At 43.8% G+C, this 144,179-nt stretch overlaps 2 protein-coding genes across 11 annotated transcripts; both read left to right on the top strand.

Annotated features, from left to right (window-relative positions):
• The first annotated feature begins 33,412 nt into the window (after window positions 1-33,412).
• sema3aa (sema domain, immunoglobulin domain (Ig), short basic domain, secreted, (semaphorin) 3Aa) lies at window positions 33,413-64,679 on the top strand. Its single transcript, XM_047575490.1, has 17 exons — window positions 33,413-34,248; window positions 46,473-46,633; window positions 47,857-47,919; window positions 51,877-51,996; window positions 52,450-52,540; window positions 52,631-52,750; window positions 54,413-54,555; window positions 54,708-54,822; window positions 54,923-54,992; window positions 57,262-57,406; window positions 57,492-57,711; window positions 57,867-57,958; window positions 58,049-58,090; window positions 58,312-58,469; window positions 60,009-60,076; window positions 60,179-60,327; window positions 61,836-64,679. The coding sequence occupies exons 1-17, from the start codon at window positions 34,143-34,145 to the stop codon at window positions 62,565-62,567; spliced, it is 2,595 nt and encodes an 864-aa protein (XP_047431446.1). The 5' UTR covers window positions 33,413-34,142; the 3' UTR covers window positions 62,568-64,679.
• Window positions 64,680-73,297: 8,618 nt separating this feature from the next.
• pcloa (piccolo presynaptic cytomatrix protein a) lies at window positions 73,298-133,208 on the top strand. 10 transcript variants are annotated; one of them, XM_047574862.1, is made up of 27 exons: window positions 73,298-73,537; window positions 80,129-81,140; window positions 82,271-83,329; window positions 97,712-101,422; window positions 101,797-105,865; window positions 106,198-107,732; window positions 108,202-110,269; window positions 111,771-111,818; window positions 112,331-112,413; window positions 112,536-112,611; window positions 114,102-114,227; window positions 116,899-117,007; window positions 117,510-117,574; window positions 117,995-118,179; window positions 118,554-118,604; window positions 118,742-118,872; window positions 120,903-120,929; window positions 121,964-122,057; window positions 122,486-122,557; window positions 122,637-122,880; window positions 123,470-123,727; window positions 124,850-125,038; window positions 126,105-126,246; window positions 126,351-126,412; window positions 127,782-127,916; window positions 129,465-129,610; window positions 130,201-133,208. In XM_047574862.1, the coding sequence occupies exons 2-27, from the start codon at window positions 80,334-80,336 to the stop codon at window positions 130,342-130,344; spliced, it is 15,636 nt and encodes a 5,211-aa protein (XP_047430818.1). In that variant the 5' UTR covers window positions 73,298-73,537; window positions 80,129-80,333; the 3' UTR covers window positions 130,345-133,208. The 10 variants fall into 10 exon arrangements, with proteins under 10 accessions (XP_047430818.1, XP_047430820.1, XP_047430811.1 ...); XM_047574864.1 differs by lacking the exon at window positions 73,298-73,537 and adding an exon at window positions 77,526-77,987 and having other exon boundaries at window positions 97,712-97,915; XM_047574855.1 differs by lacking the exon at window positions 73,298-73,537 and adding an exon at window positions 77,526-77,987.
• Window positions 133,209-144,179: the final 10,971 nt, after the last annotated feature.

The following is a 144,179-nucleotide window of genomic DNA, read 5'->3' as shown; positions in this document are numbered from 1 at the left end:
GCTAAAACAAAGCCTGGCTGAAATCACGCCTCTCCGTTTAACAGCCCTTGGCCCCGCTTTCAGGGAAGCAGGCCCGTCCTTTTCATTGGTGCACCTGGAGCAATTTTATTTGGCTCGGCTGGAAATATCCAAGGTGCAAGGAAAAGGGACATTTGTGGAGTAGCGGTGGAATGAGTCTCTTGGCTTATTCCGTCTTGAGATATGCCAGAGCACTTTTCTTTCATTACTTCCTCAAACATTTTTCTGTCGCTGGGTTTGGTTGTTACACGGAGCCGCTCTGAACACACAGTTTAGCTGCTGGGAGAGAGATTTTTGGGACAGTCATTTATATAAGACTGTTTCGTGCAGGTCATCCATGAGTGAATTCTTGCGCCCGTCCTTTGCTTCAGAGATGTGAATGCGGGATGACAGGCTTTGACATATTTTCTTCCTTCGACGAGGCTTGTTGTGCTGAGTCAAGGTGCAGTTTTGGACATTTTCTGTTAACCTCTCATTCCCATTTCCCAATGGTCTTACTCATTTCATTCTTTCTCTTAATTGTACTTCTTCGCAAGCCGCAAACTCTTAAAAACGGCCAAGCAATGGCACGGTCGGCAGTCATGAAACAAGCATTCGCACAAACACACACACAAGGACACACTCACGCACACATCTGGTTTCAGTTTCAAATGCCTTTCCTTATATATTTTCCCCCGTTCATCCTCACACACACACACACACACACACAATAGCCTTTTTATCCCTTCTAAATCTGGCCCGACTTGACCGCAGCCGCCGCGTCCAAATATGCCAGCGAGTTCGCAACATGTCATCAGTGTAATTAAGCCATTTAGAGACTGGTGTCATGCATTTCGAACAATGGCCACTACTTCCTCATACGGAGCAGGTAAAGTATTTTAGCTTGGGAAAGCCAGGGAGGAAAAGGAAAGAGAGTCTTCACCGGCTACGGCATTTCACAAAAGGCAATTACCATCAATCATGTTGAATTCTGTGTCAAGGTGGCCTGGAGTTGATTCCTGTGCCGTGGGGAGAGCATTCTGACAATGACATAGGATCCTCTGTTGGCTACGAGCAAGAACGCAGAAGATGAAAGATTCTATTGGACCTAATGGGGGCCACGGACTGAAATGTAATGCATGGCCATTGACTATCATTATGCCCTTGAAAAGCCAATAAACTGCTGTAGGACACAGGCCATTATATGTCATTAGAACGCAGCTCATACCCTCCATCCAAACACATTCAATTACTCTGTACCCCTCTTAGCGATCAGCGCTGGCTCTATGGGAATAAAAGGGAGCTTTTTAGTAAAATAAGATGTTAGCGAACGGCGTCTCATGCAGGATCCTGCTTTGGCCAAAAATTTCCTGTCAACACCATCCCAACTATTTCCCCCTTTCCTCATCATCTCATTGTTTTCCACTTGACGCTGCACTGTACACATGACGGATTGTACACTCGTGACAGTCCGTTTTGGAGTATCTTCCTGTGAGTGTTTATAGTCTCAGTGAAGGGAATTGACAGATCCCACTTCTATTTTTCTCGCCCTCGGCACGGGGCATTCCAGCGCTCCGCAGAGGTGTCGGCTAATTAGTCAGCTGACCTCTGAGGTCAAAGGTCACTGGTGCACCTAGCCTCGGGGGAACCCGGTGATATTTTAAGGAGTTTGGGCTTTGGATACTTAAAAGAGAGAAATACTCTCAAGGCTTCATAGGTCGTCTTAAGTGCATTACCTGGGTCATATAATGACAGGTGATGGGTATCAAGATGGAGCTGTTGTGATTTCTTGACCCCCAATGCTCTGATTCCCTCAAACCTCTCAGGTAAGGGAAAGAGCTCATAGTGGATGATGCAAGGGGAAAGGGGCAGTCCTTCAAAGGGTGACCTGAAACAGTTGCTCTGGGCCGGTTTTGCCGGAGTTGCAGCATGTTCCCTGCCCGGACTGCAGAGACCCAGGGGAGTCATGTGATAATGGCTCACCACAGCACCTGCAGCCTAATCACAGCATCTTCTTTTAACAGAGCTGGCGACGGTCAACAGTTGTTTGGCTGTATAAAAATGCGACTCAGCAAACAAACGCGTTGAAATTAGAAGCGAAAATCCCTTTTTATTAGACGCCTTAATGCGAGTCTGGAATTGGCCTACTGCGTGAAAGTTGGCCCATCTACAAACCATACCTCCACACACTTATTTTCCACCTCGGTGCTACTACTACTTCCTGGCTGCTCACTACTTCCCACTACTTCCCACACTGGAGGCGAACACCGGTCGTAAATCGCGAGGTGTACATTTGTCTAATATAGACGTCATTCCTAGGGATACTGGGCTGTAAAACTGATCCCACACAAAATCTGAGTCAAAGCCAAAAGCCTGTAGTGCTTTGTTATTGTTGTCACGCCTGTCAAGCTTCCTGTTCTCAAATGGCACACATGCAGTTTGCAGTGGTTATGGGGGTAGATTTGTCACTCAGAAGTCGCAGTAATAGGTATTTGTATAAAACCGAGAACAAATACGCAGTTTTGGTCTGCGTCCTAGAAAATATTTGTGGGGAAACTCCTCATATGGTAATATTGCTCTTAATACAGATTTTTCCATATGGCTTTAGCATGTGCAGAAATCATAGCCTGACTAGCCTATTGTGTCTAGTTATCATCAGTCACTGTACATAAAGATGACCCAACTCTTCATGACCTATAGAGCGTTTTTTGAAGCTCAATGTGGGTGGCACGGGCAGCGATCAGCGCCATCTTGGCTGTGCTTGACTGCACCTAAGACCCAGCCAATTCAAAAATGAGCAAAGAGATGGAGCATGAATGGGAATGTGGCTGGCGGTGGACACCTAGAGAGACAACAGACCACGCCATAAATTATGTATAACTTTAAGCCTCACTATAATTTAAATGGTCCCGTAGGATTTGCATGAATGGAGACATTAGCTATAGAGACTAAACCCATATTTATTTCTGCTGTATAGTTTTAACATGGAGATCTATGAAGGTTGACTAATTTTTTTGGAACCAGCCTCAAGTGGCCATTAGAGGAACTGCAGTTTTTGGCACAGATAGCCTGCTGTGTTTGGCAACTAACTGTTTGGAGATGAGTCTGAATATTGTAAGAGAACATAAATAGAAAAATGTTATGTTAATTTAAAGCATAAGTGAGAGTATTTTGCTGGGAAACTCAGTCATGGAGTTCATAGAACCACCTCCCCACTAAAGACCTGAGCACAGATAGTGATGGAGTACGACAAAAGACAGGTGTGGCAACGTGGGGGAAAAGAGCCTTCACCCGCAAATATGGAAATCTCATTTACAAGCCCCGGCCCCTTTATGGCGGATCTCAGCCTGTATATCTTCCCACTTTCTGACAGGTGATACTTGACATGCATAAATCCATAACATTCTTTCCCACTGATCTCCCACTGTATCTTTACCACTCGCCACCCAGGTGGAAAATGTAGTTATACCGGAGCTTTTTGAAGGAGTCCTCGCACTCTCCTTCTCCTCGAGGGTGTTTGAACAGATGACCCGCCACACCTTTAAACTCAACAGGCTTTCAAACGGCAATTTTAGGCGTGCTGTGTGCAAGCTGCGGTTAACTCACGCTGCTTGGTGCATATGGTTTTTGTTCTGTTGCTGTTTATTTAAAAATGGGTCATTTATTTATAAGACTTTTGGTTCCATTCTGAAATGATTTGATTTGATAAATTGTCTCACTTTACAATAGATCATACACCAATCAGGCATAACATTATGACCACCTTCCTAATAGAGTTTAGTTCTCCCTTCTGCCTCCAAAACAGTTTTTTTTTTTTTTTCCAAAACAGTTCTGACTCAGCGTCTTTTGGGTATTATTGAGTTGAGGGGAGAGGATGTCTGCGGATCATCCCACAGATACTTGATCGGTTTGGGATCTAGTGAATTAGGAGTTCAGGTCAACACCCTGTGCTGTTTTTCATGTTTTGTTTTTCAGTTCCTAAACTGTTATTGCAACACAGCTATGGGGTGGGGGCGCATGGTGTGGTCTAAGTTGGGGATACATGTCTGAATGACATCCAAATGAATGCCAGGTCCAAACGTTTCCCAGCAAAACACTGAATTGTCACAAGATTGTCAATGGTATTTATCATGAATGGATCAAACGTTGGTAGAAGGCACATTAAGCCGACCCTTGTTTAAACTCTGCCGTCTGAAAATAGTCCTCACCACGCGCTGAGGCCACAGTTTTAGTTGCTGGTTGTTTATGATTTGTGGAAGTTTGCCTTTGCGGTGCTGCTGCTGCATCCTTGATAAGTGTCCTTGTATTGTTCCTGCAGCCACAGTCCTTCTGCGATGACCGCAGTGCAGCGCATTGTTTGATTCGCCTTCGGTTGCAGAATGTTTTTCGTCCATTGTCCTTTTGGTTTATTAATCCTCTGGCGGTAGAAACAAAACGAGAACAAAGTGAACAATCGCAGCCGAAAGCGGCCAGTTAAAGGGCTCTCATAATTCAGTGTTGTTTTCATTACTAACGTATTAAAAACTGTTTTCTTTATGGATGTTGTTCAGTGTATTTCTGACTATGTCACCACTGACCATTGTAATTTGTGAACCATAAATGTGTAATATATGCTCCTGCTCCGTACTGTAAGCCTGGGGTTTGCCGCCCACTGTTCCTAAATCCGTGTGTTGTTATTGCGGAGCAGCAGGAGGTTTACAGCGGGTGTAAAACATTAGGAGGCCACACAGACAGTAATAAGTCAGCTCCGTCGTGACTGATGGGTCCACTTTACAAACGGGGAGTGCTGGAGTCCCCCTCGAGGGACACATACCTATCTGCATGATGGATGGAGATTTTAGTCGCAACCGAACCCCGGGTTGACTTTGGGGGCGAAAGTTTTTCACTTTTATTGAGGGGGTACTTCTTTTTTTTTTTTTTTTTTTTTTTTGTTTGGCCAGCATGTGAACAATTAAAGTTGTGGAGGGAGAAGTCAGGAGTTCAAGCTGATAAGATGCTGTGGATTTTTGGGGGGGTAGACAGGTTTCGCGGGGTGATTTGTTTCCCCTCCGTCCGCCGAGGATTCGAGTGAATAAGCTCCACTGTGCGCGGAGGCCGAGCAGTTAGGAAGTTTGGAAAGTGAGAAAGTAAGTTGAAGGTGCTAAGTTGTCAACCAGGCATCAGGCAGCAGGGTGGACGTAATGAGCTCAGTGTGTGTGCTTGTGTGTGAGGGTGTGAGACAAAGGAGGCATTTTTGATGGCGTCTGCGTGATTGAGCGTGTGTGCATTCGTGTGCGCTTTCGGCGGTCGTTTCTTTTTCCCTCTTTTCTCCCCGTCCCACTCCAGCGCGAGCGTTTTTGAGAGAAAATCGCTCACCAAACACTGCAGATTCATCAAGGCCGACTACTTGGCCGAGCCTTTGTTTGCTCGCTAATCCCTGCGAGTACAGGATCAATGAACACATTACAAGCCACGCTAAACTTCATTTCCTGCTTGTTTACAGTGGCCCGCCGCGAAGCGCGTCAATACCAGGAAAGGCCGCCTTTCTATAGGCTGCCTGTCTTTTGTTGGGATTGTTTTGAGGTCCTTGAAATGGAGGTCACCGGGCTTTGCATATCGACCCCCGGAGAATGTTTGAATACGTGACTTATTGATTCATATTAGGTCGTTAGGTTTGTAAAGGTCCTGCGCTGATGGATGGCGATGCGTGGCTCAAAAACACGTCAGTCCGCCTGATGGATGATCGGCTTGGGCAACACGTCGGTATTGACGGGAGGCAGCGGAGGAATTCCGCGCTAAAACGTTCGCGCGCATTGATTCGTCGATGCAAACGAACCCGGCATGAGGGTCAACGAGGGCCCTCGGGGTGGGCGGGGGGCGTGAATGTCAACCAAGGTTGGATCCTCCGGTCGTTCCGCAACATGTGTTCAGGAAGCGCCGCGGCTGGTTCTTTTTAAACCCGAGATACACGCTCATGCTCGGCGTAAACATCTTTTTGCCACTGCGTATTTGAGCGTTTCTGCGGCGAGCACGAAACCAATTTCCTAAAACATTTCCCCCTGGACGGTATTTCAGCTTTTTGCCTCACAGTAAACAAACACAAACTGTCTGCAACTGCATCGCTATCAGTCCCGTGGCACGCAGCCACACCAAGGCAGATTTATTGAGAGCTCTTTCAAATGATTGTATCCACTGTATTTCACATGTCATCTAGATTGAACCGCTGACATCCATCAACAGTTGCGTTGCGCTCATAGTTTGTAAATTGTCAGTAAAGCGGTGAGCAATTTTCAAACCGGCGATTCTGACTTTGCTTATGTTGGCAAAAAAAAAAAAAAAGATTGAGCTGGGAGTGATAGATGCTGTTGTAAATAAAATAGGAGAAGACCAGGGAGGAATTTTCCATTAAGTGCTGTTAGAGTGTGAGCAGTTCTCTTTGACTTCTGCAGGCACCTTGAACTACTCCCTGATTCATGAGTCCTTGCAGTTAAAACGGACGAAACCACCGTCGGTAGGAAGGTTGACGCTTTCATTTAGTGAAATCAATAGTTACATGTTTTAAGTCAGGAACATGCCATTACAGTGTTGCATGCAGAAAAACACATGTTCAAAAATATGATGAACACAATTCAACAATGGCCAAGACGTTCCAGGTTTAAAAATGTGTGGGACTAATTGTGAGTAATTTGTGGCGTTTTCCAGTCCTCAAACAAATACCAACCAGCTGTGGAAATTAAAGCCATAGAGCATGAAGCTGAGTTGTATGTATTCTGTATGAAAATGACTTTCTTTAACATTGTAAAATGAAAACCTGAATAGCAGAATTCTATGTTTTGGAAACAACACCGTTCCCACTTAAAAGAATGATCTAGGGCACAGGTGTCAAACATATGGCCCGCGGGCCAAAAGCGGCCCACCAGAGGATCTAATGTGGCCCACAACATGAATCTGCAACAAAATTACTTCGAAGACAAGGCTTTTTTTTCCAATGAAAATAACGTCTACTACTAATTTTAGTCTGAGGAGTGGACAGAACACAACACTGAGGCGTAAATGTACCCAAATTGCCCTTATTTTTCTTAAGAAATTTCTTCTTTTTTTTGTTTTTTGTTTTTTTTGAAGGAGAGTTTATTAACTAACAATGACTCACCCTCATTGGTTGATATTTAAGATTTCAAATCTGACTTTATTTTGTCAGAAGACAGTGTTGCCAAACTGTCTTTTGTTAAAAAAAAAAAAAAAAAATGAAAGCGAGTTTCTTCTTTCACTAGTTTGTTATGTTTATTTTATTTGATGTGGGCATCACAAATACATTGACAGACCAGATAGGTGTACATGCTAATTTTCAACACCACTTTTCTACAAACACATAATGATGAGTAATGACAAATGAGACAAACAATGTTCAGTACAATATTAATAACAACAATAAAAGAAAGTCTGTATTTATACGTGCGAACATTGTTTTTTTGCTTGTAGCCATGTTTTAAGATGTTGTAAGAGGCTTGTGTGTTTACTTTGCTTGAGCTCCAACATCTTTTTATCAGTGCAGAAAACAGGGGTGAGAAATAACTGTGACATGACATTTAAAAACCAGTCTGACATTCTGGTAAATTATAAAGATTTCAAATGCAAGAGGTTGCCGCAGTGGTGCCGTCTCATCCACATAATATATTCTACTACGGGTTAGGTTTGTAAGAATTCTTCGGGTTTGAGACCATGACTTGATCCAATGTGATAAACGGGAGAGAATCATAGTGTGCATGTAGAGCTGTGCAGCTTTGCGTGTCCGGTCTCTTCTGATGAGTCCAAAACAGTTTAAGTTTGGTTTAACCTTCTTGCAGATGTACTGCATTTGTTTATCAAATTAAGTTCTCATCTAGTGTAATTCCCAAGCGTTTGACGGCTGGAAAACCGGCTCGCAGGTGCGTTACCCCCAGCCTTGATCAGCAAGTTTACATCCCATTCCACCATGATCGCATCTGTCACGATAATATAAACAATATTCTCAAATCTCGTCATGTGTTTGTGTCTCATTTCAAAATTGAGATTAAATAACATTAAAACTAAATTGTGCTAAATCTGACCTTAAGTGACAGGTAACCCAGTAACACATATTACAATTTGTGAATACATGCAAAAGACATTAATATGCACTGGCAGCAAATAGATATAATTTGTGCATGAAATGTGTCATTACACCATGCCTTTTTCGAAACATGTGTTTAAATTATATTTTTAAATCCCCAAACTGTTTTGATTGTAATCCCATAACAGAGGGAACGGTTGTCCCACCCGTCTATTGCTATCAAAATCTTAAGTGTGGTGTAGATTTTCACTGATATTCCTTTCGGTAATTGCTCGCAGAGTGTCGCTAATGTCCCGCTCGTTGTGTTAGTTTTGTCATTATAAGGCAATTAATCTTATCCAGACAATCCTCCAGACAACGCAGCTCCGTCAGATATCGTCATTCGATCTCGGTGAGCTCACACTCTGGGCCATGATCGCCTGATAACTGTTTCCAATAAACACGGTTCCTGTTTGGACAATATGTGCAGCATCTAGATGTCTTGCTCTGCGTGCCTTCTCGGTGCCGCGGTGGGCTAACAGTTCAGCCCCGGTCTCTGCCTTGGCGTACTGTTTCATTTTCCAGACCTAGAAAGGGCGTGAAGGTGCCACGCCATATGCCTCTCACATCTTCACACCTGCACTCACTGTAGAGAAGAAAGGGAAGGAGGGAGAGGGAAAAGCAGCGCTGGATCACATGTCTTCATGGCTGTCCGACAGTAAATTAAAACGAGGAGCAATTTCCTGAGGCCCAATTAGCAGAAAATTGGTCCTGTCTGTTGGAGTGACTCCCTTGGGAGGAGGAGGAGGAGGAGGAGGAGGAGGAGGAGGAGGAGGGCGGTGGGGGCTGTAGACGAGAGAAAAGAGAGAAGGCACACCGCTTAGACTGTCGCATTATAGTGTGTGAACTAGAAATAGTGTGAGACAGTAGTCGACGTTGGTTTGGCAGGTAAAAATAGACTAGGACGGAGAGGGTGAGGGTAAACTGGTGTAAACAGGAAACGTGGTAGGAAATCTAACGAGGCTGTTTATGTGGGGAAATTACTTTCCTCCACATTTCGTTAGGACATTTTCATGAAAGTATCTAAAGTGTTCGAGATCTCCTCCTTACTCCAGCTTCAGGCCCGTTTCTAACCTTTAAAGCTGTCCCGATCCATGCATGCGCCCATCAATTATCTATTAACACACGTTCTCTGAGGGTCATGGAGGGGTTTCTGGAGTCTATCAATGCTGATACTGGGCAAGAGATGGGGAACATCCTGGACAGGTTGCCAGTCTATTGAGATAACACATAAAGAACAAATAACCATGCACAATCACCTATGGCCTATTTGGAATCACTAATATTCTGTAAAACTGTCTCATATTGTGTTTTTGGATGTATTTATACATGCAAAGTATCAAAACTCTTTTCATATGTGTAGCCCCCTGACAAAAATTCCAATAACAGATATATATCGGCCAATTCGTTTTTTACATTTTTCAATTAAAAAAAGTAGTTCCAAACACTTGCTACAAGGGTACAAATTGAAGAGAGAATATTTTACTATTTTTAAATACTTTTATTATCAGAACTTGTGAAAAACAAGCAGCATTTGAACATTTTGAACATGAAGTAAATCAAAAAACATGATACATATTGACTTTGACCAGAAATTCTTCTTCCTTAGTTTCATAAGTTAAAAAACACAGTTCGTGCGCTGCTACAGTTTTGCATGGCAGTGATGCGTTATGCTAGTTTGCTCCGGTCTTCTTATCTAGTCTGGTAGCATGCAGCAGACTGAGTGAGCGTAATATTACTTTACTGTACTGTAACGTTACTGTTACATTCATTTTGGCATTCAGTTAAAGTCTTTAGCAAGGTAATATTTAAGTTACTCATCCTAGCGTTATCCTAACTTTAGCCATTACTGAAAGTGATTATCATGCTAGGTTATCCTAACTTGAGCTTGCTAACATATCAGCGTGACACAACGAGGCATTGTTATGGGAAATGGGAAACTTGTTGAGCTGTTGTTTATTTCACCATCTAGTGATAAACTTGCTGTTGAGGCAAATAATGTAATGCGCTAGTGAAGTAGATGCGCTGTTGGCTCTTCAGTAGTACTTCACGCTAACATTTTAGCATGCTAATGGCTGGGTAAAGGTAATAGGGGAGATGCAAAGGTGTTAATTTAATATTTTCACATTATGACATGAATACTGCCAGAGAAGCCCTGACTTCTTTTTCTTCAACATGGCAAACGCGCCCACATTTGAAGGTTTCTGCTTTACTAAACCTTCAAAGGAATAACCGCAAAGTTTTCTTCATATGGTAGCCACGTAGCAACACTTTATACACAACACATTTGTTATAATGCATTTTTAGAGTTAAGAAAACAGTTGCCTTTCCACAACAAACGATGTTTCGTGTTGTATTTATTTAATTAACTTAAAACACTACTTCTTCAACAAAGACCATAATGGTTCTCGAACAATAAACAAGTGTGCGGTTCCCGAAACCGTAATAGGGAAACATAATTTCTATGAGACACAGTTTGGTAAGCAATTGTGAGAAAAGAATGCTGGAAATTAGCTCTCTAGGAATAATCAAAGTCTCTGAGAAGCTGGGTTTACTCTTACTCACAAAGAAATAAACACCTTCAATCTACGTTCATTGTATTTCCAGTTTTAAGTGAGACAAAAGTCAAGAATGTTTTTCGCTCAAATCACCGAACAACCACATAACTAATGAGGCGAGATGGGTGGGATTCTTCTAAGCTTTAGTTCAACCATAATGGAGAATTGATAGGGGCACATAGTGATGGATGTGGGTTTTTGGATGAGGTCCAGTGCCTCCACAACTAATACTCTGCATGTGCTCTCCACAATCAATTCACACACGTTTTGCCTCTGGGGGCCTAGGCTACTGGCGGCGGCAGTGATGGACTCGGGTTGACGCAGGATTCGTGCAGCGAGTGAACTGGGTCAATGTCAGTCCTGTTTCGGGATCGACCCGTCTCAAACGCCCATCACTCGCTGTTAATGAAAATTCGATCGATCCTCGGCGCACGATAATGTCACCACAGCAGAACTCATCAACCCAGCCAAAGTCATTGACCGCCAACAGCTTCTGAACTTCCTCTGCTAATTAAGTAAACATTTATCTGAGCTTGTCTTTAAGGGTTTTGATTGCGAGATGGAAATTAAGGTCTTAATTAGAATTGTAAATCTTTTCCAAAGAGGGTTTATTTGCACCTGAAGTTCAAAAACCTTTGTACAATTTAATCAAATTATGGACTGGATGACCTAAGTGAGAGAAAGAGAAAAATAACTAAAGCTGCTCATGACTAACAATGGACTGAAAATTCAGTTTCTTGCTAGAGTAAGAACTTTTGCTAAACAGTCAGTGCGTTTACATGCACAGCTTAATGGAGCTCAAAATCCGACTGAATGCAGTCATTTTCCTAGTTTACATGCAACAGAGAAAATAACTGACAGGAACCTCCTCCACACTAGGTGGCGAAATGTGTTTTTTCAGCGGGTTAATATGACCAGCATTTTAAACAACAACAAGATGGATAATAGTATAGTTTTTTTAATCTCGTACGTAATGCACGCGCTACTTATGGTCCAGATAACATGGCGCTATTCCTCAGGTGGTTCTTCTAGCAGCTCTGTATACCTTCTTCGTCTGCGACCAGAGCAGCAGTTGTTGGAGCATCCGCACACGCGTTGTCCAGTTAAAATCCGATTAAGGTGTATACATGCCGGAGAAAATTGATTTCCAATCGCATTATCTGGGTGTCTTAATCGGATAAGGAGAACTCCGATTTTAGTAATGTGTTTACATGCATATAAGTTGTCCAGTTAAAGTTGGATTAAGGCAATAATTTTTATTTTTTTTTTCACATATTCACGCATGTAAATGTACTTTGTAAAATAGACGAGTAAATAAATAAGTAATAAACATAACTCGATAACATCATTGATTGTATGTTAATTAACACTTAAATAATTTATTTCATCTAATAAAACAATGTTTATGCCTACAATTAGAACTGTTAAAGTGTGGTGTGGTTAGAATTTTTTATTGAGTAGCCTACTTCTGCAGAGTTTCAAGAATAGATTCTGCTCAGACGATCATCTTAGTTCATTCATCCCCGTCCTTTAATTTAAATAAATGATGGTCTGTACCCTCTTAATGAATTTAATCCTATCAAAAAATCATCACATTCCTCTCTGGACCGAATTATCTCGTTTTCCTAGAACCAGAGCCGGTCTCGGTGGCCCAAAACGAGCCCCTCAGCCACAAGAAACCAAAAATAACTCGCAAAATAACTGCTGCTAATATATGAGAAATGTCTAAAACGTAAAGAGACATCTGTTACAATTTGCTGCTAAGCAAACTTTTGACGTATTGTTTCTGGAAGCTTTGTCGAGGATTTAGAATAGTTTATCCACGCAGTGAATGTAGGACAAAACCTAATGTGAGCCTGTTGCCTCTGTGGATCCAACAAAGAGACACGGTAATCAAATATTGCCAACTTCCTTGTTGTTACTTGCTGATAAGATTCAGCTCTGTATCTACTCATCCATCTAATTATCTGTCTACCTGCCGGCCCCTGTCCATCGCCACCCTGCTCTATTGTTATTCACTCCAGGCAAGACAAACATGACATGCTGACCTCTGGCCATTAGAGACCTTCCAAGCAAAACTCCTTTTACCTATAGTGTTCAGGGTCATCGAACGCCACTGTTTCAGTGAAACATGCCATTATATCGTTTGAAAAGGGGATAATGGTGGTTTGCTGTTGCCAAGTTTCGTAGCCTAAACTCCGAGATGACAAAAGCAAGATAACCCCGACTGAAACCGATTGAAAACCGACCCTCCTTTAAACATCGCCAAACATAAGGACAGGGCTTCTCCTGCACTTGAGGGTTAATAATCACAGGAGTTCCTTCCAAGATCTCAAAGACACAGAAGGGGGGCTTGACCTGGATTTCTGCAAAGCTCTAACTCCGGGCGACAGTCGTACTATTCACAGATATCAAGTCTTATCATCTTCTCTCTTTTTTTTTTCTAAGTAGGATCGCTTACTTTCTTAAAAGCTCTACCGTGTAACAATAGGTCTTATTCTCCTGGTGATTGAGGCGCGGCTTTATGCTATAGCCCTTGATGCATAGGAAGGTAATTTCATGGCTCCTTCCTGCAGACACAAATCAGACACAGCGGTCTATTATCAAGCTCCGGGTATTATGCTTCTAGGTAGGGGATGGAGGTGGAGGGGATATTAAGCCCCAAAGTGTGTGTGTGTGTACGTGAGAGCGTTGGAGGCCAAGCCGGAGAGAATGTATGTGGTCCTCATGAAGCAATAGAAAGGGGACGGTGAAGGTAGGGACGGAGGGAGGTGTGTGTGTGTGTGTGTGTGGGGGGGGGGCTATTGTGAATGATGTATCACGTTGCCGACTGTGTGGCTGCTGCCATAGCATCAAAGAACAAAGGGGTGTTTATGTCAAGCCTGACTGATTTGGTTTTTATTAATGTCTTACCTCCCTTTCTCCCCATTACCATCAGCTTCCACACATCACTCCCCTTCCCCCATTATATTAACTCCAAACGGGGCTTCGGAGACCACGCTGGTTTCTTTTGCATTTGTCTCCCACCCTTCAACACACACACACACACATACACCCACACTGCACAGGGCTCTTTCCCCGACTCCTGTCTCAGCTGGGGCCTCCCTGAAATGTGCCATGTATTCTCCCAGAGTGGATGAAGCACACATTCGTTCCCACTTGACTTCCTCTTTCTCCCCCCCGAGCCATTTACACAGTGGAAAAGGTTAATTGGTTGAAACACCAGCGGTGTTATTTCAGCTGAATCCAGAAGCTTTGCATTTGATATTAAACAGACAAGAGATTAGCGTGATGATAACAAACTGTGCACCGACGGATTATTTAAACATGTGAATGGGATATGATTTAATTCTTTGAATATGTATGTAGAAATAGCGGTCGGATAAAAGGCACAAGTAATACACTAAGCCTCTCGTTTTCTTTTTTTCTATACATGCCAGTCAATCTGCAATAAAACAGCATACGACAAAAGAAAAGAGAGTTCAGAGCAGATCCAAAGCCGTTAAATCATTTTCTGTTAAACTGCCTTTACTCTCAGCTGTCCTCACCCATGAGTGATGGGTCCATGTGTGGAGGGAGAGTTCCTCTAATCCCTTACGACAGCACTGAGCGCCGCATCGTCACCCTGTGAAGACTATTAGCATCGTAGCTGTGGGTGACTGGTTCCTGCAGCTCTGGGTCAGCGCTAGGTTTACTTGGAAGTAGAAAGAGACCAGAAGAAAGAAAGATTTGGATTTTCATAGGAGGAGGAAGAAGAGGAGGAAGAGGACACGCGCAGAAGGATTAGCTGAAACAAGCCTTTAAGTTGACAAAGCAGAAACCCAGCATACAACATGCTGATGACTGAATTCACCAAATAGTTTCTCTTGTCTGATTTAAGATCTTCTTATTACTGAAACCTCCCGAGCTTCATTCCATCTCACTTTCTCACTATGAATTAGTCATTAAATATTACATTATATTACTGTTATGCCAAGGCCTACGTTACTTACATTGACTAGCTGTATTGTTCTGTTGTTCAGTACATTAATTAGTGTCCAACATCAAACTGAAATGTTACGTAACTTAATTTTAAGCTCACCTGAAAAAGTAATACAGTCTAAAACCAGCAATGGAACTACTGTAAAATTTATCATGCAAGCGCCAAAAGCTAAAAGCTAACGCACATGTTCGAGGTAATGCTAAGATGCCATGGTTAACATCTCAGTTTTGTGTTATCATTTAGAGAAAACACAATAGCAAGCAGTTCTGTGCAGCATTCTTAAGCTAAATGCTAATGCTAAAATGGTAGTGTTTGGCAGGTGAAATGTTTTTGTGTAAAAATAAAACAATAGTTCTTTTAGACTTAGCCATGCTTTAAGCTTTATACTAACACTCACAGTGGTAATACCACTATGGTGGTATTTAGCAAGTAAAATGTTTATTTTTTTTGTGCTAGCATTTAGCTCAAACAGAAACAAAACAATAGGTCTGTTAGACTTAGCACTCCTCTAAGCATACTACAGTATTTAGTATGTAGTAAGTAAAATGTTCACTATGATCAATATTTTTGGGTGTTAGCATTTAGCTTAAGGAAAAAAACAAAAACAATAGGAGTTCTGTTAGACACAGCAGGACCTTAAGCTTAATGCTGATGTTCTCAGTGGTAATGCTAATATGGGAGTAATTAGAAAATGTTTATTCTTTTCTAACTACTTGCTCACTAGTTAGCACAAAACACCAGTTACGCTGAAATCTGAACAATCACAACTACGCTAGCAGCTCTGACAGAAACAGAATAATTTTGAGCTAAATGCTAACAGAAATCTTTGGAGTGGTAACGTTACCATGTGATATTTAGCAGGGAAAGTGCTTTGCTTGCGAATAAGCCCAAAATACCAACATGAATGAAGCTAAATGTGAACAAACACAGCTATCTCAGTTTCAAGCTAAATTCTAACAGAAATGGTCACGGTGGTTGTGCTAACATTATGATATTCGGTGGGAAAAATGTTTACCATTTTTAGTTTCTTAGTTGAGAAAAGAAAAAAGGAATAAAGGAAAAGTCAGAGGACCACTGCAGTTGGTAAGATTCATCATTCGGTAACGATGCATGTCTAAACTAAATTTCATAGCAATCTGGTCTGTAGTTATAGAAGATATCCCTGTGGACTAAAGTGGCAGAATGACTGACACTGCCATACGCGGAGCCATGCCACTAGAATAATAGACATCCAACATTACAACCAGCCTCAGAGAAGCATTAAAAACACCTTGTTAATTATTTATTTCCAATATATTTTTTTTTTGTCTTTTCAGTCCTTCATCTTATCATAATGTTTAATTAAACCCAAGATTATAAGTGCTGGCACAATTGTCTGCTGCCTCGCCTCATGAATTAGTCATTTCCTCTGCATTCAGTTTAATCATTTTCATGCTCGAAGCAAAAAAAAAATATATATATACACCATGCATGTGCGCGTCGACGTGTGCACGTGGGTGTATGTGATTCTGCGAACGCTCAAACGCATTAGGTGTAAGTGGCGTCGGAGAGGCTAGCGTCGTCAAACAAATTACACAAAGAGAGAGGTAGCCTGCGCACTCCAGCACACCGCAGTGATTGAGCTTGAGAGGTAGAGTGTGGCATTCTTTAAACACGCCGTGTTTGGGGAGAGGTGGCGTATTCAAACACATTATGGATAAGAGAGATGGGGGTCGTGTAGCAAAATGCATTACAGAGTCGGAGAGGTTGAGGGAGTGCAACATTTCTAAACACATTATGCTGGAGCGGCCGATGGCATGCTTTAACAGAGTGTTGATGGAGAGTGGAGAGAGGGAAGGGGTCAAGAGAGTTTCTGTTTTATTTCGGCGAGGTGTGTGCGCTTTGTCTGCCTATTGAGTGCTGACTGAGTTTTGACATCGGCTCAATCTGGATACACAAACTTACCAGACTGATTCATTTCTCCTCCGAGCGTGCACTTTGGCACACGCACACACAGTCAAGAACTCCATGGCATGCACGTTTACATGAAGGCAAATGGGAGAAGAGTCAGAAATTGACACGCACACTCACTTTTTCTTTTTTTTTTCTTCTTTTTTTTTGTTAAACATCAGGCTTCCACTAAAACCAGCTTGAAAAGTCACTCCCAGGACTACTTCTAAACCCCGCCGATAGAGTCCGTCATGAAAGATTAAACTCAGATCCAGGAAAACACTTCAAGACATGTCCCTCCATACTTTATCTTGGCACCGTGTCCAGCCCAATTAACCTTACAAGCAGGCCCTTTCCCATGTTGCCAACTCTGAAGCAGTGGGGGCACCTCATCCCTGGCATTTTTCTGCGCCTGGCAACAGAACACCTTGAACGGTGCGGGAAGAAAAAACAAAAAAAAACTGCCCTTTTCCACTATTCTGTTCCTGTGGTGGCACTCAGGTCGAATCTTTTCAATTAGCCAGGTTGACTTTGCATGGCTAATTAAGTCCTCATCCTTGACGAGCTGTCTGACTTCTCCTCCAAGCCTCTTACTGGGGGCTTACAGCCCAGCGGGGGCCACCGGCCAGACGGATTGTTGTCCAGCTGGAATGGGATTAGCGGCGCGCCAGGGGCCTGAGGCCCACAGTCCCTGAGCCTTTGTTTGAGTCTGAAGTGTCGAGTTGGAAGGGGTGAAGGAGGCAGAGAGGATTGAGGTAATCCCCTCCTCTTCAGGGCTTCTCCCCAGAGGAGCGAATCCCCAGCAAACCGCCGAGCAACTACAGACCACCAACCACCATCAGAGCCACTGTTTACTCATCACAGCCCAGCAGGTAGTAGGACAAAGAAGAATCTCCCCCGCCAAACATGAATTAATGTATGTTCTTACGGGCAGTGTTCACTGGCTGTTATCAAAACATGTTGTTTCTTGGCCAAGCGTGAAATATAGGAGTTGTCTGTAAGGATTAGAGGCTTCGCGCTGTGTTGGAGCAGGTTGTGAAACCCACCTGGTCTGCTGGGATTTTGCTGAACCTTCTTGTTTTTGTAACCAACCACTGCCATCTCAGTTTTTTAACGACAATCATTTAAAAGAGTAATTAGCTTTCCCCAAAACCAGGATAGGTAATCCCTGGGCATTATTTAAAATCACTGTTCGAACCTTTTTCCATTTCACACATAAAATCGAGCAAATAAATGTAAGAAGGTTGAAGGCTTTCCAAAGCATTCGGACACACCTGTGGAGTGCAGGTGTATGTCGACATGCCCCTGCCTTAGAGCGTGTACAGTAGGATAATACAGCGTCGGTAAAGATAATACCAGATGATTCAAACTGCAGGCATTTTGTCAAAGGCCCTGTCTTGTTTTGTGAGGTGGGCTTTGCCGACATATTTCTCCTGACACTTGTTGTTTTAATCTAATCCCGCATATAGAAAGTGAGGTCATGCTAATCACAAATAGCTTAACTGCGGAGGCTAAACTTGTCAAGTTTGCAAAATCTGACAACAAAGAACATAGTGTTGAGTTTGCTTTAAATTCTCCGCCCTTTTGGAGAATTAGGGGGGTAAAAAGAAACCAAACTCAGTAAGCTGCTGCAAAATCCGATGGTCAAATATGTCGGTTTCACCACTGCCGGGTGAATTAATATAAATCCGCATTACTCAGCTAATTAGTTTGATTTCTGTTAATTAATCAGTGGAACAAGGTGTCGTTTTACCTAGCTTGTGGACGGAAATGCACTGTAAGGCTCGAGGCCCTGCAAGCGCAAATTCTCCTCTCTCATCGTGCACCTGTGCCTGTGAGTCAGCCTCAGCGCTGAGCCAATACCAACAGGCCGTCTTTCATCGCAGTGTGACAGAAGCACACGAGATTAGAGCCGAATCCACCCAAAACAACCAGACTGAGCTCGCGGATAATCCGGAGCCCAAACATCAGAGGGAAACAGGAGGACACTGCTTCATCCATCATCCGACAAGAATCCACCCCAAGAAAAACACGGGGACGAGATGAGCTGCTATTGTCCGACCTGGCTGGCACGGGGGGAAAAACAGGATGGGATGAGTTTCTCCGCCTGGGGTGACTGGTGAACCACCGTGGCACCAGCCTGGAAACTTGCGATGTTATTGGAGGAAACGGCTCCAGTCATTCACGCAGCTCATAAAAACTTTTGTCCTTTTGGAAGCAGACAAGCGTGTTAAAGATGTTGGAGCGAACGCAGCTTTATCTGTGCATTACATGAGGCTTTGAATTGATTCCAGGCTTCAAGGCATTTGCAAAAGTTGACTGTAGCCGAAGAAAAGACAGTGCTAATTTGAACAGTAAGCCATTATGTTCCTTTCACAGCTCAGGTGACTGATGTGGTTTCTCGTGCTGCCAATGCTCTACATCTAATTTTACAGTCAGGACAAAGGCTTTAGTTCAAAGGCATGATTCAGTGCCAGAGCATATGCAACACAGCTGTTTGTGACACTTAATACACTCATATCATCTTAATCTTTTCTTTTTATCACCTATCAACGCTCTGCCACACACACACGCACAACACACAACTCCCCACTTATGTACAGTATCAAGTTGGCTCTCCCGGCTGAAAGTGCAAAATGGCTCCGGCACAGTGAGCATGAATCCATGGCCTTGCGTGATGTGATTGTGCCCTGAGAATGTGCGCAGCGAGCGCTGCCCAGTTCTCACCAGCGGGAACAGAGGCTGTTTTTAAAGCTGCGCTCTTGCGTCAGTTCTCCGAGACGTCGCGACTGACGGCTCTGAGAAAAGGAGCCTCCGACCGAAGAGGAATGAGACTGATCCCTTGCCAGACAGCCTCAGCTGGGGGCCACCATCCACTCGATTCCCCGCCTACACAAACCATCCACCGCCCGCCCACTGTCCACCCTCCCCGCGTTCATTTCTGGACATGCAGCGATAACAGAATTTCCGGAGAACTGTCCAAACAGGCTGCCCTGTGCTGCAGTGTGCGCTGTTCGGGGCATGGCACAACTCGAGGGTGGATGACTATCGCTCGCGTCTGCTTTGTCAGCACTTTTGCCGGGGCAAAGAACGTTCCTGTTTGTGACACTGAATAATGGAACAAGCCGTGACTCGCTGTTTGTCCCGTACATTTATTGTCCTTCTGTCTCATTTCCTCTTTGGCCAAATACAGTGAGAGTTGGGCCTTAATTCGTGAGCTTAAAATATTTTCCTACCCGATCCCAGATGGAGTCGTTGAGTCGTTGAGCAGGGCACACAAACGAGAAATTAATTTTAACATTGACAGACACAAACTGATTACTGAAGTTACATATTCGTTTTCTCCCACGTCTCTTTCATCGTCTCTGTCTTTGCCTGGTCAGCAGAGACGACTCCTCGAAATTCAGCGTTCGACCTCCGGATCTTTGGACAAGTCACGGAGACATTCCTTAAAGACATTTATTGTAAGACAGTAAAGAGTAATGGGGTGTTTCATTTGCCATAATGAAACCTAATCACTCAGTGGGACAGTGCTTTGAGTCCGTTTGCGCATCAGTTTAATAGTCCGAGTTGAGCCCTGCAGTCTGTCAGGGAAAACGGTTGAAGGCAAGATTTCCTTTACATCTTTAAAGTGTGAATGATGAGATGGGTCGTAACCCCTTTTTTTCCCCCAGACAAACGCTGGTGAAGAAAAATCTGTTTTATTTATTTATTTTTTTGGTGGGAAAAGCTTATTTCCAGTGTAGTTTCAAGACCTGATCGCGCAAATAGCAGAATTATGCATCCAAACAACTCTAAACTCTGAAGCCTCACAAGAGAAGTCGTGAGTTGTACTGGGTGGGAACTCCACCACAAAAGAAGTTTTTTTTCAGAAAGGAGACCATGGTCCTGTACAAATAAGCCTTTTCAATAAATAGTTTGCTAATGGAGAATTAGCAGAATTAGCACTCTTTCTTTTTTCTCTTCAGCGCTATTTTTGTTTAAATACACTTAAATACACTCCGAACAAAACCTTTTTTCCCCCCGGGGCTACCCTTATTCATATTTAAGAAAAGCTGAGCCTCCAAACCTCAAACACAAAAACACTCACTAATCCGTACTCTAGAGCGTCTTTTGTACCTTATGATGTTTGATTCAGTGTTTGATTCAAAAACTGTTATTAGCTAGCTTTCATCTCGTGTTTTGAAAGAGCTAGCGGTAAGTTTACTCTTAAGATATTGCCCTGCTTTCTTTTGTCGCACTGAGTCATCTGCACTTTTAAATCACTCAGCCGTGTGTTTCATACACGAACCGGCGATGCTCTGACTATACACAAAACGACGGTGAGCTGGGATGAGCCATTAGCCAACCTTGAGAGTGATTAAGCACCTCGACACAAAGGTGTGGCTCGATAGCTAGCCTACACGTTGTTGTTTTTTCTAAAACATTTGAAGATAAATGCTTTTGATTATCCAGTATGTGTGTCATTTTGATTTTATTCAACTTACAATCTCAAGCGTTCCCCAAATGCTACATTCACACTGAGACCAACAGACCAAAACTTTGCTCTGTTTTTGAGCTGCTCAGAGCAGGTACATCAACGTCATGGTGTAAATTAGCAGGTCGACGCGGGATGCCTGTTCACACTGCAGCCGAAAACCCGGGTCGACCCAGGTTTTTTTGTGCAGTGTGAAAGGGGCTTTTGACATGTAGCACGTCACCCGGGCTTCCATTTATTGCTTCATGTTGCCAGCTTCCATTGGAAATCAATTCTAGCTTTTGGAGGCTGGTGTTAATGCAGCATATGGGACGCTCAAAGTTAGGGCAGGCTTTTAAAACTTATCCGATTCGAGTCAATCTCAATTTGAAAGACCTGACTAATCTAGATCGACGACTAATCTAATCGCGGGGTCACATTTGAGGGAGATCCAAATGACAGATGACAGAAGCACTGGTCTGAAAGCTGATTGGATTAAAAAAAAAAAAAAAAGTATGACGCCAGAGAACAGCTGGACAAAAACAAAGCCGCATACGAGGTGGCCAGCTACAGAGTAAAATATTGTGTAAAAACCAAAAAGCTCCAGAACCAATTACAAGTTTAGTCTTAGGGAATCGTAATCAAAGACCTCAGTAGCGATACCGAGCTCTTCTCGAACTCCAGATTGTGACTTTGGCATCGGATTTTAAAGGCTTATCAAATCATCGCCAAAGTTCAGTGGTTTTCTCGTTGGGCTTTCTGTTGTGAAGAAGTCTTTTAGGCTTCACTTTTCACGACGTGGATAAAAGCGTTGGATGTACACAGCCCCTTCACCAAGGGACTGTTAATGTGGTGGGAGCGATATTGGCTCGATCCCCGAAACTCCCATTAAATTATCAATTATCTCCTCTTTCCAGCAGCACTTTTATCTCCACTTGTAAATCTTGCTCAGCGCTATAGTGTACAGCCAAGAGTTTTCTGTTTAGAGTCCGCCTGTGTTATTTGCCAAGCAAGTGTGAAAGATAATTGGTCACCTAGTAGGGTTTTAATGGAGCCGCTCTGATGGAGTCATTTAGTTGCACCGCTTTGCATTTCATCACTCCTGTCTGTCAATTATACTTGATTTACGGGGTATCTAAGGGACAGCGAATGTGAAACATCAATTTGTGAGTGGGTGATTGCGCTAGAGAGAGAGGAGATGGCGGGATATATCATTCATTAACATGGCAGGTTGTCCTTCAATTATCCCTTGTCGAATTGGAGTGAGTCATTTCCGTCTTCATTCTTACCAGGGACGACCTCTCCCAGGTACGAAGCGAGAAAAGTGCGCGTGTGACTTTTAGAAGGAGGTTCATAGCTGCTTCAGAAGCTCTCAGGAATCTTTTCAAGAGGCCTCGTGCTCACGTACAGGTGGGACTCATCCCTCACCATGCGGGCCGGTCAGAAGTCGGTGTTTACACAGATGGTTCGTATTCGCCCGGAGCGCTGTATGAACGCCGCAAAGTTAGCGCCATACGAGGACTTTGTCTGCGTCGTAATGAATGGAGAGTACATGACACTTTCGCTCTCAGCATTACATGACACGGGCTCTCATAAAGGAGTTAAAGGTGACAGACATGAACCAGTTCTCTCGCGCAGAAGAGGCCACGAAGGTTGGGAGCCGCGATAAAATTCAACTGATAATATTGTGCTAATGGCTTTAGAGAGCTGTGACAATAAATAAAAAAAAGGTAATTAGGGCTTAAAAGAAACAAAAGGGGCCATAACTCTGGTCTAGGTGTGTGGTTTTTATCTCGGGGAAAAACAAAAGTGACCAGAGGTGCTGAACGTTCGGTGCTTGGGCGCGACCGGTGTGTGTCCGCGATGATAAAACACAGAAGTCTTCTCTCTTGGCGTGGCGGCGTCGGCCTGTTCACACAGCTGGAGCGAATCAAATATATGTGGTGGCCGAGCCTCCCACACGCCACAATGCATCTATTATGTTAAAAAGGGAGACTTTCAGCAAGCGGGCTCAGAATGCCTAATCTAACGTTCGGATAGCTTTCACTGAAATCACGTCATGTAAGCAGTCAACGTCGGGCTTCCTCTTCGTCAGGAAGACAATTGTTCTCATTCATCGGCTTAAAAGGAATATTATCATTTTAATTATTAGTGCCGGGAGGCAGAGATTTATTGTACTTTTCACTCCAACTTATTAGTTAAACTCCCCCAAACTGACTTTGCATTCAATGTGAGTGATCAGACATAAAAAATTAAATTTAATACTGTAAAAATGTAAAAATCTAATATATAATGGAAGGACTCATCTAATGATCCTTTCCCAGATGCGGTGGCAGGTTCTTGCATAATTCACGTCCACATATACATCCATATGTCTTCAGGGGAGACGCTTAAAATTACTAATTTAACTGAATTAAACGTCATTCTCGTCTTCTGCCACTGCTTATTCTCAGTAGGGACGTGGGGGTAGCTGGAGCCTATCTCAGGGCTGACACAGAGACAAACAATATTTCACGGTGCGTCATCAGCACGTCATCATTACAGAAGTCGCCATGTTGGAGGCACTCTGCGAGGTAAACAAACCGCACAAACTTAATTAGATGTGGAAAATGGTGAATTATTGTACCAACTGGGCAGACTGCGAAAAACATTTTGAATCTTGAAGACTGCCAAAAGTTATTACAAATCAGGGAGAACAATGGCAAAAGTCATCAGAGGAAAAGAGGCGATTGTGGTTAGCAAAACTAAACCAGGAGCCAGGAACCAGGAGGCAAAAGTCTGGACGACATCTGATTTGTTGGACCCATTTCTTGTCAGGTAATTGAAATGTTGATGGCAGCAATAATAATATATAATTTAGAAAAAAAGAAAAAAAGTTTGGAAAGACACCTGCATCCAAAAAGAGTTTGGTGCTGGATCATGGAAGTTATAACAGCAGGACCTTTTTCAGGTGAATGAAAAACGTACAGAAAACGCCATCTTAAATGCCCATCATGTAAATCATCAGAGAAAAAAACATAAAGATAAAATACACATACATCAAATCTTTACACACACATATATATACATATGGATAAAGTATCCCTCCCCACACACGTGGAAAAAATCATTTCGTATAAACATAGGGATAAGCATAACATACTACATGGTGTTATAACAGACTCATATTTCCAACAAGAAGATTTTTGGTAAAACACAGTCAAGAAAAAAATAAATAAATTATCTAAGAAGGCGGTACCCCTTACTGAGACTAATTAACAGGTCAAGAAACACCAGCAAATATAGTTGTCATACAAGGAAAATATTTTGATAGGAAAGGTCTAATATCAAAGTCTTTATTGAGTTCTTTATATCCAAAAGACAGTTTTGAGTAGCATAGAGTTCACGTCTCCCCCTCTGCGTGGTTGTTTTATAACCTCCAAACCTGCATATACAAGTGTAGAGATGTGATGTTTAGTTATAGAAAAATGTGCAGCCACTGGGCTGGAGGCAACATTGTTTCTGATGATGCTACGATGTTGTGCAATACGAGTTTTTAAAGGTCTTGTAGTTTTACCGACATATGCGAGACCACATGGGCACTTCAACATGTATATGACATTAGAAGAAGAGTAATATAATTCAGATCAAGCACCGGCGATCTTTGTTGACCTGTCATTCCAACAGATGGAATCCAGGTCATCCTTTTGATAAACGTCAGACTTCTTTACCTGGAATACAATGAGAACAACAGCAGATGTTGTCTCTACAGTTTAAGAACAGTGTTGCTACTGTAGCACACTATTAAATGTTATGAGAATCAGACATAAGTCAGTAATGCCACATATGTTAGCTTGATCTGAATTATATTATTATCAGTACGCTGGAAATTTGGTTAAGAGTTGCTGCTATCAACATTTCAATTACCTGACAAGAAATGGGCCCAACAAATTCAGATGTTGCCCAGACTTTTGCCTCGTAAATCCTGGTTTAGTTTCGCTAACCGCAAGCGCCTGTTTTAGTCAGATTTTGGCATTGTTCACCCTGATTTGTAATAACGTTTGGCAGGCCATAAAATTCCAAATGTTTTTCACAGTTTGCCTGATTGGTACGGCCAAAAACACGGCAATAACTCACCGTTTTCCACCGTCGACGTCAATTTGTGCGCTTTGTTTAGCTTGCCTCCAACACGGCGACTTCCAGGCTGATGACGCCCCGTGAAAACCCTCTCTAAACCTGACCGCCATGTTTTTGACGGTGGGAGGAAGGCGAAAACGTGCAAACTCTGCACAGAAAAAGCCCCAAGTCAGTTTACTTTGTAATGTTGGGTTGGAAAAAATAAAATTCATGTGTCGTATTGCTTAACAAGTAATTAGATTATTGGCTAATGTGTTATCTGCCAGCCTGAGGGACGCAGCTCTGAGTCACGGTCACCGCATTTTGAATTATGGATCTGTTTAAAAATAAATAGAAGCAGAAATCCAGAATCCCTCAGCTGCCTTCCCTTCCCGCAATCTATTAAATAAGTCAAACACGCGTTAAATAAAATAGACAGAAAGATATTAACCGAAGCTTCCTCATGTGTGCTTACGTTTTAGGTCCCCAGTCAGCGGCGCGAATGCAGTTGGTGCATCTGTCCGTCCATCTCCAACTCTCCTTATTTAACGCACGTATTCTTGGAAGCGAATGTGAGCCGTATTAAATCTGACTCCTCTTCTCTGCGCGGTAATGCAAGCGCCGGCGGTTAGTTTTATATGTTTCACAAGCGTGTAAATATTTAATAGAAGAGTGGGATGGAGTGCTGTGTCACTGTTCCTGCCCCGTCGGCGAGCACCGAGCGCTGAGAAAATTTCTCCCTGACAGGGGAAATTTATGGAGCGCTCATACATACACAGGTCTCCGTCGCATTCTCGGATCGCGTGACACAGACACGGACATACAAGCTTGTTTATGGTCGGAGAGGATGTTAGTTGGTGCAGACGCTGATGCCCGGCTTGAGAGGTACAAAACGCGGCGGGGGCCCCGGCGGCATTCCAGACTTGGGATGTGTGTTTTTTTTTTTTTTTTTTTTTTTTTTTTTTTTTGAAGCAGCTGGAGATTCGGATGCATTTTTTTGGTCACATTTTCCAGTCGTATTTCCACAACCCACACGCATTTCAATCTATTTAGATACTTGAAACCCCAATCTGTCAGTGGCTTGAATAAATCATCAGAGTTGCACTGGCAAACACAGCTTCCCTCATGGTAAAGTGGTGTTCACGGCCATTGTTCAGACTTTACAGGTAAAGTTTCTCACTTTACTTTAGTGTTTTTTGTCTTTTAGTCTTGTGTCTGCTAATAGTTTCCAACATTATAAAGTTATCCAGATTCCTCTCTCTTAGATTTCTCTATCTCACCCCATAACTAATTGTCTGTCTCAGTGAGCAAAACAACTGTTTGCAAGAAAAAACTACAAAAAGAAAACAGAAATTTGACATTGAAATCGATGGTTTTAATCATCAACCCTGCACAATGTCTTTTCCAGACTTCTGTTAACAGGCCAAACTTGAACATCCATCTTGAAACCTCACCTTCTCCATCTCCGAACACACCACGACCAGTATAAATCTCTCCTTTATTAATGTAATTCAATTAATATTTAAAAAGTCGCCCTAAAAAAGCTGAAATATTTTTGATTACTGATTGCATCCCTCACAGATTTTTTGGGGGGACATATGCAAAAGTCCGTGGGAATCAATGGGTTTATAAATTATAAATCTCATCCCTACTGATTTGTACGTCCTCTGGTTCCACACAGAGGCTCCAATAGACGTAGAAATCATCTTCTCTGCACAGTGTCTTTTCCAGACTTCTGTTGACAGGCCAAACTCCAAACATCAATCTTGAAACCTTACCGACTCTCATGGTTCCTGCATGAAATCGTGGGTTTGTTGTTCCTTCTCTGTATATAGCAATGGAGCATTTCATAAGTGTTCTTAGTTCATCAGCTAAAACAAAAACACCAGCAAAGAACCACGCATGTGTTTATTATACAGATTCCTCCGGTGTTTACTGAAGCAAAGTCTTTGTAGCTCAGAAAGTTGCTCTCTTGCAGAATTTTTGGGAGCATGTGTCAGAGTTTGTGGGAAGTTGTTATCAATCTTATCCCTGCTGATCTGAACATTTTGTCTGGTTCCACATTTTAAATGTGAAATAATTCCTAATAGCTAATTAGTGTATCATATCATACATTTAATCAGTTAATCAGATTAGTGGCTGATGAAAATAATAGTTTATGAGAATAGCGTGAGTGAATTAGAGGCTTTGCCTTAGCTTGTCTGCAGAAACATTCATTGGTTTATGCTTGTGATGTCAGTCAAAATTTACTGCATTTCATCTGCTGAAAGTGAAACGACTTTGGTTTCAGAAAGCTTTGAACAATAATTGTGTTCAGGAGTGAGGAGTAGGAGGCGGAGGAACAGTGATTTAGTCTGAAAACCAAATAGATTACATTGGTTCCTCTCTCACGCTTACGTGTGCTTGTGAAACCGGTGATAAACTGAGCACTTTTTCCACGACGAAAAAGACCAGAGTTGCATAGTTATTTCTTTAACTTACACTCCCTTTGTCCTCTCTTCTGCAATGAATGTTATCAGTGATATTTCATCTGTTACGCCGCTGTACAGGTGACAAAATATTGCAGGCGTGAAAACGTACACGACACCGCCCCTAGTCTCAAGGGATGCAGTGGCGCGCTCATGCAATTGCTGACTTTGGTTGATGTGAATCAGTGAATATGTGTGGCATTAGGCGAAGCATGCCAGTGTTGTGGCTGCCCGGCATGCTGGAAAATGAATTAAAAAAAAAAAAAAAAAAGCCGCAACCGCTATGATTTATTTATCTGTGACTCCTAGAAAATGTGACAAAGGACACGGAGAACAAATGGACTTTTCAGTCTTAATCTGAGTCGGAGTGGATGTGACATTAAACAAGGTCCCGCCGTGATGCTTTTAGTCTTACCGCTGCTCCCGCACCTTAATAAGCCCCTACCACTCGACTAGGTTACTCTTTAATTTCAGTGATCGAGCAGAGAAGCTAATGCTCTTTGAGAGATCTATTCACTCGGAATGTGGGTGTAGATGGGGAGCAGATTTCTTAAGAGGCCTATAAGCTCGGTGATTTAACTACATAGAGGGAATAATGAGCTGCTTCTCTGTTGTCTCTGCCCGACTGCGGGTTTAAATCCTCCCCCAACAAACCCTCATTCACAAATGGTGTGTTTTTCATTTACATATACATACAACTTAAAAGAATCCTTCGGATCATGGATTAGTCCACTCCCCCTCCGCTTTAAGACTTCTATTGGTCCTTTCCGCATCACTGATGCTTCATGATGAGTTCCCTTTTGACTCAGACAAGTCACAAGTCTTTCATCCCAGAGTTGAAAGTTCCTCGGTGATTCATTTGTTGTTTTGGTCTTGTTGTTCAGCCGTTTTTTTCTCGTTCTTACACGTCGTACGTATATCACTTCAATTTGCTTCCAAAGCAGAGATTACACCACTGCGCCCATATTTTTATCATTGCTCAACAAGCTCAACCGTCGTCCTCCCCCACATCAACGTCAGCGTCAGCAGAGCCCCCGGGGCAGGAAATGATCAGTTTTATGAATCAGTGTAACATTTCAGTCAAATTTCCTGTAAGCGGTTCCTGGTCTGCCTCGTGCCGGCGTCATAGAGTGAACCGAGTGGACACATCTGTGCGAAGCAGAACTCCACAGGAGACTTCCGTCACCAGAAGATGGATGGAAATGTATCAGCGACGGATAAATACACCCAATGACTTCCCTTCGTCCATCCATCCCTCCCTCACTGCAACAGATGTTACAGCTCGCCGGTGTTTTCTTTCCCATGGTGCAATGTGGTTCCACTTTTGTTTATTTATGCAGTAATTCCTGTACTCGTCGTGAGTGGTTGCGGAAACCGGAGCGTGGACCTGCGCATATGTACGCGTAGGTGGAAGGTCCCGCCAGAAGAGATTACCCCGAGCTCCGCCACGCACACGGTGGGGTTGCGTGACCCCATTGTAAATCTGGAGGCCGACCTCCGACCTTTTGAGAAGCGATGAAATGAATGGAAACCTCCCATTTCCCTACACCAGCGTCGCGGGCTCTCCTGGCGTGTAAGGGGGAAGCATTGTTAATGAGCCCTGGAGTGGATTTTTAATGAAACCGCCACTTCGTTTGAAGAGTAAGAGCAAAAAGAGCAGGAACAGGTGTCAGCACTTGACTGGATGGGAGATAATACATGTGGATGGCTTAGAATGTGTCACATAAATGCCAGATCTGATTTCTCTCACAATCCAGATGTCCTCCTGTTAAATTATATTCTGGATTTTTTAGAAACTTTAGAAACCCTGCGGTGGCACATTCACATGGTTATGGAGACATACTTTCAGGGTTCGTATACTGTGATATACAGTCCATTGTATAGATCTGACAGAGACGCAGGTTTACAGAGTTAAAATGATGATGGCCTCTACAGATGTTTTTGGTTCCTTTCCCATGCCTACGCGTTTGGTGACATTTCACCGCTTGTGAAACTGGGTCTTCCTTTTTTTACGGCCAAACGTGTGCGATGAAGAAGCCCAGAGTTACATAGAGACAGCGAGTTATCTCTGTGGTTTGTACTCCCTTTGTCCTCCCTTTTGCGATAGCTATCTTTATAACCTGGACTCAATGTTCCTCACCAGTCATCAGTTACACCATCTTTTAAGGTGTCAAAATTATAGTGGATTCGTAATCGTTCGCGTAACTGCTGTTGTAATTGAGGATTTTTTAATAGACGTAGTAGTATAAATAGTAGTACAATTTGTGAGAATTAGGCAACGCTTTCCATTACCCACGTTTCATGTAAGAAAAGTACAGAAAAAACCCAAACTCTGTGATGAAAAGCACGTGAAATCTTTGAACGAACACCAAAAAATGCTATTTGTCATCTCAACAAAGAGCATCCCATCTCAAATCAAGACCAATATTTGGACAATTGTAGTGAGTTTTGTCTTGGTCGTAGTACGATGCGTGACAGTCATCCTATCTGTGTCCTTTGTTTTTAAGACCCGAGCTCAACAAAAACTAAAGCAGATTGCTAATGGCTTGGGTGGCAATCCTGCCCTCAGCTGCAGTTAGTAAGTAACATCTTTATGTGCGTATAGACACATAAAACTACACAAAGTAGCTGTTAAATCTTTTGTAGGTAAATAAAACAGGTGCATAGAGGGTTTACAAGTAGCCCGAGATATTGTTACGAGCAGTATCATTAGGTAAAAGTTAAAATGGTCCCTTAATGTGTTCATTTGTTATCGTGACAAACAGTTAAAGTTCAAAAAGTAGTATTATAGCTTTGTTTAGCAGTCCACCGCCACACAACAGGAAATGCAGCTCTGTCACTACCTGCTACTGTTCTTCCTCTGGCCCTCCTACAAATCTTTCCCAACCTTATCATCTTCTTTTCCTGGCTGTGTCACTTGCTGAGTAAGGTGCTGCCCCGTGACCTCCGTTAACATGGAAAGGGTGGAGGTTGTGTTTGGGAACGGGAAGCGAGTAGGAAGAGGAACTCCTGCAGTATCAAGGAAATGACGGCTACCTTGAACTTCATGTGTCATTTATCTAGAGAGGAACCAGTTTTTTCTGCGCGGTCCTCAGCGGCATTGGCCTCAGGAAGATGAGGTCGGTTAGGATGTGAGCGCCGTGGCCCGTAGGCTGAAGAACCGAAAGGGCAGTGTGTGCGAAGTACAGGGCGGGACATTTCCGACGGTTTCTGTCGAACAGACAAGTGGTCTCACGTTGCCGTAATCATTTTTTCTAACGGACACGCGGAAGATTAACAGCCCTTCCCATAGCACAGGATGAAGATACACCGTCGTATCAGTAACAGCACATTGACACTCGCCACACACACACACGGACCTGCCTGACGCCTGTCCCCCATTCGCCGTGTCCTCATAAGCGGGGTGTCTCGTGTCCCCTTCTATTTTTACCGCCAGGCGCTGAAAGCCTCTGGAAGCTCCTTGTCAATGGGCATCTCATTCCACCGCCAACGGCGTGTCACCATTTATTAAGCCGTCATTACTCAGGCTGCCCGGTGCGCCAGGGGGTGTCGCAAATAGATCGGCAACGATAGGTCGGGGCTGTTGCTGCACTCCCTAAAGGGCAACCCATAAAGGCGTGCTCCAGCACATCTCACTCTGCCCGGCGAGGATCGATGCAGGTAGCCGGGGCCGCTATTAGTTTGGCTAATGCAGACAAATGGAAGGAAGGGTGGCGGATCGGGGCAGAGGAGAGAGGCGGAGGTCGATGGAGATGGACTGAGGGAAGAGGGTACTTCTCATGCGTCTGTCCACACATGTTTTTGTTTTGGGTAAACAGCTAAAAAGGCTGTTTAGGCTAAAGGGGCGATGAGAGACGAGGCTCGGGGACGACACGGTTGTTGACGCGAATGCTAATGGACGCCATGGCCGCATACACATCAAGATTCAGTCAGACCAACTCAAACTGACTGGTAAACACAGGAACAATAAATCAATTTTCATTTAAATACACTGATCCAGTCCAAAGGGGCAGGAGAAGTCAAGCAAAACTGCTGCTAATTACAAGTATCTGTTATGTTCCCAAGCTAATTGCTGTTATGATGTGATTTCTTAAAAGACGAATAATGAGGCAGGAAACTTGAGCTAAAAGAAGGTTGTAAACAACTTAACCATTGGGAAAGATTGTCTAAAGAAGTTCACAATGGAGATTTTGTGGAATAATTTTATTCTAAACTAGGATTTAGCGTTGGGTACCTTGACTTCTCAACGGCCAACTTAGAAAACACTACTCTATATTTTAGCAATAGGAAGTACGCTACAAAAATATGACCCAGGCCATAAATGAATTTGGTTTATGTTCTTCAAAAGAAATAAATGTCCTGCATGCTGACTTCTCTCCGCAGGATGCCAAGATCTCTGCGTACAAAAAGACCTATGCTTCACGGCATGCATTTAAAACATATAAAAACATCAAAACTTTATGTCACAGCAACAATAATTTACTGTCGGAGTACATAAGGGTGCCCTTATATCACAAGCGCTCACCGTGCGTGCAGCCCCAGGACCAGTTCTCAGGTTGTTTTTCCTCCAGTGTCTCGAGGTGTGTAAGTTGACACATCAGCACCCCTGTTTATCAAAGCTTTTATCACCTCACCACGGCCTTAGAGGAAGCCGGAGGTGCCCACTCACACACACACACCAGCACCTGCAGGGGCTGTAGGGGGTTAAGAAGAAATGAATGGGGGGGAATGGGGGGTGTTACTGACCTGACTTGATGTGAATGACTTTACCAGAGACAGGATCCGTCTGAGACTATGCAGGTTAACTACCAGCATGTGTTTCCCCCGTAACTGCTCTGGATAAGACACACTCAACGGCTACATACGCTGCGTGGGAAAAAACTCTGGTAATTTATGCCCTATATTGCTTTTATCTCACTGAAAATAAAGGTGCGGCGACCGTAGAATTTTGTTTCGTCTTGTCTGGCTCTGTTTGATTTTGTTAGGATTCTCTTTCTAAGCGTGACTGCTTATCTTCCACAGATGCTAACCTCTCGCTTCAATCCCACGTCGCAAAACAAAACTCCAAAAGGCAGAGCATTTACATTTTAAAAGGAATGGCGCAGCGTTACTGCGTTTATACTCTTAAACTGTATAATGAGGACCTGTTGCTGAAACAGCTGCCGCATATAAAGCAAGTTTGTTTTTGTTTATTTTTTTTTTTTAAATTAACACGTAAATTCCTGAGCTCGTGGTGTGATTTTTAAACAGATATATGGTCAAGAAAAAGGGTCCCCTATGTGTAACAGGAGGACACTTTTCACGATTTCATGAAAATATGTAACCAAGCAAGTTTTTAAAACAATTAAAACCCTCAAAAGTGGTTTGAATTTTAATATTTTGAGTCTAAATTCAGGAAAACGCGTAGAGTTTTTGAGGTGCTGAAAAATCAACACTTAAATAAAACAGTGGAACCTGAAAAAAAAATCTAAATTTTCAACTTAAAGTAAAACATTGAAAAAAAAAGTGGAAGACTCCTCGGGAGAAACTAAAATGTCTGTTTAAATGTGATCGACCAGAACGCTGTTAAACTAAATGTGTCGTGAGCTTTTATACTTCACGGTGATTGGCTTTACTAGCTTTGCTGAGTGGTGACTAGGGTGGGGTTTAAGGGGTGAAAGGGCAACTGAGAGATGAAACAGTGAATTAAATGTCCACAGAAAAGAGAGAAGATCTTATATAGAGGGGGACAAAAAAGGAAGTTAAGAACTGATGACTAACAAAAGAGGAAACGTGAGCGGAAGAGTCCACACTATAAAAACCGAACCATTCACAATATCCACCACACTGACTCTCTCTCTACATCGCCGCTCTCAAGTCCTACCGCCCTCTGTCTCTCCGTCTCTGTCTTTCCAGCCCTCCCTCCCTCCCTCCCTCTCCCTCTCTCAGCTGCTCTCGCTCCCCTCCCCTCCCTTCCTGTGGATGGTGTAGCTCTCTCTCTCGCAGTCTGCTGGAGCCGCACACAAGGATTAGAGGGTTGCTGTGAGTGTCTGCTCACAGAGAAGAAGCCAGGAGACAACAATAATAAGAAGAAGAATATCATTAATCTCCAGAAAAAAAAGGATAGCCTCACTACTGTGGATAAGTGTTCTGATTTCTACACAGCCTCTTCCTCTCATCCGAGCCGCGCCGAGCTGAAGCACTGCTGAGCCCTTCACCTGAGGGACAACAGATTAAGCCAAGGGACTCTATATATCCCGGACCTCCACACGGGGAGCCATGTGAGCGGCACCCCTCCACCGACTTCACAGGTCCCCTTCCTAACTCTGAGCATTGGGAGCACCACCGGGATTTTTTTTATTTTTATTTTTCCTCCACCACCACCACCACCACCACCACCCCCCCTGCCCCCTTCTCCCCTTCCCCAGGAACCTCTACTTGTAGGGCTCAACGCGGAGGGACTCTCCAGGCTCTGAGTAGCCCCTCAGGCGGAAGACGCTCATCTCGGGGCGCCGGTCCGGGCTGCGAGTGCCCCCCTGGTCTGGAGGCCGGCCAGCAGCACTCCAGCACCATGGATTACCTGCTTGGGATTGTAGTGCTGCTGTGCGGGGCGGTGCAGCCGGGAAGAGGAGTTGAGCCCAAGCACAATGTACCCAGACTAAAGCTGTCATACAAGGGTAAGCCCATTCTCCAGGTTACACTGAACCTCTCTAGCGGCCGGCGCTTTTAGTGTTTCTCTCGCCCGTGGCTGCTCTTTCTTTTATGCTTTTCTTTTCATCTGTCCTCTCCTTCCCTCCTCTGTTTCTATGAATCTATTTCTGCCTCTGTGTTGGACTCGTGCACTCTTTCTCCCGTTTGGTCAGCAACTCTCTCCTTAACCTTCTCTACTCCCCACTCCTCCTCCTCCTCCTCCCCCCCCCTGTATTGCCTGTCTCTCCGAATTCTCCGTAGGAATAGTCAGATTGGTTCCATATGCAGTGGAAGGGCTCTTGCCTGAAGTTAAATGTATATATTGGCCCCTGTACCAATTTTCCCCTCGTGCTGTCCCTTTCTGCTCGCACTGTACAGCCCCCGTTAAGTGCTCAGAGCAGGCAGCGGAGCCTCTGTTTTAATGGCTTCTGTCCCAATAAGTCTTTAAAAAAAAATAAAAATAAATGAGGGGGTATCTGCTTTAGTCATGACACAGAGCCCATTAAGGGGCCAAGCAGGATTCTCTGCTTCTTGTTAATGCAAATGCATCCAACAGTTGGATATATTTTTTCTTTTTAATTCATTTTGATTTAAGGATTAAATCGCTAGAGAGCGAAAGGGAGTTTCGTTTCGTTTTTATATCGTGCACGTGTAAGTTTTTGACGTATACAGCAAACATGTTATTCTCTCTCCTTCTGTGTTATTTTGAGGGGAGACTGCGGAGCGCCGGTTCTTCCTCCTCCTCCTTCTCCTCCTCCTCCTCCTCCCTCTTTCTCTCTCTGTCTCATCTCCTCTCTCACACCCTACACTAAATCAGGCTCTTTGTAATAGCAGACTTTTCATCTCGTCTAGAAATAACTGGCAACATTTTTGGCATATTTTGGGAAGGGTTTTTTTTTCTTCTTCTTCTTCCTTTAATGTCAGTGAGGGAGGCCATTGTGGTTCTTTGTCCTAAAACATGACCGAAAGTATATGGCTGGGAGTGTGGTCTCTGGATCCCTTATTTTAGTCCCGTTTCGTTCGCAAAACATGCCCTGTGAAAATTTATGAACGGGGCTGATGTGCCGTCGCCGTCGTCGCAGATGAGAACGTGTGGCCGAAAGTCCCCTTGTGTGTTTGACTGTCACCCAAAGCTTTCAGACAATTTTAAGTCCGTGCTTAGGGAAAATCCAATTTCGCTCTCGGAGAGGGTGAATATGATGTTTGTCACTAATTCATTCTCTATCTTTAGACCAGACGTTTAGTGTAACTCATGGTTAGAGGCCTGCTATATGACATGCTCTATTCTTTTAGATGGAGTGCAAGTTGTAATTTTGAGGCAGTATATTTTCCTTTATCACCCTTTCAACTTCCAAATGTGTACGTTTGCAAGCCCAAAATAAAAAATTAGGGCAGTAGTCAACCAAACCAAGTGTCTGTCATTTGAATTTGTACCTACTCCTCAAGTAACTGCCGTGACTTTTGGTTAGTTAATCGAACAGTGTCGCATCATTAGCCTAAATTAATTATAAAAATACACAGAAATCTCATATTTCAAATATGTTAAATAATTTAAATCAAATTATTTAACGCTAAAATGTTAGCTCTTATCCAAACAAAATCTCACAAAAGTTGACCGAGCTAACGCTAACAATGTAGCCTAGCGTTTCCAGCTCATGCTGATGTTTGCAAGCCCAAAATAAAAATTAGGGCAGTAGCCTTCAAGTAACTGACATGACTTTTGGTTAGTTAATCAAATAGTGTAGCATTGTTGGCCTAAATTAATTGCAAATATACTTAGAAATCTCACATGTCCAATATGTTAATTTAAATGTAATTATTTAATGCTAAAATGTTAGCTCTTATCTAAACAAAATCAAACAAAAGTTGACTGAGCTAACGCTAACAATGTAGCCTAGCGTTTCTAGCTGATGCGCCATGTTTGTTGTTGAATCGTGAAAGTGGAAATGTGTATGTTTGCAAGACCAAAATAAAAATTAGGGCAGTAGTCAACCAAACTAAGTGTCTGTCATTTGAAACTGTACCTACTCTTCGAGTAACTGACGTGACTTTTGGTTGGTTAATCGAATAGTGTAGCATTGTTAGCCTAAATTAATTGCAAACATACTTAGAAATCTCACATGTCCAATGTGTTAAGTAATTTAAATGTAATTATTTAATGCTAAAATGTTAGCTCTTATCCAAACAAAACCACACAAAAGTTGAAAAGCTAACGCTAACAGTTTAGCCTAGCATTTCCGCCATGTTTGTTGTTGAACCATTAAAGTAAACACTTAACTTTCTGGTTATCCGTTTCAACAGAACGCATCCACTCTGAGACCTTTTTTGGCGTGGTGTCATTAACTTTAAAGCGGAGTTAACGTTTAGCAACAAGCTAGCTAAATATCTAGCAATAGCTTCAAAATCCAGAAGACTGGATTAGATCGGAAGAGTCCAAAATTGTGAAATAGGTGGGGGGGTTTTCTGAAAAACACCCCTACTGTCTTGAAAGTGTAGATCGGTCTTAGAAACCACTGACACAGCATTTTTCTCCCAAACCAGCGAGTTTGGTCAACAAACACTAAAGTGCGTACGTATTTTAGTTCTTTAGTGTAGAAGCTACAGGCGATGACACACATTTACCACATGGACAAAATGAATCTGGAAAGAATCACAGCTGAACTTACCTGCTACACATCATATGTCCCGCGGGCCCCATCATATCAGTTCACGCGAAGCCAAGCCTGAAGGCATGATGGGGAAAATGTCATCCCTTCTTTACACAACCATCTGTTCAAAGAATGCGAAATATAGCTCCCCTCCTGCCCCATTTTGTGATCCTCTCCACTGTTCAGCCTGACAAGCGAACACGCCGCCGACAACGGCAACAGACAAGAGACATGTCATCGAGCGTCAAAGTCGGCGTTGACTGACTGCGCGAGTGATGGATGCGCGTCGACAAGCCGAGAGAGCAGGTCCGCCGGGGAAAGGAGTACACAATAGGCGTGCTTTTTGGTGGATGCACAATTATTTGTCGCTCGCTGTTTATGTACGTGTCTGCGAATGTTCTTGCCACGTCTTGGTGTGAGGACTCAACACCCTCTCTTGTGATTTCCTCCCCTTAGACTGTAAAGTGGTGTCTCGGTGTGTGTGTGTGTGTGTGTGTGTGTGTGTGTTTCAGCGCGACAGCAAAAATGTGTCAGGTCTTGCGTGTCCTCATATAATTAGACACCTGGTTTTGTGCGCGTTCCTAAGAATCCAGTGTCTTTTTTTTATTTATTTTTTTTTATTGTGCTGTTGAATCAGTGTTTCTATAATTACGTGTGATTGCTGTTAGCTCGTGTGTGTCAGTGTGCAGGGGTGTAAAGGCATAAGTGTATGCCACTTTTCTTTGTGTGCCGCCGCTTGGCAGCATGTGCGCTTGCATCTTGGGGCCTTACAGGTGTTTGATGGCTCTCTCCCCCGTCCGTTAGGAGACGGTTCTCGGTTAACATCCGCCCATCGTGGCGGACATAAGGACGGAAAGGCAGGAGGATGATGGAGGGGACGGGGGGGTTGCTTTTAATGAAGGAAAGGCCGTACAGTAGATGACGCAAAAGGAGGAAGGGAGGCTGGTGAAGTGTCACTCATGCGCTCTCCCTTAGAGAAGCCAGCATAGTAATTAAGGGAAATAAACAACGAGGAGGAATCCTCCTGGGAAGGACAGTCAAATAAGTCGAGAGGAGCTCTTAAATGGGAGGATCGCATTAGCGGAGACTAAAAGAGAGGCCGACTACCAGGAGCAGGCCCTTGCAGTGTCTGTGATTTGGATCATCGAGCAGAGTCCCGTGAAATCAGTCTCAAATGAGCGCTGATGACACCCCTCCCGGGACTCGTAGTCGCACAAAAGTGAGCGATTTCCTTCTCGCGTAAAGGACAGGCCAACGACTGCCGAGTGAGCAGTTTGCAGGGTAGAAAGGACTGAGAAATGGAGACAGGTAGATAAAATGACCCCTCGTGGGACGGCCCGGCGCGAGCGAGTGCAGAGTGAATGATTTCCCAGCGGAGTCAGTTAGACATTCAGCAGAAAGGATCTGGCTTCGCGGGGTGGGGTGGGGAGGGGGAGGTGGGGGGGACAGAACGATGATCACAAGAGTTAATGATTTTCTCTTCTCCTTCAGACTAAAATAGCGCTTACTTTCCCTCGCCTCGCCGACCGGTAACATAAGGAGTGGGAGGCATAAGGTGAAACTCAAGTCCAAGTTAGAAATAATCTCGCTTGGCAAATATGTTACACATGTTGATTTCATTCCATCACAGGTTGACATTGTGGTAACGGATTCGTAGGAAGCTGTACTTTTCCTGCTAAAAAGCGCAGGACTTCCAACAAAAGCAAGTCGATGTTGTTTTAATATTTCACAGCTTTTTCAGCACCTGCGCGAATTACAAGGATAAAACAACCCCTGTGAACGAGCACATGCCTGCACACGGTCACATTCCTGGACGCAAATCAGCTGCTGTTAAGTGGCCACCAGGAGGAACACTGACCCCTAAAGGTCAAACGAGGCACGTGCAGCACAGGGCGAACCCAAACACTTCTGCTGGGAGACGCACAGAACCTTTTTTGTTTGCTTAAAAAGCAGCCACCGAGCGGGACTTTCGAGCCTTCAAACGTCTCGTTAAACAACCTGATAATTACCCCTCCGCTCGGGTAATTGCGGAGCCTACCGTATGACCTCTCGATGCCATCGCGGCCTCACCCCCAACCCCCCCCACGCCCGGCTCAACGGGTGGAGCTGAGGAGGAGAGACAGACTGAACTGAGAAGGAGACGGGGAATCTGGAATTGGCTCGCAAGCCTTCAAAATAGACGCTTGGCGTGGAACCGCACTCAACGCAGTCTGGACTCGGCCCCATAATAAGCCCGTCTGCGTGTCCGCGTGTGTGTGCGTGCGCGCGGGCGTGTCTATGAAAATGTGTAGTTTGTATGTTTGTGGGTGTTTGCATGTGTGTCGACGTATCAGCCTGTTTTCTTCTTCTTCTTCTTCTCCTTCTTCTTCTTCTGCTCATTCTTTGATATGTGAACGAGCATCGGAGCGCCTCTTTCTCCGCTGTCCGTCCTGCGGGCTGAGGCTGACAGAGCGGATGTAGATAATTATAAGGTGTTCTCGCGACGCGCCAACTTCGGAGATGCCTTCCTCCGCGTCCCCTCTCTTTTCTCTTCCTTTCTCATCGCTCTGCTCTCCCCACCCCTCCTCCCTCATCCCGCGGCTCCGTCGCTTCTCGGGGAAACCACAACACCGCAGACCCTAAGTACAATCTTCAAGCAGCCAGTGTGTGTGTGTGTGTGTTTTTCGCTTGTCTCCTTTTCCTGCCTCTTTGATTGCAGCCCAGTTGATACATATCTTTTGGCTATCCTTCTTTTCAACTCTATTTGGACACACTACCACCCACGCGCTCTGAACTACCCTCATCTTTGCTCGCACACAGCCACATTCCAATAGTATAAACCAATGTTTTGCAGCGGCTTGCTTTTCCGACTGTGCCCCTATGTTACATCCGAATATATTACATTTCCTCGCGCTGACTCACAAGCCTGACCGCAGTGTTTAGCGAGCTCCCACCACCCGAGTCCGCAAGTTGAAAGATGGCATAATGAATGATCGCCGGCGTGTACTCGCGCTGACACTCATTACCCAAACAGATAATTGTGCAATGACACAGCTTCCCTCGCAAAACAAAAACCCATTCATCAAAACCCCCGAAAGATCCGTCGCTTGTTTTCATTGCTGTTAGCGATCCGAGCTAACGGCAGCAATTAAAAGTGCAGCGGCGGTTCTTTGACCTTTTCGCGCGCTTCCGCAAGTTGGTTTTGGAATTAAAACGTCCCGTTCCCGTTCAAACGCGCTGGAAGGCCACAATAGGAGGCAGTTGTGTGTCTGCGCGTGTGTGTGTGTACATAAGCGCTGTATGGGCACGCACGCGGGAGAAATATCCCGTGTCGCTGCATCTGTGTTTGGGATGCGGGCTTGGGTTACAGCGCGGTGCGGATTGCTGAACCGCGGGTATGAATGGGTCTCGCCACCTGCTAAGGCTTGTCAGTCAGACCGAGAGAGGGTGCACCGTTCAATCTGGCCGGGGTCGCGTTACAAATGAGGGGGACATCTCTGCGGAAAGACGGAGGCAAGGAGTGACGGGCGACGGGCGAAGACAGGGGAGCGGCGGGCGGACGAGGAACCTCAACTAAATTGAGCGTCTAATCGTTTTTTTTGCGCAAGACTTGCAGTGATTTATAACACGATTTAAGTCAAACTCTGCCAATGTATTGGTAGTTTTGTGGTCAGCTTGAAATATAAGCGCCTTAAAATGTCAGTAAATTGAGCCACCGTTTGTTTTATTCTCCCCAAGCTCGTTATTGTTTCCCTCCCTTTATGAGCGACGGAAAGAGAAAACAGAGCTTTCCTCAAATGTCACGTTTCAGCTCCTGACAGATTTTATGAAGTATAAATCGTCAGGAAATGCGCGCAGCTGCACAAAAGCTCCTTTTTGTAGCACCAGACAATGCTTAAATGGAGCCGCACCGAGCTGAATTGTGCATGTTTTTTTTGTTTTGTTTTTTTTTTTTTGCCCGTGGATTCGTGTTCTAGTGTCTCGCCGCTGTCACAGTTCGCCCGGGACGCGTCGGGGATCTGTAGCCCTGCCTCATTAATTTGTAATAAAACGGCAGGGCTGACATTCAGCCGCACCGTGCGGGCTGACAGGCTGCACTAACAGGCAGTGGCTCCAGACATGACCACGGCAACCACAGCCCGGTCCCCTCTCGGAGTACATCCGTCAAACTGCCTGGCGATCGCGCTCCCTCTTCCCCTCGCTCTCCCTTTTCTGCACGGCGCAGCGGCGGAGGAGTGGGATTTGCGACTGTTTGTTCGCGTTTAAACAGTCTGACACAGGGATTGCATTTACATGCAAAATGCAGCGCATCTGCGTGCGCTTCCTCCTCGAAAGTAATGAGAAGCTGGTTGTAGCACGAGCGCTTAGTGGTGTGTGTGAGTGGGCTATCTGCGGCAGGCACGGCCAGGCCTCGAGCCGTCTGTGGTCGCAGCGCTGGTTTGTGGTCCAGCCGTCCAATGACAGGAGGAGACACACACTAATGAAATGGTTCCATATTCCACCGCTTTCCTTGTATTGGAAGCATTTTTTATTTTTTTCACTTTTTATTTTTTGGGTTTTTGCATCCGCGCTTGTGTTCCTGCCTCAGTTTGCCGTCATTATCCCTAATTTCAAGTTTTCCCTCTCCTGTCAAACCTCCCAGTGGACTGCGTTCGCTCTCCCCCTCTTGAGAGGAAACAGGAACGCCGTGCGGTGGCGCGGAAGTCGAGCGCTTTGGGCCGAGAGAGATAAATGGCGGCGCATGGTGAAATTCAACACATACTTAGGCTACTCACAGATTCCCCCGTGGTTTGGGGTGCGGTCACGTTTTCCTTATTAGCCGCTCTGATGCATATCCTACATTTTAACGTACGCTGAGTCACGGTCACGGGGCGTGATGCGTTACTTAAAAAAAAAAAATGACCCATGAGATGCGGTGCATGACTGTGGCTGCAAAATTCTTTGTGTGAATCATGACAGAAAATCTGTGTCACACACACACATTTCATCATGCACAGTCTTTAGGATTCAAACGCACATGTGTGTGTAAGGTAGCGCATTTCCTGTCACTCGGCCGCACCTGAAGGAGAAATCCAACGGACCCAGGTTGGGTTATACAGGCTGTCGCCATGGAAACCAACCCACACCTGCTACTGTGCTTACGAGGAGACAGGAAAGCGAAGGAGGAACAGAAAGAAAGGAAGAAGGGAGGGAGGTGAACTTACTTTAGAGGCATGTGTGGATATCCTTGAGCTTAGGATAATATTTGAACACTTTGTTAAGCAAAGCTCTCTGCAAATTTCCATGGCGGCGGCCTTTTCTTTCTTTCTTTTTTTTTTTTTCACCCTGGCACCTGTGGTTTGCGGCCGAGGCCTTTCGCGAGCGCGGCTAAATGTGCACGGCACCACACACGGAGAATAAAAAAAGAAAGCGGAGCGCCGCAGATATTACTGTACAGTACCCTCTGCTTTTAGCCGGCCCTGCATTTGAAGAGTAAACACATGCGATTCTGTGCGCCGGTTCCCTTTGAGCTGCTATTTTCCTTCTTCTTTTCCTCCTTCACGTCAATTGTTCTTCAGCGGTGCACGGACGTACACTGTACGCTAAAAAAAAGAAAAAAAAAGAAGAAGAAATCAGTGTCAGCGAACAGGAAGTGCATCTCGTCAATCGTGCGCTGAGGACTCCTCCGCTGTATATAAGAGCAAGAAAAACACTTGAGAGAGCCGCATTATTTTAATGGAATATTATCCATCTGTTGAATCTCAGTCAAGTGTTTTCCTCTGTCAGGCTTTTATGTGTCCCCGTCGCTCAAGCACACACACTCTCGGCTCGGCCGCCCGTGAGCACACTCAGATAAACACAATTTAATGCCCTGTCGCCTTTTTTTCTTTCATGCTTTTTCATTATTCCGCTATTGCGTGGCACGTAGGCGTCTAAAATGCCTGCCTGTTTGGGGAATGGGGGAGTGAAGAGCACTCCATGGACAATTGCACTTGAATTCTGAATGTAGCTTCTTCTTTTTTTATTTAAATTTTTTATTTTTTTATTTCGTACCTCCCTTTTTAAGACAAGAGCCAGGTTATTTTCCACAGCGAAGTACGACAGTGGGACAAATTGTCGTTTATTTGAATGAATTGCTTGTGCCTGCCGGGTCGCGAGCCGCGGCCTTGAGCGTACGTTGTGAATAGAAAAAAAATGAGGACATATAACCGCGGTCTAATATGTGGATTCACGTAGATGAGAAAGTTCCATCTTTCAGTCTCACACTACAAACTGAACCTTGCATGCACACAGGTGTGTCCGCATATTTGCATGTGCGTGCGTCCGCGTGCGCGTCCTCCGCAGCTGTTTGCACAGACTATTGTGCCTGAATGTGCGTGCGGAAGGCAGAATGTGAAAGAGAGCAGACGGGGCTTGTGTGTGTGTGACGAGAGAAAAGAGCATGTGGACGCACAAGTCGATGTGACGGGGTTTTTTATTTTATGTCCCTACGTGTCTCTGGTGTAAGCAGGCTGCGTGTGTGGCGAGAGGGCACGTGGCATGTAACATACATGAGAGGAGGTGTTGCTGGCGTGTGTGTGTGTGTGTGTGTGTGTGTGCGTCGACGGGGTCCGAGGCCGGGGAGTGTGGTAGAGGTGAAAGCTGCTGAGTGCGCTCACTGTTCCACTGTTTCATGCTGCATAAGCAGAAACTATGATTGGATTACAAGACTAGGTAGACGTGCGTGCATGTGTGTGTGTGTGTGTGTGTGTTCAGGGAGAACTAATGTGGTGTATACATTTAGGTTAGTATTAATATATGCATGGAAGTTTGAGGGTGTGGTCGGCTTTAAAATTAATGCACGTTGAACCTGCTTTTTTTTTTTTTTTTTTTTTGCGTCTGTGTGCGTTCGTGTCCTGTGCCTGGTTACTATTGTATGAGCTGTGCCGTGCGCTCTCCGTCTTCTCGTGCTTCCATTTCCAAACGAGCGTGTCTGTGTTTAGGTTGGAGGTCCTTAGGTGCTCACGCCCCAGTTCCTCTGATTTTCCAAACCGCAGTAGATCCCAGGCCGGATAAAGCCTCTCTGTGTGCACAGGCCAACCTTGTCTTTGTCAGAGATCACCACGTGTTGAAATATGCGCGCCTGTGCTTCTCTTTTTTCTTTTTTTTTTTTTTTTTTTCCTTTTGCCTTGGCCCATCTGGGGGAAACCTTTCGTGACGGACCTCAGATGCCGGGTCGCCGTTGCCGTCCTCCTCCCGGGTCCGGCTCACTTTCCGACGATAAGGCTCGTCTAATATGGAGCCAAGACGGCAGGCGAACGGGAACTGGGGATTGTTGAAACAGATACCCTCTGGTATCGTCATCTCGTATTGACATATTTTTTTTACATTTACATTCTTTCATTGACCTATAGCTATTTATTTTTTTTCAATTCACTCCAATTTTTATCCCTTTTTCCGTTACTTTATAGCTGAAACGTAAGAGGACCTCCTCGGGAGTTATGTGGTCTGGAATTCACATTTTCCATTTTCTTGAACTCATTTCCTGACCTTGCTGCGTCTCATCTTGTCGGCGAACTGAGAACAAGGAGACATCAGATTGGCTACCGAACGACAACAAAAAGACTTAAACCATTCATTGCGTGATCATCGCGCATAAATGGGAACGCCAGGATGTTGGTGTGCATGGAAAGGCCGGGGCGTAGAAAAGATACCTACACACACTTAAACCCACACACACATACGCTTAACCCATCTGTGGTACAGTACAGACTCTCCACAGACCTCCATTCATGCCCGCCCCCACCCAATCCATTCCCTCAGCCTCAAACTTAGCCTTCGAGTCCAACCGACGCAGATGAGCTGCGACCGTCTTTATTAGGTGACGATTTCTGCTTCTCGTAGCCCCTCATCCACCCCGCTAGCACTCGACAAGCGGAGACGGTTGACACGCCGCTTCCTCCGTCTCCCCTTCCATCAATCCCTTCTTTTATGTGGACGCAGATGTCCAAGATCTTGCACACTGTGAGTGGGCGCAGATGGCTCCTATAGCAGCCCGTCAATCAGAGCTTTGTGGGGAAGAGCGGGGAGATCGCAATCCGTCGGACTGCAACGCTCGCGTTTTGGGCGCACACATATGTACAGTATAGTGTGCATGTTTGTGCATGCAGGCGTGTTTTCCATTTTGTGTGTCCCCGCTACAGCATGTGGCGACACCGATGATGATGGATGACGCCTGATCTGACGCTGAGAAGGCTTTTACCTGTGGTGCGCGTTACACGGAGCATGCTGTGTATTCCTTGTGAAGCAGATGGTTAATGGGTTCATTCAATGTTTGGCCGCAGTCCTTCCTCTGAATGTAGTTTCCCTTTCTAAGATAAGACAATCCTTTCATCCCACAGTGGATCTCTGGATAGCATTTTGGATAGATTATATTTCATTCTAACTGAAGATGGTGATTTCATAGAACCGTGGTTACATTTGTAACTTTGGTTTCTCCAGCACACTCCTAGCTTACAATCTGCTTACAATCTAAAGGACCATCCACGTGTAAGGGGGTTTCGCTCATTGCCCATCGACAGTTGGTCGCTACTGGACACTTCCAGGCTCTGGTTGCCTAGGTAACCCTGTCGCATATTTCACACCCCTGACGAGCGAAACTTGGAGAACACGAGAACGTTGGTGGGGTATGGATGGAGATGGTTAACCAAAAGCTCCAAACCCACTGTGAGCATTGAGAATTTGGAAATAAAGGAAAACTTTTTCCCATGTATCAGAGGCTTCCATTGGTCGTCAGCTCAAGTGGGTTCAACTTGAGCCCACTTTGCATCAGAAGAAGAATAATACATGGTCTTTGTAGCCACATCACTACTCATCTCTTCCTGTCTGGACTCCCCATTTATTATCATGTGCTAACTTTGAGGAAGGGAGGTTTGTCCTTTGTTAATGTAATACTGTTGCTCTTGTAATGGCTGAACCTTCAGAGTTGATGGAGCTCCTCTTTGGTGATTAAACTTTAACTGACTGTCTGACTATACTTTAACCCGCACTCCAAGTCCTCGGGTTTTCATTAAGCCCCGTGCCACATGTTATTAGTCGGTACTTCAGGACTTTTGCACACCTGAATGCCGCGCTCCTCAGAAGAACATGTGCAGTCACAAGCTCTTCGATGTTAATTTACATAATAACCCATTTACAGTTACATGCGCACACCCACACATACTTACTTTCACAAAGCGTCTACCACCGGCCCCGACTGCACATGAATTATTCAGCCAATCACACGGCTGAACAGCCTGAACCGTGTCCCTGATTGGGACATGCTGTGTTCGACTTAAAATGTCTCACGCCACGCTTGACTGACAGGCGTCCGTATGTAAGCGCGTGCAAATTATTGCACGGAGACACAATTTGGGAAACATGACATTTTCTTAATGGTAATTTCATACAACTAGGGCGCCATTAAAATTGGAAAAAAAATGATTAGGATTTAATCTGAGAGTTTATGTGTTGCCCATTGCTTTCTTTTATTTACCTTTTTGTTTAAATGAGGCACTTGCTTCTGTCTTTCGATCATTTTCATGCGTTCAAACTTGCATTTTCTTTTTCTTTTTCTTCTCTTTCAGAGATGTTAGAGTCCAGTAACCTCGTCACCTTCAATGGGCTGGCCAACAGCTCGAGCTACGACACTTTCCTATTGGATGAGGAGCGAGGGAGACTACTGGTCGGAGCTGAGGATCACATCTTCTCATTTGACCTGGTCAATATTAACAGAGACTACAAGCAGGTAAAAATCCAATGAATGCCCCCCTTTTTCTTTTTTTGAGTTATAGCTCGTGCATATATTGGTTCATGTAAGAGGTCTTTTCTCTTCCCTCTTTGCTGCTCCCTCTGGAGTCCATTACCCCCGTCTCTTTCTCCCCCTCCCTCCCTCCATCCCTCCATCCCTCCCTCCCGCCGTCTGCCTCAGCCCAGACAAGGCTGTCCATAATTCCATTACTCCACCTGGACTAGGTTAACAGTCTTTTTATCTGATTCGGGCTTCTATCACAGGCGCGGAAGACTGACACAAGCTCGCCTGCAGGCTGCGGAGAGCTGAAGTGCTGAAAAATACATAGTCAATGCCTCCGAATTCTCTTGCCCTTGGCTCGGATGTGTAATTTTTTTTTCGCTCTTTTGTTCTACTCTCTTTGCATCATTAGAAGATAAAGGCCAAAAAGCGGTGATTAAGCAAATCTAATGTAATTACCCCTGAAATGTGCAACGCGGATTCCCATGAGGAAAACTCAGCTGATCTAGAGAAGAGATAAAGTCTAAGAGTGTGTGTTACTGTGTAAAACAAGAATAATGCACGGACACGAGGCTGCATACATTACATTACACTGTCCATCAACATCTCCGTATGTGGCCAGCAGGGAAAACAAATCACGCCCATATTTTGAGCACATAATCATTCCCTTACTCATTACGGCTCACACATGCACCCTCATACGCTCCATGGGCGTTCTGTGATTCGTGTGACACCGGGGGCCACAGATGGATGACAATGAGACCTATCTCTTCCAAAAGCAACGCAGCGGAACCCTTGTTTCTCTTCATGTCTGAAGCGAAAAGTACAACCGCATGCTGAGTTTATCGACCGCAGAACTTTTTAAATGCTTCAATTTGAACCAGACCCCCTTTTGAAACTGCTCAATGTTTTGACACAACATAGAGGCGAATATTCATACATATTTTATTCAAATGCATGTAAAACACACAGAGATTTTGGAACCCCTCTACTTCTTCTGCGTCATGTGAAACAAACATGTGGTAATGATACTACTAACGAGGATATAAAGGGGAACTAAGAGGATATAAAACATGACAAATCAGATGTCGTTCTCCAGGAATTATTCAGATCTGTCGTTTTTTCGATTCACTGTATTGACTCACCGCCTTCCTGCTTCATGAAACAACTCCTCTCCGCCTGCGGCGTGACGCAACTTTGTCTTTTTCTCATTTGCACAGATTGCGTGGCCCGCCACCCCCTCTAAGAGGGATGAATGCAAGTGGGCAGGAAAAGACCTGGGGGTAAGTCTGCGTTCAAGACGCCACCGTGATCATGTTTGCTTTTTGTTAGCCGAATTGTACCTTTGAATTCCTGTGTTGTTGTTGTTTTTTTTTTAATCTTGGTCATCTGGTCACGTTGAGCATCCTCTGGTAAAACCTCCACGTCGAGTTTCACCTCTGGCGCTCTGCAGTCTCTAGAGGCCATCCCTCAGTGGCAGCTAAATACACAGAAACGCACTGAACAGCAGATGTTTGGTCGCAGTGTGGCTGTGCGCAATGTGTGTCATTGGCACAAGGACGGTGGCACGGAGGTTGTTCGTTTACGCGACACGCGGTTTAAATCTGGGAGTATGTTTACGCGCACATGTATTGTTTGAGTTCTCGTTATCTCGCCGCCGCCATGTTAGCTCACATGTCCGACCCCCTGTGAACGTGTGCTGCGGAATTTGTGCGTGTGCGTGCGTGTGCGTGCGCGTGCGTGCGCGCTGGTGTCGGTGTGTGTTATCTTTGTGTTTGGAAAAGGCCCTCTCTCCGCGCTGTATCTGATCTTAATTTCACGGGTGGATGAGTCTCGAGTGCAGGGCTGCGGGGTTTTAGGATTATCCCGAGTCGCAGAGTCCTTTTAAATCGCGGACGTTCCACCGGGGCCTAAGTCACGACCACACGAGCTACCCTACACCTTGAACGTGTGCAGCGGCAGCACAAAATCGCACAAAATCCAGCGATGAGGTATTCGCGTGCTGTGAAAATGTTTACCCTTGAAAATGAGGCGGTGAGAGCAGAGACGGAGAGGCCTTGATTAGGACATTACTAAAGCATTCGGAGCTCCCAAAGTAAAGCATTTCTCCAAAACCACAATTTTACAGCCGTAGAACAAATGTAACAGCTGCCCCCTTCGTCGAAATGCCTGATGGCTGTATCACTATCCCGGGCAGAGTGACTGTGTAACACGGCCCAGATTGTTGCATTTGATTCACTGAACAAAGGGCTCAGATGCTGGAGTGTGGATTTACGGTTTCGTTGAACGGCCTGATGTCATTTCCGATTAGCCGTCCAACATTAAAAGGAAAAATAATAACATTTCCAGTGCATTTTTCACGTTCAATTAGAAGCCTCAGCATTATCTCAAAATTTCACTCAACTCATCCAAATATATACAAATCTGTCCACTCTTTCCCCTCATGGAAAGGCATCATTAAACCCCCCCAGTTGAAAGAGAGTCATAAATATGATCCAATAATGACTCATTTATCCTCTGTGGGCAGTGTGGTTTTCACATAATGACATGGTTTGTGATCAGGGAAGCCATTTTTCACCTGATGGCAAGACGGAGCTGCTTGTTTTAGTGACCATAGCTAACGCCTGTCAGTGTTTAGGTGCGACCCACCTACCGCACGGCTAATCAGTCTAAGACAGGCGTTCGAAAATCCTAAACAGGGCCGACCCTGGAGGGGATAACAGGAGTTGATGAAATGCATATTATAAGGGGCGTGAGAATGGCGTCGGCAGGAGGGGGCCCGTGTGCTCCCGCTGTTCGGCAATACGGAAACACAGAGGGTAAAGTCATTAAGCTACAAAGCCGCACAGATACGCAGGCGGGGTTGCGGGGTCGAGGTCAACCACTAGACACCGAGCATGTTCCATCGCTCTCTGTGAAAACTCAACAGGGCTGTGGCTGCACATTTCTTTTTGTGTTTGGGGGGATTGTGGATTTGTGATAGCAGTTAAAAGGTGTTAAACACTTGATGAAAAAATTTTTGCCAATTAGCATGTTATAATATGTAGAGACTTCCAAGAGGGGAGGGTTTCTGGGTGTTAATGTGTCATTAGAGAACCTCTAATCTGAAAGAAGTTTATTATTAATTCCCCACTAGGCATTTAGATCTTAAGAAGCCACAAGCTAAGGACGAAGAACTTTAAAATTGTGGGGGAAAATTAAAAAAACAAAAAACAAAAAAAACATATATGTTTATGTATGCGTATATATATGTATAAAAAATGTCCAATCAACCAAAGATTTTGCAACCCCCTTTCAGTGCCCCCTGTTGAAGACCTATAGTTTAAGGCAAGATATTTTTTGCCTTCTTGCCAAGAGTGTGGTGAGAAGATTGATACCACACTCATGTCTGCATAGGTAATTTTAAGCTACCACCAGCAGCTAGTTAGCTTAGCATGGAACAAAGACGGGAAACGGGGAATTAGCTAACCTGGCTCTTGAAACATAAGACGTTTCCATTTCTAACATGTCAAATCTTGCTTATTTAATCAAACAAACCGTTGAATATTGTTGGCAAATCTTCGTTTCAGACTAGAAAATTCTAATAAATGAACCGTGACCCGAGCCGTAACAACAGTTTGGAAAGTCTGTGAATTGGTACACAAGTTTTTGACATCAAGATTTGTTAAGAAACATATGTGATCCTTGGCAAAATTTGCCAAATGCAGGCCGCATGTCCGTCTCTTACAATCGTCTAGCACCATGTAACACCATCTCCAGACATTTCTGTGATTAGCATTCATGTGTTTTAATAGAACCATATGTCACAGCCTCCCTCCCTGGGCCGTTTCCTTCTCCTTGTTGCCACACAAATACTGGAAACAGCTTTGAGTCCTTCATAAAATACAGTACATCTTGTTTGTCGCATCCGTCTTGATCCCACGTTGCAAATTAAATGCACGTGTACACACCAAAGTCTGAGAAAATGAAATTCCCAACTTGGGAACAATTAGGGGAGCTTCCCTGGCATGCTTACAGCGAAGACAGATTTCAGGAAGTCGCCGCATTCCGCCAAGAAGTTTTCCGTCATGTAACCTCCCGTGAAACCACAAATTGTCGCTTTGTTTTTGATTTTGATTTTGCACAGATAAAACAAATGTTCGGGCAGAGCCAGGCTAGCTAACAAGCATGCTAAGCTAACCAGCTGTTCTGGCCCCAGGTTTCACACTGAGCGCACAGATATGTGTGTTATCCATTTTCACATCTGACTCCGTGAAAGAAACCAAACCCGTGCATTTCCCCCAGAATGTCAAACTTTCCCTTTAATGCATTACCAAGGACGAGAAACAGTCAAAGCTGAAACAACAATTTTTTAATAATAATAACCCCCCCCTTTTTTTTTTTGGAGAATGTTTGCAGTGTACGATCCCACAGTTAATTCCGCTTGCACTGGAAAATGTTATCGCCCTGACGTGAAGCCCTGCGTCCATTTATTTCTCTTACGTGAGAGATGTCATCAAAGTAAGATGGAGCTATGAAAGGTGAACAGATACATGTGTTGACGGGTGGAAGAGAGCGGGATAATTTGGCCGCCTGCGCGTGGTGTGCACCGCGTTTCCAAATCCCAGAGCAAATGCGTTCGTATTTGTTAGGCGGATATTCAGCATGTATTTATAATTAGGCAAACCCCAGCCTAATCTCTTAAACACATGTGGCCAAATGAGCTCTGCAAGGCTGCTAATAAGCCTCCTACATTAACCAGTCCCCTTGATTAGCGCTCTAATAAACAGTCTCACACCGCTGGGACTATCAACATGTACCGGAGAGCCAACCCAAATACACTCAGTAAATTCAAACATATGGATCATTAAAGAGCTGCGGGGTCTGATTTAACTTACAGGTGGGGTTTCCTTGAAGGAGACTTAAAGTCTTTTCCAAACCAACTGGAAAGTCCCTGCTTCATATGGGATTCCAACAAAGCTCCTCTGACCTCTTCTCATTCTCTGCTTCCTATTAGCCTCTATTTTAAGTGAAATCGCATCTCAGATTTAAAACTTTATTTTCGCATAGGATTCATGTGAACTTTATGATACGGGGGAGGAAATGGTGTTATTTCGTGAAAACTCTTTTTAATAAAAGAAAAGTCCCCGCGGCTTCATATGTGGAAAGCTTACAACGCAAACAAAGACAGGCGTGCATCGCTTTTCGTCCATATCTTTCGATGTTGTCCTCTTCTTATATCCCTTTTTTTATTTTTTCAGAAAGAGTGTTCTAACTTCATTCGGGTGCTGCAGCCGTACAACCAGACCCATCTGTACATCTGTGGCACGGGAGCCTTCCACCCCATCTGCGCTTTTCTGGAAATGGGCAAGAGGGCAGAGGTAATGCATTTTACGTAACCGAATGTGACAGTTATATATTTAGATGCAAAAGTTAAAAATAAAAAGGGAAAAAAGATCTCAGTTGAGTGGTAAAATAATGCAAAGGGACTCATCGGTGTAACAACCTCCCTCCTACACGGAGGTTTAATGAGTCATCCCGATAAAGGTCCACGGGTTAATCAATGTACCAAAGTAGAGCTGGGCCTCACATTATCCTGCTTTACATCGTTTGTTGTTTTTTTGTTGCGCTCCTGCAAAAAAACTAGGCAAAAAAAAACTTGTTGATCTGTAACGCGGTGTAAAAAAGATCCAAAAGCGGCGCGCTATAATGAGAATACGCCGCAACTTGAACCGCCCGCTGTAAATGTACTTTTAACCAGGCTTAATGTGGCGTTCATTGGCCTCTCTTTTGATCTTTGACCCACCCTCTCTCCCTCTCTCTCTCCACCGCAGGACAACATCTTTCGGCTGGCCTCGCATTTCGAGAACGGCCGCGGGAAAAGCCCCTACGACCCCAAAATGCTGTCGGCCTCGCTCCTGATCGGTGGGTTTGATCTCTCTCTCTCTCTGTCCGTCTCTGTATCGATTCCCACGAAGGACTAGTTTGTGACTAACTATGCCTTCTCCCCGGCAGACGGAGAGCTGTACTCTGGCACGTCTGCCGATTTCATGGGAAGGGACTTCGCCATTTTCCGTACGCTGGGAGATCACCATCCAATCAGAACGGAGCAGCATGATTCAAGATGGCTGAATGGTAAAGAAATAAACTCAAATGTGCCGTCCTTCCCGGCTTCACTGCAAAAACTAGATAACATACATTCGCACAAACTTGAGGTAAAATATGGCAATTGTCGTCTATATACACCTCAGCTTTTCAGGAGTAAACCCCTGTTATTGACTATTATGTGGAGCTTTTGAACCCGGTTTTCGAAGCTTTAAATTCTCCCACAAGCCTCAAGTCTGCAGTCGTTCCCATTCATGTGCGGACATCAGATATCAGCCCATTCACAAAGTCTCTGGATTTGCCTGTGCTGAGTAAGATTAGCGCTGCAGCGAGGGGGTTATTGACTGCCGAGTCCGCCTGGCTATCTTTTGGCACCGCAGAGGACTTAGGGGAGCCACAAAAGGTCAGTTTGAACCTTTCCCTCAAGCTGTGCCATCCCTTTTCCCCCCTCTTTCCCACAGAGCTAATCCGCTCTCAGCTGTTTTCCTGTAGCGGAGTCAAATTCCCCCCCGAGCTCCCTTCAGCCCTCAACCCCACCTGCCCCGGCACCGTCAACAACAATCACGGGCCCCCGGCCTCTGCGGCGCTGATTGCCGTGACATATTAATAAAGGCCGTTGCAAAAAGGAGAAGTTATTGTTGCGGCGTTAATCCCCGTCGATCTTTCACCTTGTTCAAACAAATACGCCGGGGGATCGTATCCGCTCGGCTCGGCAAAATCCGACGCCTCCTCCACAAAGAAGGGATTGTAATTGCATGGATTACTGGGGTTGGGGATATTCTATTGAGCCTTTATCAACAAGGTTACATGGCACTCAGATGTAACAAGAGAGAAACTTGGGAATGAACCCTTAATGGTGAGTGATTCTAAAAGGATTTGGGGTTAAACGGTTTTGATTCGAAGGGATTTTATTTACGCATCTCTTCACCTTTTAGTGCCCTCTCAGTCAAATGAATGTTGGATTAAAGCCCCTCTGGATAAATTGGCCTTTTGTTGGGAGTTAATGAAAGGCAGGACCCTGTATGTGGTCGGCGAACGTGTAAATTTAAAGACACACATTCACACTGCTGAGTGGGGTACACGTGATTCATACCAGAGGTCTTTCGCCCTCGCAGGCTTATAAATCTGCTCCCCACTTTGGCCACTCTATCCTTTTTCACAGCTACTCTATATCCTAAACGGCCTCGGAGGTGTAACACGGCACTGCTTGTTTCTTTCCAGCTAACCCCTGAGCTTTAGGCTAAGGTTCGTTTTAGGCGTGACGACGCCTTGGCGACCACCGCCACTTTTCCGTAGGCCTTGTGCCCCCCTCTATACTTCAAGAGATACCCCAGCCCCCTTTACAGCCCCGGCTCCTGCGTTTTCGCTTTGATTTCCGCTCACGCTCAAAGTCGAGATACATTTATTGAAGCGTTACCCCGGGACAATCAGAGCCATGTGTGTTTGCCAGGATGTGGCCCAGAGACGGGGGTTATGTGGGATTTGGATTTGGAGCGCTCGCTTTAAGGTAAAGTCAGATACTGTAGCGCCGCGGGGGCTAAAGCGAATGGCCGTTATTACTGAGCCGTGACTGGAGAATATCACGGGGGATTGACTTCAGGGGTGTAAAATAGGGGCGAAAGGATTGTCGCTGGTACGGAGGGTTGCACCATTCATGTGCGGTTAAGTTTGATTGAATTTTCCTCCTCCTAGACCCCAGGTTCGTAGGCGTGCACTTGATCCCCGAGAGCGACAACCCCGAAGACGACAAGATCTTCCTGTTCTTCAAGGAGAACGCCATGGACGGAGAGCACACCGGGAAGGCCACCATTGCCAGGATAGGACAACTGTGTAAGGTAACAACACACACAACCAAACAAAATCCCTTATCACAGCGTTAAAAGGAATAAAACCGCCTCGGTTACATGTTTCGTACATGCCTGCGTCCCTGGTGCAGTTTGTATTGAGGTGATGTGATGACTAATAGCCACTAATGATGTTGTTGCAGAATGACATGGGAGGCCACAGGAGCCTGGTAAACAAGTGGACCACTTTTCTAAAGGCCCGGCTAATGTGTTCAGTCCCGGGAGTCAATGGCATTGACACACACTTTGACGAACTACGTAAGAGTTTATTCATTATACGCATGAAAGGGGGAAAATACAACCTTAGAATTCTTTCGTTTATCCGTCGTTGACTTCTTTCATTTTTTTTTTTTTTTAGAGGACGTGTTTCTCATGAGCTCCAAGGACCCGAAGAATCCAGTCATCTACGCCGTATTCACCACATCCAGGTACAATCCCGAGCAGATCTCTTTCCGATGACCTCCGAAGTGCGCGAGCGAGGGCTCCAATTCTCAAATAGCTCGACGGACGCCAGCGGTGTCATATTTGTTTTGTTGATTTGTTGCTAGGAGATCAGAAGGAGCTGATATGCATTCAGCGGCCGAGCGTCCCCCGGATAACTTATTTCCTCCGTATCCGAAAAACACGCGCTTCATATTTCCTTTTGGCCTCACATCATTTATTCCATGTGTTTATCTGCAGTTTCTCAACCGTTTTTTTTATTTTAAAAGGCACGACACAAAGCGAGCCACTAGCCGCGCCGCCATCGAATTCCCAGACGGCGCTCGCGTAATCCACTCAAAGTTGTCTTACGGTTGCTTTTTCTCTCCCTCCATCTCAGGACTGGAGATTTGCTTTTATCCGATTCGCCCCCCGCCCCCCCCCCATTCCTCACTACCTGTCCACCTTTTCATTGAAACCCTGGCAGGCTTGTGGGGAAATCAGATTATGGAGCAGGAGGGAGCGAGAGAAACACGATATTCACTTAGCAGGAACCCACGTTTCTCCCCTGGCCGCCGCCCCAGTCAGTGAATGGGGTTTTCAGGGGCCGGGTGTGGCTCTATTGAAGCACGCGGAGAGGTGAAGGCGCGGGGCGAGGAAGATAAGTGAGTTGAAATGGCACAGATGGTGGCACTTATCGTGATGATGATGAATTTGCATTCGCGGGAGGAGGAGGAGGGGCTATTTTGCCGTCCAGCGCCGTCTCTGAAAGGAGGACAAACACTTCACCATCAATCACGGCTAATGATAAGACGGGCTGAATGGAGCGGCGGCGGAGGCTAACGCATGCTGACGGGCGCCTTGCATCAGCTTTTACCCAGCTTCCTGGAGTGCATTCAGTTGCTTGGTGGGCGTCCGCCCTACATATATACGACCCCGCGCACGCTCACACGCGCGTACCCTTTAAAATTCAATTACGGGGCATTGAGGAATTAGAGTGGTTTAATTGGTTTTCTAAGTGGCCGGTTTTCAGAGATGAATAGAGCAGAGATTCACAGGGACCAGCTTTTAATATCACTGCTTAATGAGGCGTAAAGAAGCCGCCACTGACAGATCAATGTTTGATTGTGCCCCTATGAGATTTTTTCTCAGGGTGAAACCACGCGCTCCTTTCCTTCCCTCTGTGTATCTGCACAAACACATGTTCGCCCTCCTCCCTAAGCACAGACATGGGAGTGTCTTTTTTTTTTTTTTTACCCCTGGAGTTAATTGAATTTCTCTGTAATTAACATTTTCAAATGCTAATCCATTCATCTTCCATGCTTTGCCGAGTGATGTCGGCTGCTGCGCGTGCCCCAGCCACGTCCCTAATTAGTCTGATTCAACTTCCCGTTGCAGTCGGCGAGACAAAGGACGAGTCTTTACCGAAGCGTTTGGTTCCTGCGAGCGCAAGAAAAAAAATCTGTGAAAAAAAAAACACTTTGCAAAGTTAATGAATGAACTTGAAATTGTCTTTGAACACCTAACTTGCCAAGTCTAATAATTGCGACCTGTGAAACACGATCTGATTCTACGTGGCCAGAGGTTAATGGACTCCGCGGCGTTCACAGACTCCAGTCTCCAGTCGACTTCATTTGTCACAGTCTCCACGAGAACATTTTTTTTCTCGTGGAAACATTGGAATATTCATGAGGAGCTCACAAATTCTCCACTTCGGTGACTGGCAGCTCAAATTGCTGTCTTCTGGACGACCCAAGACGGAGCGTAAAACTGAAAGAAAGCCCTCATGGTGCTGCTTTATTTTTTTTTATTTTTATTTTTTTTATATTTTTTTTGCGTGATTGAGCGAAACTTGCCTGCTCTGGACGTACGGGAAGCGAAACCCGCCCATCTGGCTCGAGCAAACGTCCGCAAAACATTGGAGGGGATTTCAAATGTGCTCTGAACCAGGTCTGCTGGTGGTGTGCCCAAATTCCTGTCTGTTCTCAAGAGGCTGGAAGCAATCAGGGAGAAGTTCCAATCTGTCATTCTCGTACTTAGGTAATGACAACCTCGCTCCCCTCTGCCTTTGAGCGATGAAGGGTCATTTTGTTGTCTTTCTTCAGTATTTCACAAGCTCCTAATCCCTGTCTTGTGAGCAATCATTTCTGAATCCCTTTTGTTAGGCTATGTCATTTTTCTTCACTTCACCACCCTCTCCTTCACCCCCCCTTTCCGTCCTTAAACTCTTTCTGTTTCTGTCTCTAACCCCATCGGTGTTTCTCTTTCCCTTCACAGCAACATCTTTAAAGGCTCGGCGGTGTGCATGTATAACATGGCGGACATCAGGAGGGTTTTCCTCGGACCCTACGCCCACAGAGATGGACCCAACTACCAGTGGGTGCCTTTCCAAGGGAGGGTGCCCTACCCTCGCCCTGGCACTGTGAGTCTTACCACACGTAACCAATTCTGTGACGCATAAAATGACCAAAACAGAAAGAAAATAACCGTCCTGAACCTCCTCCCAGTGCCCCAGCAAGACATTCGGGGGATTCGACTCGACAAAAGACCTTCCGGACGACGTGATCACCTTCGCCAGGGGTCACCCTGCCATGTACAACCCGGTGCACCCGATAGGGGGACGTCCCATCATGGTGCGGACGGACGTGGACTACCAGTTCTCCCAGCTGGTGGTGGACAGGGTGGAGGCTGAGGACGGGCAGTACGACGTCATGTTCATAGGCACAGGTAGGCCGACGTAGCCAACAGCCCTTTGAAGATCCAGCGCAAAACTTAATTTGCGTTCAAAATGGCCGCCATAAACCGTGAATTAATGAAGAGAAGAAAACAAATGCATGATCGATACAGGCTTGAATGTACAGTATCCGGCTGTGCTTTTTCAGATATGGGGACGGTGCTGAAGGTGGTGACGATCCCCAGGGAGAGCTGGCACGACCTAGAGGAGGTTGTGCTGGAGGAGATGACGGTCTTCAGGGTACGGAAGTGGAAATTGAAGGCTAACACCAATTTATTGCAGCTGCCTCCTATGTGGCGTTGAACGTTCTGTGTTTTTGTTTTCATGCAGGAGCCCACCACCATCACCGCCATGGAGCTGTCCACCAAGCAGGTAAGAGCTGGGTTCCCCACATCGTAGTTAAACCCAAAGCTGTTAACAAAGGCTTCAAGCGGAACGAGAAAATGAGACGTTCTGTGCCTTAAAGCAAACACTGATATGGTAAAATAAAGATGTCTGACGTGCCCGCTGAGAGTTAAACCTTTATAGCTGGGCCACATGGGAGTATTTAATATATTTTCTTACGCCTTTTACTGTGTGTTTGGCTCCCACAGCAACAGCTGTACCTTGGCTCAGCCCTGGGTGTATCGCAGATGTCTCTGCACCGTTGCGAGGTGTATGGGAAAGCTTGCGCCGAGTGCTGCCTGGCCAGAGACCCTTACTGCGCCTGGGACGGAGCGGAGTGCTCGAGATACTTCCCTACCGCCAAGAGGTAGGAGCCTGTGTACACCAAACGCTCAGCTCAAACCTTTATTTATCCTCGAAGGGTTAGCCGAGACTGCGTGCTTCTTTTCCCGGCTACATCCTGCCTTTGTGTTAATGTCATCACATGTGGTCGCACCTGGCAGTTATCAGTCCACCTGCGCTCTGCCGTTGCAGTTGGCTTTCGAAACAATTGGCTTTAAATGCTGCGCTCGGGGGCGTTCTGATGTGCGAGCTAACGTCAGACCTCCGCTGGTCTATTAGTCTATTAGTAAGCGCAGCAAATCCAAACGATAGACACGTTTACATAGCTCGTGGCAAAATATCCAAACGTGGAAGTAATTTGTATATAATACAGGCACAAAACACACTCATTAAGCACATATGCACTAAGTAGCATTCCAGGAGGTTCAGTCCAGCAACCTGGCTTAGAGCTCATCCAGTAACAGTTGTTCTGAGTTGTGTGATGCACGCACAGCCATCACATGAACACACACACTAAATTATAGCCAACGGGAGCTGTCTGACCGCTTCACCCCGCAGCCAGGAGGTATGAACATACACACCCTCAAATTACCCTCCGCCGTATCCAGCAGGATTAGGGCTGACCACCACGGCCCTCACACACATAGCACTTACACCCCTGCGTCTCATTCATCCACAACTTCTCACACCAGCAGAAGTAGGCCAGTGGGTATACTCCAGCCTGGCAGGGTGACAGAGGGAGGTGGCACACCCCATGGTTAAGGCTCAGGACCGAGCGCTCTCGGCTCTCCCCTGCAACTTGCAAATATTTTCTTCCCTCCCAGAACGAGAACCAGACACCCGGCCCCGCACGTGCTCAGACGGCCAAAAAGGCAGGAATGTCAGGCCAGGAAACGTACGGAGGAGGGATACGTGTGAGAAAAAAAAAAAGGGTGGGGGAGAGGGATGAGAGACTAAATAGGTTTGACGCACGGGAGTTCGGATGGGTGGAAGTAGCTTTTGTGCAGGATTCACATTTAAATGCGTACGATTCTTCACCTTTCGCGATTCTACTTTTTCTTTCTGCCGTGCCCTTCTTTTTTGGCCTGATTTCGACTCACCCTATTTTGTGCACGATCTGAAACCAGCTGGGAGCAGGGGACACGTTCCGAGCTACTCAGTAAAGGCAGACTATGGAAAACGCCTCGCCGTCGCAGTAAAAAAAAAATCCAAATGACATGGTGGACTTTCATACGCGGAGGACAAAGAGTGGGGCCGCTTTTACAAGGTGTTCCAAGGGCAAAACAATACTATATGTGTTTCATAATAACGGCTCATCAGAAGGCAATGAAGCACACTGTTTCACTGCTCAGCGGGTTCATGGTTCTTCCATTCTGCCAGGGTTTTTTTTTTTATTTCTTCCTCTTGTGTCTGAACAGTGGAGTAAAGGTTGAATAAATGTCCAATCTCTGCAGTGTAAGGAAACATTGCCCCCTAGTGGTTAAAATAAAATAGTACACAGAACGGAACTTTACCTTAAACTCTTGGTGCATTAATATAATCATTCACTGTGGCTTCTTCGCAGGCGAACCAGACGACAAGACATCAGAAACGGAGATCCTCTCTCCCAGTGCTCAGACCTGCAGCACCACGGTACCTAAATTAAAGATTCACTGACTCATAAGGCACTCGCTCAGTCTCCTCTTTGCGGCACGGTTTGTACTCACTTCTCTGTTTCCGTGCCCTTTTGATCAGATGACCTGGACGGCTTGGGAGGCAGCGTGGAGGACAGGAGTGTGTTCGGCGTGGAGAACAGCAGCATGTTCCTGGAGTGCAGCCCCAAGTCTCAGAGGGCGCTCATCTACTGGCAGCTGCAGAAGCCCAACGACGACCGCAAGCTTGAGGTGAGTAATACGCTGCTAACGTCTCTCTACCCTGGGCTACACCTTTCCTTATCTGTTATCGTCACTTTTAAACCTCACACACACAGAAGGGTGGAAACCAACCGAGTTTGGATGTTTAGATCCACTTTTGACCCCGAGGTCCAAGAATTTGTTCTGTGGCTGAATCTGTCGGGAACATCAGGGCGCGTCATAGTCAGCGCCAAGAAAGTAAAAAAAAAAAAAAAAACGACATGAAGTCTAGTTGCGTTATAGTTCTTTGAATCCGATACAGAACACTGTGGTTTATAATTTTATCTGGACGAATATTGGTGCTCTTGCAAAAATACATTTCCAGCCCATGAATGGATATAAAACAATGTGTGCTGCCATAATACTTTGGTTTATGATTTTATTGCTGCTAAAGCAGAGCCAGGTTTGACCTGTTTTTGCAGTTTCTATGCCACATCACTCACTGTGTTAACGACCACAATGACTGATTTAGCTGTGGTTCTCCATCTGTGTTAACATTACCTAAGCTTGTAATGAACCTTTGGTTAAGTCCAATATCAACCCTCCTTTTTGAGAAACTTACAGGGTTCCACTGGACTTATGTTCATATTCAGTGTTTCTCACTAAAACAAGTATGTATTCATGAGTCCCTTCAATAAAAGATCTATTTTATCATTGGGTTAGGGGATAGGGTTAGGGAGTTTGGCTGTTGTTGTCCACTGTCAGTCAGGGTTATACTGTGAGACAGGGATACATAGAACCCTAATAGACATAAAAATCTTAGTAGAGTACTTTTAAGCCACTGCAAAAACAAATGTAGTAAATAACATTGGACCATCTTGTGGGAAACCTTTAGACCTGGCATTCATTTGGATGTTACTTAGACACGTAGCACCCACCTAGACCAGATCAGGCACCTCAACCCCATAGTTATGACACTCATGAAAAACATCTCGAGGTGTTGACCTGGCCTCCAAATTCCCTAGATCCCAAGTATCTGTGTGATGATCCACATAGGCCCCTCCCCCTTCAACTCATAGGAAACCAAAGGCCCCAACTAACAGCGTCCTGTTGCCAGACATCACAGGACACCTTCAGAAGACCCATGTCCTGTCCATGTTCTCTGATGAGTCACAACTGTTTTGGAGGCACAAGGGAGACCTTCACAACATTAGGTCATAATGTTATGCCTGACTGGTTAATGTACCAACAATATACACTAGTATATGAGCCAACAATCACAAAAAAATGTTTTGTAGGTATTGTAGAGTCATTGAGGCACCCAACACTTCCTTATATTTTCATGTCCAGACCTTCCCATGTCTCTCCTTGAGCAGCAGCAATGCAGGATGAGATGGAAACGAATATGTGAACCCAAGTAGTACTCCATTTCAAAGACATAAGGTGTAGAATTGGTCAGTTTAGTTGCTGTGGTCGTGGCGCATGGAATATACCCTTGTGCCCATTGGGTCGGCCTGCCCCCCCCATTATTGATATCCTTGTCTTTCTCTCTTCTACAGATCAAGCTTGACGACAGAGTGGTACGTACAGACCAGGGTCTGCTGATACGCAGCCTGAGTCAGTCTGACACAGGTGTCTACCACTGCCAGGCTGTCGAACACGGCTTCATCCAGCCCCTGCTGCGCCTTAACCTCCAGGTCATCCCCACGCAGAGACTGGGGGACATCCTCCCCGGAATTCCTGGCGCAGGAGGGGGCGTTGGCCAGTCAGCCAAGCACAGGGTGTGGTACCGAGATTTCCTGTCTCTCTTGGACCACCCGGACCTCAACAGCGTGGAGGAGTTTTGCGACAGGGTTTGGAAGAAAGAGCGCAAACAGAAGAGGGTGAAGACGCCCAACACCAACAGCCAGGGAAAACCCGACGGCACCGGTGGTTCCAATGGCGCGTTGCGACCAAGGGCTACGGCTCCCAATGCGCAGAAGCAGCAAGCCAGCCCTCCACAGAGCAGGCCATGGCTTCAGGCCGGAGCTCCGACAGTGGAAGGCCCAACGCGGAGCCAGAATACACAAAAAGGTCAAGGAAACCTGGGCATGCTGAGCGGACAGGCCCCCAAGAACAACCAGAGGGCACAAAATGGCCAGAAGGGGCAGGGCAACCTGGCTGGTCCTCAGGTTGCGGGGGCAGCGCGGGTGAGCACCCAGCATGCGAACAAATGGAGACGGATGCAGGAAAATAAGAAGGGTCGCAACAGGAGGACCCACGAGCTTCAGAGACCCCCACGTAGCGTTTGAGGAAAAAAGCACAAGTTCAAGCAGAATCTACGCACACAAGCACAAACCCTCCTCGCATCCACACAAGAACATTCTATAGATTGTGTTTCCGACGTGTGATTCAGTGACCTCTCCATAACCGCAGCCAGAGCAAAAAGAAACTCATCAAAACGCACCTTTAAGGTAGAAATACATAAGCAACGACAATAAAAGACACAAATGCGCATTAACCTGTGAAAAAATTTTTTAAAAGAAAGACGATCAGAGGACTGAAAAACTGGAATGCATACTGTAAATGTGTGAGGACTCGGTTGCCTGGGATACCGCCCGGCAGACACTTCAACCTCCTGTACATAAGCTACTAAAATAAGACTCGGACAAAATGTTTAGTGAGGTGTTCGTTGGGGAGCACGTGGACTTAATGTGCCGGGAGGACGGCTGCGGAGACGCTAACAGATTCGTAGACGTTTACGGGAGCAGAAATTGCGCAGCCTGCCGCCCTGTTTTGACCCGAGCATGTGAACTGCGACGTCGCGTACGTGGATTACGAACTCTGACTTTGAGGAACTGTTTCGGGGGGTTTTCGAGTAAAGAGCTGCAACCATTAAAAGGGAGAAATAAGCGGGTTGCAGTTCACCTGGACGTCGGCACAGCAGCTTGAACCAGTGGCTCTTGTGTTGTTCAAATACAAACAGAAGCATTATTATAATACGGGGAGGGGTGGGGGTGGAAAAAAAAAGTCGAATACAGACAATGTGCTTCATTATAACCCTCTCCATCAACCGAGGCTGGGAAAGCATTGTGCATGTCAATCAATGTTTTAATAAGCTAATTGTTTTATGGATTCTAGAGGCTTTTTTTTTTTTTTTTTTTTTTTTTACACCGTACCTAAAAGATTTTGCAAATTTCTTTTACATTTACTTTCCTTTTCCAAACCAGTGCTTCAATTTTCGGGGGCAAAAAAAATATAAAATGAAATAAAAAACCACAGGTAACATAGTCAATGTGCATAACACAAGGATTCTGTGTAAGTTATTCGGTTCTTGTTTTTGTTTTTTGTTTTTTCCTCTGGGATTTCATAAGTTTTTGGACACTAATCCCATTTGTAGGCTGTTGCTGAAAGCCTGAAATAAGACCGCCGGTTGTTTTTTCTTTTTTTTTTTTTGTTAGTTTTTTTGTGTACATATATACAACAAACGTAACTCTCTGTGTATATACAGTACATATACAGTACAAGGACACCACTTGACTATTATTTATTGCTCATTGTTTTGTGAAAGGGTTGCATTTATTTTTGATATTATGGTATTTTTGGCTCATCAGTATATTGGAGAAACGATGGCAACAAAAGAAACTTTGATGGACCAACTGGCTGAAAAGGAAAAAAAAAAAATGTGTCGAGGAATCTCCTTTTTTTGGGGGGGAGGGATGTGAGCGTGTTGAAGTTCAGGAGTGCAGAGGTCTGTGTGTTGATTCGACAGAGATCCCACCATCGATAAGCACAATTTAGTCTCTTTCATACCAGAGTATATGTTCATTATGTTTTCCTTTCTCCCACTTCCATCCAACATGTCTTTTTTTTTTATCCTGTAGCTATTATGTGTAAGATAATTTCCCCAAACTGAAAAACATTAGCTGTGACTCTCTGTAAGAAATAGTGGAGAAAAATGTTAAATCTAGTCTGAGGAGAAGACACATTATAACTGCATGTGAATGCTACCTACAGTAAGTGCATCTTTTTTATTGTCTTTTTACGTGTTTTGTGTGAGAGGTAAAGTATCCCTTCAAAGCAAGGTGTGAATTACTTTTGTCCTTTTTGCCAAAACAGTGATGTTAACAACTCATGTGAATTCTGGCCAAAGCTGTTTGAGATCTGAGCTCCTTAATCTTTGATTCAACGATGGTACCTCCTGTCTCCCCCGGCCCCTGGATACAAGAGTAATGTGTCGATGCAATAAATTAGATCGGATAGTGTTCCAGCACTCAAAAGTTTGATGTGTCCCTAATTCTCTTCCTCAGAGTGAGAAGTGTGAGAGCTGAAAGTTACCGCTGCTGTAACACAGTTCTTTCTGGCATGCATTCAGTTGTCTAAATAAACATCTCCGTAAAAAATAATAATACAAAAAAGAAAAAGTTTCTTTGTTCTCATTTCTACCGTCACTGTTCATTCATAGTCTGAATCCACAGCATTGCTAGTAGCTTGGGGGAAGAAAATTTAAAGGACAATTGTGTGGTGTGTAGTGCCATCTTGTGGTGAGGCTGCAGATTGCAGCCAAAAAAAAAAAATCATTTTCCAAGCACATGAGAGAATGCATGATGATCCTTTCTTGTCTTTAGCTGCATTTCATTACCATTTTTCGCAAAATAAAAGTGATATTTCTGAAATTTCGATAAAGTGTTTCCATTTAAACACAAATGTTTTGCAAAATCCAATAATTCTCTCGAAACTTTCTCTTCCTGGGCCTATCCCCAGTCTTGCGTCACTCCCCAACCTGCAGCCGACAGCAGCAGTGCATCATTACTATAGTAGCGGCAGTTTTTTTCCAGAAAGCACAACTTCCTAGTGTTCAGCCACACTTGGAATTTTGTCCACAGGTGAATTAATTCAAATACCTTAAAGTTTTTTTTATGCGGAAATGGTCTTCAAATGAACAGGCCGCATGGCCTCCTGCATTATCTACTGTGACACCAGTGATGGGGAAATGTTTCAATTGCACTTTTGCGATAAACTTTTATATTGATAAGTCTGAAAAAAAAAAACACCTCATGTGAGCGTGAAAGTGTTTTAACGATATTTCAAAGGTTTTTCCAAAATGTAAGTGATTCCATTACCAGTTTTTTTATTGCAATATTTGGGTTTTGCGCATTTCTAGGGAAAATGAAAATGCATCACGCGTTTGCTTGGTCCACTCTGCTAGAGTAACACGACAGCACAGTATGGCCGTCTCCTTGGAAGATGACATACTCTTTATGTAGATATGCAGGACTCCCAAACAAGTGTTTTTACACGGGAAATGGATATAGTGTGTGCAAAAAAGTTTATGGCAATCTAGGCAACACTTTTCCAGTCAATCAAATCGTTGGGAGAACTACGTTATCTGATACGTAGATGTCCAAGAAGTAGGATGTTTAGATTCTGTTATCACGCCTGCTGTAAAAGATGTTGACATTGAGGTAACTTGGACATTTCAGACAGTTAAAAGAGATTTTTTTACTCAGCGTACGTCCCATAATTACTCTGATTGGCTGTAGCACATATACTAATGAAATCTAAATAGCATGTCAAAGGCGCTGGATGAAAAATGTGGATTGCCAAATTTCATCCTCTAGGAATCCACCGTGAAAATGACCCTCTGCGCAACACAGCACATACTGTGCACAGAGCGTGGATAAAAAATTCTGCTGCAATGTATCACTCCCACAACACTGTCCCGATAACCTTTACAGAACATGCTGACAGCAGAGAGTAATTTTTAAAATAAAAGTAGCATCTGACCGCAGTGAGCTCCTTGTCTTGAAGTGCAGTCATTTATCAAACCAGGTCTTCTGCTACGCCACAGCTGGAAAAGTACATATGATACCATTAACAACAGAACTTATTTTTAGTGAGTTCGATTCCCTGGCATTGTTTACCACCAAGACACTTCACAGAGCTGAGTCGTCGTTAACAAAATTAGTTTCTCCTGTGCTCTTCCAGCTCTAAAATGTCTGCCTTGAAAACAGGCTGTTCTGGGAAGCTGGACAGACTCTGTGCTGTTAGATTCTTTTTTAAATGCAAATTACTTTAATGGATTTACCTTCATTGTGTGGTGATGTAGGTGGAAATCTCAGAAAGACCAGAGGTAAGAGAACCACTAGCAAACTACACCATACCCCAACAACTGCATGAGCTGCTAGCTTCTGTTAATTAATGCTGCAGTAGGCCCTTTTTTTTCATTAGACATTTTGATGTGTCCTTTTTGTTATCAGTAACATCATCAAAAAAAAAAAAAAAAATCTTTTGTCCTGATAATTTGCATTAGTAAGCAGAAATGCATGACCAAAGGGAAAAGTGCAAATGCAAAAATGAAATATCAATTTGATTCCTCAATCATCTCCGTAACTGAGTTATTTATGTCTTGATTAATTTTTATCACGACTGTTTTTGGTCCAGTCACTGTGTGATGTATTCATTTAAACCCCACAGCTCACAGAGACGTTTCTCCCAAAGATCCACCAGAGGCCGCTGTTGCCTCACTCGCCTTTGCAACCTCTTGTTGAAAGCTTCATGGCAGGCCTTGTTATGAGGTCGGAGTGGCCGCTGCTGTTAACATCTTGACATAATGTTTTATTTGTACCTTTCAAAGTCAGACCGAGCTGCCTCAGAAAGCGGCACGTCCGCGCTCAGAAACTCGAGCGCGTTTGTGTGTGTCAGCTCAAGTGATTAGAAGAGCGCTGCAATCATGTTCCCTGCTCTCAAGTTTCATGCACGCTTATGAATCTGCTGCTTCTGTTACCATGACGACTGTCCTTGAATGTCCTGTGGGTCGCTGGGAGTCTTCAAAATACTCGCTTTCAGCTTCAGAAAGGGGATGCCTCGAGTGTTGAGGCAGAGGGTTTTTTATCACTGTGCCGTTTGCTGTGGGGGGGAACGTCTCCGCTGTGTCCCCTCATATCTGCTCCTCGGAGCTACATTTCTGTGTGGAACAACAATGTTTTCTTTCACTCCAGTTTACTAAAGCTCATGCATAATGTGCTCCAGGATATGTATTTATGCAATGGATTATTCAGTTCTTTTTAATCCTAAAATATGTCTCGTATATTTTTTTTGTTCTCATATTTTGACTTTCAATTATAAACTCTCAGACATTCGCTGCCTTCAAACAGGGTCGCGCTTACTGTGACCTATTCTGTGGCAGCCAAATACTAGTTTTGACATGATGTCGCTTCAAATAATAGTCAATGGTAAGTTAATGTGTTGTAATTTGGTAGGATAGTTTTACTTCTTTCTGTACATTATCAATTCCCTCATGGTTTCATGATGCCTTTGCATTTCTTATGTCACCTTACCCGGTCGTTAGCATGCTAAACCATTAGCCCGCTAGTTACCTAGCAGTGGTATTCATATGATTTATGGGTGATGTTAATGTTAATGCTAAGTTAGTTAGTTTAGTCGCTGCCCTCGAATGGAAAGCCATGTATTCAAAAGATTTAGGAGCTGTATGGTAGCCAAACAAGCTAACAGTTTAGCAAGATGATGTCATACTCCTGAATACAGGAGGGATTTGGTGATCTTGCCTCAATGGTAGCTTTACTGGAATAGCTACATTTGTACCAAAGCACAAATACCTTTTAAGAAATAAAATTAAATTGCATAACCAACTTAAACTGCACACCATTAAACACAACATTCGTTATTACAGTTTGCAAAAAATACAAAAATGTGAGTTTTCAAAAAACTAAAAATAGCAGAACACAAAAAAAATGGTTAGCACACAACAAGTAGACGCTAATGGAATTTAGCTAGCTCTGCTAACGCACACATGTCTCCACCTGACAAAGCATGTCTCTGAATTACTTAACATTGCAACCATTTAAATTATTTTATTGACCCACAGCACATCTGTATATGGGGAGAAATAACCTTTAGTGTTTCCAATACTTAAGGGGGAATACCTCGAGGGGGGCGTTTCACATTGATCTTCCCAAGTACAGTATGTATTTCACCGTACGCCAATGTTGCTAGATTTTATTTTTTAATGAATGTGTCTGACAGGCCTTGTTTTATCCAAACTTGAAAAATGAAAATGCAAACTACTCTTTTGCATTTAAATTAGTGTTCATGAATATTTTTCCACATATATCAACACGAGTTTATATTTGTAGTTGACTAACAAATTACTCATAGGCTCGTTTTCTTAAATTAGAAGCAGTATATTGAGTCTTGTGGACTTTTTTTTTTATCATCATCCTGATCAGAGTTCCTGTTTATATCCAACGTTTTACAGTATTTCAGTGTGTTTATGTGTTTGGGAAGGACAGTGCAGAAAAAAGCACTACAGACACATTTCCATGCTGCTTTGAACTAGACGCACAAATGACGTGTTAGTGCAGTATGCGCATATGCACGTCCAAAGCTCCTCACGACTCTTGAAAGTAGGCTCGGCTCAGAAGCTGACTCATTCCTTCTTGCCCAAGAGCTAGCCCAAGGGATTGTGGGAAATCAAGTCTGTGGGCAAGGAGAGAGGAGGAGATTTAGGTCAGCGGCAGGACAAGATAGCGGCAGACTGCTGAACTCACTGCTACTCCCCCTTCTCTACCACTTTGTACAGTATATTAAAACGAATCCAGTGTGCGGCATACAGCATGAAGAATTGCTTTCATTTCTTGTGCCTTCTCGTCCCTGCCTATTTGTTCCCGTGTGCGCCGCTGCTCATCTGTCTCACTCTGGCTGATGTTCAACCATCTGAAAAGTTCAGCTTCTTCCATCTGATAACCTGTAGCCTCGCACAGAGGTGTGCGGCTGCACGGCGGGGGAACCATAAAGTGCATTTGCATCAGTCTTCAAGTGATCCCGTAATTAGGAACCCTGCAGATGAGTGGCACCTGCAGCGGAAACCATGGCAACTGGGGAGGAACCTGGTACAGAGCAGCGCTCCTTGAAGCTAGATGACATTTTCCTTCAAGACCAAACCCTGCTGCGTTCAGGCGACGCTTTCTCTTTTAACCTCCAGGATGGCTGCATGACTCAACGCGGGCATATTATACTGCGTGTTAACATATTTTGCTCACTGTGAGGCCCAGTTTATTATCGCTTTAAGTTGAGCGATGCATTGTCATATCATGACTTCAAAGTGGTGCTTTATATGTAGAATATGACCAGAAACAGCTATGAGGTTTCCTCATGTCGCCTGTGATTGAAACTCGGTGGACCAACACCAGCAAAATGCTGATGGTCGGCTTGCAATGGAATCTCCGCTACATTAACCCATTGATCATTGACCGCTGAACCAGAATTTCACTTAAATAATTAACCATTCAGTCAAGTCCCTCCGTCATTTTCATATAAATCACCAAACACTTTGTCTCTCTGCACGTACAGTCCATCCCCTAGGGTTTCAGTGCGTACGGTACCCTCTGGGAGTGCTGTTTTGTCTGTTGTTTAGAGGCTGTGATTTATTGCTGAGATGCCACCCCTTTGACGCTGAGCTACGAGGCTGGGAGTCGTAAACAGAGACACCTTCCGCAGCCCCGCCACAATCTGTCTGCCGTGGACGTAAATGGACCCGCATGCCACTTTGACCTCACACAGGCTCCGCTCACTGATTGCTTGGGAGTGATGAGGTGATCAATGACCTATTCTCGTCCGTCTCCGGAGAGAATACTGATTCACGCTCAGCTGCAGGGTTGTGTTCAAGGACTTGGTGGATCATAGAGCGCTGCCAAAGCTCGGCAGCGTTACAAACCAGGGAAGATATTTTCATTAAAGCTGTGGCAGTATTAGGGAAATGACCTCAAGACCTGCATATAGACAATTGATTTTATGTAACCCCCTTTATTAGCTTGAGAATTTGCCTTCAGTGTGACTCATCTGTGTTTAATCTAACTTAACACTGGGGACTTAGCTCTTTGCTGCACAGTTATGACGCCACAGCCCGTGACGCACTACCTTGACCACAGGTGTGTGTTGTTAATGATTCATGAGGTTGTGTATGACTTGATTAGCATTCAGAGCCACAATACTTCCATACCTTTACTCCCATCCTTCTCTTTCTACAAACATCTTGACTTGTTCAAAAGCTCTGAATCTGCCCATTAGTTAAGATGTTCACTGCTGTGAAAAATGGAAGAGACATGAGGAGGAGGCAATGAAGGCAAATCATTTATACAGGTAAGCTATATTTTTGAAGGTTAATTCATCTGAAGTAAATGTAAAGCAACAAAACCCCAAATCAATATCTACTACATGAATTTGAAGAAGCAGACTTAAAGGTCTTCATCCTGTTTGGCGACACCTATTGCAACAAGTGGTAAATGTTGCATTTATTTTTTAACCTTGTATTTGTTTGAATCCACAAGTACCATGGCACATCACTCTGGACGTAACTGCTTGAACGTCCACACTCCCGTTATTGCTTTTGGTCTTGCCCAGCGTTGCTGGACAAGGTGGAGTCTATCCCAGCTGGCACTGGTTGGAGGAGCAGGGTATAACCTTGTCTTGTTGTTTGTCCATCACAATCATGTTAACCTTAACATTCGTGCCGTTGGATTTGCGGGAGGGAGTCCGAACACCCAGAGAAAAACCAATCCAACCAATGCCTACATGCAAATTGTTGGTGTCCTTGTCACTTCTACTTTCAAATCCTGTATTGACGCACGACCAATCAGCAAAGTGGCATTTTACCAGACACAAACGTCAGATCAGATTCAATCTGGCAATGAACTGATGTCCTAGTGGGTCTGAAAAAGTTCTAACAATCACTGTGGAGTCACTTAGTGCTTATTAGTACATTTGTCTTTATATATTTATTGGACTCTGGACTCTCCATGTGCAATAATTTCCTGCTGTGCAAAACCCCATATTCAATGTTATTATAAAGCAGCAACTTCTTACATATTGTTATTGCCTACATTGCTCTTTCCTCTGAACACTGGTTACGCTTTGAGGAGTAGGAGCTGCTGTAATAAAAAGTAATTTCCCCTTGGGATTAATAAAGTAATGATTCTCATTCTGAATAGTGTTATATTTGCAGATCTAGCAGAAAGAAAAACTGTACGCCACTTTACAAAAGGGTCTTAGCTTTTGGTTTGCGTACCTCTTGGCACATTTGCACTGACAATCAAAGCCCAACAGTACATTGACAAGGGATCATCCCTATGTTTCCCGGGAACATGGGACCCTTTTTTTTTTTTTAAAGAGGGGTTAGGGTTAGGGTTAGGGACAGGGTTAGGGACCCGGGGAACATAGGTACGCTTCCCATTGACAATACTCTGCAACTCCCCTCTACGGATCTGTTTCTTCTTACACTATTACAGATTTTGTTAGTTCAGACTAGGGGGATAGCACACAAAGGTCTTTGCCTGGGATCCCCTGGAACCTAGGTTTGCTGCTGACTTCTGGTCAGGGAACATGCATCACTATGGTTGTCTTATGATTTGCCATAGGAGTCATTAGAAACACCCAATTTGTGACACTTTTTAGGACTTTTCATCATTTTATCATTAGGTCATAGACTCCATCACCATAGCATTGATACTAAGCTTAGCATGAGGACTGCCAAACTATTTTCAAATATTTCTTTGTCACTTTTATTTTGTAAAACAAACTAAATATAATGTGCACAAGCTTTAAAGATGCTAGCAGAAGGATTTTGTTACCAAAGTTCTGAAAGATCCTTCCAGTGTGGTTTCACTTCTGGCTGCATCTTGCGTGAAGGAAAAAAAAAAAACACACGAGTAAGCCTCGTTAATTAGCGTGAGCTGCCTGCGCTTAACACAGAAGTGACTGGTATACTCACAGGGATTCAAACTTCCAAGGAACAGAAATCAGAGAGCTGTCATCACTGCTGGGAAGCGCAGAGAGAAGTTCCAAGCACCAACTGTGGCTATTTGGGGAGTTGTTCGTTATTCACAGAACACATGTACTCCCAGTAGTTTTTTTTTTTTTCCTCCGTATCACTGTTACGTATTTGCATTTATTTAGCAAGAACGCCATGCTGCTTTTACATCAGTCAGTCACTGCACTTGTGGCTTTGGAGATTGGCTTCGGGACAGTGCCCAGTAAATCCTATTAACAGCCCTGCTACCAGTTCAAGTCTCCTTCCCACGCCCTTCACCCAAGCACCGTAACAACCTTCTGGAAATAAATCACAGTTTTTAGATCAGTTTCACAGTTTCAGTTTCTGGTAAATTATAATCTTAATCGCTGAAAACTCAAACTTCAAGGATTTCCCAGTGGTAATCCAGGTGAAATGAAGGTGAGCGCACTGATTCCTTGGTGAGTCCTTGCACTTTTTAAATCCTCACTGTCGCAGATAAGGACCAGGAGAGCCTCCGACAACTTGATATCTCGCACATTTCGTGACACTAAATCTCAGACAGGCCTTGACTCGAGTTCGACGCACACATCCGTCAACGCTCCCTCTTCTTTGTGCGTCTGCCGCCGCGCGTTCCTCTGAAACAAAGGGGACTTGCATAACCTCGACATTGTGCCGAGCGTCTGAATCGGGCGCTTTTGTGCGTCTTGGTTGGAGCGGGGGAACGTTGTTCTTCGAGAATTTTTTGCTGGAAGGACACCGCTTTATTTCCTCAGCAGTCATGTTTGTTTTCTGTAACGCTGCAGTTGTGCCGTCCGCGTTTCATGTTTGTGTTCAACAGATGGTGGCTCAGCTCTGAAGGCATTTGTGGCCAATTCAATGGAAAGAAAAGGTTAAATTGCAGGAACTAAAAGGATGAATAATTGACACTGGAGACAATTTTTTTTATGTTTCAGGTGACTCCCACTGAGTTAAGTTGACCCCCAGCTTTGTCTACATGCACTGTGTGTACATGTAAACAGATTACAGCGCAGAGCAGTGTGTGATTGGCCTATCCTCCAGAAGTAAAGAGGATTAGAAGGGCCGCTTATGCCTGTGCATGAGTGTGTTTTTGTTTGCCCGTGCCGGCGTTCAAATGTGTGTGTGTGCGTGTGTGTGTGTGTGTTGGCAGCAGGTGCACCCAAGCACGCTTCCGCTCGCCGGCTTGTGGATAGTAAGGCAGGGCGAGTGAAAGGCAGGGAGCCTCTGCGACTTTAAAAATATTTTTAGTGCCGCTCTGTCCAGGAGAAATTGGCGTCGAGGGCGGAATTAGACGCGCGCCAGGATGCTAATAGGGATAAAAGAGGCTCAGTCCTAATATACCAGAAATTAAACGTCACTTGCAAGTACAGCGTCACCTGGGAGCTGCCTCACCCCGTCCACACACTGACTTTGAGGGAGCGAGCAGACGCACACTCCTGCACATTATTAACACAGGTAAGTAACTCTTGTTTGCTGTTTCCTCCTCTTTCTGGAAAGAGGAGGGGATTATGGCGCTGGAGCTCCCCGGGGACGTAGTTTGTTAAGACAACCATATCACAAGGGAAGGATGCTATAGAACCCATATACTCAAAGGTATCCGTCTACATGGTGTGTTGAGATGTCTTTGGTGAATTGACTTGGAGTGTTGTTGCGCTTTGGAAGCTGTTTTTGGCAGTTTAAACTTGTGCTGACTGTCACTACTAATGTCTCGGTGCAAAAGAAGTCGCCTTTGTTAGCTTCTTTGCTTCGTGCCCCAACTGAGTATTCAAATTTAATGAACACAGAGCGCTGCGTGTTATCTGGTTACCAGACTCAAGTTACAACAGCGAGGCTACACAGCACAAACGCTCAGATCTCTCACAAAGAATTATTTCAGTGTGTATGCACCGTGAACTTACTAAGAGAGTGTATGATTTCATCATGGTGGCGTCCTTTCCTGTTGAACACAGCTTGTTCTACACGCTCCGGAAATCATGACCCATAATGACAACCAAATGCTGTGTTACAAGATTCAATTCTCATCTGGATACTGATTAGCTGGAAGGTTTGCTGTCTTCACTGGACATAATGAATTCCCACTAGCGGGACTCCTAATCAAAATCCATGCACAACAGATTTTGTGAGTGGGGAGAACTTAAGGCTCATCTTGATGTACTGCCGGACATAGATGCAGTAACCTATGCACGCAGCCAATGCCGGCGCAAGGCATTTATACTTGTACGCTCGTCAGCCTGGCTTGCTTTTTTGAAAACACCACCCAAACACTAGTTGGCGCTGTATCTTTTTTTTTTTTTTTCAGTCGGGTTAATTTTTGTTTCTGCTTCCTGCTTCACTTTCAACAATGGTGACTGAAACATGAGAAATTGCCAACATGGAGCCTTGCAGCCGCAAATACTAAAGTAGAAACACGCTAGTACCAAGAAGACCAATCACAGCTCTTGTTGTTTGCGTGGCCGCGGCGCGTAGTTGCATTTCTGAGTAGGTGATCGTCAGGCTACAGCGCCAGGTCCTGCGTGGGGTCTGGACTGCTTTTGCCATAGCAAAAACCCGAAACCGCGTGTTAGGCCTGTTGAATCTCAAAACTCCTAACTGTTCAAGCCTAAATTGTTTAGTAGTTGTTCTTGAAACATTTGCTTAGTTAAACAGATTACTCGAATACTCATTTAGGTGCTGTGCAATTTTCTGGAACAAACAAAATGCTTGGTATAACAGAAGAAGGCCTAGAGGGTCCTGTTAGCACGGTACTAAATGAATCTACTCTGTATACAGAGTATGCAGGTGTGTGTGTATAAATTACTGGGTTTGCACATGCCTCACAGAGAGCTTGGCCCCCGGCCTGTTTTTGATGTTGTGCCTTTACACTTGTGTGTGTGTGTGGCTGTCCTCCTGTCCGTCCGTCTGTCTTTCTTGCAGAATGCATTGGCTTTGCATGACTGAACACTTCAGTCAGTCAGCGTTTTCATGTGAGTATGTGGGAGAGATACACAGCGATAAAGAGCGGAGAGGGACCGACAGTAGGAATGTATGGGCTGCTTCCGCCTCACGGCGTACAGACAATCAGGCCATGCTTCAGCAGTCAGTGAGAAGAAAGGCAGGAACAGAGAGACTGTTACACTTCCATCAGTTTACCACACAGGACAGACACCAAAACCTCACCTCACCTCTGCCCACATGTTCACATACAGGAGAGGAGGAGAGGAAAAGAAAAAGCACAGATACAAAAATAAAGAAATATTGTGTGTCTATGCTTAGATGGAGGGATAAAGAAGAAAAATTAAGGAATAAGGATGTTTAAAGGTTGGAAAACACAAAGCCTCGTGTCAATGTTAAATTTGAGGTTACAGCCAGGTTAGCTTAGCCTAGCATAAAGAGCGTTACCAGTAGAACAATCTAAATGCGCTAAATCTAACAAAAGCCCCCCTAGCTTCAAGGCTAATTTTTTAACACATTATAGTTACCTTTGTTTGTACGTGGTTTTAGTGTCCAATGTGTACTGAATGAAACACTGAGGCGGTCATGTGCCTGACTTTTTCTTGGCCTTTGCACAGTATATTGCCTGGTCACTTAAAAAATATTTTAATCCTATAAATTATGGTTTTACACTGGGTTTAATAAAATCAGTGTTGTCGTTTTTACATTGTTAAAGATGGAATGAAAGGTGCATGAAGGTCTTGTGTATGACCCTAAAGTAGAAGAGCCTAAAGACAACTGAAATACGGCTAAACAGCTAGCCTGGCTAATACAAGTACTAACTCACAACCTAATTGTCTTCAGTTGTGTATCTACAATAATGTAGTATACCTTCTATATAGTGGACAAAATTATGTACACTACAGTATTCTTCCCTAAATACTGTGTGAATTAAGACAAAGCTTTGATCTACCGTAAATGATCTACCGAGCTAATGCTAGCAGCCACATTTTACAACACACTGTGTACACCGTGAACTTACTAAAATATTGAATTTCAGTGTAGTGTCTTTCTTGTAGTGTGAGTGTCTTCTCTTTTTTGTACTTTTACTTTGTTTTTTACTCATGGACTTAAAATAGCCAGATGAACATGCTAAGAGCCTTTACGCTTAAGAATTATTATCTGGCTTTATTGCAATATTTAACTCACAAACAATGATACTTATGTATTTTACATCTCAGCAAGCAATCAAAGAGGCCTCAGCTATCCCTTTAAAGGTCATATTATTCCTTCGGCTTTAAATTTAAGTATTGGATTCTGGTTTTATTTCGGTTCCTGCTACATAATCTAGTCACAGAGTGTTCCCCTCCACCCCTGTCCAGGTAGATAGGTCTCTGAGTTGGATGCATCGAGGACACATCTGCCCCAGAGCTCCACAGACAACACGGCAAATGAGCACTTGCTGTCATATCACAGCACATCTCGTTGACGTACAGTGGAGTCGACGTGTTTTAATATCCTACCAGCTGGATATGGTGGCAGCTTGTGCATATTCTCAGGACAGTGGAGCTGAATGCACTGTGGGTCCTATCATGTGGGACATGTGGGACGATGTAATGCAGTTTCGTTTGCGGGTTAACGCTTGCGTGTGTTGTTATGCTTTAAATATGCAACATTCTGCAGCCTCCAGTCGCACATTAAATCTGAGGCTATGGAGGGATCAGATATAAAATAAGGCAACAAAACAATAAAATAACTTTAAGAAAAAGAAACAAAGCATGTAAGAGGATACTGATGCCAACAGTCATCTGTAGTTGTCTCTTTTGAATAATTTAATTACATTTATTTTGCTTGATCTGATTTTTTTTAACCCATATCTTAAACACATAGACTGGCCTATTTTATCTTTGTAGGTGAAGAAATATATAGATGAAAACCACAAGTACTCACAGGGAGTAAGCAGAGTGAAAGAAAGGAAGGAAGGAAGGAAGGAAGGAAGGAAGGAAGGAAGGAAAAAAGCAAAGCTTCAATGGTGACCTCAAAAGTCATCCATGCTCCGCTCGATGAAACCAGAAACATTTTAGCTGAGTTTGTCCCCTTTAAAAAGCGTATTTTTCTACGGCGCTGTCTTCAGATCACCTGTCTGAGGTGGAGCATGCGCAATGGACAGGAGGCGGTTGGAGAATCTACGTCAAGACCACCAACGTTACGTAGAAACAACCGGAAGCTGCACATCTTTTCTTCAGCATAAAACCATGAAATTACATTTGAGATAAATAAAAAAAATACTGTAATTGATTCGAATCGTGGTGGCGAAAGTATATACATTAAAGTACCTATATTAGGACTTTTAGGGATTATATTTTTTGTGTTGATTGACGGTTGAGCACTTTGGGTGTTGTGTTGGCTGTACAAAAGAAAATGCCTACAATAATGGCCGCTAACGTACACTTTATTTTGTAAAAACGTACCGGAAGCTACTTTTAGTGGCTGTTAGTGGTAGTAAAAACCGAGACCCCCCCTCAGCGGAAAACTGTGGTAACTGTGTTGTACGGCTGCAGAGATGCGAGACGCAGAAAAACAACGAGAAACGCTGGAAATGGAAAGGCAGGACGGGGAAGAGGACAGAAAAAAATAAAGAAAGACAAAGAAACCGCCTGAGATGTTCGGAGACGCCGACGAACACTGTCTTTGTGGCGCTATTTGGAGATAAAGAGGAAAAAACGCGAGGAGAGATCGGATTGTGCATTGATCCGAATACAGGGGAACGGGAGGGGTCGATCATGGGGAACGAAGCGAGCCTGGAAGGAGGCGAAGGGCCGCTGTCTGGGCTACCGGAGGGGCTGGCACCCGACGGGAAGGGCGGCTTCGTCCGGGTCTCCGACGGGACTCCGGTCAACCTGAGCGAACTCAGCGAGGAGCAGAGGAGGCGGCTCGACGCGGCGGTGTCAAGGGCGCAAGGCAGGCAGCCCGGAGGCGCAGCAGCTGCACGAAGGCAGGGAATTTCCATCTCTGGTCCTCCTTAGCAAATAACCATCCAGTTAGGGCCGTGATTGTGTGCAGCATCATTTTGGGGAATGTGCTACGAGGAGACAGGGATCCCGATCACGCCCATATATATATATTTTTTTTTAATTAATATTATTTTATTATTATTATTACTTAAACCATCCAACCTTATTAGAGCTAATCGTAAAAACACCCAATTATGTGCGTGTCTGAGAACGATTGGCAAATGTCGAGAGGGTGCGTTCAGGTGAAATTGTATTTCCCTACCTCTCATCTAAACGAGAAAATTAGGAGTAGGGGGGGATAGAGAGAAAAAAAAAAGAAAAAGAAGAAGCCCGAATCGGTGAGTTGTTTGTGTCTGTGTGAGATCACAGAGTAAAGAGACACACCTCCAGTGTTCGTGCGAAATTTTCGAAATGCCTGCTGGGTAAGAAGAATCTGTCGTGAACACTGTGTTATTTTCCTCCCCTCCCTCCCTCTCTCCCTCCCTCCTTCCTTCCCTCCTTCCTTGCCTACCTTCCCTCCCATTTGAACGACGCCTCAACGCCCATCCTAACAAATTCATCAGCTGTACATGCAACGCCACCAATTAAACTGTTTACTCCTGCTTTAACTCCCCCCTTTTAAAGCGTGTGTGGAGGGTGCTGAAAGGGGAGTCGGGGAGATGCCACTGAAGACAAAATGCTCAATCTCATTATTGCATTCTTTCAAATGCTATTATTGTGGTATACTAGTGTGGATGTATCAGATAAAATGTCATGATGTGCATTAGCGCTAATTGGCTCCAAGTGGGGGAGAATTGTTATTTATATCTGAGCTGGAGATGAGGGGGAGGGGTGCATCAATATTAATATGACTAAAAATAGAACAGAGGCGTTAATGTCATCTCTCATAGACTTCCTCTTCTTCTCTACTTTTCTTTCTTCGAACCGGGATGTTCTCCTCCGCTCCAGTCTTTGGAGGCTGGCCGCTGTCCGTGGTGCTGAAACGCACCGCTGCAGCGGCCCACAGCAGGCATTGCAACACTGTAAATGTTTGCTCTCACTCAATCACCGACCACTCACAGTAAACAAAGAATCGGATGCTGTATTCATTTCAGCATTCAACTTCATTGCCCGAGATTGTAATTTAATAATGGCCGAGGCATCAGCAGCCCAAGAAAAGCAACATGCACACACACACATCCATACGTCGCGCATGTCTTCCAACAATAACAAACTATATCCAGTCAGTCCATTACTGCGTCGCTGCGTTTCTCTAAAGATCCAGTCGGCGCCTGTGTTAGGTTGTCTGCGTTTGCCTCTCGGCAGGAGCTAACAAAGACGTGTCATCTTACCCTCGCTGAGCTGGGAGTCTCTCTCTCTCTCTCGCTATCTCCCCCCCATCTACACTCCATGTCATTCAGCGGTATTCACTTTCCTGTCAGCTTTACCCCAGGGAAGCAAGCTACACATTTTGTGTTTACTGATGTGTTGAATAGGCCCGAAGAAGAGTGGCCAGTGCGTGCTTATATTATTAGCACGGTGACCTTAATATTGAAGGTAGCTAATGTTTCGAGCGTGGTTTGAGATTTTAAAATTGATTCGAAGCATTAATGACACGATAGGAAGACGGGCCAAAAGAGAAAAGTGCTTGGTAATTTTATTATGTGGTTACAACCTAATAGATTCAGTAAAGGTAAATATGTTTCACAACTATAGTGCAGTCTATGTGGCTCAATCATAAAAGTGTAGATAGAAAAGATTTTGATGTTGTGATGTCTGTTTTTAGAATATTTCATAAAGAGTGTGAACACGTCAGTAGAAACAATAGCAATAGGACAATTTATTTAAGGGGCAGTGCCTGTTTATCTGAATCCTGTAAATATGTCAGTGTTAGCCATAAGGCTAAGGGCTAATCTTGAGCCGCTGCCAGATGTTGGCTCATTCATTATAATTACAGTGTTGAACGATGCGTTGAGATGATATAGTCTTGGTCACAGTAAGATATGTTATTTTTATTTTTAACAGCTTGGTGTGGACTTAGCTAATAGTATTTTCTCACATTACCACTTTAAACACAAGTGAAAGATAAGAATAAGAGCAGTGACAATAAAAACTATCTCTGTGTCTGTTTTCTCTTTTCCAGACCTTCAGAATCTGATGCCCACCAGCGATCTCCACAGGCGGGGGCCTCCAGGGGCCCGACAGGTCTCAGTAAAAGTCGAACTGTAGACGCTTTCAACCAGGGTCCACCTGGGAGAGCCACACCGGGCCGCAGCCCCTCGTCCCTCAGCCTTTTTGAATCCAGATTCCGGCAGGAGCCAAAAGACTCAGAGCCCAAGTCGACCGGCATGTTTGGCTCCAGCTTCCTGAGCGGGGCCAACCCCCTCAGTGCTGTGTCCTCTATGACCTCCTCTGTGTCGTCCTCCATATCGTCTATGGGCGATTCTGTCAACATCTCCAAGTTGGGACTGTTTGGTGATGAAGAGGAGGGAGATGCATCTTCGGCACCTGAGTCAAAGCAGGGAGGGAGGGGCCCAGGGAAGGGCCCTCAGCAGGGACCAGGTCCGAAGGGACCACAGCAGGGAGGACCCCAGAAACAGGGACAGGGCCCTCCTGGGCAGGGGCCAAGGCCAGGGCAAGGACCTCCTGGTCAGGGACCTAGGCAAGGTCAGGGGCCCAAACCAGGACAAGGCCCTCCTGGCCAAGGGCCCCCTGGGCAGGGTCCCAGGCAAGGCCAAGGACCACCAGGTCAAGGCCCCCTAGGGCAGCAGGGACCTAGACCAGGTCAAGGACCACCAGGCCAAGGTCCCCCAGGGCAGCAGGGACCTAGACCAGGTCAAGGACCTCCAGGCCAAGGAGCCAAACAGGGTGGACCCCCTCAGCAAAAAGGTGGCCCACCACAACAAGGACCAGGGAAACCTGGACCCAAGCAGCAAGGGCCACAAGGTCCTGGGGCTCATCCCAGGGAGCCGCCAGCAAAGGGTGCGGACCCCCCTAGTCAGCAGGGAGCTGGGAAGCCTGCAGGTGGACTCTGTCCCCTGTGTAAGACCACCCAGCTGAACACTGGATCTAAGGACCCGCCAAATTATAATAACTGCACTGAGTGTAAGAACCAGGTCTGCAGTCTCTGTGGATTCAGCCCCCCAGACTCAGCGGTAAGACACTGATTACTATCCTGCTTACTTTTTGCTTTTTTGGTGTCTTTTTTATTAATTCCATTTTTTTTAATGAAAAAATCTATCCTGACAGAAACAAACTTTCATAATCAGTTAATAGCAGCATCTTGTTTAAAGAGCTGTGAGCTTTCCAAATATCTAGTGGTCTGACAAACATGCTGACATTTATCTGATAACACACAAGACGGTCCATATTATTGATTGCGGCGGGGTGAGTAAAGGTCACACATCGTTATATTTTCTTTGTGCACTCCACCCTACACTGCAAAAACATGATCCTGCCTCATTATTAAGATTTTGTTTTGTTAAAAACATTTTGCGGAGAGGAAGGGTTTTCACTCCACATTTAAATCAATAACGCATAATAACAAGTCAAGATTAACATCCGCCGAACCCAGCACTAGCCTGTTAAGAAGCTCGTCTCTGAGCCCTGGCAGAGGGAGTGTACCTCATAAGAGTGGCACATGATTTGCAAAACAGAGCGACCATATGGACCCGGGGAATGTTGATCAAGGTGACTCATGTCATGGCCACAGGAAGACGCTGTGCCAGCCAGTGAGGACTCTCAGACACTGTCACACAAAAAGATGGTGGGCCACGGTTATAGCACAGCAGAGTGACTGGATCCGTCTGCTCGGGCCTCTTTGAACCAACAGATCGAGGCTGGGGTCAGTTAGCAGATTTTGCTTAGTTTCAGAGGGACATATCTAATCGATGGGGCCGCTTACATTTATCCAATAAGTGTCACCACACACGAAATAGACACACAGTTGCTCTGTTCCTGATAATAATCTAACTGTCAACACTGGGCCTTTTAAACGCCGTACTTTGCACATGGTGGAAACCAAGGAGATATCCAAACACTGAACAAAGAGGTCTTTGGTGTGGTGTAGGCAGGCTTTTTTTTTTTTTTGGAACAGGTGTTGATATACACTGATCAGCCACAACATTAAAACCACTGATGAGAGAAGTGAATAACATTGATCATCTTGTGACAATACAATGTTCTGCTGGGAAAATTGTGGTATTCAGTGCTATTTAGATGCAGCACAATTCACTAGATCCCCAACTGATTCATCATTTTTTTTAATTTCTTGTTTCACGTGCAGGGTAAAGAGTGGCTATGCCTGAACTGTCAGATGCAGCGAGCGATGGGAGGAATGGATCCCCCCGGCATGACGAGGCCCAAGCAAGGCTCAGCTCCACCCTCGCCCCAGAGACAGGCACCTGGGAAGCCTGGTAAGCTGCTGATCAAGCAGCAGAGCACCACCGACCAAGGGTTAACACCGCCAACCACACCCAGGCAGAAATCCCCTGGTCCTACATCTCCAGGACCGCTTTCCCCGGGCTCCTCTTTGGGAGGTTCCCCTAAAATTGACCCCAAGACCGGTCGTCCCATTCAGCCGAAATCCAGTCCCCAGCAGTCTCCCGCGAAAGCGAAACAGGAGTCCAGCTTCTTCGGAGGGTTGGGAGGTATCAGTTTAGGAGGCCTCACAGATGCAGCTAAGCCTCCTGCAGCTGCCTCCCAAGCTGCCGAGTCCGTCACAGGGAAACTGTTCGGCGGGTTTGGTGGGTTGATGGAATCGTCGAAGCCTCAGCCTCAGGCGCAGGTGGCGACGAAACAGGAGGAGTCGGTGACTGGGAAGTTGTTTGGAGGTTTCGGAGGGTTGAGCGATTCAGCCAAGCCTCCCGCGGCCGCATCGCAGATGTTCAGCTTTGGGTCGTCCCTCTTGAGCTCAGCCACCAATCTCGTCACTGGGGAGGAAGAGAAAGCGGCGGCTGCTCCGCCCGGGTCACCGCCGGACTCCCCCGCTGACTCCGGACCAGGCTCTCCTCCGGATTCTGACCCCGGTTCGCCTCCCGACTCTCCCTTCTCCGCCCCCGGGTCTCCCCCTGATTCGGACTCTGCTCCTGACACCCCACCTGCTAAGTCCAAGAAACCACCCAGAACCATTTCTGTGGAGCAGAAAGAGAAGGCACCGCCAGCAGCCGAACCTCCTCCTACTCCAGCTCCTGCTCCAGCCAACGCGACCAAGGAAAACTGTCCTCTCTGTAATGTGGAGCTGAACATTGGATCTGCAGACACACCCAATTACAGCCTTTGCACGGAGTGCAAGAAGTCGGTGTGCAATCTGTGTGGATTCAATCCTACACCTCACTTAGGGGAGGTAAGAAACCTGATCATTGTTGCAGTTTTCTAAAGCCTCTTCTTTCTTAAGCCTCTACTTCTTCCTGTGTTTCCAACGCGCTGCACCTACCAGTAATTTATTCATTTTCATGTATATAAATAGAACTCAAACATCCTCTTGATGTTTCATTGAAATAGGTCACTGTAGAGATACAATCAGGTGTTTTCTGCTGTGTGTCGTCTCCACGGTGAAGCCCAACTAATCCACGTTATTAGTCGCACTGAGCACGTCAGTTTACATCTACACGTTTGACCACTGGATGAGTGGATGCAGTCAATTATGCTGCATCTTAAAACTGTTGGTGTCATTACCAACAGGCTGTCTTTAGCTGAGAGGTTAGCATGAAATGTGAAGATGAATAAGTTTGCTCTCATCATCGAAGAGCACTTGAAACAAGCGACACTCGACTCTGAAACCGGATGCCGTGTCTACAGTATCTATATGTGTGACTGAGTGCGGGTATGCCTGTTTGACCATGTGTGCAGAACGCATCATTCACTTCCTATCTGCCGTCTTCTGTTATTGTGAAATTAGATGCACGCTTGTATGAGCACACCGTTAAACTCGCATTGAAACGGTTCCTCGTCCGCGTTTGGTCGCGTGATGGCGCGGCCGTTCACCGTGGAAACCAAACACTTCATTGGCCTGCTTAACCGCTGAGGTGTGGGGGCTGGGTTTGCTGGTGTTTCCACTTTGCGTTGTCTCTTGTGGAGCGACCGTTGCAAGACTGCGTGTTGAGATGCACGTAGCAGATGGCGCTCTATGGTGTAGGATCAGTAAATTACGAGAATAGAGGCCAAAAAGCCCTGCGTACGGTTGAGCGGCTTCACAGCGTGCAGGCAAAACATATTCACATATGCTGCACCCACTTATTATTCCATGTGAAGTAACCCAGTTGTTATCTATTTAGCCTTATGACTGATACTTTACACATTCATGAAAACATTGAAAATTGTAAGATATACATAGTTAAAGTCGCGAAAAAGCTGTTTAGGGTGATTGTTGTATCGGGGCACAATCGAGCGTTTGTCAAGCCACAGCTCTGTCCTGGCTTCACATCGGTGGTTTAAGTATGTCTTTGGTAATCTGCTGTCTCTCTGAAGTACTTTCTGTGACAGTGGGAGATGTTAAGCTGGGAATGAACCTGTGAACTCTGTCATATCCATATGCAGGACCTGCTAATACAGGATTTTGACAGAAAGCCAACTTTCACTTTAGATTCAGATATTAAGGAGACGCCTGGACAATATGAGAATATGCAGTCAGTGAACTTTTGAAGGAATAGTTGGAGCTTAGAAAAATGTGTGGAAGTGCTCTTTGCTAGAGAGTAAGATAAGAAGATTGATACTACTGTACAAGTCTGTTTAACAAAAGCAAACCAAGACGTACATGTATATATAATCAGTGTTGCACACAGCTTGCTGTGCTGCTAGGTGCTGTTTTCTTACTTTTGGAAAGCACCAGGTTATCGGCCAGATGGTTTGTTTCCCATAATTGCTGAGAAGTTGATCTTAGAATTTGATTTAGAAAAGGGCAGACAGCAAAAATATACTTGGCAGGGGACTGGATAAACCATCTGTTAAATCGCGTCCTTCAACCAATCCGATGAATGCCACGTTTCATGAAGTTGAAAGGGGAAACGCAGCTGCAGTCTGGGGAGCTTTGGAAGTTAGCAAGCGGTGCCGTTATACTCGTTTAAAAAAACAAAAAAGAAATCTCAAAAGCTCAAAAGGCAAATTGAACAGCTTTCACATTCCTTGATGCCTGGAAACGTGGATGACTGCGTTCTTAGGTGGTCTTGTGATCCCGCTAGCTGTAGAGTCATGAACCGATCAGCCACAAGATTCAAACCACTGACAGGAGAAGCGAATGGCATTGACCATCGTGTGACATTTCAGTGTCTCCCAATTCACTAGGTCCCAAACTAGTCAAGAATCTGTGGGATGACCCTCCCCTTAACTCATAGGACCCCACTAACAACATCCTGTTACCAGACACTACAGGACAACCTCTGAAGACCCATGTCCGGTCTCTGATGAGTCACAACTATTTTGGAGGCACAAGAGAAACGTACACAATAATAGGAAGGCGATCATAATGTTATGGCTGGTTGTGGACCTTGGTGTTTAGCTCAACTTAGCTTTAGCTCTGTGCGATATTACTAAAATATGACTAAAGACTGATGAGACACAGTGACTCTTCCACATTGCCAGCGTTCCAAAACAAGATGGCTGCCATTACCTTACAGCTGTGGTAGCGCCATTAAAGTTTTTCACATTGCACATGCTTGCTGGGAAGCCGAGGAGCTGAGCCGCTTAATTGAGGACAAGCATGGGGAAAAATGCAATTATGAAGGAGAGATGGGCATCCAAGCCACTGATGCTCTAATTGGATATAGATTAGTCCTTTTCAACAGCCTCTTGTCTCGGAGCCAGAATTGTCAAACTCGGTTTCCGCTGCTTTTTAAGAATCACGCGGCCAGAAATAAGGTTACAAGAAGGACGAATCTTTTTTTTTTTTCTTCTTCTTCCTCTTTCGGGACTAAATAAGACTGATTATCAAGCAAAAAAAAAAATTAAAAAAATAACAAAACCAAGTTGAAACAGGAGTGTGTTATGGAATATTCTGCACAAGGCGCACACACACACACACAACACCTTGGCTGAGTCATCTACCCCCCACGTAGCGTGCCTCGCTTCTGTCATTCGCTGTCATAATGTCGGCTGTCAGCAAGGGTTCAGTTGCTGACGCATGTGAGTGGGTCACAGTTTGTGTGTGTGTGTGTGTGGTTACGGTTCATTTGTCAGATTGTGTGTGTGTGTGTTACTGGGTGTGACGTTAGAGTCCCAGTGTTATCCCGCGTACTGCAGGTGTGCGGCTTGTTTGAATGACTCCTCGTCAGCGCGGTTGACGCGAGGCAGGCTCAGGTTTGTGAAATCTGAACTCGCTGTAATTCTCTGGAGTAACACCGCAGGGACGCGAGCGCATGTGTGCGGTCAACACGTGGCCGTGATCGGGAATAATCTCTGCACCCTAAAAGGATTTGAAGGGCGACAGGAAGCCTGCCATTTGTACTGAGGCTTGATCCCAGACTCAGGTGTTTCCTCTTAATCCCCTTTAATTTGAGTTAGGCTCCCTAGAAGGAAAAGCACTCATCTTATGTGCGTGCTTCAGTTGCATTTTTTTTACCCTTTTCTTCTATTTTCACACCTTGTTTGGTGTTTACTGTTCTTATAAACCGCGTTTTCTCCGAGTCAGGCTCCACCTGAGCGAAGCTGTCCTTCTGCTTTTCCCACTGCCGCTCTCTTTGATGCAGGGAAAGCCTGTAAATGTGTCTCTAGTGCTGCTCAGTGATGTTAACTGTAGCTCAGGCTCCATGTCACGGCGCCCTTATCAGTAATGAGAGCGCTCGTCGGAGAAGGGTTACGTAAAATGGGAGAGGCGCCGCTTTGCTAACAAGCTCAAATCAAAGAATCCGGGCTAAGGGAGGAGCTGGGAGTTTGATTCTGGATCGCCTTCGCCAAGAGGAAACAAGTATATCTTATAAAACCTGCACTATTGGACTAGCAACTGCAGCTTATTTTGGAGTTGCTGGGGCCGCTAAACAAACCGCAACATCAATAACTACAAATGTTTCAAGTAATTTTCACCTCCTTCTATGAATATTGACCTGATGAGGTCCGACAACCAGAGGATTATGTTTTAATATATCAAATGGTCTCCTCTGCCTTAATTATTAAACAATGTGAGGCTGCGGGTAATGGAGGATCCTAGCAACTCAACTGCTTCGCTCCATCCTCTTAATTATTTTGTCTCCTGTAAAGGCTGGAAAGACCCAGGTGCATAATGAAAAATGGATTGACTGATCGATCGTAACATGGCTCGAAGAAGAAATTTTGTTTAGTGAGGAAAGAGCGGAAGTAGACGTAGGTGAGAATCAGGCTTCAGATAAAAGCTTTATTTCAAGTTCATGTTGTTTTCTGTTCGATGGAGCTAGGCTAGCGGTTTACCGGGCAGCATGGTATGGACAGGCAAACCAAGCAACTGTTTTTGGGCCCTAAAAGCACCTTTTGGGGGGTCCCCCAGATGGCTATCTTTTGGCATGCTTTGGGCTGTAAGGGAGTTTATGGTGGTCATTGCAATGATGTTGCAGTAATAGTTTATACATCTTGACTTGATTTATTACCACATTCCTGAGACTATGTTTGTGGAGGCTTGTTGTTATCCCAAAACCTAGCTCTTCACTTAGGAACTTGTTTGTTGAGTACTTTTGGATCCCTGTTTCCTTCTTTGTCTGCATTTTTGGCAAAAAGTCATAACCACTGTACCCCGTTGCATGTCCAGGGCGCTGCCACCACAACAGTAGTATAATAGTCACCAGCTATTTCTTTAACTGACCAAAGTAATATTTACATAACCGCTCGGTGATGGAACCCTCAGCAATGACGGTGCGAAGCTTGGGATTATGCGTGGTAATGTAACTCACTGTAACTTCAAAGACGTCAATATCTTTCAATGACATATTGAGGACTGGGTTGTGTTTAGTCAAGTTAACGAGTCACAAGTGACCAGGAGAAGTGTTACTGGGCAAGTGTGTTTGCGCGTCCGTGGTTTTTGTGCCTCTGAGGCCTCGTCCATTAGTACACACTGCGTGGTATTTCCTGTGTCCTCCTTACTCATTGTTATTCTGCGGTCGTGTCCACACCTCCTCCCACACTCTGAACCCTCCCGAGTCTGTGCTGGCAGATAAAGGCTCGCTGCATGGTCATACATATACATATGGGCATTCAGAATAAACTTTGGCATCAGTGACCTGTCATACATATATACATACAGTCCAGCGAGGGCCGATTCTGTACCGGGGCCTGGTGTATTTGATCTACACAACACCTCTGGTGCATGCATAACCCAGTTATCTGAAGCTGAACCTTGATTCCCGTTTGTGTGCAAATCTGGCCTGTCTATATTTGCTTCATACAGTCCGGTCGCCTCACAGCTGTTTCGTCACTTGGCCAGGAGGCTGAGGCGTACGAAAATAGCCACTAAAAAGAGCCACAAAGGGGGAGAATACAAGCGGCTGCAGGGCAGCGCCATCTTCCTCCTTCGCGTCACTCCCTTTTGTGTTTGCTCTTTCATATTTCCTCTTTTAGGAGGGTCTTTCTGCCGCACTAAGAAACCTGCAGAGTTCCCCCACCTGGCCACGTTGGAAGGCTCGAAATGAGTGGTATTTTTAGAAACCAAGGTGTTTTTGTTGCATGCTGTGTGTGCAATGCTTTGGTTTTGGAGATGGTGTTTTAGTGAGTATAGTGCACATACAGTATTTATTATTTGTCCGAGTGATACTTTCATGTTCTGCATATTTACCAGACCCAGGACGCTGCTCTGTCGTTGAGCGGTTTACCGTATCAAATTGCTGTGATTGAAGTGAAGCGTCCTCAGGCACTGTCTTTTATTTCCCTTCATGTGCAGCTCCCCCTCCAGCTCTTCTCAATTATCCCCGTTCTAATTTATTGTTTTGTTTTTTTTGTGTTTTTTGCATTCTTAGCGAGGGCTACATTTTAGCCACTTAGCCTTCTGTGCCAAGAAGGGCGGGAAAAAAAATAAATAAATAAAAATCCAAGACATCAAGTGTGCCAGCGCTGAGCGCTCATCAGACTGGGAGGGAGGAAGGACAGGCCGGCAGCGACACACAGACTTGAAAACACACACATTCTGGCACCGGCCTCATCTAGTTAGCACAAGCTGTTGTACTTGCATCCTGACTGCTGCTATTCTCTCTCTTTCCCCCAACAAACACTTCACTACAGTAACAGGGAAGCCTCTGATGTGAGTTAAAGCGGCATTGCGGTTTTTATGGATTGTTGAGCGTCCCAGACTTTGATGTTCAGTGGGTGAGGCCAGCAGCACAGCCCGATTTAGGAGGCGTTTCACCTCCAAAAATCTCCAAAAATCTTTTTGGAGGTGCAAAGTAGTGGCTGTGATCCTTATTGGAGAATTTAGAAAATGCCGGATGCACTTATTTAACTGACGGGTTGTCAGAAACCGACAACATCCTTGTCTGAAACTGCTCTGAGCAAACATTAAGATGCGCAATCCAAGTTGAAGTGCAACTATATATCTTATGACAACGTATGGAAAAGAAGTAAACGGGTTGAAATGAATAAACGAGCGCAGACAGATAACGCTCCACTGTGGAGGTGGAAAGACCCGAAACGGTAGCGAGGGGAGGCGAGATGTGACTGTGACGGAAAGAGAGAGGAGCACCAACAGGAGGAGGTGAAGGAGAAGAGTGTCACAAAGGATAGAAGCGGCAGCCCGCGCTGCCACAAGCGGTGCAGACCATGACCTGACTATTGTGGTTCTGTCTTGGCGCTTGTGACTCACGCCTGTGAGTCACTTTAATGGCACCTACGCTCACTGTCAGGCTAGAAACATGTGGCGAAGCAAGAATTAACATGAAAGATGTTGTAAAATGAGAATCTAATCAACCGAACGGAAAGCGGTCGCACGTAGAATGTTGAAGTTGTGTGTTTAAGTTAAATTAGCTAGGAGATGTAAGGCGAGTGTGCGGGCGTTTCTCCGCCATTTGTCTTGAAATGAAATTGCTGTTTCAAGTAATAGAACATTTATGTTCACGCCATATTCTTTTCTCGTAGTCTGAAGGTACTTTCTGAATTTCTAAAGGTGCTTTTAGCCATTTGGATTTCCATTACGGAGCATGTTTAAACTGATACAGAGAAGAATAAGTCCCAGTCTAAATAACATAGTCACATAAAACTATAGGAAAATAAGCTTGTACATGGATTAATGTTTGCACTTCAGGAGCTTCTGCTTTAAAGTATTTGGATTAAAAATTATTCAAAGCAAGAAGAAAAGACATCACCTCACAGATGTGTAATATTGTCTCACAAGTATAAGATTTCTGTTTCATTAGTTTGTACATAATTTGTAGTATGAATCACTATATATAAACAAAACATGTTGTGTTGGTGTGTCATTGCGTGGTACTGTAAGTTTATTTGAAACACTGCTTCTGAATATGAAGCCATAGTAAATAGGTGTGGCTACTGCTCGTAATTTGCTCGACACTTGGAATGGAAACACAGTCCTCTTCCTTTCAGAGCGTAATGGTTCCGTTAACTAAAGCCCACAGCTCATTAGTCCCAACCTTTACGATGAATGACTCATTCCTCTCTCCCCGTGGTTCTCCTCTCCTGTCCACCTGCACTGATAAGGCGGGTAGAGACAAAATGGAAAACAAACATGCTCATTAGCAGATGTTGGCGACACTCGCGTACAACTGATACAACGTGTGTGATTGAACTAGTCATCACGCACTCTGACTCACAAACCAATGAATGGATCTAATAGGTGAAAGCTGCATCAGTTGTTTTTTAAGTCATGTTAAAATCTACACATGTACAACTGCTCTTCCTCTGTTCAGCAAAAGAGACGCTTCATGGTCCAACACTCCCACCAGGGTAGCCAGTGTGGCTTTACGGTGAAAGGTCGCAGTGATTCCCATTTTCATAACCCAAAACCCTGTTTCCACTTTCCATTTAGCTCTGTTTCATCAAGTGAAATGTTTAGCTCTTTAGCTGCTAAATGCTGGATTATGCTAATATTACGGTCGCCAGCCAGTCACAAACGTCATCCAAAGCAATCACTTTGAAAATTTTGGAGATGGAGAGGCAGCCAGAAATGCTTAAGCGGACACAGGCTACTACCAAACCGAGCAATCACAGCTTTTGCGGTCTGCTTTGCCAAAAGGCATAGTCACATTTCTGGTTTCAATACAGTTCATACGGTTTCAATTTGCCTGTAGGTTTTAAATGGGAAAACCAAACCAATGAGCTTAAAAACACTAAAACCCTTTGTGGAGCTGAGGGGCATTTAAGCACTGGTAAAAAAAAAAAAAAAAAAAAAAAACTCAAGGAATAACTATTATTTGACTCACTGGTAATATAGAAAAATATTTACTACAAAAAGAAAAAGGTAAATAAAGCTTTTAGTACACTTCCAGATTAAAAAAGTGCCAATTGTTGCTGACATAGGATATTCAGGGTGACTAAGAGAAAGGAAGCCTGAGCCATGAGTTATATTTTTTTATAGCCACTGAAAGAAAGGCGACCTCAAATCCCATAGTGTCTTAAGTGCAGCTCTATTTCGTCTCCTATTTTAGATCGGAAGCTGACACATGCAGACTCTTTATGAAGTGGGCTGCAGATAAACAAACACAGATGCAGACAGAAAATGCCCTCAAACAAGTGCCTCTCTCTCCATAATCCCTGTCGCAGAAAATATATATAGGCCAGTCCTCGCACCTCTTCATTTGTGTCAAATCCACTTATACAAACGCATGAGAACACACCACGTCTTCCTCTCTTCTGACACTTTTTCACTCACCTGGTGTGGGAGTACCAATCCACTACATTGGAGTGACAAACCATGACACTCGCGTCAAGAGAGAACACAAACACAGAGGCTCTTGTCTGTCAGCTGTCGGGATGCAGTCGAGTAAAACATGTATTTAGAATGGAATCGTTTTCTTGTTCAACCTACCTTTGTCCATGGAATCGTTCGGTAAAAGGTTTACTCTGGTTTCCCTGCAGTGCATGTTCCTATCTATCTTTTAATGCTGGTTACCAAGCAGTAAAGTTTTTTTTTTAATTTAATTTATTCAGCTTCCCCTCTCTGGTGTTTACTCTCATGCTGCAGTTAAAGCCAACAACCTCTTGGTCCTGAGCCCAGTTATCAAACCTTAAAGCTATTACCGCTCATATATCATTTTGCTACACGTTTCAAATTAGAATTAACACGGACACATGAACATGTGAAGTGGAAAGTAGAACACATTAAATCAGAGGTGGTAACATCCCTAATGGTGTGACATTTATTAGGACAAAAATCTTTTTTGGCCTGCAAAGGAGCTGATGCTGTTATGTTCTGCTTGCAGTCTACAGCATTATAATTAAGTTGGCCACTCAGCAACGCTCATCAATGAGAAAAGGGCAGCAGCTTCCAAGCTTTAAAGAAACCTACTTTCTACCCTTTTCAACATTCCTTACTCACGCTATGATTACATTACGAGTATAATTTCCTTAGAAATTTCCTAAATTCCTTCTTAGTTAGATGGTCTGAGATATGTCTTAACGCCAGCCCTGCTAAGCTGTGATATTCATTTTTCATGTTATGCAAATGATGAGTTTGAATGGTAATTTTTCATTACTGACACAGTGATTTCAAAGAATATATCACTGTGTGATGTGGCCCCAAATTTAACTGTGAAAAACTGCGTTCATTAAAAGCACATGCTATGAGTATCGAGCACATGAATAAGAATATATCACAATAAGTCGCAATAGAGTAATGTCACTTTGGTATAAAGTGCCATTTATTACCTATTTTCATCTGTAAATTATGTGTACAAGGTGATTCTTTATCCATCTTTGTGGGGTTATTTCTCATGTTGGTTGTATCTGTATTGTCCATTTCCATTGATTTAAATAGGAACACCTCCTGCACTGACTGACTCCTCTGCCATCTTCCTAAAAGCCCTCAACAGCACCACCCCTTGTCCTGAAAAAGCTATTGGTTTAATTATTCTCGTACTTTCTGTTGATGTCCCAAAAGATTGATACTTGGCATCTGTGTGGTTTTGTCACGCTTGTGGATTTGCCAAGAATCCAGCAGACTCCAGGTGGTGTTGGTACACAGATTGCATCCTCAGACAAGTCCAGACTGGCTCAGGCAGTCAGTCGATGCTAAGCTAAGCTAACCAACACGAGAGTGAGGGCAAGCGTGTCGTCTAACACCCAAAGGAACCCGGTGAACACCAACGTCGAGGTATTTCTGTCAGTTTTCCCAGACCCCAAAATAAAGGAAATCCTCACTGGTAAACAACACTGACCAATCAAATGTAGTAGAACAGAAATAACCCAGCTCTGGAGCATGACTGTGCAAAAGTTGTTAATCACTTTCTCAGTCGGTACATTTTAAGGACATTCTGGCCAGTCACCGTGGGTTACAGCTTGTCCCGACTTCCTGGAAATTGATGTGCAGATTTGCAGGGTGATAATGTTAAGCTTGTTGGCAGTAGCTGGTGTTGAGTCACTTCCAGTGATCATTAAGCCGCTTCGCTCTTTCTCTCCCTCCATCGCGTTCCTTTCTTCCTCCTGCCTTTCATCGCGTCCGTTGTTCTCCTCGTTTCTTCTTCTTCCTCCTCCTCCTCTCATCCTCCTGTCGCACGCCTTCTTTTTTTTCTCACATCCTCGTATTTCCTCCACCTTGTTCCTTCTCTGTCTTCTCATCCGTTTTATCCATCTGTCCCATCCTTCACTAGCTCCCCTGTTTAAGATAATATAACACTTTATTGATCCCTCGGATACTACACCGGCTTGGCAAGAGACTACACAAAGAATAAGTTTCTGTTCATATATGTGTGAAAAGAGGGAAATTGATTTTGGCCCCTCTCTGTGCTGGGCTCTGTCTAAACTTAGATGGGTAAAACCTCCTCATAATCCCTTGTCTTAATCAAAGAGCTGCACCGACCTTCACAACTCTCCAACTCCCCGTTGGAAACAGTAACCTACCACTGTTATGGCCCGTCTCATCCCAATATCTGGTTGCCGTCTGCGGTTTTCTGTCTTGTCTCCCCACTGCGCCCTTGGAGGATCCTTGATGGAGATGGAAAATATTGCCTCTCAATCTGTACTCATTCATGTATGAGCTTGTGTTTGTTTGAGAGCGCCGCATGGGAGGAGAGTGAGAGCTGTTCGGGGCTTTTCATCCGAGCATGTCATGAACACCGTCACAGACTCGTCTCTCTCCGGGCGCTGGTGTGTGTCGGCCCTTCGGCGCTCGTGTCCACGCGACGGTGGGAGACGTCCTTGATGGCGCCTTGCGTTAACGAGTGACTGGCTCCCGAGCTTTTGTGAATCATCCGTGCTGACGCTCGCAGAGCCCATCACAGCAGATGTGCAGGAACCTACAGAGGCGTTCTGCATTTATTGGATAGCTGCAGTGGGAAAGGAAGGATCATCGTGGTAAATACACCTGATTAGTTTTTAATTACAAGGAAAACCCGTCAAAAGAGGAGTCTCCCACTCTTGCTACTTAAGATGGCGTTGTTTCATTCTGTAAATAAAATTAGGAATGATGCTCATGTGGAGCCGTCTCCAAAGCCAAATATAGATGTTGTTTATGAATCATGTATCATAGTCTGACTGTAGACTAGTGCTCTTGTGATAAATCAGTGCCCAAAACTCGAATACAGTTTACAGTTGTATTACATAAAAATCCCTATAAACAACATTCTGTAGGAAAGGGACACGATTTTAGTAGCGAAAGCTTTGCTGATTTTATTTGCAGTCCGATACCTATTGACCTATTGAGTTGTACGCAGTTAAACAGTCCATGTGGAGAGCAAAAATGAGCAGAACATCCTGTCCGTAAGCAAGCTGATATGTCCCATTTGTCAAGCAAATATCTTAAACAAAGCCGTAGTGGTTCTTGAGATGTGTGGCGATTAGGTAGGGCCTAAGTATAGACGCAAGGGAAGGCAGGAGCAGGAGACTAAAGAACTTAAATAAAAATGTACAACTCTGCAACACTGCAAATCGAGACAAAAAAATTCAGAAAACACAGGGAGATGAACTGAAACATTGGAAGACAGGAGGGTACATGAACAAGCAGGTATGTAAACAGAGGGAACTTCAACACATTTATGACTTGACGAGGGACAAAGAGAAAGACAGGACTATATAGCCGGACATAACCAGTGGGGTTAAGGAGGTGAAACTTATAAGGGAGGAACACACAAGGAGAAATTAATCATACAATGAGAGAGAAAACAGGAAGCAGGAAACAGGTCATAGACGTCATCTCTCATCTCCATTCATGCACCTCGAGTTGCGAATGCGACTGCTGCACAGTTTTTTTTTTTTTTTTTATCTGTTATTCAGATATCAGCTGGGTTTACTGGGAGGCCGAAAATCGTTGGCTGTTGCCCCCCATCGGGCTATTAACACATCAGTTTAGTTCTCCTCAGTAGCTATAAGAAGCTCATTGATCAAGTGTATTAGAGGGGCTGGAAAAAGCTTTAAGTGTGCCTCTTTGATGCCGAGGCTCAGGCCGACCGACTGGTTGACTGACTGACTGCCTGACTGGCTGGCTGGGTGGGTGGGTGGGTTCACAGCGTTTCCTACCAGCAGCCAACTCCCCAGTTCTCAGTGGTTGCTCTCTGTGGTTCAGCTGATAAAGCTGATCAACTGGAGAAACTCCCATCTGAAGTCTTCCCAGTGGGAATATTGGATGGGATCAAGTTGATAACACGTGCTGACCACACACACATACACTGATCAGGCATAACATTATTGAGTAGGTCCTACCTCCTCAGAAGTTGGGCCTCATCTGAGAATGTACTCTTTACTTTCTTTATTGGGACAGAACATTTTAATGAACACGAACATCTACATATGCCAGATAGTAGCCATCTGTAGTCCCTTGGCAGGTTCATGTGAAGTTAACATAAAACAAAAAATATATAGAAATTAGTAACAACAGCAAGAGAAAAGCGCATGGTAACAGGAGTAAAGGTGACAGGTGCAAGTGCTGATTGTTGGTGGTGCAAGTGCTCTGTGGATCAGGCTTGCGACAGCGCTTCCCACAGATACTTCATCCGATTTTGGATCTAGTGAATTTGGAGGCCAAGTCAACACCTTGTGAGCACCTGCTGGGGATGTCTGCTGCCATCAAGTAGTCATTGCTATGGGGTGGGGGTGTCTGATCTGGTCTAGGTTGGTGGTACATGTCTGAGTAACAGCCACACAAATGCCAGGTCCAAAGGTTTCCCAGTAGAGCACTGACACCCTACAGATGAAAAGCAGACTTCCGTCTGTGTGCACTTCTTCTTCTCTGAAATTGGTGATATTAAAACCATCAATTTCACTCCTTTGTGTCACTGTTTCACAAACTATTTGTCCCGCCGAGATGCAGGTGCTTTACTCTCTCTCAAATGTTAGATTTCTACTGTTCAGGCATGATCTCAAACATGGCGGCTGACACGTTATTTAATCTGACTTTTCCTGCTACAATGTTCCCTCTGTCATCGTCTTCCACCCCCCTCTCCCGTCAACCTCATTTCTTCCTCTCTTTCTCTCTCTGCGCTTGGAGAGAGGCGGCCTGTCTGCTGCATGGCTTAGTGTGCAGGCTGCGATCTTCCTCCGACGCCTGAATCTGGCATAAACCCTGCTGCTAAGCCGGGGTGAAGGCACTCACAAGAGCGGGTCATAGAGGAAATGTGAGAGTGCGGGGCGAAATTGCGAAAGGAGGCGTTCGTTTCTGTGCGAGTGTTGTTTCCGTAATGCATGTTCTGGAGTTGTGTCCCCACACTAGATAAGTGGGTGTAGTGCTTCTTCCTCTGAAATCCCAACTTGCTGATTGTTTATCATTTTTCCACTTAAAGCAAAGCTTGGTATTAAACTCCCAATAATAGCAGCAGGTGCTGAATTATAGCTCCCAGCAGGGCTTTTAGTGTAGGTATGTTCCTCTAGGGTGCTTTGTTTACATGAGTACTTGGGAATATACAGCCATAATAAGATGACAGGATAGATTTTGCTGAGCTCTGACAGTAGATTAGAAGTGTTTGCTAGCATCATGTCCTCACCAAGACTACATCCCAGGTGTTTTTAAGGGGGGAATTACGGCAAATCATTGTACTTATAAAATAACACTACTTATAAATAAACAGCTTTAGTATCGGAACAGATATTTGCAACTACATGAGATGTTCAGGGCCCATAGGTTATTGGGACAGTTTACTGACTTGCACAATAGTCTAGCAGGAGTCCTTGTTTTTTTCAGTCTTCAGTGTTTGATGTGGTTGAATTAACATTGTAGCACTACAGACATGCCTAAAGTGTATTGCTGTTTTTGGTCAGGGGTCGCCTATGGATACACATCGTACAGTCATTAAATCCAATTCTGACACTGTCCATTGGTCGTGTTTGCCACACGAAATGTGTGTGCAGGCCGCCCAGGCATTTCTGACATGCGGCGGTAAGCCTCTGTCCCATTACCATGCATTATGCATAGACCATCTCTCAAGTCCCAAAAATGTAAAAGCTGCCCTCGAAATAGAAGACGTTGCTGTGTCACAGTGACGTCTCAACTACGTTAAGACATTTTAGTTTTATAACTATGGTCGTATTAAAAGAGTAGATGTATAATTATTTTTGTGGAACCTTGCCAATACATTTCAATTCACACAAAGCACTTCACATGTCAATGCTGGTTCGTTATTTTGTAATTTGCCACAAATCATAGTGTAACTATCATTTGTTCTAAATTTTTGTTTTTCAGAAAGAATGGCTTTGCCTCAACTGCCAGACCCAAAGAGCCATGGCGGGCCAGCTGGGAGACATGCCACCTCCATCTATGGCATCCCCAAAGAAGGAACCACCTACTCCTGCTCCCGTACCTCCCTCCACCCTTACCCCTGCTGCTGTAGATAGCAAACATTTAGTAGAAGCAGCAGGCCTAACCCCACCAGCTCCTGAGACCAAGGTAGTGCCTCCAGCTATTCCTGCAACCCCTACTGATAGCACACTAATTTCACCTTCTGATAGTAACCCTCATCCCGAGACCACCCCACAGCAAACAGAACAGACAAAAGAACTAGAACAACCTCTAAACGATGAATCAGCACCTGAGAATGTAATTCATTCTGAACAAGAAGGTCACATTACAGAGAGTGTAGAAGCAGCAGCAGCTGAGAAACAGCAGAGCAGCTCAGAGGAAATGGCAGGGGACCATCCTCACCCTGAGACACAACCATCTGACTCTGATCAAAAACCGCTAAGCACAACTGTCAATGAAATCCCAGCCATTGAGCAACAACAGAGTAGTTCTGAGAAAGCAGCAGAGGACCATCCTCAGCCACATACAGAGATATCTAATGTTGAGCCAACAACACAGAGTGCATCTGTCATTGAAACCCCAGCAGTTCAGCAACAACAGGGTAGCTCTGAGAATGAGACAGAGGCCCTTTCTCTCCCTGTGGAAGGTGAGACGCAGAATCTATTGAGAAATACAGGTTTAGACAAGACAACTGTCCCTGATGAAGCAGAAACTGAGCCAAATCCCAAGATTACCGAGGCTGAGGCTCCCCTGGCAGATAATGAGAAAGTGGAGCCCACTCCAGAAAAGCCTCCAGAAGTGACAACACATTCAGCTGAGCCAAAGCCTGCCTCGATCCCCGAAGCTGTCACGCAGACAGCATCTCCCATTCAGCAAGATCCTACAGATATAAATGTAAAAGAAGAGAAAATATTAGAGGTTTCAAATGAGAAACCCCAAATAGATGAAGCCCAACAAACTCTAGCTGTACAAACCCCATCAGAAGGAACAGACACGGCTTTAACTGTGGACCAGAAAGATATCGCTACAAAACCAGAGGCTGACAGTGTCCAGAATAATGTTACTGCAGAAATAAAGCCAGAACCAGTAGCTCCAGTAGCCCCTGTCGACAAAGTTGATGTCCCTATACCAGACAAGGCTCAGGAAGAACTACAACCAGAACCAGAAAAATCAGAAAGTCCTTCATTCGTGTCAGACGAGCAATCTGTCTCGGCTTCAGGGGGTAAAATTCAGGCAAATGAAAGGGAAAACGAACCAATAGAAAAAGAAACAAATGTAAAAGAGGAGAAAACACTAGACATTTCAAATGAGAAACCCCTAATAAATGAAGCCCAACAAACCCCACCAGAGGCAACAGACACAGGTTTAACTGTGGACCAAAAAGATATTGCTACAAAACAAGAGGCTGACGGTGTCCAGAGTACTGTTACAGCAGAAATAAAGCCAGAAGCAGAACCAGTAGCTCCTGTAGCCCCTGGTGACAAAACGGACACCCCTATACCTGACAAGACTCAGGAAGAATTAAAACCAGAAGCAGAAAAAACAGAAGGTCCTTCAGTAGTGTCAGAAGAACAATCTGTCTCAGCTTCAGGGGGCAAAGTTCAGGCAAATGAAGAGAAAAACAAACCAACAGAAAAACAAACAAATGTAAAAGAGGAGAAAATGATAGAGGTTTCAAATGAGAAACCCAAAATAAATGAAGCTCAACAAACTCCAGCAGCACACACCGAGTCGGAAACAATAGACACAGCTTTAACTGGGGACCAAAAAGATATCACTAACAAACCTGAGATTGACAGTACTGCAGAAATAAAGCCAGAAGCAGAACCAGTTGCCCCTGTAGCCCCTGTTGACAAAGCTGATGTCCCTATACATGACGAGACTAGAGAAGAATTAAAACCAGAAAAATCTGAAGGTCCTTCAGTAGTGTCAGAGGAACAATCTGTCTCACCTTCAGAGGGAAAAGTTCAGGCAAATGAAGAAGAAAGCAAATCAACAGAGAAACAAACAAATGTAAAAGATGAGAAAATAATTGAGGTTCCAAATGAGAAACCCATAATAAATGAAACCCAACAAACTCCAGCAGCACAAACTGAGCCAGAAGCAATAGACACAACTTTAACTGTGGACCAAAAAGATACTGATACAAAACCAGAGGCTGATGGTGTCCAGAATACTGTTACTGCAGAAATAAAGCCAGAAGCAGAACCAGTAGCTCCTGAAGCCCCTGTTGACAAAGCTGACGTCCCTATTCCAGACAAAGAAGAATTAAAACCAGAATCAGACAAGTGTATAGAATCAGAAAGTCCCACAGCAGTGTCAGATGCACCAGCTTCAGAGCGGAAAATTCAGGCAAATGAAGGGGAAACCAAACCAACAGAAAAAGAAACAGAGCAACTTCTTATGGCAGACAACTCAACTCCCTTTGTTCCATCTGACAGAGAAACTAAGGCTCTAGAGAAAGCCAATGAGGGGAACATTGTTGAAAATAAAGTTTCTCAGGAAGCCATTAATTATGAAGAAACAGCTATGCAGAGAATACCTGAGGGGCCTGATGAGGAAACATCAGTCGAGATAAAAACAAATGCAGCTGCAGAGAGGGCCATTGAGGTAAAAGCTGACGTAAGAAAAGCTTCTGAAGAAGAGCCAGCTGAACAGAAAATAGTTGAGAACACAAATGACGAGAAACCTCGGGAGGAGTGCGCTAATATAGCAAGATTGAGTCCAGCTCTGAACTGTGCTGAAAACGAGACTGTTTGTCCCGTAATAGAGAAGAATGAATCAGAACCAGCAGCAGAGCTCGCTCTGACTGTCCCTGAGGAAATGCAAAAAGAAGAAATACAAATGCATAAAGAAATAGAGCAAGCAACAAATGATACGCCTGCTGGGAAAAACCTTGCTGAGACAGTGTCATTACCAGATAAAGTAGAGGATAAGAAGTCTATGTGCAAAACAGAGAGTGTATCACAGAAAGAGGAAAATCAGACACCAGAAGAAGCAGTATTAAAAGAAGAGGTTAACACAGTTCCCTCACCTGCTGATTCTAAAGAGCAAAAAAAGGTCAGTGTCGAGGTGTCAGAGCGAAGTGTAGAGACGTCGTTATCCCCAAGTGTTATTAGTGAGACACAAGCCATAGATAAAGCCTGTGAGGAGAAGCTCTTCCAGGATGAGGCCGAGGCTGACTCACAAAAGACAAACAGTAGCTCTGGAAATCAACATGCAGCAGACACTGATACTTTCGCTCTGACAGACAGTGATGAGAAACAGCGTGAGAAAGTTGCTGAGGTGTCAATCAAAGAGACGGAAGCAGAACATAAGAAAAAAGAGGATGAGACACAACCTGTTGCAGGCAACATCCTGAAGGCTATTTCAGTATCAGAGAAGAGCACAGTGTGCGACAGATCTGGCACTGCAGAGTCTGAAGTAGGAGAGAACAAAGTGTCAAAGGCGGATGAAGTATCAGAGGCAGGTCTTGAAAATGGAAGTGTGTCTGTATCTGTAGCTTCTGTCCCTGTAGCAGAACCTGAAACCCCAGTTTCTGTAGTTATTGAGCAGGAGAAAGGCCAAAAGGAAGAGAATGCCGATATGGAGACGAAAGAGGAGGCTAAAGTTTTACCTCTGGAAAAGTTCATTGATGAAGATGCTGTCTCTGAGGTGACCAGTGTATTTAGAACTATGTAGTGGCAGAATATGTAATTATCTTTGGATTATTTACTTTATTTCTGGAATATTAAACCAACGTACTCAGATACACATGGAGATGATTTAGATAGAATTGACATCATATTGGAAATTAACTAACAATACACAGCAGAATATGCTGATTGTATGTATCACAGTCCTCAGAAGTGGAACTTCACGTCACGACTGAGATTGGCCGATACTCTGAAAAATACATTTTTAATGAGTTTTAGAAAGCATGTCTTCATTTCCAATTGTCATTCCAAAATGTATATGCACATTCTAAGATTTTTATTGCAATATGAAATAGATCATAAACTTTATTATGTTTTATTTCAATCCATCAGGTGAAAACAGTGGAGACTTTGAAGGAGACTGGAATGAAAGAAGCACCTGTCAACGAGGGCAGTCCCACCAGCCCATCAGATCTAGCAAAGCTGGAAAGCACCGTCCTTCCCATTCTTGAGGCGCAGACAACCGCGCAAGAAGAGGAGAAACGAACGGACACTCTAAAGACCAGACGTAAATTAGAGGTACTTCCTCTCTCGCCTGACTCACCAAGCTCAGAAGAGGACAGAGAACTTTCCGAGAAGACTTTCAAAGGTACCACAAAGAAAAAACTCCTTGTCCCCATGGATGTAAGGGCAGATTCCTTGGAAGATTCTAGTGAAAGCTTTGGAAAGGAAAGCCCAATGTCGGGAGATGATGAGGAATTTATCAGAAAACAGATAATTGAAATGAGTGAGAATGAGGATGCTTCCCCATCTGATGAGGAAAATATAGTACGACAAAAGATCAGAGAGCAAGAGAAGAGACAAATGGATCAGAAGAAAACAGATACTGTAGAGAAAAGCCTATCAGGAAAAACCAGACGACTCACCAAGAAAACCACTATAAGTCCAGATGATGAAGATAATGAAATCCACATCTCATTGGCTGAACATGATAAAGAAAAAGAGGAAGGACTAGAACCAAAAGAAGAACAGCGTGGTACAGCAGTTCGCAAATTCCAAACGATGGAGCTTAATGCAACAAGCAGCCCATTATGTACACATAATGATGAAGGAGAGCCTGAAATGGAAAGCCTGACGGACTCTCCTGATGATCGGTCTAGAGGTGAGGGGTCTTCCAGTCTACATGCATCCAGCTTCACTCCTGGAACATCCCCAACATCCCTCTCATCACTGGATGAAGACAGTGACAGTAGTAGTCCTAGCCATGCCCGTGCTGGTGAGGGTAAACAACACAGGAAAGCCAAACACAGGCAACCCGGTCAAATGCTACCAACTATTGAAGACTCTTCTGAGGAGGAGGAGTTACGGGAAGAAGAGGAACTGCTAAGGGAGCAAGAAAAACAGAAGGGCTCAGGGAAAAAGTCCAAGAAAGACAAAGAAGAGATTCGAGCCCAGAGGAGACGAGAGCGTCCAAAGACACCACCAAGCAACCTTTCACCTATTGAAGATGCCTCGCCAACTGAAGAACTGAGGCAAGAAGCTGAAATGGAGGAGATCCGACGATCATCATGCTCTGACTTTTCCCCCAGTATTGAATCAGATCCTGAAGGGTTTGAAATCCATGCTGCAAAGATTGCAGCTGTCCAAAAAACATATCAGTTGCCTATATCTGTATCTCTTCACTCCCCAACAGATGATGAAAACACTGAGAACGTACAGAAGAAACCTCTGAAATCTGCTGATGAGGCTTATGAAGAAATTATGTTGAGAGCCAAGTCTCCAACAACTGACAAAGGTGAGATTCAACCACAAAAAGAGTCCCTTTATGGAGGCATGCTCATTGAAGACTATGCCTATTCATCTCTCATCGACAACTCAACGACTGATCTGGGGGAACCAGAGAAGATTATTGTCCCTGCGCAGCCCAAAAAGCTGAGATCACCAGATGAAGTTTATGAAGACATGATAAAGAAGAGAAAAGAATTCATGCAGCTGGAGCAGGAATATCAGAAGATGCAGCCAAAAAGCACTACCCCAGAAATTGTTCTGCAACCTGCAGAGACTACCTTCTTCAGAAACAGTACAATAACATTAGACAAAGATGGGAAGCCACTGTTGGATGCTGAAACTGCCTACGAAGAGCTAATGAAAAGAGTACTCACTCCTGGAACAAGTCCAACTCAACAGGGCCCCGAAGTGGAAGCTACTGCATCTAGAAAAGCACTCCATCCTATCCCAGACTTAAAGGTGACTCAGTGCTCTTCTGGGGAGGTATCCTCTGATGAAGAATACAGTGCAATTAAAAAGGAAGATGAGATAACTGCTGTGTCAGACGTGTCGGCAGCAACAGACAGTGAGCCTGTGAAAGACTTTTCTCAACCTCCTTCATCCTCCACATCAAATCAGGAACCTCACACCACAATCACAGCATCCCAGGCTGATATTGTGGACTTATCTAATGCATTCCCAAGAACATCAACCCCTGTGATTTCCAGCGTGTCACCCTTGCCCACAGTGCCCCAGTACACACCCAGTACACCCAGTGTAGTGTCAACTGCCCCACCCATACCCCCCAAGCCTAATGTACTGCGTAGGGATAATTCTCAGGAAAAAGCAGAAGAAGCTGTTGCACCACTGCCTCCTCCTACCCCACCTAAACCTACAGTTTTTCCCAGGAAACCCCCAGTTCCACTTCCACCTCAGGCTTCAGCAACTTCAGTAAGGCCAGAGACAGTGGCTATGAATATGACCCAAGGACCCTCTACAAGACCAGCAGTTACTCCAACGTACAAACCTCACGTTCCCCCACCTGTTCCTCCAAAGCCATCCATTCCTGCAGGAATTGGGGACAGCCACAGACCAGGACATAGTGTCAAACCACCAATTGCACCAAAGCCTGGCTCACAGCCTTCTTCACCTGCCCATACTCCTCACCCACCAAGACCCACTGTACTTCCTACAAGTCCCAGTGACACAGTCCTGAATCTCAGCCCCTCTTCTGAAAGCAAGACGTTTCAACCCTCGCCCTCTTCTCCAAGATATGCCCGCAATCTTCGGGACACATATGTGGTCATCACACTGCCCTCTCAACCAAGCTCTCCAGTAGACAATGTCACAACTCAAGCTCCTTCTAGCCCTAGCCCAGCATCATCTGCACACCAGCCTCAGCCAGAGAGTTATCAGCAACCACATCCTCAACCTCAGTCATATTCTCAGCAGCATCAACAAACAGTTCCTCCCCAACAAACCAGGGTGCCTCTGGCATATACACGTGTCACAGAATCTATTGAAAGTCAAGAGATTTGTGGCCCAGAAAAACATGTTTCTAGTTCTTGTCATATAATTGAGGCTATATCTGCCTCAGCTCAGGCACCAGTGGTTATGCCTAACCTCATCTCTCAAGTGGTCACTACAGAAGTTCAAAGAACCACTGTTTCTGTTGTTCATGAAAGGACAACACCTCCAGTGCCAGCTCCAAGGGCAAATGGTGTCCCAATCTCAATGGAGAAACCGAAGCCTCAGGTGCCAGCACAGAATGGTCATGGCTTTCAACCTTCTGAAGTGGTAGATCTAAGAACAATGAAGGTGGATCCAGGATCAGACATGAATGGCGTAGATCTTTCTGCTAGCCCAGACTCAAGACGTCAGTCGTTTGTAACTGATGTCAGTCGTCAAAACAGTGCAGTGCAGTCACCTGTGGTTAACCTCAGTGCTGAATCATCCACTGTTTCCATTGTGACTGATAGTATTACCATTGTGACTTGTGCTGCTACAATCCAGCGATGTGACAATGTTGACACCTCTCAAGCATCTTCAATGCCCCTTCAGCTAACAAAAAATAAGGCATTTGAACCAGTTTCTCAAATAATATATCGGCCAATTGATTCTCAGCCCTCTACTCATGCTACTGCAGAGATCCCTATAAACCTCTCAGTTGGATCGAGCACAGGTGGAGGGGCTTTCCAAAGCACCCCTATCACTATTGCACCCACTTCTGTTCCAAGTTGTGTTGCCAACGGATTAACAACAGGTATAACCACAGTAGCTGGAGCTGTTGACCTCAGCACGACAAAACCATTCAACACTTTGGTGTCGGTGGATGCTGCCTCTGCAGAAGTGCTTACGGCTGTAGTCACAGATGATGGCAAACCAGTGGATCTGACAGCAGGAAAGAAATCTGTGTGCTGTGATGTTGTCTATAAGTTCCCATTTACAGGAAGTTGCACCACACAGCAACCTACCACACCCCTGCCAGAAGACCGTTTTGGATATCGGGATGACCATTATCAGTATGACAGATCTCCTTACGGCATGAGAGGATTTGGTGGAATTAAGCCATCAATGTCAGATACTAACTTAGCAGAGGCTGGTCTGTTCTTATATAAGAGCAAGAACAGCTATAATTTTAGTGGCACGACAGAGGGTGCAGTAGATCTTACCTCAGCAAAGATTTCTGATGCAGGTCAGTGCAGTGACATCGCAGACCTGTCACTTAAATGTCACTTTGAACTGCCTCCACTTATTCATGGCTAATGTGGCATTTCTTTTGGTTATTTGTTTTGGTTATTTTTGTTTGTTTGTTTTGCATGGACATTGTTTTGTTATTTTTTATTTTTTCCCTTCGCCATAAGGTTTTGCATGTGCCTGCATGCTATGATTATTGTTGCACGTCAGTATTGGAGTTTTTTTTCCATGTTCCACCTTTTTTTCAGAATTTGGATGAAGCATGGCTTGATTCAACATTCAGTAAAGCTGCAATATTGGGACTGAACTGATATTTTTGACTTTTGACAGGTGAAGCTGTTGACTACTCCAAGAAAGGGACTTACGCTGGAATGACAATTCCGCCCTATTCCCAAGCAAGAGTCACAAGTGCTGTTGGTACACTCTTTGGTACAAGCAGTGTTTTGAGGTCATCAAATGGAGTGGTCTATTCTTCTGTTGCAGCACCAATTCCATCTACTTATGCCATTACCACTCAGCCAGGGTCCATATTTAGTACAACATATAACACTCTGTCTGGTATGCACACCAGCGACACCATGCCTTCTCTTTCCAACCTCCAGAACCTGCCACTTACACGTTCCCAGAGTTTTCTGTCCACTATCTCAATTACTGCAACAGAAGAACAAGGAGATGCCCCTCTCAATCTAGAAATATCTAGAGTGGATACTACTGCTGTCACTACAGCAACAACCTCGTTATCCCTTGACACCTACACTGATGCTTCTCTGGAGGCCATAGCTGCTTCACTAGAGGCTCTGTCTTCACCCATGGTTCCTGGGGATGGCCAGTATCAGGCAGAACGTGAGAGGCTGGAAATGGAGAAACTCAAGCAACAGCGCTTGGCCGAGGAATTAGAATGGGAGAGACAGGAGATCCAGCGGTTCCGTGAACAAGAACAGATCCTGGTACAGAAGGAACTGGAAGAGTTGCAGGTCATGAAGCAACAGATATTGGCCCAACAAGAAGAGGAAAGACAGGCTCACCTTATGATGCAGAAAGAAACCTATGCCCAGCAACAGCAGCAGCTTGAGCAGATTCAGAGGCTCCAAGAGCAACTCCGTATGCAACTTGAAGAGCAAAAGCTTCGTCAGATGTACCCTGGCGGGGACACACCAGGGCGTGGCTTGCAGGAGGCAGTTGTCTTAGGACCTGATGGTACAGTACTGGCACGAAAGATCACTGACAGTGGGTGTCAGACTGATGAAGAGGATGAAACAGTCAGCAAAGCTTATACAGCAGGGAGAAAAAAGAGAAGCGTTAAAAAGAGTGTAGACAGTTGTGTGCAGACTGATGATGAGGATCAAGAGGAATGGGAAGCTCAGACAAGAAGCCGACAAACCCGACCACGTACAGCCAGGGGTGATAGGGGTGGTCATTCAGAGATGTCTCTTCAAGCCCACACTGAGATTTCTATACAAACGGATACAGAGGGGAACATTATAATGGACACCAGGATGGAACTGTCTGACTCTGAAAGGACCTCACCAAAGAAACGACCTACTCCCTTAGAAATAGGCCAATCTCCTAACCTCAAAGCTGATTCCTCTACGCTTCAAGCCCCTCCTAAATCTCCCAAAGTGCTTTATTCCCCCATATCCCCTTGTATATCACCTAGCAAATCCCTTGAGTTTGTTTCATATGATAAGTCACTAGGTGATACAAGCCCACAAAAGCTAAGAGGCAGTACAGATCCATCAAAAACCTCTCCAGCAAGTCCCAGAGGATCGAAATCCATGCAGAGGTCTATGTCTGACCCTAAGCCCATGAGCCCAACAGGAGAAGAAAGAGGAAGTTCTGGCACCCAGTATGGTGATAGTTATACTGTAAGTATGATAACTTTACAATTGTCACTTTGACATAAATGTCAAGAAGAAAACACTAGTTGAGTTTAAATATCATTGAGGTTTTTTTGGTTAATAATTTTGGTTAGCTTTTCTTCTTCTTCTATAAAATACTGTAGGCTGTAGAATTTAGTTTTCTGCTTGGGCAAATCACTGTTGAGAATCTCATACATGCATAAACAGATGGGAAATAAGCAAAGCTTGCAGGAAAACTGCAGGATACTGCCAGAAATCCATAGAGGTTGCATGTGAATAATTTACTTATTTTTTAGAATAAAATGTGTAAGTTTGTGTGTAGTTTGTAATCGTAGTGGGCAAAGATATTACTTGGACACATAAAAGGTGAAGAGTAAATTGTGTTTTCATGCACTCTACAACAATTAATTTTGTCAGCATTATGTAAATTAATGGCTCCTTGAAGTCATACAACAGTAATCTTTTTTTCTTACAGGGGAAAGGCTCAGGCGGCACACCAACAGGCACTCAAAAGAAGGTGAAAAGAACTCTCCCCAATCCACCATCAGAGGATGAATCAACAACCACTGGCCAAACAGCTTACAGTACTGGTTCTGCCCGCCGTCGGATGTGCCGTAACTCCAACATGGCACGTGCCAAGATCCTGCAAGACATTGATCGTGAGCTAGATCTAGTGGAGCGTGAGTCTTCCAAGCTCCGCAAAAGACAAGCAGAATTGGATGAAGAGGAGAAAGAGATAGATGCCAAGCTTAGGTACTTGGAGATGGGAATTAATCGTAGAAAAGATGCACTACTGAAGGAGAGAGAAAAGAGGGAAAGGGCCTACTTACAGAGTGTTGCAGAAGATAGAGACTACATGTCAGACAGTGAGGTTAGTAACATAAGAGAGACTAGAGGTGGACTTGGCGCTGGTGAAGACGAGGAGATTGAAAGTCATGGTTTAGAACGTCCAAGGACAGCTCCTCAGTCAGAACTAGATGACTTCGAGCCACCTCAAACCAAACATGAATATGAAAAATACCAGTACCAGTACAATCAAACGCAATATCAGCAGTCTCTTTACCAGACTCCCCAGTCTTACCAGTCTCACTCGATCTACTCCTCTGTCCCTTCGCTCACTACCTCTCAACAGCAGAGTTACCACCAGATGCTTTTGTTGCAACAGAAAGCTGCAAGACAAGCAGCTCTACTCTCAGAACTGGATGCAACTAAATATGATGTCATAAGCCGTCAGCCTGATCCCACATCATCAGCCTACCTTGGGGTCAAGTATGACAAATATGGCAACCACCTTGACCTCAGAGCCTTGGAGGTGGGAAGTATAGCAAGTAGCCCAATGTCAGCAGTATCAGATTCCTACTACACAGATGTAGATCACCATACACCTCGGAGTTACATGCTCCTTGAAGATGCTGCCGAACTAGCTAAAGGCTCCACAGGCCTGTCTTCATCTTATAGTCTGGCTGAGAGAGAGCTGGCTAAGGCAGAGAAGTTGCTGCGTAGGAGTGCTGCAGATCTTGGGTCTACTGACTATTTGGGATCCACCTCCAGACTCCATACATTTGGAAAGACCCCTGATGAAGAGGATACAATGGAGGAACCCTATGAACTGAAACTTCTGAAACAGCAGCTCAAGCAAGAGTTTAGGAGAAGTACGGGTGGGACAGAAAACTTAGAACAACTGACAGGTCTCTCTCAACACTACTATACTCCAAGCACTAGCATTTCTAGTTACTCCCAAAGACATTACCCAAAGACAGATAAGTATAGCATCAGTCGACTTACTCTTGAGAAGCAGGCAGCTAAACAACTCCCAGCATCTATGTTGTATCAAAAACACAAGACTCCACTACTAGATCCTAAAATCTCCTCCAAGTATTCCTCTATTACAGACAGCAGGGGTTTGGAGACAGACTATACCAGCTATCTGGGGTCAACTAGTGCATCTCCAAGATCCAGTCGGCTCATGCAGGATGAGATTACCTTTGGCCTTCGTAAGAATATTGCAGAGCAGCAAAAGTATCTCGGGTCCACCTTGGGTGCCAACTTGGCTGGGTCTCTAAACTTAGGCCAGAGCTTGGGCTTGGACTCTGCCTATCCTAGTGGTAGTCGCTCAAGACCCTCATCTAGGCCCACATCTTGCTATGGTCTGGACTTGTCTATCAAGAGGGACCCATCCAGCTCTTCGCTGAGGCTTAAAGGAGATGGTGAAGCATCTGGAGATGTGCCAAGTTATCAAACCCCCTCTGGTCGCACTAAACCAACTAGCCTTCCGATTGTTCAAAGTGGGCGTGGCCGAATACCCATAGTAGCCCAAAACTCAGAGGAAGAGAGTCCACTGAGCCCAGTTGGGCAGCCTATGGGCATGGCCCGTGCATCGGCAGGACCTCTGCCCCCCATCTCAGCTGATTCGAGGGACCAGTTTGGTTCTTGCCTGTCTTTGCAGGAATCCCAGCAGCAGCAACATATCAGGGAAGAGCCAACCAGGGGTAGGGGTTATGTGCTGCTGGATGACCTTCAGGGCACCATGTCAGATAGTGAAGGTAAAAAGCATACTTGTCGCACCATCAGTCTTTCCCTTTTCAGTGTTTCATCATTCCGAGTGTCTGATTATGGTTTGTTTGGCATGGATTTGCATGTTTGGATAATGTTTAGTTTGTGTATATTAATTCAAATTCTGCATGTTATTAGTAAAGTTAATGTGTTATCGTGTTCAACCTTAACTTTAGTGAAGGTGTTTTCTTTTCATTTTCTGGGATCAGTACACTTAGTCAGTATGTTGACATCTGGTGTCTATGCATGCCTTTGTGAAGTTTCCTTTGTCTTATAGGCTCTTTATGCATGCACTGTGTTTCTGTCTCTTTGTAGATAAACCAATTTCACTGCATGACCCCGTAAAATCTAACTTCCTGTGAAGTTATATTATGTGGGAGCATCAAATAATACTCACATATTTTACTTACAGCATATTGTCACCTTTAGCTGATGCAATTGGTTAGAAGACTATCACAGTCTTTGAAATACTAAACACAATACCTAGGGCACAGTAGCAGACTAATCCCAAATTTTAGTCAGGTTCAGAAAATGTTTTCCCCACAAGTGATACACTGAAAAAGTGCCTCTGCCACTTGCAAAATTTACACAATTGGTCCAGATTTCTTTCAACTGAACCTATTTTAAATTTGCTCTTTAAAATTATCGTTAATTGTTTATGGTGATATATATTTAGTACATCAAATATATATTGATAGCTAATCTGTAATGTGGATATTTAAAAATGTGATAGAACTTAGGTTTTTAATTATATGTGTGGGTTAAAGTTGTTATGAATCCTAAGTAAATATGACAAATATTACCATAGTATTTTGACTTTCTCAGATAAAAATACTATAAAACAGGATGCTGTTGTCACAGTACAGGGACCTTGTATATTTTTCTGTTTGAAATGCATGGTGTGTGGTTCAACACTTTGTGTGTAATAAATGTAAAACTTTAACTTGCATGTCTCGTCTTGAGTATTTGCTTTTGTGTGCTGCGATTTGTCTGTGGCTGTAATTTGCAACTTTTTTTTTTAAAACAGGAAAAAATCCTATCAAATGAAACAACTCATTATATGAGTACATTACAGAAAATCTGATTGTTTTAATTAAATTTTGCTTAGCAAACGGTCTGTTATTTTTTTGTCATCAGTTTCTATAAGTGAAAGCTTGTGAGCTGCAGTCAAAGAGTTTCTGTCAACTTGATTAAGAGCTTTTAATTACACCAGGAAAGAGAGAAGCCATCTGAAAACATTAAATACAAACAGTGCCTACACTTTCAGCTATTACTAAACTCTGTGAAAGTAATTTGTGTGTTTTTAAAAAGTGCCTCCATAAAGCCTCCACAAAGCAGCACAGCTTCTAAGTTGAGGACAAAGGAGAAATGACAAAATGTCTTGGTTTAAGTTAGTAAGAATATTTATGGTTTAAATGTTTCAAGTACTTGTTAACTGATTCCTATGGATCCCATTATTTTGCAATGTAAACCCATTTGCCTTGATTCCAGCCCTAAGTGAATCCCTGATGGCTTTGAACAGAGACGATGCACCCAATGGTAGAGTATTAGTTCAGTTCTCTAGTTATCTATCTAACTCTAACTATATTAACCTGCACCACAAATAAAATGCACATCACCATGAACATATGCCTAAATGTTGGGGAGGTTTGTGACGTTTTTAGTGTTTAATGTGTTTTGAAAGTAATTTAATCATTAGTGATATACACATACCCAACATTTACATTCATACAGTTCTCACATCATAGACTTAAATGATGCTACTCTACTAATACTAATTACTCTCAAACGGCATTTTTTCTGCGTCTTGGCATCATTTTCTTATTTCTTATGGAAAAATAAATCCAAATTCAAATTTCGTTTGACCTTTGTGGCTTCCACATATTTTTCGCACTAATTACGTTTCACTTTTCACAAACACAATTTTGCTTATTGGCATGTAACCATTTTTTCATTACCCGAAACCCACGCTCTCACATGCAGTGCAGTCCAGTTTCTCCGACTGGTTTTGAAGCAGTGCTTTTTGTATTTTTTTATTATTATTCTTGAAGCCTACCACCTCAGACGAGAAGAGACAGACTGGTTTGACAAACCAAGAGATGGACGGTCAGAGAATGGACAGGAGAAGAGACAGGTGAAACAGGAAAAACATACACACTGCGATGTAATTCTAATATGCATGTGGATGTACTATATTTAGGTGTGCACATGGTGACTCAAAGTGCTTAAAATTTCGCTATTGTGTGTGGGCAACAGGGAAAAGGCCCATATTACCCATTCCCTCACCTCAGGGTCAAACTGCAGAGGGATCCCAAAGACCGCAGTGTCTCAGGTAAAGTACCTCCATTTACTAGCAGCTCCATGCTAACGCAGGATGCATTATTGACAGCTCTGCATGCATTACATTCAAGTATCAGAATCACTGCTTTATTCCATCAAATCTGAATTGCTTACAGCGTAGATGCAGATTTCCTTTGGTTATGCATAATATTATGAATAATTATCATAAAATAATCAAACTATTTAAAAGGAATAAAATGTACACATTATTAAGAATCTCATTAGGCCTACAGAGCATGACTAGTATGCTTCATGCGTTTTATTCGCTAGATGCTCGTGCCAAACAGTCAAGTCACTTCCCTTGCCATTACATTCCATCACTCCATTCCTCCAGGCTCAACGCAAGACATTTCATTTCCTGGCTTCTCTTTTGATTTGGCTCCTTTCCACACTCATCAGTCATCCCTCAAACTCTGGATTACCTCGTGCATGGCCCACAAAGGAAGGAGTTTATTTATGAGTGTCAAACTGAGTCAGTTTGCCTCACTCATTAAGGTCATGTCCCTTTAACCATGCAGAAATGTGTAATTAGTGAGTGAAGTTCTGGTTCTTTGTAATTGACGGCTTTTTTTTGTGTGTAGAGAAAAGTGATTGAGGGGCTAGCATGCACACTGTTGTCTGCACTGTTCTTCAGAGACAGAGGAAATTAAGATGACCCTTTAAGATGATGAGCAAACTGACCTACATATTAGTGTGTGGAGTATGATTGCCTTTGGATTAGCATCTAAATATAACTAATTATCCATCTATAGAGAAAATTGTGGAGTTTTCTATCACAGGCTTAATGAATCCCAGGGGGCAAAGACAACATGCTGAGCTAATAACCTTCACCTGGTGTTTTACCATTTTGTCTCATAAATAGCTTGACAAGCTCTCACTTCATTTTGTTATGTGAAACCACGGAGCTAAGTGTCTTAAACAGTACTCCATTAGAGTTGATGCTAAAAATCAATGTAGGTGCTAGGGAATTAATTTTTAACATTAGCTAAGGCCAGTTGGAGCTATTGCAAATAGAACATGTGAACCCATGGGAAGTCGTGTGTACAAAATTCATTCACGTGGAGAATTCATTCATTAGCACACACACCTGCGAGCCAACTGTTGGTGTCTAGAAACTACCGAAGACGACAGTATAGCAAGCTAACGAGTGCCACAATAATCTAACTTAGTGGAAAAAACACAAACTCATAGTGAAAGGAGACCTTTTCCTTGACAATTACAAAGAAAACTCTATACTTCCAAATTACTGAAAAGGTCAGCAAACATGTTGCGACCATAGGTCACAGTTTGAGATGGGCCTATTTACCACAAAAGTTAGCCGACTCTTCATGTGAAAATGGGAAAATTTCTCACCAACTGGCTTCTACTTACCCAATCTCTCCTTCTTTGCTAGCTTACCTGCGTGACAGTTTCAAAAGTTTGTGTTTCTTATTACACATTTCCTTTCAGCTTTATTTTTTCATGTTTTTGGGGCCTGAACAGGAAATGGTCTGGGTATCCGCATAGTTGGAGGAAAAGAGGTTCCTGGCAGTAACGGAGACATTGGAGCCTATGTTGCCAAAGTCCTACCTGGTGGAGCTGCAGAACAAACAGGAAAGATTCTTGAAGGTAAGACCTGTTAATAAATCAGACTTCACTTTGCACCAAAGAAATGTTGCAGTCAGCTGGAACTGTAGGCGTAAAGAAACCATTTAAGCTAACAGTAGGAGCCAGCTCAGTGGAAAGTGGGCCTGTCCAACCAATTTCCATGCAGCTTAAATTAACAATATTCATTGTGTTTTTGTTCAGACACACCTAAAACCAAGAACAACGATGAAATTCTAGTTGTAAGGGTTATGTTCTGTTGGCCAGCCAACCTTTGAATCGAGCCAAGTTATATTTCCCACTGTTACCAGGCTTTGTGCTAAGCTAAACTAAGCTAAGCTAACTACATAATCTGGTTGTAGTTCTGTACTTACCACATACACACAAGAATTGTGGAAATGTGTGGACGATGTATTCACTATTATTTGTTCGTGTTTACTGTTCAGCTATAAACCCTACGGTCATGCTAGCGATCTTGAAGGCCGAGGCATTTGTTTTCTCCAAGAGAAAACAAAACCTTGCTTAATCATGATAAATAAATAAAATAGTTAAAAGTGAGATTATTTGTTATGAGGCCATGCTGGTATTAAAAAAAATAACAATAATATTTGCAAACATGGCTGCTGTGGGCTTTAACATACAACTGTATCATCTAAATCTAAGAAGTATAACAAAGCTCGGGATTTGCATTTAATTTTGACACCTTCAGGCGATAGACCATGACTCACATTTGCTCATGAGAAATGACAAACAAAAGGTATAACTCATGGAGAACGCTTGGAAAAAGCACTTATTAAGCATCACGGTGCAGCTTTTTTCCCAGAAAAAGCACTTTATGCTAATGCTAGTTAGCTATTTCACCCAGTGTCCATTATGCACTAACCCACAGATGTATCACCTGTGGTTTCACCCGTACACCATGGTGTGTGGTATTTTAACAGGAATGCATTTCATGAGGTGTTATTGATTTGACATGAGGGGGGACTCTGGGAACAGTTAACCCTGTTGCCCTCCCAGTCCATCTGGCTACTCGTAGTCACACCGAGGTAGCTGAGCAATTGTAAGGCTGTGGTCTGAGTCTTTTAAAAGCTGCCACAAGAGAGAAATATCCCAGCCCCTTGTGGAGCTACATAGTGTGTGCGATCCATCTAGTGTCGTACAGTTCCTTATTTATTCTGTTACATCTTTTAGTTTTTTCCTCTATTTCTCTCTATGCTACTTTAGGGCATTCTTAAAGGGTTCCTGGGAGACCTGTTTTAAAAAAGGGAAAACATCGATCTAAACCCTTCCAGACAAATGGCCTTGATTTTTTTTTTTAACAAAAGTTACTTGAACTGAAAGAAAAAGTTATATTGGAAAAAAAGAATATGTGCCGATCAGGCATATACTATATACTGACAGGAGAAGTGAATAATAGTGACCATACAGTGTTGCTGCTGGGAAACTTTTGTACCTGGTATTAGTCTGGATGTTACTTAGACATATACCACCCACCTAGACCAGACCAGCGACCCCCACCCATAGCAGTGACACTCCTTGAGTGTCACTGCTATGGGGTGCTGTTTCTAAATAATGAAATTTATCCTTAATTGAAAATCTACTCATGGTTTAAACACTAGAAGTCAGAGAGCAGAGCATTCAACAGGCTTCTCCGCTAACTTCTTATTCCTTCTTAGTATTTTGTATCCTTACATTGCCACGGCTCTTCTGTACTCTGTCTCATGTATAGACTGAAACTGTTGTTTACTGCTTGAGTCCAAGAGTCAAGGCACATCTGCGGTGTTGTTAGCATCAAGGGCAACTCAGCCATGAGAACACCCATAACCCTGTCACCATCACTGAGCGGAACGGCTGTAAAGCCCTTCGGTTCCGCACTCTGTCCGGTGCGTTTTTCAGAGTCAACGTGCGTAGAGGCTTAGAGTCACACAGGGACAGACACGGACTGTGTGTATGAACATTTCTGCGTCCGATCGCTGAAACGCAGCTTTCCGAGTCTGCAGCGACCAATTTGATCGATGATGTCAAGTGTTAAAGTGCGGCTTCCATTCCACTCACACATGCAGCCCGAGAGTATCGACGCAAACAGAGGACCCTCTTGATGAGCTGTTTCCATCGGTGTAAGTCCTGCCACGGTGCAGGTTGTGTTTTGGTGGGTTTGCGGTGCTGAGTGGATTTCATATGAGTCTTGCTTGCTAAAATAAATCTAAATAATGTGTCAACCCTTTCTATGAGACATGTGTCATTGCTAGGGTGGATTAGAGTAACTGTATCTGATTGGGGATTATATTCTCTCCAGATCCTGCCCTGCAAATTATAGTTTTATTTCTGACTTTTTTTTTTATTTTTTACTCTGTTTGTGCCCGAGCGCTCCATGAGCAGCTTTGTCACACAGCTGCTGTTTGGGCTGCCACCGGCATTTATCTCGCCGTGTCGGCCGAGCAGAAATCAAAGCTTGTTTTCACCAAAGAGATTTCTTGCTGCGAATTTAAACCAAAAAAAATGGGTTCTAGATGCTGAACCGGTCGGTTATTCTCTCTAGCGTGAATGGATTGATCCTCTTTAAAAAGCTTTGATTTCCTGCTGCGTTTGAAGTGAAATGTCTCTTCTGTTCGGAGTATGGGGTGTGGAAAAAAAGACCCAAATCAATGACCAGACTCTATTTTTCGGTTGTTTTCCTGGGTGTGGTGGTGTCCAGGAATGCAAGTCCTGGAGTGGAATGGTGTTCTTCTGACGGGGAAAACCTATGAAGAGGTACAAGGGCTCGTCGGACAGCCGTGTAACGAGGCAGACGTGTGTGTCAGACTGTGAGTAAAGTCCATGTCACTTTCTATTTTTCTCTCCCGCACTCTATTTTTTAACATGCCATATTCAGCGTTCCTCCTTCAGCTCGTCTCAAATGAATGAATCATTCTTTTTGACCACTTTCTAATCAGATCATTGCTTAATTTCAAATTCCTCAATGCCTCTGTTCTCTCTTTTCTCGTATTTCACGTATCAAATATTTAAAACTTATTCATGACTGCTATCTTTCCCGTCTTGTTTTTGTCATTTCTAGACTTAGACTTCATTGATCTACAAGGGAAATTGCTTGGTCATAGTGGCTCAGTTACATATAAAAAGAAAAACACTCTTGAAAAGCATAGTGAATAGAATAGTGAATAGAAAAATTAAAAACATATAATATACAGTAAATTGACAGTATAAGCATATAGTAATATGAAGAAATAGAAATAAATATGCACTATATACATAGGAAGCATACCAGACTTTCAGAGTTGTGTAAAACATAATTTCCTTGTTTTTCAGTGATCTCAACATGTTGGCTGAGTCTGAGGGTTCCCATCACCTGGACTTCCAAGAGCCCAGCAAAGGTGAGTAACGGTACTTTAAGCCAACCCTAACGTTAGGACTTCCTCTCCACCACCAGCCCTGCCTTCTTGGTGTTTCCTAATTCAATTTCGCCTCTTGTAATTTTTAGACTCTGCTCATCTCAGCTCTTGTCTATGACTCATTTATTTCTGTCAGGTTCACTCATGCATGTCTGTGGCCTATTTCTTCTGTCTGTCTGCATTACACTGACCCATTATGAGTAGCCCAAAATCCCATGATTTGGTGCTTTAATATTCAGCTTGAAGCTTTCTGTTCATTATTCAGCATCAGTGAAAGAAGCTAAAGAAGCAGACTCTAGACGGTGTGCACAGGTGCTAGTCAACGTTCATTATTTTGCTTGCGTGGGTCTGTGTAAGTACATTAATAATCTGTACCATTGGCTTTATGTATGAACCCTCTAGGGGACAGGCCCCCCAGGTCTCCGGGTGTTGATCCCAAGCAGCTGGCGGCTGAGCTGCAGAAAGTGTCGCAGCAGCAGGCTCCCACATCCACCTCGTCCTCCAGTCTGCCCGCCAACACCTCGGCGACATCGAGTCCCGGGCAGCCGGGATCCCCCTCCGTCAGCAAGAAACGCCACAGCAGCAAGGCGAGTCGATGGGGCAAGGGGGTTATATCGCGCTATTAAAATCCTGATTATTGTGTTGCTGCACAGTTTGATTATCAGGCTATGCTAGCACTTCCCCGAGTGTTTAACAACCTACGAGCTAAATATATTGGCACCGCAGTCCGAACATGAAATTTAAAAGAACATAATAAGGTTGTAGGTTGCTCCTTTTTGCAAGTTCAAACTTATGCAAAATGAATACCGATGCATTTATTCTTGGAGTTTAACTTATGTAGCCTCAAGCAGTGCATAAAGTACAGCCCAGCAAATTTTGAACGCCCACCAGTACACACAAACTACCCACCTACAGATTTTTGCATGCAATATCTAAGCTAAGATACTTTCATCTCCTGCAGACTTCAGAGGGAACGAAGACCCAGTCCCACCCCATCTCTGGAGAGATACAGGTGTGTGAAACGATGTAATGTTAAATTAGGCTTGAGAGTTCTGTAATTTCCTTTTCGCGTCCTGCTTCCTCCCCCAAAGCTTCTTCCCCCAAATGCATTTGAACCCACTGTTAAGTCATCTGTGCTTCTGTCCGCAGCTGCAAATCCACTACGACAAGCAGCTCGGCAACCTGATCGTTCATGTCCTGCAGGCCAGAAACCTCGCAGCGCGGGACAACAATGGCTACTCCGACCCTTTCGTTAAAGTCTATCTCCTGCCGGGGAGAGGGTGAGTCAGGAGTACAACTTGACTAGTGGAGAACAGGAACGGGGATGCAAATAATAAAAGAAATGGGAGGTGTACAGATAGGGGAAGTTGGAGTTAAAAGATATTTTATGTCTATGGAGACAGACACTTTTTTTTTTTTAAAAAACTCAAACCTAATTTCCGTTCATTTTAAAGTCGATTTACTATTGATTTCAGCTTAACATGACATCTTTCAGTGTGCAGCATTCTTTGATATCAATTTCATAGCACTGGTTCACTACTGCACATCTGTAGGCTCGTCACATCTTTTCTAATGTTGCTCCGAAGGACTTTTGTATGAACTCATCAGCTCCTTATCGCTGCCAAAACACACAAGCATTATGTAAATAATACGAGGTTGATAGCGCACCCCTTTTGCCCCCATTGATGGGTTTTCTGTTGTAGGTGTGAGTGCAGTCAAAATCAATATTTCTCGTATTTACTTGCAACACGATCCACACTCCCTCTGAAGTCCAGGGCTCCCTTCTCACTGTGATTGCGCTGTAATGCAGTTGACTCCCACCTTCTCTTCTGTATGTGATGAGGCCCCTCGAGAGAGTTTTTTTTTTTTTTTTTTTTTTTCCAGGCATCATTTCAGCTGAATGTAGAAAAAATATATGCGGCTCTGGGCTTTTTTAGTCGTCACTCTAACACACTTGTGAGTGGTAGATTGGACCGGGGCTAACGCAGCTAAAGGCAGCCACAAGCGCGGCAGCCAACTTACCGGAAGCGGTTACGGAAACACGCACACCTAAGCTTATGTGTGCACGTTCCCGTGTATACGCCTGGTGTGTATACATGAACCCTCACAGCTATCAGCGCCAAGTGTAATTCATACGGAGGCTTTTCAGATGCATAATAGGTCTCCTGGCAACCACGTGGAGCTCCTGCAGTGGCCTAATACACAGCAACCATGAATGAGGACAAAAATACTTGTCGTTATACGTTGTGAACGTAGTGTATAGTAACAGGTCAAAGTATACAAAGTTGGATTTACGTTTCCCCAGTTCGCCTGACCTACAACTACCCACAACACCTTGCTTTGCAGAGGTTAAAGAATGTGTTGTTCTCCAGGAATCATATCAGTATCAATCATAGCACTACAACCTGCTAAGAAAACTATCGCTAATTGTTCATATTTCACATTTAAAGTTCCCATGAGATCAAATTCAATGTTTGTCGGGTGTTTTTTCCATGATATATGGAGCACTGTCCACCAATCAGGCATAACATTATGACTACTCACAGGGGAAGTAAACATCATTTACCATCTTGTGACAGAACTTTTGGACTTGGCATTTTTGTGACATGCACCACCCACCTAGATCAGACCAGGCCCTCCTACCCCATAGCAATGACACTCCTTGATGGCAGCATTTATTTTGTGGAAAGTAATCTAAAAATGTAAGTGACTCTTCCTGCATAAGGGGGCGTTTACCAATTTTGCATCCAGTGAAATGCTTGCTCTGATCTTGGCGTCCCTCCCAGTAGCACTGATGGATTAGACTTTGGACTAAATTAGGAAGGAACAGTGAGTAAGCTTTTCAACAAGCGTTCTTACAGCAACCATTTTATGGGAACTTTAAAGTCCATCTGTCTACTAGATGTCCAATATTAGTTGGTAAGGTATATTTTCTGTTTACATATAAAATTATAGGTCCTACCTAATCGAACGATCGACTTAAGGAAATATATAAATGCAATCAGATATTGACTCTAACCCATGAGTGGCAGATCTCCACTATGGTTGCCGAAGGATACATCACATGACCTGAAAGTCCTCTAAGCACACATACATGCAATTCATAATTATAATTTCAACCCACTGCTGCAGCACACCGCAGTTCCCCACATTTGCCCCACACTTCATAAACCACACAGTAGGCCTAAATCTCCCCCCGCCCACGTATGCACTCCCAGTCCACAGACACTCTTTGACCCCCCCCACGCTCCCTCTGACTATTGTTTCTGTATGTTGTTCTCTATATTTAATGCATGCTGGACCCCCTCAGTCAGGTCATGGTTGTCCAGAACGCAAGGTATGTGACTTGCCCACTTTGGCACTTTGGTTCTGTTTTGGTTGAATAATTGGTTGTCAGTTTAGCCAAGGTAACAAAAAGGCCAGGTTGTTTCCTAACTCATTGGAAGCCTTTGATCGTTCTGTCCCACTAACTCCCACCTTCACCCTGGCACCAATGTACTATTTCCCTTTAGTCCTGATATACTCATACGTTTCCGTTCTACTAAAAAGTTCCTTTGCATTTAAGCTAAGAGGAAAATAGTCTTAACAATTTCTTTCGCCTAATACATATAAACTGATATTCCCCTGTGCTGTTCATTTTTCCTAACCATCGTAATTTGAAACCCTAACATTGACCCTGACACCCTTTAGTTTGTCCATGTTTTGTGATTTAAATCCCTCAATAATGTCCTACATTGTGCCCCAACATCGTACCGCACCCTCGGCGGCTTCCCACATTTACTACACAACTCCTTTTATTTTGCTCTGCAGTCCGCATTCATGCCATTGTTTTCCAGTATATAGTAGACTGTTCTTGTCTCTTCCGAACTAACGCTTACAGACCTACTCGTATACTTCAGTCTTAAACCAAACCCTTCACACTGCAAAAAACATCCATCCATCTAAACAAGTCATTAATTCTGTTCCAATAAGTCTTGTGGAACAGTTGATTATGGTTAATTATGGTTAATTATGTGTGTCTTAGGCAGAATTAATTACCAATTTAGCTGCTGACACTTCTGTTCTAGTGAAATACATTTATTATTTTAGGACATGAAACATTTTTTAAGACTAAATGACTTGATGGATACCAAAATGGACTTTTTTGCAGTCCACCCTGACATCGTACCTTGCCGTCCATGCACGTAGGCCCATACGTTGTTACCATCCAAAACAATGTGCATCACATTCATTCTCTTCCCTCTACTGTGACATTGTGCCCTACTTTTAATATCTTGTGCTTACTACAGTGTGGTGGTCCGCTAACCTGCAGGCCATTTTACATGCATGCTGACCGAGTCTATGTTATTGTGATGTGTCTTACCCTCCCAGTGCCGAAAACAAGAGAAAATCCAAACACGCAGGCAAGAGTGTCAACCCTGAGTGGAACCAGACTGTCATCTACAAGAACATCCACCTGGAGCAGGTAGTGTGTGTGGTCAGAGACACTCCCAGGTACACAGAAGCTAGCTGCGTCTTGGCACCAAATGCATCACCTTTATTAGCCATTGTAGGCAGGATGTAGCTAGCTACACGTGCAATGAAGACTCTATGAATGTAATAAAATTTGGGAGGGTGCAAGCTCCGCTTCTTGCGTCATCATTACTTACAAAAATCTCTATGAATAGCTATCTCCAAATAGCCGTTGGCTGCAGAACTGTAAATGGCTTGTGAGAGTCTTTATTTGTCATAAAAGTTGAGTCTCTTGAGTCTGTACAAAACATGTAACACTCTGTCCATGATGAAGACCCATTGTGGGTTACTTATAGTGTTAAATAACGCCAACGATAGGCATCAAAAGACATTGGGATTGGGATATAATTCATGACAAATTTGTCAACTTGTGCGTTCCAGTTGAGGAAGAAGACTCTGGAGGTGAGCGTGTGGGACTACGACAAATGCTCCTCAAATGATTTCTTAGGAGAGGTAACCCCCTGCGGCAGTACCAGTTTCATAGTTAAGTTGCTGTAATCCCCGTTTGTTAAACTGCCGTGTTTGTCCCTAGGTCCTCATTGACCTGTCCAACACCGCGCAGCTGGACAACGTCCCACGGTGGCTCCCCCTCAAGGAGCAGAGCGAGGGGGAACACCACCGACGTTCGCACTCAAGCCAGGGCCGACACGGTTCTTCTAAACCCTCTTCGCAGCACTCCTCCCCTAAAACCGGCTCCTCGCATGACAATCAGGATTCCCCCAAATCATCTGTCATCAAGAGCCGAAGCCACGGGATCTTTCCAGATCCGTCCAAGGGTAGGACACGATGAATTCCCCGCCACCTGCTCGACTTAAACACCATCATCCCCTAACAACCCTCTGTACTCTGCTGCTTCTCCTCTATTCCTGTTTCTGTCTTCCTCTTTGATCTTATCTTCTTTTTCTTACTCTTGTCCTACTCTTGTAACTGCTTTTCTCTCTCAGTATTTTCCTCTGTTTCTCTATTTGCAACCGTATCGCCCGTATCACAGCACCTTCCTCTGCCCATTTTTCCACCCATTGTAGCTTCTGCTTCATGCTTTTTGCTTTCCCGTGGTCTGTTCTCTTGGTTGCCATGATGTCACCCAACCCAGAGGCCTAGCCTTAGCTTCCCTCAATCTTTCTTCTAACACAGAGGGTAACGTGGCCGTGGAAGGCTTTGAATTCTTCCCTAATTTAGACAAATAACCAAATTTAAATAGGATCCCTTACAAATTTCATAAGGCAGTTACTGTGCTGGCTAGATTCAGTACCTCCTTAGCCAGCAACTCGTTCACCCCAGGTGGTAAACAACCGGTAACAGCCTCTAAGCTCACTAAAGTTAAAGATAGCTCCTTTGGTAATTTGGTGAATCTGGTTGTTTTAGACACGCAGGTGCCCACTATCGAGAAATGTCACAGTAGTCCTGGCACATCGAAGCCTTCCCCGTCCGAGGGCCAGAGCCAAAGCCACGGACACAGCCAACACTCTCGCTCGCACGGCGCTTCACGCTCCAGCAAAAGCGCCGCACGGCAACACCATCAGGACGGCAGCAATGGAAGCGGCGGAGGCGCTGCCATAGCAACGGGCGATGCCCAACAGCAGCCGCAGCAGCAGCAGCCGCCGCCACAACGCCTCCAACCAAGTAAACCAAGACGCAAATAAAGCCTACGCAGCATGGCCTCCTCGCACTCATCTGTTCCACATTCTGTTGAGTTATTTATTTTCTGTTCCTTCGGTTTGCTTTTTTTTTTTTTTTTTTTTCTCGGCCCTTGGTTTCCCTCAGCCTCCACACTCTCTGGTCCTCTTCCCTGTTGTATTCACAGTGTGTCGACCTTCCATCGCTTCTCTTCTGTATGTACTCTCAAAGTATCCAGAGCTAACACCTCACCTGAATAGTAGCACACTGTCTCCCAGACTTCCTTTTAGTGAACCCGAAGAGGCTTAATGGTTGCTAATAAAATCCTTTAACTGATAAAAAAATAACATAAAATAAGTAAAACTATAACTAACTACTAAAGCTATAACTGGTATTTAATGATAAATATACCAACAAGAACTAATTGCATTGTAGTTTAAATACATTAACAGGATGAATAGAAGACTTTTTGGTAAACAGATAAAAATGGTAAAAAAACAGGAGATGCTGTTCAGAATCTGTAAATGAAATGAGAAAATCAAGAAATCCAATCTCAGTTCCCACAAAACAAAAAGTCAGTTAGCTAGCAGTTCAATATTTTGGATTAATCGATTCAACTTTTAGACTTTTAAAACAGAAGAAAGCTGCAGTCCCTCTCCCCTCCCTTAAATATCCTTAACCTCTTTTGGTATTTTTTATTATTTTGCTTTTCTTTCTGTTTTATTTTTTTTTGTCAAGAAATAACGACCAGCTTTTTCAAAGCTCCTCCACCGAGATGGCTGTGCATGCAGTCCGCTATACACCCCCCCTTTCTTTTCTTTCTTTTTTTTTTTTCTTGTTTAAACAACTACTACGGACCCACGATGCACCTCAGTAGATGCTGCACACCCCGCCCTTTAGTGACATGCAGGTGGGGCGAATGTGCGATGCACACTGTGGCTGCATGTGATTGACAGTCACACTGGTTGCCATGGTGAAGATAAACCGCTCTCTGAATCTCCATCTTGCTCCTCCCTCCTTCCATCTTGAACTTCGACCCCATGACCTCTGTTTCCTGGCGTTGACCCCACCCACCCCCACCCCCCGCCTTGACATCCGACCTTTGCCTGTGAAAACGAACACGTCCAGGCCAAAGAGGCCGCCTCTCACTGAGGCACCAGAGACACAGCGTAGTGGGCGTGCTCACCATTCAGAGAGCCCAGTCCGATTGGCTGCCTCCCCTGCCATCGATTGTGTCGGCCAAAGGGAGCAGAGCGGACGGCAGACATCTGACCCTCAGGAAAGCTGTGTCAGAAGAGAGGCCGCAGAGCACCGGAGGTGAGAGTTTGCCCAAGAGTCTCCTCTCTGTCGTGTGACTGAAGCACAGATGGAGCAAGGAGAGAAAGAGAGAGTGAGAGAAAGAGAGGATGCAATACTACTAACGCACACCTGCAGAAAGAAAGAGGGGGAGTCTCACAAGCTAACAAAAGAGACAGGAAGAAAGAGAGGGAGTTGCACTCAGCCACATCACCAGAGATTCATGCAGCGAGACGCGCTTTCTGAACGGCCGCCAACACACTTCGCTAATAGCAGGAAGTCAGCGTCTCAAACTGGGATGTGATTCAGTGAATCACAACAGTGGAATTCAACACCGGCACATCCTCGTTGAACTGTTATTAGTGAGAGTTTGCAGTCGCCCGATGACGTTGTGTTGAGCGGCCTGAAAGAAAAGCGCGTCGGCATGGATTCTGTTCTGCACCGCATCCACGCATCTTACATCCATTCATGCCCGATCACACTGCCTCGTCAGCTGTTCTGACAGCTAAAATCTAAAACATTTGAACCTAAACATGCATTTTCTTAAAGAGTTACATCTTAAAATGCTCTGCAGATTTTTTAAATATTATATATAAAAAAATAGTCCTAAACATCTTTATAAAGTTAACCGCATATTTGTGTAATTTTACCTTTTAAAGTAAGTGAAAGATGAGTTCGACATATAAAACAAATGGTAATATTTCACTTAGATGACTAACAATGTCAGTAGTGTCTATGTGCCTCTTGTTTAGTCTGCATAAACTGGAGTTATGTGTCTGCTTTATGTTTAAACTTGTCTTTGTGGAGAGAAAGATTATAAATCCACTGTTTGTCCATATGCTCATTTCTAGTCCTCAGTGTTGTGTGTGTGCTTTTCATTACAGTCCAGTCTTGTGTGCTCCAAACAAGCATTCCTTTTTGACTGTGGCATCAGTTGTTGTACACAAGTTGAACATGATGGATTTCTTTTTCTGCAGATATTAACTAACGCTTCTTGGCCCTAGTATTGACATTCTTGGACCCGGCGCGAGTGCAAATTTTCTTCCTTTCTCTTTGTCGTGATGGGTGTGGTCGTATCTCTGCACAGCTCGCTCCAGCTACAGATCCAGTGACGCCCCGGTCACAGCGGCCTCGCTGGACAGTGGCCTGAGTGGCAGCGCCTACAGCCTGTTGGACGAAGAAGGAGAGACAAACGAGGTGGACAGTGCCATCTTCCAGGTGCCCCGATTGTGAGTCAGTTCGCTAACTCTTACAGACGTTGCCTGCTTCATTGTGTGATATAATTTGCATTGTTTGTTGTGTAATTAAATGTTTTTTTTTCCTCCTTCTTTAGTGGAAAGATCCCAAATGGCACAGATGCGGTGAAACCCTCAATGGGACTAAGTGAGATGGAAGGTTGGGCATATAAACATTGCTAAGTGTGTTGTTGTGTTCATGAACATAAATCACACTAATGTTATTTTACACACACTTTTAGGAATTAATCAAATCTGAAATTCTAGAATCTATCTTTAACCTCCATATAATACATAACTATTCAAACCCTTGGTCCGTATTTCTCAGTATACCATCATTTTAACGGTAGTTTGCCAGACCTGAAGACGGGAGCAACTGTTGTGAAGTATGAAATTGCCTAAAGTTACAAAGGTAACCATGGTTCTCTGAATATACTGTCTCTGGTGATCACTGAGGAACAATGACGTAGAACCTAAGCAACGTCCAAGAAAAGTTTCTTAAGTTCTAAAAAAAACCTTCAGAGGAAGGATTACAGTCTAAAGCAAAAAATGTGAATGATGGCGAGGACACAGATTATCGTTAGTGTAGAGATTGTACCTCTTACGCACATGTTGACAGTGTTTGTGTAATTACTCTCACTGCCACAAGGGGGAGACAGATTTTTCACACTGTAGCTTTAAGGAAAAACATTAGGGGTTGTGAAATTGAATTACGAATTCGCTAATTGTGTTCTACCTATGTGTATTTGACAAAAGACATGGTATGTGTCATTCACCTATATTCAGGTTATTTCCATCCCTTTGCAGTTGCTTGTTTTGCTTCTTTCTCCCAGTGCTATTGTGAGTCATTTTATCATGACGAATGCAAAGGTGCAAATAGGAGCTTTCCACAAAGTGTGAGACGGGAGCTTAATACGGATATTTATCACACTTTACATTCATATTTTTATCATCTGCTCTCAGTCTTTTTGTGGCAGTGTGTTTCTCGCTCGGCAACACACACACACGTGTATTTCCGTCACTTCAGAGGACATTACATTGACTTACATTCATTTACTGGAGACTTACCCTACTCCCTAACCTTTATCCAATTCTTAAATCTTCATAATAACAATGAATAAGTTTTGCTACAAGTTTTCTTTATTTTGTCCCTAAAACACAGTTAACAGATTATTGTCCCCAAATCACAAGTGAAACATGTACACTTACACACACACAAACACACACAGGCTGCATTTATCATTTACAAGGGACTTGTTGACCCAGCTTTCAAAACTGCCATTTCTATTCAGTTGCCAAGGCAACCAGAGGCCAGGGAGGCCTCATCATAACTTCTCCTCATCCTTGTTAAACAAATAAAATGTGATTGCTCGCAGGCCGTGTTTGGTATTACTCATCATGTGGGTGCATTTAGTGTCCAGTAGAGGGCGCCCACGTTGACAGAGCACATTCCAAAGAGTGAGGGAGGGAGAATTATCTGTTTTTAGGCTATAACCTGTGTTTGTTTGATTTGATTTGTGTGCATTCAGGTAAGACCCAGGTAATGGGAGAGATAAAGATCGCTCTGAAGAAGGAGGTGAAGACAGAGGGTGAGCACCTGGTCCTTGAGATACTCCAGTGTCGCAACATCACCTACAAGTTCAAGACTCCAGACCACCTGCCTGGTAAAGAAACGTACCTGATAGCAGAGCGCATGCTCATTTCTACTCATGCTTCTAGACTCATCATAATTCACCTGCTAACAAACAGAGCAGAAACCAAATTCAATCGCAATCACTTTTATTTCAGCCTTGGCATTTAAATGGACTTGTACAGAGATTTTCAACGATACATGTCTTGTTTTTTTTCTTTTTTCTTTTACACTTGACAGCTGAGAAGCCCACACAAACGCTTGTTCTGGGCTCTGACATACAGCTAACTGTTTGCCAGGTTTTATAAATGCAGAACAAAGTGATGCTGTCATAATGTTTCCCAGCCCACATACCCCTAAAGAACTTTCACTTCTCCAGTATTATACACTGCATGTGTATGTGCAAGGCTAAAAAAAAAAAAAATATTCAGAGAGTCGTAGTTCATTTGTGAAGACATAAACATCTTACAGAAATGACTGGCATCTACCACTACGGACACACAAACAGTGTAAAGCAAGTAGCGCTTAATGACAGTACGATTTATCTTTATTTTTCCTCGCATGCACCATTATTTAGATCGATTGCAGGGAACATTAAACATGTCTCTGGTGTGCAGAGTGAATAAATCAGTCTACCTCATTGAGAGGCAGATTTCAGCCCATCTTCTCTTGTAATATTTACGTCCTAACGCCCAAGCAGCCTGCCACTTGTTAAATTTGTATTTGCTTCCAGATGGGGCCGATACTTTCAAGAGCTCTACTTGCATTGACAATATATAGTCGTCCTGCACATTAGACTTTTCCAACAGAAACAAATACAGACATCACAACTCAACTGTTTGAGTGGTTGGATGTTATGTTTTTCACTGCGGTCCGTTTCGCTGACGAGACATAATTGCACATTAGATTACGTTGTGTGTTTTTATAACAAATCTATTGAACATCAGCACCTGCGTAAATTGTCTCATGTTTCTTTATGGCCACATAAAAACCATATAAAAAGCATTTGGTTTGTGTTTCTGTGGATTTATTCTGTCATTAAACTATATAAAGGACGCATGCTGGCAAGTGCACACACAAAAACATGACAGATGTCAAAACCATGCATTGCCTAAAGTGCTGACTTTTAATTTAGGGATTTTAGTTGGAATGAGTGTTTATTTCTAGGCTGAAATGTTATGCTCAAGCAAATTGTTGTGGCGTAGTTGAAAACAGGCGTGTTTTTATAAGCTAATAAAAAGTAATTTAAGTTATGTGGTGATTGCAACAACACATAGTTAAGATAAAAGAAAAGAAGCATAAAACCAAACTGGGTTTGTTTAACAAAATAAAAAATGAAATCCGAGTAATTGTTCTAGAAATAAAGGCGTTTCCTGCAGAAAGCTCCTCTCAGATCTTTTAATACTCAAGCTGTTTTATAGAAAATAGGAAACAACTGTAGGACATGCAGCAAACTAGTGGTCTTGAGGTGATTAAGAATCCATATTGAGGCCAAATCTAATCCTGCATGAATAAAAAGACAACCAAAAGACAATCATCAGATCATACCAGGTTCACGTAGATGTGTTGTCTGTGTCCCCAGATCTTTACGTGAAGCTCTACGTGGTGAATATCGCCACCCAGAAAAGGATCATCAAGAAGAAGACCAGAGTGTGTCGGCACGACCGCGAGCCTTCCTTCAACGAAACCTTCCGCTTTTGCATGAACCCCACCGGACACTCAATACAGGTAATCCCACGTACAGACGTACTCTAAAACTAACTAATAATCAGTCACACAAAAACAGTTTAAGAAATGTTTAATACATTTTATGAGAGTTATAGAAAAGATATATATACCTATGTATACCTATATAGAGATTATACCTCTGTTTTGTATATGAAAATGTAGCTAGATATGTAGCATAATAATAACTGGAAATGGTGACAAAGCTAGAAAAGTTTTTAAAATACAAGCGCGTGACTTATACATGTGAATCAGCATCATATATTCAGGTAAATCTTTTCTGTATTTCCTAGCATCCTCTAGTTCTAAATTAGATTTTTTTATTGGCAAAAGACGGGGGTTACCGATGTAACCCAGGTTCTGTGAGTTCAGGAACTGAATCCAGGAAGTGTGCAAGAAAAAAATACATTGGTATGGCTTTTCTTAGATGGAGAGGGCTAAGAGAAGGTGCTAAGGAACTGAATATGAATTTGTGTAATTTCTGTTACTGCCAGAAGTGGGTGACAAAAGTTTCGCTTTGTAGATTTCAAGTACACTAAACCCTATGTGTTCCTTGAAATGCTCAATAAAATAAACTGTTATTTTTATGCCAGCTGTTCCTGGTGTCCAATGGTGGCAAGTTTGTGAAGAAGACCCTTATCGGGGAGGCCTATGTGTGGCTGGACAAAGTCGACCTACGCAAGCGAGTGGTGAGCTGGCACAAGCTGCTCGCCAGCACCGCCCAGATCCACTCATAGGAGGAGACTGATATTTAATTAAAAAAGATTAGTAAATAAAAAAAAAAGCTGACCTCGAGAGGATCAAGAGGTTTCTGACATTCTGGGACTCTACGGTTCAACATCTGTAACAATGATCCACTCGTAGGGCGGATCGAGGCTTTCTCCAATAACTTTCAGTGAAGTTCGGATGGTGATCTCTGTGACGCGGGATGTTTGGTAGGAAGTAGTTTTGTGTTTACAGATAAATGAACACATGTTTACAGGACGTTCGGTGTACAGTAGTGTAGACGGGGGTGAGGTGTTGAGTTCAGAGGTGAAGCGTGGAATCAACCAGGTATTACACACTTTAATTCACAAACACACGCACGCACCGCTTTTCTCACAGTCACTCGCACAGAAGAGAAACTTTAACAGATACAGGGAACGGACACACTTAGATTCTGACTTATTTATTTATTTATTGATTTATTTATTTAGATGTTTTATCCATTGAAGATACAGGCGCTCCTCGTGGCTTTATTATGATCTGCAGAATTTTATCAGTCTCATTTTGGGAATGAAACACTGAAGACTCCACTACAGAGACCTCTTATTTATTTTTGTATTACGATATTTAGGCTAGAGTCCTCTCATTTTTGTCTTCTCCTCCTCGATTATTATTAAAAAAAAATCTATCCCGGGAAGGAAGTATATTTTATAACACACTACCTAGCATTCCAAAAAAGGAATAAATAATAATAATTCAGAAAAACAGCAGCAAGTATGTTGTCCCCCACCCTTTTCAAGTTCTACCAAATTATTATTGTTTAATAAATTATAAATATTAATATATATCAAATTTGACATTATATATATATCTATAAATATATATATATTGTGCGCATGAGTCTATCTATTTGCAGTGCCACATGTTCTGCACAAAAAAAAAACACCTTTAAGGTTGTATATAGTGAAGTGTCATTAACGAATTAACACATATAAATAGATATATAGAAATCTTTATCACGGACAATCGAGTCTCGATGATTGTGGCATTTTCTTTATCCTCGACGCCCCTTAGAATGTGAGACGCTTTACTGTACGAGATCTCTTGTTTTTTCTTCGTGAGGTACGAGCACATTGCCAGTCCCGCACCGTTCGTTGGCGACCCGACAAACGCGCGCTTTTGTGGTGTTTTGCACTTCTGTTTTTTTTTTCTCACTTAGAATGTAACACAGACGTCCTGCTACGTAAAAAAAATTTTAAAATATTATAAGGTGGGGAAGTAGAGAGGGAGATTATAGGCAACATTGGGAAGCGCGAACAAAAAGATAAACGTGCCAGAAACTATTTTAAAACCACTATTAGCTTCCTGGAACGGCTACTGCAGCATCACCCTTTGTCTTGTTTTGTCTTGACGTCCCTTCAAACCCTCAGTCTTGTGTCTTTAAACGTGCCCATTACGATAAATGTGTCTTTTGTGGCAGTCGAGACACAGTGCAGCTGGTTCGTTCGTCATTTTCAGCTAAACTTAGCAGTAAAACACTTAAATATCCGAGTGATTTCTATGCAACATCTACTGTATGAAAGAAGTATCTTGACTCGCCAGAAATCGCGACACTTTGTGGGGAAACGTCCACCTTTCCTTTTTTTTTGCACTGCTGTCCTTTCACGTCCTCCACAAGCTGCTCGAATATTATTTATTCAACGATTTTTTGTCTTTATTTATCGCTCTTGAGATTTGTTTCATACGTTGTATTATATTTGTTTACAGTGCATATCAGGTGTACAGATGGGCAAAGAAAAAAAAAAATTAAGTTTTGTTTTATACGCAGCCCAGTGCTTGTTTACAGCGTTTAGAGGGCCTCAAACTCAGAGAATCAACCTTTTTCGCCCTTGTGCACGGACACACAAAAGCACCACGTAGCTACAAAACAAGAAAAAAAAAATAAATAGAAAAAGATAGTTTCTGTTCATTTTACGTGTGCACTCCTCTTTTTGAGTTTTCCAAGTGTGTGTCCGAGGAACTACCATAAAGAGCGTTGTAATCGGTGGACGTCTGACCTGAAAACGGTTTTCCAGTGTCTTTTCCTTGGTTTTATATCCCCATGCTTGTGTGTGCAGCATCTCCAAGTCCATGCATGTCATCGGCTCTAATGCATATCTCTTCTTTTAAGTGTTGTCTGTCTTAAAATACCAACTCTCTCGCAAACACACAGTGAATAACACACACACACACACAGATGCCATCTCTCTATTTCCAACCTTGTAAATACATAGTTTTTTATACTGGGGGTTTGGGGAGCAATATGTCTTTTAGCAGACAAAAAAAAAGACAAAAAAAGAATCAAATAAATAAATAAAGAGAGTGATCATGGACTTGGTCACTGTGCAGCGAGATGAGACGGAGGAAGGAGCCTGTATGTAGGGAACCCAGATTTACCCGACCCTTTACACCAAACACTAACGGTCCACCAGAGTCTAACACAGAAGTCTATCTTAACAACTCGAGTAGTTGCAGGAGAGTTTTAAATGTGCTCACACTGGATGTTGCATGTTTCGTTGGTGGTTCATACTATTTTTGTGTCCAGATACTATTAAAGAAAAAATACGAGAATGAGGTAGAGAAAGATATAGAACAAAACGTTATAATAGAGGAGAGGGGACGGGGGAATCATGAGGAAAAACCTATTATAATTATTGACGATGTATGCTGACTGTACAAAGATTATTGCTTGTAAAACCTGTCTGGTTTTTCACTTGTAAGTAAACTGGAAAAAAAAAATTAAATCTACTGTCATGGTTTTGTGATTGTATACAGGAGGTATTGATAAATTATGCAAAATGTGCTGTAAAAATGGCTGTTGCCCCATGTCTAAATATTAAATATCAGTACAAATGAAGCATTGTTATTGTGCATTGACTTACTTGTAATACGTATCTGATGCACCGTTGATTGTAGAAGAAGAGGAATCAGTATTCATGTTTGTCTTTGCATTTCATTTGCATTAAAACACATACACAAATTAGTTTGAAGGGGTTAGGTGCCCAACCCTAACCCTAACCCTAACACTTCAGCCATTAAATTCAAACCCCTTTGGTCCTGGGACAGCTTCTCTAAAAGCTTTTAATTTGGAATAATGAGCTTCCCTCTGCGGTGATGAACTAACAGGATATGGCCACAAGATGTCGCCATGCCGCTTTGATTTTAGCCAGGAATCAGGTACACTGATCAGCCACAACATTATAACCGCTGATGGAGAAGAGAATAACATTGACCATCTCAACTTTTGGACCTGGCGTTCATGTGGATGTTATTGAAACATGTAATACCCACAAGTGTCGACCTGGCCTCCAAATTCACTAGATCCCAAACTGATCAAGTGTCTTTGGGATGCACCGGAACAAGCCTGATCCACAGAGGCCCCTCCCCTCAACCCATAGTACCCAAAGGCCCCCACTAACAACATTCTGTTGTCACACCTCCAGAAGACCCAGGTCCACTCTCTCAAATGTTGTGGAAACACGAGGGATATCTGCATAATGTTAGGAAGTTGGTTTTAATGTTTTGCCTGATCGGTGTAGTTCATGGTAACATCCGACTCCACCATGGTACACCCACACAGGTGTCCTCAAGGCTGTGTGGGAGTGTGCAGATGGGGCCTGTTGACGCGTCCTTCTGTGGCAGCTCTTAGCAAAGCTTCACGGTAGAACTAAATCAGCACCAGGTGTGCATGCGGGGCTTTTATGCTAACATTTGTTGGTACATTATCCGTTAAAGACAGGACCAAATGCTGCATTTGGTCCCGTCCTTCCTGCTCCTTAGATGCTTTCATTTTGTCTTTTTTCCCCCTGCAGAAATTATGACTGGTCGTGGTGGGAAAAAATCCCGGGATTAGTCATGTTTCCCTGTATAAGTCATAACAGTGTGACAGTCCAAAACCCCGAAGGTGACGCCGCAAATCCAGCATTCGCTCAATAATTCAACATATTTTCACGTAAGCCTTTCCAACATAGACATATCCTTCATGGAAAATAAAGCCCGGTCGCATCCTTTAAAAGACAGGCTTCCCATGATAAACTCTCCCTTAGCAGAAAAGACACGGTAAGTTAACACCATCGCGTTTTATTCAGCTCATTCATCATTTAGTGGCTCTGAATTTCCTAATGGGAGGCAGAGTGCTGGAATCGCCGCACAACAACACATTCTCCAAATCATTCACTCATCATGAAGACCGCTAATGCTTTCCTGTTTTAGTTCTTGTTTTAGTTGGTGGGTGGCCTCTTCTCTGCTTTTCCTCTCCGTTTATCGAGCTACATGAGGCCAGAGGTGATACGTCTGCACTGCTTGTCTTCAGAAGGATGAGATCCTGTGCGTCTCTTGCACTAATAATAGTGACAATAATAACTGTGTCCTTTTTGTTGCTTTAAGCCATAGACCAAACCAAGAAGGGGATAAATTCACGGCCTCTTGAGTTCTCTCCAGATCTTGGATTAAAAGCTAGACCTTTTACAGCATTGACTTGTGTGTAAATGATCAGCTTAATGTTATGTTAGCTGTGTTATTGCAAATTACATGTATATCAATTGTAAAATAGCTGCAATAGAAGACAGTTAATCTGAGTCAAAGCAAGTTCACGCCAAGAATTAATTGTAGAAAAGATAAGCTGCGTACTTTTCTGTCCCTTGTTCTCATCTTCAAAGTTAAGTTTTATTTTGATGACTTGTTAGCTTTTAGTGCATTGGCTTGCACAATGCTTATGAATGCCAATGTGGTACACTGGAAAAACATTCCAGCAATCTTTATTCTTATATTTATGTGGACACTGAAACATTATGATTAAATACTTAACTAAGTCAAAAAGATTTCACATACTGTTCATTTGCTTTGGAAAGCCAAATTTGAATGCCAGCATTTCTGTGATTCTGCCAACAGGGGGCGTGAGAAACTAATTTTCCTGGTTCACCCTGCATGCTCTTCTTACTAACAGATTTTTTTGGTTCTGAAGTTTTTCCCCCTTCTGAGTTCCAAAAAGTAATCCACCTTCGATTAATGCATTTTCCTCCACTGATGCATTTTTATTTTCAGACAGGGAGTGAGTTTGCGTCAGGTTTTGTGTGTGTGTGTGTGTGTGTGTGTGTGTGTGTGTGTGTGTGTGTGTTTGTGTGTCTGTTTACTGACAGTCTGTGGGTCAGCACCTGCTGAATGTTGACTCTGCAGCTGCAAAAACCACATGCTTCTTCCTGCTGAGTCTGTCACATTTAAAAATGAGTCGCAAATTCATAACCACATCTCAGCACCTCAGTCTGGGCACAACATTCACATCTGTACATCATCAGTCACATCCTCAAACTATTGTGCATTAATCCTTTTACTTCTGTAGCAATTCTATCTTTTTTCAAGAGTCCATATCAGCATTACTGGTAAGTATTTTTGCTTTTACTTGATCCTTTTGCAGTCCAAAGTGGTGATTATTAGTGAGCATCTAGTAATGGTACATGGTGCACACAAGCCTAAACCACAATAAAGAAGTTCCTCATACACGGATCCACTAACACCATTTCAGGATTTCAGGATAGACTTTGCCTGCCCTTAAATGTTGATGCACAGATGCTGATCTGTCTCATGACGCCGGATGGTGAATAACACAGGGACTCTGGTTCCTGGTACACCATGGTTGAGGATCTGCTGTAATCATAATCTTTGCACGGACACCTGTTGCAGACACCATAAACGGCTGTGAGCTCTGCACAGGGCTCGCTGGGCTACAGCGAGTCTCAACTTTACAGTCATTTTAAATATAGAAGTGCACTAAGCTCTTGCTGCAAGTTACAGTAGACTGCATTCAGTAAGTCTGATAACTAGCAGAGGCTGAAAGAGTTACGGCTGCTGACTTCTGCAGTAGTTTGATATTTGATCAGCAGTAATAGTGAATAAAAAGAAAACTGACTCGGTTTAAAGGTAAAGAGAAGAGTCTAACTTTAAAGCTGTCCTCCTGTCTTAAAGCTAAGCTAAGCTAAGTTAATGTAAAAAAAAAATGCAGTGGCATATTTAGTCAATATTAACCCAAAATGTATACACAGTAGTAATAATAATTTAAAATCAACCCTACTCTGTTTACAGGTTAACAAAAACTCTGTCTACCTTCAAAGAAGGCAACTGTCCTCTTGTCTTAATGCTAAGCTAAGCTAATATGAAAAAAAAAAAAAATACTGGCAGTGGCATATTTAGTCAGCATCAACCTAATCTAACCAAATCTGATCAATGATAAACTATTATGTAGAGCAATAATAATAAAATGTTCACCTACCTCAAAAGCTTGCTAATATCTTCCTGCCTTTATGCTAAATTAAGCTAAGCTAACATACTGCTGGATGCAGTTTCATATTTAGCAAACAGATAAGAGAGTTACACACTAGTATTTTTTACACTAGTAAAACTAGATAGCAGTTTGTGGTAGAGTCGCACATTCACACACTGTCTGATGAAACATCTCACTACACTTTCTGTTCTCATTTCATTCCAGATGTGTTTTTATGAGAAGAAATGTGGAGCACTGAAGGACATTAACTTTTTTTTTTTTTTTTTTGCTGAAACTTTTCACAGCTTCATCAAAGATCCCACTCTGTTGTCTCCATTATTCCCTTTATGTCTCCCCCTCTCGTTTCATGTTCCCTGCTGCCTTTCATATTCTCTCTCTCCATGAAATGCTCTCAGTAACTCCCTCTCTGTTACCGATGGATCCTTCAGATCCTTCACTTCTAAAGACATGTTTGTTCCTCTCTTTTGCCTTCAAAGATGCGGCCCGGCAGGTTCCTGGAAACGCGTCACTGTCGCCCTGCGTCTGTGATTCACCGAGCGGTGAGGTGGAACAAAACGACAGAAATCTGGCGAGGCCACGTCAGGTAACGTCTCCGGATGTATCAGCCTATGCAAAGGCAGGCGGAGGTTACACATCCATCGGAGACCTCCTCCTCCAAAGAGGAGTCATCAAGATTCAGAAAAGATACTATGTTCTTCTTTATGTTTGCTTGTTGTTGCACAGGAGACGATCCTGTATAATTAACAGTTTCTGCTTTAGTCCAGGTGGAAATATCTATACAATTAGTTGTTGTATTGTTAAGAAATTTGGTACAGGCCTTCATGCTCCCTGGAGGATTAATTTTAAAGATTCTGGTTATCCTACGGGTTTTCCTCTTTGGACACCAGCATGTCAAATTTTCCATTTAATGTGTGAAACATGAACATGAATACTTATGATTTGTTCATGAAGCATGTTCTCTACGTAGTGCTAATAATTGAGAATGCATTCAAACTAAATTACTGACACAAATACAGAACACGGTAAACACTTTTCCTGCCAAACATCTTCTTTTTAGCATTTATATCGTGACCATGTTAGCAGGTTAACATTAGCATTTAACCCAAAGCTTCCCTTGGTCTATTTTTACGGCCTCACAGAGCAGCAAGCATGTAGGGTCTTGAGTTACGGTTGGTCATTTTTAGATTGTAAAAGCTTCACGCTGATCCTGAAAAGCTGTTTGCCTTTACTGCTGATATAAGTCATGTACCAAACCCTTTTAAATCCTAACAAAATTACAGGGGTACCCGGTAGTCTGGTGGCCAACGACCAGAATCTTTCTCTGGTCATGCTTAATTAGCTTCCTTGCTCCAAATGTGACTACTGTAGAAATCCCTGTTATGATGACAAACAGATGAGGATGAGGATGTTGCTGTGACTTATACCAGCGCCTTGTTATTACATAAAGCCAGCTTCCGGGAACACGGATGTCAATTAAAAAGAGAGCCTGGCAAATATCAACAAATGAAGCTGTAACTCATGACCAGAGTGCATGAAGGCAGAATGGCAGAATGAGTGACAAAACTAACTGGATAAGACATTCATCAGAGCCACCTGTTACATGATTACATGAGCCTTTTTTTTTTTTTTTTTTTCAAATGACAGCAATTTAAGTTTAGAAGGAGTGGGTACAGATTTTTTAAGTTAGAAAAAATTATAGAAAAGGACAGTTAAGACCCTTCATAACCAATCACCTCGGATACCCCCTGAAGACAGCTTCCCATCACCGGATGCCTGTTTCACCCCGTGGCCCTCCTTCGCTGGGCCGTAACTTCCCCTCCTGACAGAATAGTTTTCACTAATAGTAATGTGATCAGTCAGTGCACAGAGGGGATGGAGGCTGCCCTTGTCCCGATTGAGACATCATATCACACACACTCGCCATCACTTCTCTTTTACTGAGTCAACAAGGTGTAACCACACCGAGCGTCACCAAGGAGGACACTGTGGTACAAGAAAACAGGGGTACTACTTTTTTTCCCCTGATCACCTACAAAAGTTGTACGTCATAACTGATAATGAATCATGGTAAAAGTTGTCCAACAGACTATGGATTATCACATACATAGATCTATAGACTAACTAGAATATACACTTAGGTACACCTTGCTAGTAAAAGGTTGGACGCCCTTTTGCCTTCAGAACTGCCTTAATTCTTCGTGGCCATACTTTCAACAAGGTGTCGGAAACATTTCTCGGAGATTTTGGTCCATATTGGTGTGATAGCATCACACAGTTGCTGCAGATTTATCAGCTGCACATCTATGCTGCAAATCTCCCGCTCCACCACATCCCAAAGGTGCTCTATTGGATTGAGATCTGGTGACTGTGGAGGCCATTGGAGTACAGTGAACTCATTGTCATGTTCAAGAAATCAGTTTGAGATGATATGAGCTTTGTGACATGGTGGATTATCCTACTGGATGTAGACGTCAGAAGATGGTCCACTGTGGTCATAAAGGGATGGACATGGTCGGCAACAATACTCATGTAGGCTGTGACATTTAAACCATGCTCAGTTTTGTACTAAGGGGCCCAAAATCTGCCAAGATAATATCCCCCACACCATTTCACCACTACTACCAGCCTGAACCGTCAATAACAGGCAGGATGGATCCATGCTTTCATGTTGTTTATGCCAAATTCTGACCCTGCCATCCGAATGACGCAGATTCGTCAGACCAACGTTTTCCAATCTTCTGTTGTCTAATTTTAGTGAGCCTGTGCCCTTCAGCTTCCTGTTCTTAGCTGACAGGAGTGGCACCCGGTGTGGTCTTCTACTGCTGTAGCCCATCTTCTTCAAGACTCGACGCGTTGTGCGTTCAGAGATGGTTTTCTGCATTCCTTGGTTGTAAAAAGTGGTTACAACCATACCACATACAAAGTCACCCCTTTCTTTCCCATTCTGATGCTCGGTTTGAACTTCAACAAGTTGTCTTGATCACCTCTACATGCCTAAATGCACTGAATTGCAGCCATGTGATTGGCTGATTAGCTATTTGTGTTACCAAGCAATTGAATAGGTGTACTTAATAAAGTGGCAAGTGGGTGTAAATATGTAGTCTTAAAGGATTAATAAGAGCCATCGCTCTTTCTCTGATAGAAAGTGGTTAGCTTAGCTTAGTACAACCAAGAAGCAGGAAGAAACCACTAACATCAAAAGTTAAATGTACCATATTTAAAGTGCACTGATTAACATAGTAGTTCTGTTCCAACTTCTGTTCCAAAGCATAATCATTATCGTAATGATGATACGTAAAAAAAAAAAAAAACTTAATATTTCTTCACTTCTTCACAACTTAGCTAATTATAAAGAGAGAAAATGGGCTTTAGCATCAACTGTGTTAAAAATAGATGTATATAGAACTGCACCCATTGGATTGTGGACTATTCGATGATTTGTGTATTGTACCTAGCTATTGAAGCTATTGAAGCTAGCTATTGAAGCTATTGAAGCTAGCTATTGAAGCTACTGAAGTTTTCAAAGCTATTGAAGATAGCTCTGAAAATAAATGGTGCATCTGTAACATACTTTGACTAGCCAAAAAAGGACATAAAATAAAATGTTTATTAGCCTCAAATGCATTTTAAGTACCACACCTGAACATAATGCTTTTTACCAGATTAGAATTTCAGGCACCAAAACGAACTGTGAAAGGGTCAAAGCATTCAAGAAAACATGGACAATATCCACAAACAAGTTCAGGGCTATTTTAATCGGGAAAGGCACCATCTGACATGGTAGCGACTTGTGAATTACAAAGAGGCCAAAAGTTGTTTGCTGGTCAATATGCCAAGCTCTGATTACCTAGGTTACCTTCTTGTATACCCAAAATGTTACAGTGAAAGAAGTACATACATAAAGATATTGCTAGTGACTGACTGACTGAGTTCTTCTTGACATTATTACCCACTATTAACATTGGGTGGTCAGAAACAAGTGTAAAGTTGTGTGTTTTGGGAGCTTAGTATGTGTCTGTCATACCCCTTAGTCGTTATCTCAGTTGTGTTGCCCCAAAGTTGGTAGTGTTCAACTCTCTACCCTACTTCATTTTGCAAAATTGACTTCTAGCTACAATTCACTGAATTTTAACATTACATGATCTCTCGTCACCACATTGCTGCAGGTGTTGACTTAAGAACCATTTCCATTTGAAAATACTTCTGCACTGGTTTAAGGCCTGGAACCCACATCCATTTTTATGCACTCTATCCACCCATAAGCCAAATGGCTGCTGGTTGAGGCAAATAGGCCCATTTCCCAAAAAGAAAGAAGAAAAAAAAACATTAAAGTTGGACGTAGGATTTCAGCAAAAGCTCTAATTGCATCCAAATCCTTCTCCGTCTTCCCTCGTGTTCCATCTTTCCTCCTTAACAGTTGGAGCTCACGATGAAGAATGCATCCGTGACGGCTTATGCGGAGATAAAACACATGTCCCGTCATCTTTGCCAGGAAGACACTGTGCGGGGGAGACGGTGATTAAACTTTAAACTTGGAAATCATTTGTTGCCACGGTAACACGCTCACCCGTAGAATTAATAAATTGGTTGCGTTTGGCAGCCTGTGGGGGATGAGGAACGGGGATGAGGGGTGGAGTGTATATATATATATATATATATATGTGTGTGTGTGTATGTATTTCCTTTGCACAAATGCATTTTTTATTTTCTCCTCAGCAGTATATACCTAAATTTGTTCGTACAGCAGAATACTGACAGGAGTCACGCTTGACAGATGCTTCATCATGTTGTATCATTTCACGTGCACGACTTCCCAGCTCTGGTAATGGTAAAATTACTTGACTTTAATGTGCTCTCATGTAGAAAACAGCCATAGGTGCATTTCTAATAAAAATTTAACTTTGCTTTTGCCCTGGAAACGTTTTTTAATTAGCTTCTCTTTTTGTTTTTGTTTTTTTAAATCTAAAATTAAAATGAAATCTTATGAGGCGCTGCTTCCTCTACTCTGCTCTCATATTAAAAGTAAGAGTTGTTGATTATTTTTTTGGATTTTATTGTAAGTGGTTAAATGTTTTTTTTTTTAAGGCAACTGAGAAGTGTGAATAAAGAAGCACCTTGAAATCATCCATAAACGCACACACACACACACACACACACACACACACACACACACACACACACACACACACACACACACACACACACACACGATGTGCGCTCACTGGTTGGGAAAACAACAGCCTTGTGGCTCAGTTGTGAGGAGTCGGCGTGGAGACAGCAAATGAGTTGCTAGGCGACGGCAGCCGGGCAATTCCCTGGACAGGTGGGTGGGGTCGGGTCGGGAACTGATGATAGAGGCCACACCTGCTGCCTGCCAGGCAAACACGCGCACACACACACACAACACACACACACTCACACACACACACATTCCTAATTGACTCAGGAACACACATGCCCTGTCACTCTCTGTTACACACACAGTCACACTTGCATTGATTTGGCCTCTTCTGCTGCTCTTTTCTGGAAATGTGACCTGAAGGAAACTGTACTTTAGTGGTCAACAGGTTAAAATAAAAGTGCACTGAACTACATGACTGAGAGCCAACCTTTACACAAGGCAGACTATATAATACACATTCATCAGTTATATGTGTCCATGTTTTTTTTTTTGTTGTTTTTTTTTTTTTTTTACAGGTTTGTTATACATTTTCAAATTTGCTGACTATCCAGGCACCACCAGTGAGCAATGTCCCTATCTTTAGAAACCAATAAAAGAACAGAAAACTTTTCTCTTGTTGGTATACTGTTACATTTACTAATCTGCAAATTAGTTCCCAAAGAGTTTGTAACTTATCATGTGCTATGTTATGTTAACTTTTATATTCTGAGATCACTTTAGGTCAAGACACAGCAAAATGTGGTCAAAGTACTGCAGGCAAGGAAACCAACTTTGATGCCGTTGCCTATTGTCACTTGCGACTGGACCAAAAAGTTGTACTTGAACACATCGTGAAGACCCCAGCCAATGCCCTGCTGATACATACGTTTTGAAGAAGTACCTCGCCATACCAGCAGGTGGCAGTAGCCTGTATCAAAAGCAAAATCCAAAAGAGCTAGGAAGCTAGCTAGCTAGAGCTAGAGGGAGCTACAGACTGTCTCCTGTATCATACTGATCAGCTGGTCTACAGTTTATGCAAATATTTGTGTCTCTGAATGCTAAGGTGTCCTCTTGACTTTATCGTTCACTTATCAAATCTCTTCTTGTGCGAAAGCTGATCGTCATGTGAGCTGCTTAATGTGTTTCTGTGGTTATTAGCTAGGTCTCGTTTCGATTAAGGGTACATATTAGCTTTTACTCTGAAATTAGCTGTATGCTAAAGAAAGCCGTGAGTGTAAGCTATACCAGCGACAGAAGCCAAAACAATCAGCTGAAAGAGACTAGAAGATTCGACGTGAAGATTGTGGTGATGTACCACCAGGTGTCAGTAGTCTGTATTTCCAAAGCAAAGCAAAGCTAGCCAACTACAGCTAGAGGGAGCTACAAACAATAGTCTCCTGGATCAAGCTGTTCACTTGGTCTAAAGTTGATTCAAATACTCGTGTCTTTGAATGCTAAGATGTCCTCTTGACTTTTTTGTCTCGTTCAAAGTCGACGGTCATATCATGACCTTTCAGCTGCTTAATGTGTGTCTATTTATTAGCTACGTACTAGCTAGGTCTGCTATTCGGTTTAGGTTACATTAATCTATTGCCGTTAATTAGCTTGTACTCTGAAATTAGCCGCATGCTAATGAGAGCCGTGAGAGTAAACTAAACCAGCAACAGAAACCAAAACAATCGGCTAAAAGACACTAGAACGTTCGACCTGAAGATTTTGGTGACGCTAGCTTGTCACAACGATCTGATTACACATTTGACATGAAGAAATATTGAGCGTAGCAGCTTTAAGGATGCGTCAGTAATCTCAGCGTGTATGGAAACGGGAAGCATTTAGTCAAACTGAATTTGCTGTTTTTTGAGAGGCTTTTGTGAGTCGCCACTAATCCCTGTGAAAATCCCACATAATCCTGTTTGAGAGAGTGTTGCATTTGCTGGCTTGTTTCAAGAAAGGAGCAGCATGGGAAGGGGAGAGGAGCGGGGAGGGATTGGTGTTTGTTTGCGGGAACACATGGGGCCCCTTTCTAGGAAATATCTCACACATTTAAAGATTTGTTTTTGATCATTTCATTCTTCTCTTGTGTGTCTTCATATTATAAACTACCTTGCCTCACCTTTCCTCTCTCCTCCTCCTCCTCCTCCTCCTCATCGCTGTTGCTCTGTGAATACACTCACCTCTCCCCCACCTCCGAGCCCTGCCTGGCAAAAGGTCCCGGAGGAGCTGCTTTTATGAGTTATAGTGAAACCTGAGAGGGGGAACGTGGACAGCTATTTGCACAGTAAATCCATTCGTGTGAATCACATAATGGCAAGCGGGCAACACTTTGCCTCATTTGTCTGCCACGACCCCTCAGTGGCATGCACGCGTCGATACACAAGAATTAAAAATAA

The sequence above is a fragment of the Mugil cephalus genome, chromosome 22, assembly GCF_022458985.1.
Source record: "Mugil cephalus isolate CIBA_MC_2020 chromosome 22, CIBA_Mcephalus_1.1, whole genome shotgun sequence".
Taxonomy (NCBI): Eukaryota; Metazoa; Chordata; class Actinopteri; order Mugiliformes; family Mugilidae; genus Mugil; species Mugil cephalus.
Note: the sequence above shows the minus strand (reverse complement) of the source record. Positions and strands in the feature narration are given on the sequence as shown.

What these genes read in the sequence shown, in the direction of transcription:
- pcloa (XM_047574855.1), top strand. Translation starts at nt 77,776, where the DNA reads ATGGGGAACGAAGCGAGCCTGGAAGGAGGCGAAGGGCCGCTGTCTGGG. An exon ending in AACAGGAAAGATTCTTGAAG is followed by an intron (nt 114,228 to 116,898) that starts GTAAGACCTGTT and finishes GGTGGTGTCCAG; the next exon opens with GAATGCAAGTCCTGGAGTGG. An exon ending in GCAGACGTGTGTGTCAGACT is followed by an intron (nt 117,008 to 117,509) that starts GTGAGTAAAGTC and finishes CTTGTTTTTCAG; the next exon opens with TGATCTCAACATGTTGGCTG.
- sema3aa (XM_047575490.1), top strand. Translation starts at nt 34,143, where the DNA reads ATGGATTACCTGCTTGGGATTGTAGTGCTGCTGTGCGGGGCGGTGCAG. An exon ending in AAATGGGCAAGAGGGCAGAG is followed by an intron (nt 51,997 to 52,449) that starts GTAATGCATTTT and finishes TCTCCACCGCAG; the next exon opens with GACAACATCTTTCGGCTGGC. An exon ending in GCCGTATTCACCACATCCAG is followed by an intron (nt 54,993 to 57,261) that starts GTACAATCCCGA and finishes TTCCCTTCACAG; the next exon opens with CAACATCTTTAAAGGCTCGG.